At 39.6% G+C, this 143,548-nt stretch overlaps 11 protein-coding genes, 1 long non-coding RNA gene and 1 pseudogene across 17 annotated transcripts; 5 read left to right on the forward strand and 8 right to left on the reverse strand.

The window, feature by feature from the left end:
• Nucleotides 1–3,154: 3,154 nt before the first annotated feature.
• On the forward strand, nt 3,155–13,221 carry LOC112170226. Of its 2 annotated transcripts, XR_005802048.1 has the most exons (4): nt 3,155–3,461; nt 11,878–11,933; nt 12,640–12,774; nt 13,051–13,221. It is a non-coding gene; the product is annotated as an uncharacterized LOC112170226 (long non-coding RNA). The 2 variants fall into 2 exon arrangements; XR_002925042.2 differs by lacking the exon at nt 13,051–13,221 and having other exon boundaries at nt 3,156–3,461; nt 12,640–13,043.
• A 261-nt stretch (nt 13,222–13,482) lies between these two features.
• Nucleotides 13,483–80,369, reverse strand: LOC112174872 (TMV resistance protein N). Of its 4 annotated transcripts, XM_024312703.2 has the most exons (8): nt 78,436–80,369; nt 77,218–77,861; nt 75,886–76,975; nt 75,498–75,776; nt 75,238–75,412; nt 74,209–74,598; nt 36,951–36,953; nt 13,483–14,854 (listed from the first exon to the last, which is right to left on the reverse strand). In XM_024312703.2, exons 2-8 carry the CDS (start codon nt 77,709–77,711, stop codon nt 13,599–13,601), a joined length of 3,687 nt encoding a protein of 1,228 aa, XP_024168471.2. In that variant the 5' UTR covers nt 77,712–77,861; nt 78,436–80,369; the 3' UTR covers nt 13,483–13,598. The 4 variants fall into 4 exon arrangements, with proteins under 4 accessions (XP_024168471.2, XP_040365137.1, XP_040365136.1 ...); XM_040509203.1 differs by having other exon boundaries at nt 74,209–75,412; nt 77,218–77,858; XM_040509202.1 differs by having other exon boundaries at nt 74,209–75,412.
• On the reverse strand, nt 23,036–87,366 carry LOC112174873 (annotated as a pseudogene).
• LOC112169545 lies at nt 24,310–27,827 on the reverse strand. Its single transcript, XM_040509206.1, has 6 exons — nt 26,660–27,827; nt 25,909–26,347; nt 25,527–25,653; nt 25,291–25,394; nt 24,597–24,688; nt 24,310–24,524 (listed from the first exon to the last, which is right to left on the reverse strand). Exons 1-6 carry the CDS (start codon nt 27,528–27,530, stop codon nt 24,448–24,450), a joined length of 1,710 nt encoding a protein of 569 aa, XP_040365140.1. The 5' UTR covers nt 27,531–27,827; the 3' UTR covers nt 24,310–24,447.
• On the reverse strand, nt 28,275–30,218 carry LOC121050126. Its single transcript, XM_040509208.1, has 3 exons — nt 29,494–30,218; nt 28,967–29,313; nt 28,275–28,392 (listed from the first exon to the last, which is right to left on the reverse strand). The coding sequence occupies exons 1-2, from the start codon at nt 30,201–30,203 to the stop codon at nt 29,187–29,189; spliced, it is 837 nt and encodes a 278-aa protein (XP_040365142.1). The 5' UTR covers nt 30,204–30,218; the 3' UTR covers nt 28,275–28,392; nt 28,967–29,186.
• Nucleotides 36,775–38,661, reverse strand: LOC112174876. The gene is made up of 2 exons (XM_024312705.2): nt 38,322–38,661; nt 36,775–37,958 (listed from the first exon to the last, which is right to left on the reverse strand). The coding sequence occupies exons 1-2, from the start codon at nt 38,567–38,569 to the stop codon at nt 37,862–37,864; spliced, it is 345 nt and encodes a 114-aa protein (XP_024168473.1). The 5' UTR covers nt 38,570–38,661; the 3' UTR covers nt 36,775–37,861.
• A 2,359-nt stretch (nt 87,367–89,725) lies between the features above and the next one.
• On the forward strand, nt 89,726–90,990 carry LOC112174875 (expansin-A25). The gene is made up of 2 exons (XM_024312704.2): nt 89,726–89,963; nt 90,232–90,990. The coding sequence occupies exons 1-2, from the start codon at nt 89,798–89,800 to the stop codon at nt 90,843–90,845; spliced, it is 780 nt and encodes a 259-aa protein (XP_024168472.1). The 5' UTR covers nt 89,726–89,797; the 3' UTR covers nt 90,846–90,990.
• A 16,973-nt stretch (nt 90,991–107,963) lies between these two features.
• On the forward strand, nt 107,964–113,242 carry LOC112172028 (probable alkaline/neutral invertase B). 2 transcript variants are annotated; one of them, XM_040508702.1, is made up of 5 exons: nt 107,964–108,537; nt 109,208–109,710; nt 110,554–110,985; nt 111,372–111,930; nt 112,771–113,242. In XM_040508702.1, exons 2-5 carry the CDS (start codon nt 109,276–109,278, stop codon nt 113,064–113,066), a joined length of 1,722 nt encoding a protein of 573 aa, XP_040364636.1. In that variant the 5' UTR covers nt 107,964–108,537; nt 109,208–109,275; the 3' UTR covers nt 113,067–113,242. The 2 variants fall into 2 exon arrangements, with proteins under 2 accessions (XP_040364636.1, XP_024164952.1); XM_024309184.2 differs by lacking the exon at nt 107,964–108,537 and adding an exon at nt 108,545–108,690.
• A 1,062-nt stretch (nt 113,243–114,304) lies between these two features.
• On the forward strand, nt 114,305–117,128 carry LOC112174343 (ER lumen protein-retaining receptor erd-2.2). The gene is made up of 6 exons (XM_024312082.2): nt 114,305–114,668; nt 115,050–115,249; nt 115,809–115,949; nt 116,048–116,128; nt 116,548–116,672; nt 116,789–117,128. The coding sequence occupies exons 1-6, from the start codon at nt 114,446–114,448 to the stop codon at nt 116,835–116,837; spliced, it is 819 nt and encodes a 272-aa protein (XP_024167850.1). The 5' UTR covers nt 114,305–114,445; the 3' UTR covers nt 116,838–117,128.
• A 724-nt stretch (nt 117,129–117,852) lies between these two features.
• On the reverse strand, nt 117,853–119,189 carry LOC112173974 (type III polyketide synthase B). Its single transcript, XM_040509644.1, has 2 exons — nt 119,051–119,189; nt 117,853–118,847 (listed from the first exon to the last, which is right to left on the reverse strand). The coding sequence occupies exons 1-2, from the start codon at nt 119,130–119,132 to the stop codon at nt 117,853–117,855; spliced, it is 1,077 nt and encodes a 358-aa protein (XP_040365578.1). The 5' UTR covers nt 119,133–119,189.
• Nucleotides 119,190–122,169: 2,980 nt separating this feature from the next.
• On the reverse strand, nt 122,170–122,863 carry LOC112169566 (transcriptional activator FHA1). The gene is made up of 2 exons (XM_024306620.1): nt 122,608–122,863; nt 122,170–122,549 (listed from the first exon to the last, which is right to left on the reverse strand). Exons 1-2 carry the CDS (start codon nt 122,861–122,863, stop codon nt 122,170–122,172), a joined length of 636 nt encoding a protein of 211 aa, XP_024162388.1.
• A 703-nt stretch (nt 122,864–123,566) lies between these two features.
• LOC112169567 (pathogenesis-related protein 1) lies at nt 123,567–124,097 on the forward strand. The gene has a single exon (XM_024306621.1). The coding sequence runs from the start codon at nt 123,567–123,569 to the stop codon at nt 124,095–124,097; it is 531 nt and encodes a 176-aa protein (XP_024162389.1).
• Nucleotides 124,098–133,218: 9,121 nt separating this feature from the next.
• LOC112174805 (5'-methylthioadenosine/S-adenosylhomocysteine nucleosidase) lies at nt 133,219–136,963 on the reverse strand. The gene is made up of 8 exons (XM_024312615.2): nt 136,668–136,963; nt 136,524–136,587; nt 136,185–136,276; nt 135,443–135,549; nt 135,018–135,092; nt 134,332–134,406; nt 134,007–134,099; nt 133,219–133,601 (listed from the first exon to the last, which is right to left on the reverse strand). The coding sequence occupies exons 1-8, from the start codon at nt 136,759–136,761 to the stop codon at nt 133,404–133,406; spliced, it is 798 nt and encodes a 265-aa protein (XP_024168383.1). The 5' UTR covers nt 136,762–136,963; the 3' UTR covers nt 133,219–133,403.
• Nucleotides 136,964–143,548: the final 6,585 nt, after the last annotated feature.

The following is a 143,548-nucleotide window of genomic DNA, read 5'->3' on the forward strand; positions in this document are numbered from 1 at the left end:
TCCAAACAACTACCTAAATCCTTACTAGAGTATCCCTAATTGCCTAAGACCTCATTTGGTGTACAATCAGAGAAACTAAACTTAAATAACAATAGACTAGAATCAAATGCTAGGTACCAAGATAATAGATCGAGAAACACTAAAAAGTGTAATCGAACCAAACATCATGCATAAAATCTCCAGGGTCCCAAATCCAAGCCCCTAGAGAAATTTGGCCCAACAGAGTAGTGAAGTGGACCCCACACCAGCCCAACCTCTTGAAGACCAAATCTGATTTGGGCACCCACCGCCGGGCACCTAGATATGCATGGTCGTCGTCCTTCAGTCGCCCCCAGCTTCGTCTCCACCCAACGTAGCCACCAAAGAGCACGGCCGCAGCCTCCCTGGATTAAGGAACCGATCAGCCAAGCCATCGACTTCGGTGTCAATACCAACGCTGGCCATATCACCGGCGCCGCCAGCAATCCCATCCACCAAAACGAGACCCGACCAGCGCTTTGCACCGCCTCATCAAGCTGCCCAGTACCACCATTGAAGATCTTCCAATCACTATAAGAAGGTAGGCGCTGCCCGATCTCGAACCCAGATCTACCATGCCGTGGTCGCAGCCTTAACTTGAGACATAGCACTGCCAACCAATGAATCTGCGATGCCTCAAACCGATAATCGGAGAGATCTGATGGAGGTGAAGGGGGCCTCTCTGCAAGTAGCCCAAAGGAGGCTGCGCTAGGTTTTCGAGAGAGAAAGCTCTCAACTCTCATTCTTACCATCGACCTTCCTTTTCTAGTAAAGCAAGATGAGTGACTTTTTCATTTATCATAATTACCAATTCCGTGTCAATTTTCTTTTAAGAATATATAGCAATAAAATAAAAGAGACATTCAAAATTTTAAGCTAACTAAATTTTACTATTTCATCGAGCCACCAGTAGGCATAAACCATGAATTTATAGTCAGGTTTTCCCTACGTTAAAAAAAATACATTAACCATGTTTCTGGTCATGAATATAAGGGGTTGTATTGGGTCCTGCGCTGTCAAGGGGGAGTTGCTCATTTCTTTTTGGAAGAGCCTGACTTGCACTGCTAGATGCTTCATCATCATCACTGTGTTGAAGGCATTGCTTGGTATCAATGCCAATATTGCTCTGCTTAAATAATTCTCTCTTCTAAAGCTGCAACTCCTTATGAACAGTAACTCCCCTTATGAATAGTTCCCACCTGTATGATTTATATGGCGCCGAGTTGTTAGGGCGTGTGTCTTCTTCACTTTGCTCCACCTAACCACCGCTAGGGTGAGAGAGGTTAAGATGACAGAGGGAGCGAGAGTGTTCTTCTTTGCTTCGCCCCTGACCCAAGTGAATTGGCGTCTGATCATCTGGGCACAAGGTGATTGAGCTGCCTCGAAGAAAGACAATGCACATGCTTTCTGAACGTGGCGATCTTCTTGATTTTAAGAGGTATTTACTTTATTTTTGCTCTTCTCAATTGGGTTCTTTCTCTTTTCCACAATTGGTTTTGTATTTTAAGACGATTAGGGACACCAATTGTTACTTATTGTGTTGTTCTGAATTGGGTTTGTGTGTGATATGAATGAGTTTGATGAAATTCGTTTCCGTTGTCGATACATTAACTTGGTTTTGAAATATTTTACTAACCGGGTGTGATTGGATTCACCAATGTGGACTTTCCAGTCTATGAAATATGAACACTCAAACACACATGGTATATAATTATATAGACCTAATAATTTTAAGTTCTTGCTTTGTTGACGAAGTGGTGTTAGCTCAATGGTTAGAGCACCCACTACCTAATGACGAAGTCATGGGTTTGAGTCACCATGGGGGTAGGAGTGAAATCCTTTGATCCTCTTTAAAAATATATGAAGAAAATAAAATTAAATTAAAAATTAAAAATTAAAAAAAAGTTCTTGCTTTGCATAATTCTTCAAGCAAGATGGATGATGCTTTCAGTAACTTTGAGGTTGTTTAAGGGAAGAGGATGCATAGTAGAAATATTTAGTGAGAAACCCAGTGAGGTGTTTCCTTTTGTAGATATTTGGGTCTGGGAGGTTAATTAATCATATGTAGTTGTTATGGCCTCATTAAGTAACTATGCTCTCGAATTGGGGGTTTTTGTTGCCCCTTTCTAAATATACTATATGCTGTCAGTTTAAGTTTTGATGGGTTTAGGGATGAGATGAGATGGATTATATGCCTCTGTTGAGATTGTGATACAAATTTTTAAACAATGTTAAATTTTTTGCATATTTCCTCTTTAAACAAACCGATCACAAAGCGACAATCAAAAAACTATTGGAGAGAAATTAATCGGGTGCGGTTGGATTCATATATGCAAAAGCTTAAAACTTCTTTAACATGCAATTGAGCATATTTTCCTGCTGCTTCTTTGTTAGTTATTCATATATGCCTTTGAGCATCGATTCTTCACACTATATTCATATATGCCTCTGTTCTTCTGCTGCTGCTTTGTTAGTTATTTTGCACTATCTGAATCTCTTATTTTTATTCAGGTATGTACTAGAGAAACTCAAAGAGGGTCTACATTGAAGGATTTATAAAAACTGGTTGCAGGTAAAACCCTCCTTTGATGTTCTTAGATATTATGGTGTTGGCTTATCCGGTTCCGAAATCTGTTATTGGATATTCATGTACAATTCTATTTTATTCTCAATGAACATATGCAGGCTCTTTATTGTTTTTGGACCTTGGTTCATATAGTATTTTCACAATGTATTGCTCATACGTGGTATTTTGTTAGTCTATGCAGTTCTCTTTATTCTTTGTAGCTTTTACACTGTTTTATTTTGTCTTTTTATTTATTTTTGGTAAACTACAGCTCCTACATTTTGATTCTTAGTCCCCCAACAATTTTTTCAAGTCAGATTTGATGCCATGTTCAAGGTCCTATCTCCCTTTATTTATTTACATTTCAACTGGGGTTGTGGGATTCATTTGATTGAGTAGAGGAAAAAGTGACCTTTGAGCATGTTCATGAATTTTTTGGATATGTGAATTGTTTTTTTTTGGTGTAAATTTATTTCGCTGACTTTTATTTTGATTTTGAATTGGTGGACTTTAGAGAGAAGTACAAGAAGGAACATCCCAACAACAAATCGGTCAGTACTATAAGTGAATCTCATTTCCCAGATCTACATGCTCAATTCTCTCGACTTCTCCTTGCTGTGATTTTTTTAGTCAAATTTTAAATGATTTTAACTGTTATATAACTTCTTTTACGGTATTGACCAGGTTGGTAAAACTGGTGATGGGTTTTTAGGCTTTTCTTTTTGTTAATAATTTGTTAATTGGTGGAATATTATCCAATAGTTTTTTGATTGTCGCTTTTTGGATAAAAATTATACAGGAAAGAGCGCCCTACCAGGCCAAGGCAGAGAAGAGAAAGGTTGAATGGAACAACATGGAAGTTTATAACAAGAAACAAGTAAGTGTTTCTGTTTTAATTGTTAATCTCTGGGAAATATTGGTATGATCACTGAACAGTGAACACTGTACAGTTGTCATAGCAAATTGGTTTTGTAGTTCTCACAGCAAATTGGTTTTAGGCACAGCGTTATGTTAGAATTTGAACTTAATGATTGGCCCCACTGAAAGGGTTAGACAAGCTAGAGGTTCATCCATGAGCTTAAAAATTGCACTTAAGGTGTACGATGAAATGCCTAGCTCGCACATTTCATTATGAATGAATGGAAATAATGACACTCACATTTCAGATTATCACAACTCCTTTGTAAATGACATTGTTGTCACATAGACTTGGGAGTAGCATTGAATTCACTTAAACTTATTTTCTTTTGATATTGTCGTGTGCCTAATGCTTTTATCGATATTTCGATTATGCAAATTTTACTTTCTGGCTTTGGGGTGTTATAGGTTGTGTGGGGCTTTATGTAAGACCTCGGAAATTTGTTATTAATTCCTAAATGTTTCCTGAGATTAGTAAAGTGTTCATTTGTACGATTTTGTGGTTCTTGGGTGGAGTGGAATTATTTTCGGACGAATAATTATTCGAAGTGCACGTTTTAGGGGATTACAAAGTTTGACTTTTTATACGTTTAGATTCTGTGTGAACTTCCTTCACGAAAGTTGTAGAGCGCGTCGATACGAGTTCGTGGATATGTGGAACGCAGAAATCAGAGTTCGTATGAAGAAGTTATAGCCATCAGAAAAAGTTTCCATTTTGGTTAAATAGGAAAAAAATTAGAAAAATCAGAAGTTTCCAAAACGGGAAACTTTTTCTCTCTCTTCAGCCCGAGCCCAGTTTCGCCTCTCCACTTAGCCGACCGATTTCTTCGTCCTCCGGCCACCATCGGTCCCGATTCCAAGTGGTCTTTCTTCTCCTCAACCTCCTCTACACGTCTGTGGAAGTGATTCTTCACGATTCGAGCTGTGGTGGACGCTGCAAGGCCGAGAAGAAGCCTCGTCGGGGACGAAATCGCCTTCGTCGGAACTGGATTCTGGCCACCTTTGCCTGTGATTATTAAGGGCTTTTGGAGCTCGGAGGACGTAGATGCTTTCCACAAGGTAGATGCTTCGATTCAACTCATGGAGGTCGAATTTTGGAATTGAAATTCTGGGGTTTCAATCGTCCCGATTTGTTCTAAGGTAAAATTCTATCAATTGGTTTATAATTGGACTTTGGTGTAGTTATGAAAGTTGTAATTGCAGTTGATATGAAGAATTTTGGTGTTGGAAGTTTTGCCAAATTTCCGACTTTGGGCCGGCAGACGTGCTGCCACTGTTGTGGTGTTTTCCGGCCATCTCAGGGATAGTTTATGTTCCTGATTTCGATCTACTCGTCGATACGAGCATTTCGATATATAGTTTGTAATTTTTGGAAATCGTATGAGCAAGTTATGAATTTTCCAAGTTTTAGGGTTTTCGGTTCGATCGGTTTTCTATCCGTGAGGATTCGGCCATCCGACTTGTAGTTTTGATATGTTGATCGTATAAATATTCCAGAGACCTCAGGGGGTCTCGGATGAAGTTTCGCCTCTATTGGCGTTACTTTTGGATTTTTGGATTGATTTGGGAGTTGAGAAATTAATTGTTTTTAGTGTTTCGGATACTAAATCGAGGTCGTATTTTATTTGGTGTTTGACGAAGTTGTTTAGACTGATTGTTATGCTTGTGTATCTCATATGGTGTGTGAAGACGCAGCAGGATATGGAGGTGAGTAAATCTCACGTGGTTCATATACGAACCGAGTTATTTAATTGTCGGAATTGATTGATAATTGTAAATTGTTTTCAAAAATAAAGATTTGTTTGAAATAATATGAACTCGATCGACTACGGTTCATAGGGCTACGGCTCACAGGTAAAAAAAATGAATTTAAGTATAAAATGAATTTCTTGGTTTTAATACGTGTGAACTATAGTTGGTATTAGTGGTCATTCCTGCGTGAATGACTACGTATATATATATATATATATATATATATATATATATATATATATATAAGAATTTTCTCAGGTGCAGACGTCCGTATCGAAAATTCGGTACGGATTTCCTGTTTTCGACCACTTTCCGGCCACATTTTTACATCTTAACGGTTCAGTTTTTAGGTCCTAGTGTATAGATCATCTCTGCAAAATTTCAGCCAATTTGGTGATTGTTAAGGCATCCAAAACTGCATTTTACACGAACGGACCGAATCTGTCGAACCGGAACCGTTCGTATTTGTAATGGTAAATTGCAGTTATGGATGCCTTAACGATCACCAAATTGGCTGAAATTTTGCAGAGGTGATCTATACACTGGGACCTAAAAATTGAACGGTTAAGATGTAAAAATGTGGCCGGAAAGTGGTCGAAAACAGGAAATCCGTACCGTCCGCTCGGTACAGATGTCTGCACCTGAGACGGACTGTATATATATATATATATATATATATATATATATATATATATATATATTGGATGGTGTGACATTAGTGAAGTAATGATTGAGAGTTGATTGAATTGTTATTTCGAGCATTTCTCTTACGAGCATACAATTATCATGTTCTGTTGATTATTGTGTAAAAGTGTGTTTTGCTTGAGGAAAGTATTTGAGTCAAGTGGGCTTTCAAATGTTCGGTTGGGTATCGTTTATCACATTGGTGATCGAGGCAAGTATTATCATAGGTTTGAACTTCGGACGAGGTGACAGGCTACGATTCAGTTAGAGCTCTAGTTTGTCTGCCAATGTACTTCTTGGGGAATAACTTTGAGTTATTGTGTGCCCTTGAGTACAATATACTTCTTGGGGGATAATTTTGAGTTATCGTGTGCCCGTGGGTATATTTGTTTTAAAAGAGAGTGTTGGTGTCATTTCTTTTGTCATTCATGTGGGACTTGATTTCGAATGAATTGTGGAGGTGATTTTAAATGTAATCTCCTGAACTAAGTTATATGCAGGAGTTGCCATGATTTGAATTGTGTGAATTTGGTGATCTCCTGAACTAAATTTCTATGCAGGGATTACTAATTTTTATCTAGTGTGATTGGATGTTTTTTTTTTTTTTTTTTTTTTTGAGGGGAATGAAAGACTAATTCATTGACGAAACATCATTACAATCAGAGATTAAAATTGCCTCCACAGACAGAGGAATAGTCGAAAAAAATTCCAACTGAAAATCGGCATTCTTAGCATCTTGCGCCAAGATATGAGCTGCTCCATTGGCTTGTCTTCCTACCTTAAGAACACGAGCATCCAAAGCTTCATGCAATAGCTCCCGTAGGTCTGCTAACAGAAAACCCAATTCCGAATGGTCTAAAGAAGAAGACGACAGAGCCGTCACCAACTCCAAGCAATCGGTTTCCACAATTAGAGGTGTGAGATGATTCTCAAGAGCTGTCTGCACCCCAAGAAGCAGGGCCAACAGCTCAGCATGTTTGGCTGAGTTTGCTGTCATGACCGAATGCCGAAACCCATGCAGAAACAACCCAGTATGATCACGAAACACTCCTCCTAACCCTGTACACCTAGAGGTCTGTTCAAATGCTGCATCAACATTCAACTTCACATAGCCAACTGGAGGCTTAGTCCACTTTGGCCCGACCCGGATTCCCGACACGGACTGAGTAGCAACATGAGCTGTCTTGTAATCCGTCCACCATCCCAAAGTCATGGGTACCACCTTAGAGGTTTGCTTGAAATCTCCATCCCAAACTTTGGCATTCCTATTTCTCCAAGTAGCCCACAAGATCATCAAGGAAGGGGCAAAGTTTTAAGGAGTCAAATTATGGACAGTAACCAACCAGTCAGCAACGGTTGTAGGGGCCGAAACCAAGGGTAAATTGGCACCTTCAATCAAGCTAGCAGCGTGATGACAATCACGAACCGTATGGATAGGCGTCTCAATGTCTTTGTCACAAAGTGGGCATTGGGTATCAAGATCAATACCACGTTCACTTAGCCGACTCCGAGTAGGAAGAATATTAGTCGCTGCTTTCCATGCACAAATTTTCACAGTATTGGGCACATATGCTTTCCACAATTGATTCCACAGATCCGCACTTGGATTGAGTGCGGAAGAATGATCAGCAAGAACTCTGTGTCGAGCCACATGGTAGGCTGACTTCTCTGTAAACCGGCCTTTTTTATCGCCACCCCAAATCCATCTATCCTCATGATTCCGGGGACTAAGCGGAAGATCAAGGATCTTTTGAACAATATGAGCAGGAAAAAGTTTTAAAAGCAAAGCAGAATTCCACATACCTGGGGACAGAAAAAGGTCAGCTACATTTGTAACACGATCTGAAAGATAAACACCCAACTCCTCCCCACATAACCACGGGTCTGACCAAATGTTAGTAGACAAACCATTCCCAATATGACGCTGAATACCAGCTCGAAGTATGTCTCTCCCATGCAAAATACTTCTCCAAGCATATGAAGGTTGTGTCCCCAATGTAGCTTCCCAAAAATTGCTAGTTGGAAAATAAAGAGCTTTGAACAATTGACCAATCAAAGAATCACGGCTTTGGATTAATCTCCAGCCCTGCTTGGCTAGCATAGCCAAGTTGAAAGCAAATAAGTGTCGAAATCCCATGCCTCCCACACTTTTAGGTTTACACAAATCATCCCATGCCCTCCAATGCATCCCCTTTTTCTCATCCGTACTCCCCCACCAGAATTGGGCACATAACTGATGAAGTTCCTGAATAAGGGTCTGGGGGAGTAGGTAACAATTCATTGTGTACAACGGCATAGCCTGCGCCACCACCTTAATTAAAATCTCCCTTCCTGCTGCACTAAGTAATTTAGACCTCCAACCAGTTAGTTTTTTGGACAAATTATCTTTAATGTAAGCAAAAGTATCAGACTTGGATCTGCCAACAAGAGTTGGAATGCCCAGATATTTCTCATGCTTATCCACCACTTGCACTCCCAGAATCTGTGCCATATAAACCCTCATGTGGGGAAGGACACTCCCACTGAAAACCACATTACTTTTCTGCAAATTCACCTGTTGCCCAGAAGCTCGTTCATAAACATTTAATAAATTCCGAATCAAGGTACAATCCTGAGAGGTAGCGCTAGAGTAGAGCATACTATCGTCAGCAAAGAGGAGATGACTAACAGAAGGCGCCCCATCACAAATACGCAGCCCCTGCCAGTGACCAGATGAGACCGAATGTGTAATCAATGCAGATAAACCTTCAGCACATAGCAAGAAAAGATAAGGTGACAATGGATCACCTTGCCGCAACCCACGTTGTGGAGTAACAAACCCTCGGGGAGTACCATTAATAATAAAAGAATAACGTACTGTAGATAAGCAAGACATTATCAGTTGCACCCATTGCTCAGCAAAACCCATCTTCAACATGATTCTCTGTAAAAAGCCCCACTCAAGTCGATCATAGGCTTTGCTAATGTCCAGCTTAAGGGCTAAAAAGCCCTCCTGTCCCCGCCTCAACTTGTGCATATAATGAGCTAACTCCGAAGCTACCAAAGTATTATCAGAGATTAGACGATCAGGAACAAAAGCACTTTGTTGAGGAGAGATAATCGCTGGCAAGAAACTCTTGAGTCTATTAGCAAGAACTTTAGAGGCAATTTTTTAAATGACATTGCATAACGCAATAGGTCGCATATGCGACATATTCACCACCTCCCTAACCTTAGGAATAAGAGCAACATAAGTATAAGTCAAGTCTGGGGGCAATTCCGAATGAGTTAACATCGAAATGACCGCATTACTAACCTCAGGGCCAACGAGGTCCCAATATTTCTGGAAAAAGAAAGGTGAAAGACCATCTGGACCTGGCGCCTTTGAAGGATGCATCTGAAAAAGAGCTATACGGACTTCCTCCAAACAATATGGTGCTAGTAACGTCTCATTCATCTGAGGAGAAACTCGGGGTTCAATGGTCTGGAGAACCAAATTTTGAGCCTCCACATCAGGGGTGTGGGAACTAAAAATAGTCTGAAAATACTCCAAAACCACACTTTCGATACCTACCTTGGACTCTTGCCATACCCCATTAACATCGAATAGACCCTTAATTCTATTCTTCTGTCTCTAGTTCGATGCTTTCTTATGGAAGAATCGTGAATTCTGGTCTCCATCCTTGAGCGAGATCGCTCTAGAACGCTGTCTCCAATACGTCTCATCAATAGACATTAATTCATTCAAACGTTGTGAGAGTTGAAGCTTAGAGGCCTGATCATTCGGATCGAAAGGTTTCTGGAGAAGCGCATCTAACTGCGCTCTTACAGCGGCCACTTCTTCCCTTCGACTCCGAAAGACAGTACGATACCAATCCAAGAATTGGTTTCCCAACCCTTTAAACTTTCGGCAAAGCTGCAACATCGGCGCCCCCCCATATGGGGTGCCCCAGGCCTCCTCCACCTTGGCTGAGAAACCTTCATGAGCGCACCACATTTCTTCAAACCGGAATTGTCGCCGGTAGAAGTCCTGAAGCATTTGTTCCTTCCGCACTTCCAGCAGAAGAGGAGTATGATCAGACCGGCTCGGGTGGAGATTGATGATACAAGTACCCCTGTCAAGCCTCTCCTTTGTGTGAGAATCACACCATGTATAGAGACCACCCGCTGCCCCCATATCATTCAAATTACAATCCGACAGCGCTTGCTTGAAGGCCTGCATCTGACTAACATTGCGTAGTCGACCCCCGGATTTCTCACCCAGTACCAAAATCTCATTGAAGTCACCGGCAACCACCCATCACTCTCCCGGGTTTCGAACCAGCGACCGTAGCAAATCCCAAGATGTATGACGCTGACCAGTTTCAAGATGGCCATAAAAGCCAGTAAACCTCCATTCTGCCTCGTTCGGGGCATTGATGAAAGCATCAATAAAATATCGATCCACATCGCGGACCGTAACGGAGATAGTATCATCCCAAAGTAAAGCCAAACCCCCAGAACGATCAACGCGATCAAAGTGAGCAATATGAGAGAGACTAGCAGAGCGAAGAAGTGACTGATGTTGTTCCTTGGTGCAGTGCGTCTCATTGAGAAAAACCAGATTCGCTCGATGATTCTGGATTAATAACTTGAGGGCATGACGAGTTCGTCTATTGACGATTCCTTGACAATTCCAAATCAGCACGTTCATGTTGAGAAACCAAGGTGATCGGAGCACCCACTATAGCCGTCCGACGGCACTACAGAAAACCAAGGACGCTAGGGCAAGAAAACCTAGCTCTGAAGTATTCGCTTTCAAGGATTTGGCAATTCTATGAGGTTCACGACTAGTGTGATTGGATGTTTGGTTGCGTTTGTGGAGTAAAATGTTGTTGCTTTAATTATCTCACGAGCTGAGAAATTATAAGCATGAGTGTGACGTGAGTCATTTTATTTGAGTTTACTCATACGAGCTTAAAAAGCTTACCGGGTTTGTTGTTTGCAATCCCGGTGCACCATTCCATGGTGTAGGGTTTATTGTGCAGGTAAGAGTAATAGTCGTCGAAGTTGAGGTGTTGTTGCTGGCGTAGCTTGGACATAGTAGGGTGCTTTGGTTTTAGTCTTCCGCTGCATGTGTAGTGAGTGTGGTGGGTGCGTTTACTTATTGAATTGTTATTTAGTTGAATTTGTAAATTCTCGGAATGTAATATGTGACTCTAAAGAACGAGTCGGTATTGACATTGTGAGCTCAGTTTGTTTAGTTACTTAATTTAAATGAAAAATTTTCTATGTATTTTTCTAGTATTTGTTAAGTTATCGCGTTTCGGATTTGAATTTATTTATTCAAAATTCGGGGCGTGACACTTTACTTTGAACAGATACAGTGTAGTGTGATTTAAGCCCCTGGGTATGGACTGGCGGGACTTATAGTTAGATGCATCGATCTTAGTTTAACTTTGTGTTGCATGGCATGGATCAAGTCATAGGCAAGAGCCTGTTTTTTGGGGTTAATATGCATGTCATGTGTGCTTGTGTGGTGCACTTTATGATTTCTTTTGTTTTTGTTTGCTTTTCAAGAAACGATTTGGTGGAAGTTGTATATGTTTTTGTATTTGTAAGTTCAAGTGAATAAAAGTGGTCCTTATATATAGGTTTTCCAATTAAATTATCAGTTGATCAATATGCGAGAGTTATAATTGCTGTCCACTATTTTGACTATTAGTCTGGAATTGCATATTTTTTTGTTTTTCAAATTTTTTTTCTGAACCCTGAAGGTAGACGTTGAACTTTGAATAAATCGAAGAATTGTTCCCAACATTGTTGCTTCACAAATACCACCCGTTGGAGTGCAACTTTAACTACCTCTTGCATAAAAATAAAAAAATAAAAAAATAAAAAAAACAGAGGAATATATCATCCCCCATTTACATACCTGGCTCACACTTAAGTTCACTATTTCCTTCCATTTTTGTTTGCAGGTAATTGTGTGATAGAGTAAAAGCTTGGTCCTTTAATGTATCTGATAGCTGCAAAGGTAAATGATCTACATCCTTATTTCCTCCATATGTATATATATCTCAAGTATCTTGATCAATTACATTGTATTGTCTCTCTCTGTATAAAGTATCTCAGCCAATGTTTAGGGTATTTTAAAATTAAGAGTTAGGTGAGAGCCAATGAACCCAGTTTCTCCAGTAACCAAAATTTTCATGTTTGCCTTAAAGAATTTGCATCCTCTATTAATGGTCATTTGAAGAACTCCTCAACTTCAAGAAAAATCCCCAAATTTCCTAAGCTGTTTTCAGATGAGTGCAATTGCAGTATGAGATAAAGGAGAGAGTTTTATATACATAATGCAATGAGGTCACACCCCTTCTTTTCTCTTAGTCTGGATTAAGTACTCATTGTCCTTAACGTATAAGGACTTAAGTTAATTAGTGCAGTGTTTGGATTGTTTTATTTTTGTTTCCAAATTTAATTAAGATTTCTCTTCTTCTGTTTTTGTTATATGATTGCATATTATAATTAAACAAATGAGAAAGCGATAATAATATAAATTCACCAGAGAGAGAGGAATCCATGGTATTTGAGGGGGCAGAGATAATGAATTCTATTTTTGTACTTCCTGTTGTAAATTTTTGAAACTACTTACAAATCTTTGATATATTACAATGTTCACAGTGTGTGAACAATGATGAAAAGCCCCTCATTGATGTGGGAGGATACATTTCTTTTTGTAGGTTTTTGCGTTTGTAGTAGTCATCTTCGCTTTTTCATGGAAAGTGATAGTTCGTGCTCTTGAAGAAAATGCTAGAGCTTCCTACAATTTGGACACTCCTTGAACTATAGAGCCTTCTGAGAAAGAACCGATTCAGGTAAAGTTGAAGTTGAAGCCTTTCCCATCATATCTGCTTTCCGTATTCTACAGTCTATATCATTCCAGGGTTATACACAGAATTACAGATTGAACTAAAATAAGTTCATGAACACACCAAGTTGAACAAGTTAGAGATAATTAATCTGTGCCATTCTGTACATACTAGAACTGCCTATTTTTGCTTAAGATACTGAGACTAAGAGAAGGAAATAAGGGAATGAGCATAGTTTGATTCTGCACCTTTTTTTTTTTTTTTTTTTAAATTTTGTTGCAGATTTCACTGAGCTGTAAATGAAGTTCATGAATTGCTCTGTTAATTTTCTTTTTTACTCTGTAATTCCCTTTCCACTTATTTTTAGCATTTTATCTACTTTGTCCGTTCAATTTAGACATCCCTTAATTAATGGCCCAATCTTTTATATATAACCTTTTTGTGCTCTGTATATTTCAGTGACAACTTTGAACCATCAGATCAGACCAGAACAAATACATCGGTTCAATCTGACACAGAAGACCTTACCTAGCCACTTCTGCTCTGCAATCTTATGCTTTTTGTTATGCTGTGTAACTCTTTGTGATAAAGACCAATATGTATGGTTTTTTTTGGTAATGCTAACGGTGCTTAAAAAACAATGTCATGCTATGTACATATAAGCATTGGTTGTCAGGACCATTCTCTGTTTTCTGTAATGCCTGAAAACCAATCAACCAAAATAGCAGACATTTTGTACATCTAACAATCAATGTACATACAAGCTTTTTGGCTATTCTTCTGTGTTTTCTCATTCCCTTTTTTTTGCAACATTACACCAATTATTACTGCTACAAAAAGACCCGCAGCATTGCGCGGGCCTTTCTATCTAGTGTTTCCGAAAGCTCCTCTGCATCTTCCTCATATACCATACGGACCCCACACTTCTTCACTTGCACTATTTCCCCATTCTTTATTCGGTCATCATCCCAGGAATTAGGTTGAAATAAGAATACAAGCTGATAGTAGATATCCTGCCACTCATATTGAGAGAACATATCACGCGCCCCACAGAAGAACCAAATGTGATCCAACACAGGTTGACCCCACTCTCCCCCAAACCAAATGTGATCTAATGAAGGCAAGAATTTTCCATTGGCACTCAGTTCGCATTTAATTAACCACCGAACAGAAGGCGGGAGCGGTTTGAGGAGTCTAAAAACAACACAGCAAGCGAATCCCATCCACTTTTTACTAAACCAACCTGGATGCAGCTCTACGGTTATTGAAGACCCCACAGTTCGGTGATTGTACCACTCTGGAATTTCATTTCCAGGAACAACAAACTCAAATATTTTATGGTCAGACAATGCTTGACCCATAAGGTAGCGTGTTAGCAATGAAAGTGCTATACTCTCACAGCTTTGATTCTCCACCAGTTTGAAACAGTTAACAAAATATCCTTCTAGCAACGAATTGCTTTGTCCTATTTGATTGGCCAACGTATCTAATGAAATGCAGTTGTCAGCGTCTACCCACACATGAGATGGAAGCTCTGGTAATCTCCGAATCTTGTGGCACCATTCCAAGCGAAGACGGTCAAGTCTAGAGAGTTGACCGATGCTCTCGGGTAGTCTACTGAATTGATTTCTGCTGAGATTTAATGATCTTAATGAAGACAAGCATCCAAAATCACTGGGCATTGCTTCTTCAGAAAGATTGCAGTCACTTAGATTCAATTGAGTTAATGAATGCAAACCCGACAGACAAGGCAACGACAATCCTGCCGGAATGTGACTTCTTTTTCGCAATAACTGAAAGGGGATCATATTCCATGATTTAGGTGACTCTGCTTTACATCCAGCAAGACAGAATTCTTTGAGGTTTTTCAAAAGACCAATAGAGGATGGCAATTCTCTTATGCTACTTCCACTCACATCAAGCTTCTCCAAACAGGCAACATGACCCAACTCATCCGGCAATTTGTCAAGCTTTGAGCAACCAGAAAGATTGAGATCTTTGAGAGATTTTAAGCCACCTACACTGCTTGGAAGTCGCACAAGATTCTTGCAATCTTTCAAGTTCAGCACAGTAAGTCTTTCAAGCACTTCAATTGTCGGGTCAACCTCATACAATCTTATACAACCTTCAAGAAACAGAAACTCAAGATACGGCATACCTTTAAAGTTTGGGGTGTTGACAAGATTAAGAGAATGACTCAGATTAATGGTTTTCAACTTCCATAAAGGCTGCATGTTAAGTAAAAACCATAGAAAAAATTAGCTTCCATGATATATTCAACAATTATTAAAAGTAATAAAAGAATGATATAGCAATGATAGTATACCTCTGTTCCTATCCGAACATGTTTGATACAACTATGAGACAAGCTAAGTTCGAACAGCTTCTGAGGGTTGAAATGCGATGGCAGGGATTTTGATGGATACCTCGTCCAATCAAGAATCCGTAAACTATTGGGAAGATAATCAAGTCCCTTAGGTAGGTTCCCATTCTCAATCTTCAGGTATCTCAATTTGTTCATCATTGAAAATGATTTCGGAGTCACGTCCACCTCTACTCCCAACTCTCCCAAGTTCAAAAATATGCCTTCTATTGCTTCAGTTCCCTATCAACCAAATTTTATCATACCATAAAAAGCAGATTTAGTAGACTGACTTGTCATATAACATACTATCAAATAACAGTTAAAATTATTCTTGTACTAAATTTCTTACAGTATTTTTGGCCAAGACATGTTTGACGTCTTCAAGAAGCCACAACCTACTGCACCTGCCCGGCTCGTTAGGAGATTCCCGGCGGATAATTTCCCGACCCATTTCTTGAAGCAAATCGTGCATCCTTAGTTTTCCATGCGAAACAGTCAACAGAGATCTTTTGATAAGAACTTTTATTCCAAAAATTGCAGAAAAATCGCAACTGGTGAGTACTTCTGTTACTCGATCTTTGTCCTGCCAATTAAAGAAACATGCAATGTCTAGGAATATTTTCTTCTCTTCAGAATCTAGACCGTTGTAACTTATTTTAAGTATGTCAAAGATTTCCGAGTTACAAACTCTTCCCAGTTTTCTCAATGCACTGTCCCATTCACTTGGATCACTTTTATACAAAAGAGAACCCAATACTTTAAGAGCTAAAGGAAGACCTTTGGCATAACTTATAACAGATTTAGACAATTCAAGAAAATCTTCTTCAGGATAACCTCTTTTGAAAGCTTTCCAGCTAAAAAGCTGAAGAGAATCATCATCATTTAATTCTTCAACTTTCAATCTATTCTCCACTTCACGTTCAATCAACAAATGCTCATCTCTAGTTGTGATAAGAACTCTACTCCCTGAACCAAACCACTCTGGGTTTCCTGCCAAATATTCTAAATGACTTGAATGGTTCACATCATCAAGAATGAGAAGAACTTTTTTGTGACGTAATAACCTCTTTAATCTGGTGGCTCCTACATGAAGGTCTGATATGTCAGCCTCTTTTGCCCCAATCCCAGAGAGAAGTTGCTTTTGCAGATTAAGTAAACCACTTTTTTCAACGGAGTTTCTGACATCAGTAATAAGGAAACTGAATTGAAATTCACAAGAGATTCTCTCATAGACCGCTCTTACCATAGTAGTCTTACCAATCCCGCCCATTCCCCATATACCAATGAAGCGGACGTCTTCCACCCCTACACTTAAAAGCAACTTAACTGGATGCAATCTTGAGTGAATTCCAACTAGATTTTCTGCATAACTGTATGATGTAGGTTGCAATCTTTTACATATAACTTCAACAATATCTGTAATGAGCTTTGATTCATACCTACAACACAGAATAGACTAAACTTATAAGGTTATTGATATGAAGATTAATTTAGTTTATGAAAATGTCTCTGCATTGACTTAACCTCTTTTATATTCTTGTAATGGCATTTAAAAAGCCTCATAGGTTCAATTGGTTATCTGCCTATATAATTTGTGAATAACATAATGAAGAACAGAAAAATTAATTATTTGTAAATTAAAGAAATGGAAAGAGACAAAAAGAAAAGAGTATGTATAGTTGTATACCAATCCTTTGAATTCCACCCAGAGAAACGTGCCACTTCAATTAAAGCATCTCTCCACCTTTGCACTTTCTCTTCTTCACCCCTAAATCTTTCTTCATGATTAGCGAAGGCTTGTCTAAAACTCCCTGTTTGCTTTCGTACATCAGAGGGATCAACATCATAGAAAATTGGCAGCACAGCTTCTGTTTCTTTCATACATTCAAGAATTCTCACAAGCTCATCCAAGCACGATGTCGACGATGCATAATTTTGTGAGAGAACAATGAGAGCAAATCTCGATTCTTCAATTGCAGCAAAAAGTTCTGGAGAAATAGCTTCCCCTTTTTTATGTTGAGGATCATTCCTGAAAGTTATGATTCCTTGATGTTCCAATGCAGTGTATAAGTGGTCTGTAAAAGCCTTGCGAGTGTCATCACCTCTAAAGCTCAGAAAGACATCATATTTCCACTGAGGAGTTGAAGGGGGGGAAGATGCAGAGGTTTGAGTGCTCATTTCCGATGAAACCTACTTTTGTACTTGTGGAAGAGTCCGTGTCCAAGGACTATATATACGACTATACGAGTAACCGGAGAAGCTTTCAACACAATTTCAAGGCTCGGAAGTAACCATCATGGAAAACAAGCAGTCGTTTTTCAGGTTTCTCTTCCCTACTGCATAAAACGTAGCAAAGATGAATAATTTCCTAGTCAATACACTATAATAAATATTAATTCTAAAAAGAGTTGTATAATTAACGAGGGAAGCAGCAAACATTAGCTGTTTTGGTTTCAGTGGTTGTTTATTCCTCTGCTTTATCTTTTTCAGGTATCTAAATAGAGACACAAAACTCTTGCAGAAGCTGCAAATGCATATAATATATCCTAACACATAACCAAAAGTTATGATTAAAATTAATGAGTGCCCGAGTTATGCATGAATGTTTCAGAATTTCATAAGAATTGTGAATATTAATCCATGATCAATTATGAAATACTAAGCAGAGCTGTATAAATAGAAACCAGAGAAAAAAAGACAACAAAAGAGATAAAAGTTGATGTCGAAACAGATAAGAGACATAGCAACACATACAAATAAAAGACCAGTTGGAGCTTAACCTGGGTTTAAAGAAAACAGAAACATAGCAACGCATACAACAGATAACAGAAACATAGCAACACATACAAATAAAAGATCAGTTGGAGCTTAACCTGGGTTTACAGATAACAGAAACATAGCAACACATACAAAGTTACAAACATAGCAAATTAAAATTGTAAAAACAAACAGAAAAACGGAGCTTAACCTGGGATAACTGAGATTTGAAGTTGGGATCAGATCGACTTCAAATAAAAGATTAAGAATGAGTAGGAGCAAAGTGGTGAGAGACTTGACTCTTGAGAGAGAAATAGATCTAGATCGTAGTACTGAGGACTCTTTTTTGTTTTTTTTTAATAAATGGGGACCAAACGGCCCAGCAACAAAGAAGAGAAAAATTACACTCTAGGAACTACTGTCCTATATCTAGGATATTCACACAAGTCATCCAACAAGAAGGAAGTAACTTGTGGAGGAGGTTGCTCCATAACATGCACTCCAATCTCAACATCCACTCCAGATTTAGAAAGCACATCAGCAACCTGATTAATATCACGATATATGTGGCTAACTTCACAGTGAGGAAACTGTCTAATCAAAAATTGGCAGCAGTCAATAAGAGTTTTAGCAGGATGTAAATCTTTCACACCCTGCTTGATCATGTTAACTAGAACTTCAGAATCACTTTCAACCATCAGATATAGGCATGAAAGATTATGAGCCAATCTTAATCCAAGAAGAAGACCCCAAATTTCAGCATTAAGAATAGATCCACACCCCAAATTAGCACTGAATCCAGAAATCCAATTACCATAGTGATCCCTCAAAACTCCACCAGCTCCGATCCGATTTCGGGCACCATCAACATTAGTTTGTAAAAGTTGACTGGAGGTTTACTCCACACCATGCTGATATTGATTCTAGCTACCATCAGAATTGGCCTTGGTCACATTAGCAGAGGTCCATTCTCTGATAGCATCAATGATCAATTTGCTAGGATTATATGGATGCTCCCAACTGTTGGCGAGTCCATGTCTCAAGTTGGCAAGAAGATTAAGCATACTGGACATCTTTTCCTGAAATGGCATTCTGGTGTTTTCCAGCAGAGACAAACTGAGATGAGATTGATTCAGGGTAAGTTGGAAGATCTCATGAAAAAGACTTTTGAGCCGAGTCACTTTGATGAACAAAAAGCTCTCCAAGTTCGACTAAATGAGCTACTTACTGCTAATGAAACGTATTGGAGGCAACGTTCCAGGATTCAATGGTTGACGGAGGCAGATCGTAACACTGCCTTCTTTCATCAAAGGGTTTCGAACCGCAGGTCTAGGAATCGTATTAAGGGTCTCACCAATGCCTCCGGGCAATGGACTTCCTCACCGGGAGAGATCTCGGATATTTTATTTCATTATTATGAGACTATCTTCAGAGCTGACTCTTCTGATCCGGAAGCACTTCATGTTATTTTGGACTGCTTGCAGCCTAAGGTGTCTGATGAGATGAACTCGAGTCTTTCAGCTCCGTACTCTGATGAGGAGATTAAGAAGGCTTTGTTTCAAAGTCACCCCTCTAAATCTGCAGGCCCTGATGGGATGTCTCCGTGTTTCTCCCAAAAGTTTTGGAATGTGGTTGGACATGATGTCTGTTGTGCAGTTAAGGAAGTGTTGACCACGGGTAATATCTCTCAGGAATCCAATTTTACTCATCTTACTCTTATTCCGAAGGTTAAAGAACCGAAGCTTCCTTCTGATTTGAGACCAATTGCATTGTGTAACGTGGTATATAAGATTGCTTTGAAGATTCTGGCTAATAGACTCAAAGTCATTTTGCCTCACATTATTTCCCCGTTACAGAGTGCCTTCGTCCCTGGAAGATTAATTTCGGACAATACTTTGGTTGCTACGGAGATTGCTCACTTCATGAAAAAGCTTCGTAGGCAGGCAGATGGATTTTTTTCTCTAAGACTGGATATCTCTAGGGCATATGATCGTTTGGAGTGGCAATACCTTGAGGCTATTCTTCTCAGGCTAGGTTTTTGTCAGAGCTGGGTGTCTATTGTGCAATGTTTTCAAAGGCGATTTTGAGGCGAGCCCGGGGCGCGCTCTGGTGTGAGGCGACCGGAAAACGCCTCGCCGGTCTAAACTGAGGCTTGCTGCTGGAAAAGCGTCCGCCCAGGCGTCGGGGCAGCCATTTTTGCCGAAGGCGAGGTCTGATGCGGCGGGAGGCGGAAGGAAGAAGATGGAATAACGTGTATTTTTGTTTCTCCTTTCCTTCAGCCAAAACGACGTCGTTTTATACAGGTGCCTTTTCTGAAAATTTCTTTGGGCCAATCCAATATAGGTAGGTAACATAATGGCCCATTTACATATTCAAAGCCAAAAGCCCAAAGAATTCAATAATTTGATAATATATTTATTTGTTTATATTTTTATGTATTTGAATATAATTTATAAATGTAATATATTAGAATAATATTTGCGGGAAAAGCGGTCGCCTCATCGCCTTGAGGCACTCGCCTCGCGAGGCACTAATAAGACGCCTTCGCCTTCGCTTTCGCATTTGAAAACATTGCTATTGTGCTAGCCACGGTAAAGTCTGTTAGCTATTCTATTTTGATAAATGGTTCTCCTACAGGTTTTATCATGCCTACCCGAGGTATTTGGCAAGGAGACCCCTTGTCTCCATTCTTGTTTATCTTGTGTGCCGAAGGACTCTCAGCCTTGATTTCTTCCTCCGTTCAGAACGAAACTATTCGAGGTTTAACCATGGCTCCTACTGCTCCTACTATGCATCATCTACTCTTTGCAGACGATTGTTTTCTCTTTGGGGAAGCATCAGTGCGAGAATGTCAAGCTTTCAAGCGAATATTAGCAGTGTATGCACGAGCCTCTGACAACCAACTTGCAGAAATCTAGTGTAGTGTTCAGTGGTAACGTCAGTTTGCATAACAGGAATAGTCTTGCTGCTATCCTTGGTGTGCAGTGTGTTAAAGAACATGGGTTATACCTTGGTCTGCCTATTCATGTTGGACACAACAAGAAAGCCATCTTTGCTTACTTGAAAGAGCGATTGTCAAAGAAGCTCATCAGCTGGAGATCCAAAATCTTAAGCTCTGGAGGTAAGGAAATGTTGATTAAGGCGGTGGCTCAAACTTTGCCTAATTATGTTATGAATTGTTATGCTCTTCCTAAATCTATGTGCGATGAGTTACAGCAACTGTGTTGCCAATTTTTTTGGGGTAGTACTGACGAGAAAAAACGAATTCACTGGAGGTCATGGGAAATAATGTGTTTACCAAAAGACCAAGGGGGATTAGGTTTTAAACATTTACATGCTCATAATATGACAATGCTTGATTTCCAAGCCTGACTCACTTGTGGCTCAAGTTTTTAAAGCCGTATATTATCCTTTTGGTTCCTTTCCTACATCAGATATGGGTGAGCGTCCTTCCTACTCGTGGCGGAGTTTATTGGAGGCTAGGCCCGTGTTACAGGCATGACTTGTATGGAGAATTGGAGATGGGCAGTCAGTAGACATTTGGAATGTCGAGTGGATTCCAAATATCTCCCATCATTCCATACTTCGACCGGAGGACACTATCTTTGACCGAGTTTCTGATCTATTTCACGGGGATTCCTTGACTTGGGATCATGCAGCTGTTCATGCCTGCTTCAAGCCTGATGTAGCTGCCCAAGTGCTTTCTATCCCTCTAAGTTATCGTTTTGGTAATGATAGGCTGTCTTGGAAGTTTGAGAAAAGAGGTTTCTTCTCTGTCAAGACTGCTTATAGAATAGCTTGTGACTTCTCTGTTGGCAATATTTTTGCTTCGTCTTCTTCTGGAGATCCATACTGTCCTATTTGGAAAGCTCTATGGAGAGCTAAAGTTCCTAGTAAAGTGGCAATCTTCTGGTGGAGAACGGTGCATAACCTTCTCCTAAGTCATACCACCTAACCTCTAAAGGGTACTCCGGTCCAATGCAGTGTGTGGTATGCTCTAGAGATGTGGAAACCCTAGAACATTTATTCTGTGTCCGTTTGCCAGGAGATTGTGGGAGTTCCTCCTTTTTCCATTCCTAGGTCTACACTCTGTTGGAAAGAGTGGTTGCTGGCTCGAGCTACCTCTTTGGCCCCTGAGTCTTTTGACCAATTGCTCGTTCTTCTTTGGAGCATGTGGAAGCATAGGAATGATATTCTATGGAGAGAGCGAACTCGAACTAGTGCTCAGTTGGTAGCCACGGCTATGGCATGGTATGAAGAATATTTGCAAGCCAATCACTCTAGTGCCAGTTCCCAGCAGGACCAGTCGAGACCCCAAAAGAAGTGGTTTCCTTCAGAAGATGGGATGATGAAGTTGAATGTAGATGGCGCTTTCTTGGTTAGGAATGACTTGTGGAGAGTGATTGTTTACTTGCGGTTCAGGTTTTAAACTCAGTTGTTGCTGACCTCTCTCCTTTGAGCGCTTTGATCGCAGACCTCAAGAACTTCCTTGCTACAAATAGGGAGATTACTATCTGTTTTGCTCTTCGACAGGCCAATATTATTGCTCATAGACTAGCCAGCTTTAGTTATGAGTCCAATGTTCATTGTAGTTGGTTTGTTAATACTCCAGACTTTATTCCGGATGCCCTTATGTACGATGTTAATCGTATCTAGTTTAATAAAGCTTCTCTTTTTTCTTAAAAAAAAAGGTGAGCCTAAGCGGATATCTTGGTTATTGTGGGTAGTGATGTACAATTTTTGCAAGTCACCTGTTAGTGGGTTCATAACGCCACTCTTAAAATGACGTGGGGGAAGTCCTCCCACTTGTTACGGATTAGTTGAGCTGACCAATTCTTTCTTACCAAGTTTGATTTCGAGTGGATTCATCCACGAGAGAATTTCTTGAATAATTCGGGCTGCTTCTCATCTGGTCCATTTATTGCTTAGGAATCCATTCCAATACCCTTTTTTTCTCTCTCAAGAACTCAGAATGCGGGAATGAAAAATTTATTGTACCTGTTATCGACATTCGCCAACATTATTCTTGTTTCTCCCAGGTACTCTGAGATTTTACATCACTGGTCTACGGGCACCCTTCCCACACACCAACTAGGGCTCTTTCGATGGCTTGAACTGCAGATTGGAGATGCGACTCTGTTGATTTCTTTATAAACCCTGCGGTATACACAGACCAGGTAAGTTGGTATTTCTTTGGCTTCTGCTATGGAACCCTTGTAGTGAGGAAGAGTAGGAAAGGAATTAGGATTTGAGATAGAGCTGGGTTATCCCTTCTAATATAACAAAATGAAGAACTCAACAGTTACAATCATTTTGTCATGTTACAACAATCAGAGTACCCAAATTTGGTGTACTTGTACGAACACCAATTCAACCCGGTACATATAGCATAAACAAACCGATAAACACATAAAACCCTCTTTATTATCTTAACTGAGTACTAGACAAACCAGCTCTTATGAATTTTGATAAATACAGCAGCACATGATCGTTTCAGAAGTAGCCACACTTACAAGCATGCCTGCACTTCCAACAAGGTGGTGTCATATAGGGCTTCTTCATTTCCATTGATGACAACCAATGAACAATGGCAAGCAACAGCAATGGTGCGGCTATGAGACCCTAATTGATCTCAAATTTGGGGGCTTCGACCTCAAAAGACGAGATCAAAGTTGACAAGAGAAGAAGTAAAAACGGTCACAGCCAAGAAGACCAGAACTGGGTATGAAGAAGGGGCTTCTGTTCTATAACAATGATGACCCATCAAGATTCAATGACCGTTCTTTCTCAATGAGTTTTTATTTCAGAAGAAAAATAGGTAGAACTTGAAACCAACATATATAAAAAGACTTCTACATCCAAGTCTAGTCTAGACCGCACAAGTATTTATGTTTGGTTCATTTGGAGTTCTAGAATTTGGTGGTTGCTCTCAAATCTCAATCAATCGTTATCATACCAGCCTAATGATACCATAAGGATTATTATCACTAAATGGTTCAAATGACATAGAGCCGGCTGAAGAGGGTATTGGGTGGACAAGGCATTTTACATAAAAATCCATAGTCGGGTAGAGGTCATTTTCAGTAACTCACAATTGGAGGGTTAGGATCTTAACACATTAGGTAGGAGAGACTCTTGTTGGCATACCATTCTTGCAATCTAGCTGAGTCAATTCCTTCCACTCAATGGTTCAGACTCACAATGTGATTACAGCTACAGCATACCACAATAAGACACTGAAAATAAAATATCTCATCATACAATGATACCAAAGGTGGAAAAATTGCACTAAGAAATGTTGATTCCTTCTCACAAAAAAAAGGGTCACCTTTTAGGTAGTTTACCTACAACATGACTTCGGGTTATCCAATTTAGTGATAACAAGCAGCTCTGTTACTTTCACGTCCAAATCGTTAGCCTAATGTATAAGGAAGATATCACTACAAAAATATTATCACATATGTAAGATGTTACCCTATTTCTAACATGGTAAAAGAGTCACATAGGCAGATTCAAATGATGATGTGGGTATATCCTACCACAGAAATAAGCTTCGCTTAGACTTTTCCCTGGTACTGGAAATTGAGTTCATAATCGTGCTTCAAGGTCGCCAAGGTGTTTCTGCAAGGACCCTCTACACAAACAAGAAGAATATGAGAAATCAATTCCTTTCAATCATATCTTTTATCAAGTCAAAATTGTTTACCTCCAAATGAGGTATGAAGACGTTGAAGATCATCAGGTGAGCAAACATCTATCAGCGCATATACACCTGGTCTTAGAGCTTCATCTATTTCCCTGCAAGTCCATAGGATAGTTCAGACTACATACATATAAGGGACACTTCAAAAAAAAAAAAAAACAAGAATATTGATTTTTGGAGATTGTAATTGGTAAATTTGCGCATACTTATTTCAAGTGATATCGTCCTCCGACTGATGCAGAATAAGATCAAATGATTAAAATACTTTATTTTGGGTTAATCTTAGGAACATTAAAAATTAGCGTGATATCTCGGTCGTTGGTTATCTCCCATTGATAATATCCTTGTTGTCCCTGGTCTATCTCTTCTCATTGCTTCTCCTCTCTTAAACCTAATCTTCCCTTCTGTTCTGAACCTATCTCTAAATTCTCAAATCTGCCATTCGGTTCCACATCATTCATTTCATAGAAATTGGAATGGTGGCATCATTTCATACTCAAGTTTCTGGAGATTGGGAAAAAGAATATATGATATGAACATAGGTCTACACCAACCTCGCCCCTTCTCCACCAATCAAAGGGCAGCATTAATCTTAATTTAGAATAAGGCACCATTATCAGTTTCAACTAATTAATCTGCTATGCTTTTTTATGTTCACTGGGAAACAACAAATATATTGCAAAGTAGCAAAAATTACCTTTTGATGCCTGTTTTGCGGGGGCCATATCCTGAATAAACCCGTATGTAATAAGCTAAAAAGTGGTACCAGTGTTGACCAAAGACCACTTTTTGATGTCTTAGCTGCAAAACAGATATGATAAAACCAGGTGATGAAGTTATTTTCTCCTTTTGGTATTCAGTCACATTAAAGTAAAAACTTATTGGAACAGAACTATAATCTAAATGAGAATGATACTATCAGTGAGCACCTACCTCTTCATAAATCCTTCTGAGAGAACATGCACATTTGACTCCTTCTACTTCCCATGAAAAAAAGCCTTCCCTGGCTACCACAACAGCATCCAATGTCTCCAAACAATAAAGAAGAACATACCATTCACTAGAAATTACAAAAGAAATACTGTAATTCTTAGCACAGTACTTGATGAGTAATGTACAAGTAATATAGACCATTTCAAACATCTTTGACAATCAATTTGCAGAAGATGAATATCAAAAGTTTAAAGTTCTTATGCATACTATACCTCTTCCTACCTGATCTTTATGTTTTCAGTTTTGGCCTAAGCTTAATAGTCTATTGCACGCTTCGCAAGTCTTTACTATGAAATTTTTAATACCAAATGAATATATATACCTTTTGTGATGCTTCACAACATTATGCAATAATCGGCAGCAAGCAGAGTATAGGCCGATTGAGTATTGCCTATCTATACCAGAGACACGTACACTAGCTACTGGGTTGCATGGTTGGTTATTCGGACTTGTTGAAGAATCATTTGGAACACGACATTTAGAATGTTTTAACAGATGGAAATCTTGAAAAAGTGCTGAAGGTATACGTAACGAGTGTGCTACATGCCAGAGATCCATTTTGTATATTGCATGCTTGCCAGAAATTCTTGCCAGTACGTCAACACACATAAGAATGACTATTCCTGGATCTGGATCACTATCATCTTTACTCTGAGTGAATCTCTCATAGAAGATTAGCGGACTCTGCAGATGCAGAATAACATTGAACATGCAGGCAATTAACCTCTGAATGTATTTTTTAACCACAATCAAATTGCGTCCTGAAACACAAATAAAAGGTCAGAGCATGTCCAACGAACTCTTGAATCCATAAAATAGCTGAAGGGAATTATTATACATGTACACTTTTCTTCCAATGTGGTAATATATGTCCTTGCATTTAATTCACACTTCTGTATGGCTAGAACATAAGTCATAGGATAAGTAGCTAAAAGAGGTCCTTATGTGAAGCAATTGCTATAGACATACAGTTCCATTCATCAATGCAGTAGCTTAACTTATGCATAGCTAAATGGGGAATTAATGTAGTAGAACCATTTCATACGCTCTATAAATGTGTGATATAATATTACCTGAAACAAATTCCAGAACCAAATCCAAGCAATCAATGCCAGATGCAACAATTGAAGAAACCTTTCCTCCATCTTCACATCCAGCACAGATGTCATACCTCACTGTGCACCCTTCTCGCACACCAACTAGGGCTCTTTCGATAACTTGAACTGCAGATTGGAGATGCAACTCTGTTGATTTCTTTATGAACACTGCGAATGATGACCTCAACCTAGCTTTGAATTCATCCAATAAATATTCCCAGCCAGAAAAAGATGATGCTTCAGAAAATCTCCTTTCTCCTAAGCATGTGTTGGTGTTTGTTTCATGAGATGCAAGAGCTGCTCTCTTCCCTTGTAAAGTTATGCATTTCCCTAAAGCCCGTAACTGTAGCTGAACCATCTTGTCAAACAAATCTCCGGATAAGGTAGGATTAGTCAAAGGAAAATGATTCCCTAATTCTTCCAGATACTTCAGAACACCATCTAAACACACAAAATAATAGAAGTGCGGCACCTGACTTGCGTCCGCTGATTCCAATAACAAGACTTGCATAATGCCAGCAAACTTATTCACCAAGCTTGACAACATGGGAGCGCTCTTAATATGCAAATTTAGCCTCAAAATAGCAGCAGAGGCGATTAACAACTGCCTGAGTAAAAATGCTGTGTTGGGGAAATCACCTTTTAGAATGCTTCTCAACAAAGGCTTATTTAAAGATTGCAGTTCAAATGAATCAACAGCAGTAAGAACACTAACAACACTATTTGCATCTTTAGAGCGCGGTCTTCTTCTATGAACACTACCAATTACAGAGTCATCACAGATGTCAGATGATGCTGGGCACGTCACTGCAACTGCAGATTCATCCTGCAGTCCACCACATGCCATATCAGTGTCAGCATCATTGCCCTCCAGCAAAATCTTCTCTGCACCGAACAAATCTAAATTGTAGCCTGACTTCGGAAGATTATAAGCATGACATATAGTTGTGGACTACTGATTATCGTCAAGAATAAACATGTGTAGTAGAAGACTAGAAATTTCTTCAAAAACCTTTATACAGAGGTTGAGTTCGGAGATTGGTTCAAGTTTCCACCTTGACAACTTAGCCTTCTCATCACTATTTCTCCCATCTGTGTCAATCACAACACATGCTAGGCCCCATAAAAACCCACTAAAACACGAAATTATTTTGTTCAAATTTAAAGCATCAACAGAAACTTCCTCTTTTCCATTACAAATGCCATTCTTCACATTTACAAGTAAGATCTGCATCTGTTCCTTTAAAATGTTAGCAACAATGTTTGCACTTTTCCAGGCTCCAATATAAATGGACGAATTCAACAAACTTCTCTGTTCTTGGGCACATCCAAAATTCAGCTCAGCAACCTCAAAGAAACGAACAGCATGATTGGATTGATATTTATGTAATGTCAGAAACACAAAAAATGTGTGACCCATTAACGCCAAGATCATATCATGAACTTTATGATAAATATCTTTTGAGAATGATTCTTGAAGCCCAGCAACCATATGCACTGACTTGTAAAGCCATGAAACTGGAAATAAATCCTCAAAGAGTACTGTCTACTGTCTACTGTCTACTGAGGTTCGACTGGCTATTGTCTCCTCACAAGCAGTAATTATACATCTTAAGGCCTTCCGACAGGACACAAACAATCTGAAGAGCTCATAATAATAAGTTGAGCATGAAGCATTCTGATAATCTAATAAGCCGCCAACAACAATCCTGAAAAACACAGAACTGGTTATATTAACAAATGCCTTGATTGAATGGATACAAATATTAACTTCAATTCAAATTGAAAGGAAAACACACAATATTACTTTTCATGAGATATGAATTCTTGAGACAGCTGGGGGAAAAGGTTCACATATGCATAATGAGGTACTATTGTCTTCACCCATGAAGTATTAGAAAAAATATCAGAATTAGAAAGTGTATCAAGAATAAGCAGTTGTGCATGCACTTTTGCACCCAAATTCCTCTCTTTTGCACCCAAATTCCTCTCTTTTGCATGCATTTTATGGAACTATGTTCAAAAAATGAAACAACAAAAACAGAAACAGAAAGAAAACATAACTGAACTGGGCAACCATTTTAATCTTAGAACCCAACCCAACTAATTGAATATTTCATTTTATTGACTATTCCGAATGGGGAATGATAATTACTCAGTATAGAAGATTTCTTATCTTTTACTTCATTTAAGCAATAAGAACTGTACAAATACATTGACTAACTTTGAACAATCTACTGTATTGATTGTTGGACCATACATCAAACCCATGAAAGCTCATACCTCTCGAGGTTGAGAATAGAAGTCACATAACGTGAAAATGATCTTCTGTCCAAATGACCTTTTGGCATACAACTCAAAAGATTAAGCAAACTCTGACAAGCTGTAAATTTCATGATGGTAGATGGTTGGGAGTTTTGTCCCTTGCAACTTGAGGCTGAGGAACAATCAGATACATTGAGTTTCTTGCAGGAAATAGCCAATGATGAGTTCTCTAAATCACTTAAGACATTTGGCCAATTAGGTGATGATTTGAATTTAACATTGCCGGATGGAAAGTCGCTGCTGAATGGTAATGTAGATTTCTCCAATGCACTGCAGAACCTCTTTGCAAAATACCTGCGGACAAACTAATACAAGAGATTAAATAAATACCCTGATTGAGATTAACAGTAAATGAAAAGTGTGAAACAAAAAGAATCCCCACAAAGATACAAATAAAAATATTTCGCAAGATACAACTTTGTGTGTGTGCATGTACATCACGTGAGGGTAAGGGGAAGCACCATTGGATCTTTGAAAGTGCTTACTCTTTGCTCATACAGACTGGAATCAATAAAGCACTGTATGAGATTTGATCCAATGCCACATTCTTCGGCCTGTCAGCTTCATGGTTCTTGTGTTCTATAACCACCCCAAAGCTGTTTCTTACATAGGGAATTGAAGTTTGGATTAAAAGAGAAAGGAATCTCTTCAAATCCTTTTTAGAGGCACGAGGGCACCATGCATGAATATTTTGGCAAACAACCCACCAAAGTGCAGTTGGCAATGACTTCTTGTTCACAGAACAAATACTGAAATCCCATTCATCACTTTCATAGTTAACCATCTTATTATTAGTCGTATCAGCAGAAACGAATATTCGCTGTTGATCTTCAGACACTAATGAGAGGTGCTCCATCATAAATCCCGTGAGTCCTGCTGCCTCCTGCCTCAAAGAAGAGATCTCCGCAACTTGCACCAGATTGTCACCATTTTCAATCAAATATTCAAAAGACTTTATACGACTATTCAAATCCACAAGCCTTTCACAAGCCATAGCATGCATTACATAAGTTAAAGGACAAGAATCAGCTGCACAGTCCTTACAAAAGATGTTTGAAACAGACTGAATAACAGAAAGAAGAGAAGCTGAAGGTTGTACAATCCAAGAGAAAAATCCCCCATTGATCCAATCAGACATTTCCATCCAATCCCTGCCAGAGAATGAAGAGAACGAATCTGCAATTTCTGCAGACATCTTTCTTGATAAATCTGGAGGTAAGGATTGCTGCTTGCCTATATAAGCATCGGCAAGAGCTATACAATCGAAAGAAAAACAAAACTACCCAACAAGTGGAGACTCCAAATATCAGATATTTGTTTTTGTTTCTAGCGATCACATTGTCAGAATCTTTTACCGCGACAGACTATAGGAATTTGTTTACAGCATCCACCTGCTGTGGTCCAACCAGATTGCTCATGCAAGGGAAAATCACTCTAATTAATTCCTTTATAGAAGCGCCGAGAAGGTTACAGTTTCCAGTTGTGACAATCAATGACTCTAGGAATAGTGCATATATTTCTGACAACCCTCTCCCGTAAAGTTCAGCTTCCAGATTAAAACTGTGCAAGCTACTTAGATGGCATTCAGAAAATTCTTTTTCATCAGCCTCCAAACAACTAACTTTCATCCACTCCCGAGATTCTGATGTATCCAATGTTAACTGCCGAACACACTGACTTGCTTGTCCTTCTGGTATGGACTTCATTGCTTTATGGATTGCAATTTTGAATTCATGCGCAGATAATAGCATTTCCACGGCTTTTGCATATGCTTCACCATGAAAAGGAATGACACATCTAGTATAGTTCAGTTCGCCATCTCTATTATGTAAATTAATAACCCGTATTGCTTTACACAATGCAAAGATAGTATTATTCACCTGCAATGGTGCAATAGGTGAACCAATAGGATTACAATCACAATCACAAGTACAAGAAAACTTTGAAAGAACAAAACAAATTATCAGAAGAAACTAAACCAAAGATCTCCATATACAAAACATAATAAAAAATACAGTTAAAAGATGGAAAATGCTTGATCAAAGAGCATTTTACTAACTGTTGTGTTTTTGGCTCATTGATACAATCTGAAAATTAGGATGCAGAATTCAAATCCAAGTCTGGAAAGGAAAGAGGTTTGCGCGCAGCTTTTCTATAAGTTCTAGGAAAGTTAGTCTTTCAAGTTCTATTAGGATTTGTATTAAAAGCTTAGTCTATTAGGATTAGGAATCCTAATCCCATATTGTATCAGTAGCCTCTATGCCCTATAAATAGGGACTGCAGTCAGTTTTCTGAAATTAAGACAGAAAGTGCAGAAAACTGAGAGTCAAGGTGATAGAGAGATAAGAACTAGTCTGAGGGGTTTGAGGGATCTGCAATAAGTACTTGTAAACACCTAAATTCTTCATAGTGCTAGTGAATCTCTCAAGAGAGATCACGAAGTGGACGTAGGCTAAAGTTTTGGCTGAACCACTCTAAAATCTGCTGTGTTGTTTCTGTTTTCAGTTCATCTATTTTCTGATTTTGCTTAAGTAAAACACAAAGATCCTAAAGGGGGCTTACACAATAAGTGGTATCAGAGCCAGGTTCAAGGTGTTTTGCGATGGTGAACGGCAAAGTCATTGTCGAAGCAGGAGATGTGAAACCGTCCATTAAGCCCTTTAATGGCAAGGACAACTTCACGCTTTGGCAAAGGAAGATGAAGAACGTTCTGGTTCAGCAAGAGGTTGATGAGGCAATTGGAAATAAACCTGCAACAATGACTGAAGCAGATTATACGAAGAAGAATAAGAAAGCAAAGAGCTCCATCGAGCTGCATCTTGCCGATAATGTCTTGCTTCATATTGGTGAGAATATGACTGCAAAGGAAGCATGGGAGAAGCTTGAAAGCGTCTACAGGGGTAAAACTATCAGCAGCAAGTTACTCTTGAAGGAACAGCTCTTTGGCCTCAAGATGGAGGAAGGGGATGATCTTAATGATCACATATGCAAGTTTCAGAATTGCATATCAAACTTGGAGAAGGTTGGAGCAAAGATGGATGACGAAGACACGGCTGTCATGTTACTTCATTCGCTTCCTCCTTCATTCAAGCACTTCAAAACCACCATGATATTCAAAGATACTATCACACTTTCTAAAGTGTGTGAGAACTTGGAATCATATGTCAAAATGGACAAAGATGAAGAAAGTTCTCAAGCACGGGGACTTCATGTCAGAGGCAAGGAGAGAGGAAGGTCCAGGAATAGAGGTGGTGGATTTGAAGAAAGAGGCAGGTCAAAATCCAAGGGAAAAGGCAAAGAAAAGAAGAATGGTTGCTTCGAATGTGGTTCACTCGACCACTGGAAGAGGAATTGCAAACAATGGAAGGAGAAAAAGGCGCAGATGTTAGGAGAAAGCTCCAAGTCAGCCAATGTCGTTGCTGGAAATTATAGTGACGATGGAGAACTTCTCGCAGTAACAACCAGCTCCAGCGCGCTTAAATATTGGACCTTGGATACAGCCTGCACATTTCATATGTGTGCACACAGAGATTGGTACGATACATATGAAGAGAGGAACACCGGGGAAGTGTTGATGGGAGATGATTCACCTTGTAGGATTATGGGAATCGGAACAGTAAAGATCAAGATGCATGATGGAATTGTCCGAACGCTGGGAAACGTTCGACATGTCCCAAAATTGAGCAGAAATCTGATTTCATTGAGCACTTTGGATAGGGATGGATTTTGGTATAAATCTGAAAAAGGACAGCTCAAGGTAGGAAATGGACAAATGGTCTACATGAGGAGTGTGATGTAACCAGATAACATGTATAAACTTATGGGTTCTACGGTGGTTGGTGGAGCTGCAGTTTGTACAGAGGAAGACAAGACTGAGCTTTGGCATAAACGGCTAGGGCACATGAGTCAGAGAGGGTTGCAGGAATTACACAAAAGGGATCAGCTAGAAGGTGTAATGAGCTGCAAACTTGAATTTTGCAAGTATTGCACACTCGGAAAGCAGACCAAGGTGACGTTCAATGTGGGCAGCAGTGAGAACAAATCCAAAGGAGTATTGGACTATATTCACACAGATGTTTGGGGGCCTACACCAACAAAATCAAAGGGTGGAGCCAGATACTTTGTCTCTTTCATAGATGATTTTTCAAGGAAGGTTTGGGTATACTTTATGAAAACTAAAGACCAGGTTTTCACTAAGTTCAAGGAGTGGAAAGCTGAGGTTGAAAACCAAACAGGCAGAAAAATCAAGTGTTTGAGAAGCGACAATGGAGGTGAATATAGAGATAATCAGTTCTTACAGTTGTGCAAGGATGCAGTCATCACAAGACACTTTACTGTTAAGAAGACTCCTCAACAAAACGGTGTTGCAGAAAGGATGAACAGAACTCTTATGGAGAGAGAAAGAAGCATGAGACTTCATGCGGGGTTGCCTGAAATTTTTTGGGCAGAAGCGGTTAATCATGCATGTTATTTGATTAATCGATCACCTTCTAGGGCTATTAACTTCAAGTGTGCAGAGGAGGTATGGTCTGGAAAGCCAGTTGATTATTCCAACTTGAGAGTGTTTGGTTGCAGTGCTTATGCACATATTCCCAGCGATGAAAGAACCAAACTGAAACCTAAGTCCCATGAGTGCTTGTTCATCGGCTTTGAGAAAGGGGTGAAAGGTTATAAGTTGTGGGATATAGTCAACGACAAAAGGGTGATCAGCAGGGATGTAATCTTTGATGAGAAGACTATGCCATTGAATGAGGAGGTTAATAGCAAGAGGAGAAGATCGCTGTTGTTGAAGAAGAAGCAATCAAGATTTCATTAGCTAAACCATCAGATGAAGATTCCCAAGTTCAGGTGGAGCAAATTGAGCAAGTAGGGAATGATCAAGGAGCTATTGAAGAAACAGAGCAGCAACAACAGTCACCAGTTAGGGCTCAGGTGGAGCAATCCCCACAGAGGGATTGAAATTCCCCTATCCCACAAGCACCTGAGTCATTTAAAAGAAGCATAGCACTTGACAAACCTAAGAGGAATCCAAGAAAGATACAAAGGTTTGGGTTCGAACTAGAAGAAGATGTGAGTCATGCTCTGAGTATAAGTCAAGGAGATCCAACTACTTATCAAGATGCCATAGAAAGCGAAGAACGGGCAGGTTGGATTGGTGCTATGATAGAAGAGATGGAATCTTTGCATAAGAATTCCGTGTGGGAGTTGGTTCCTAAACCCAAAGAAAGAAAACTTGTTGGCTGCAAGTGGGTGTTTAGGAAGAAAGAAGGAATACATGATGCTGATGCCATAAAGTATAAAGCACGTTTGGTGGCAAAAGGGTATTCGCAGAAAGAGGGAGTGGATTATGACGAGATTTTCTCTCCGGTCGTCAAACACACTTCAATTCGGTTATTGTTGTCTATAGCAGCTCAGTATGATATGGAGATTGAGCAGATGGATGTGAAAACTGCGTTTCTTCATGGGGACCTCGAAGAAGACATTTATATGTCGCAGCCGGAGGGTTTTGTCGAAACAGGAAAAGAGGATCTGGTTTGTCGGTTAAAGAAGTCTCTATATGGACTTAAGCAATCACCGAGACAGTGGTATAAGCGTTTCGACACATACATGCTGAAAATAGGCTACACAAGGTGTCTATATGACTGCTGCGTTTACTACCATGTATTCGAAGATGGGGAGATTATTCTACTACTTTTGTATGTAGATGACATGCTAATTGCATGCAAGGATATGTTGAAAATTCAAGAGCTTAAGAAGAAATTGGGAGCTGAATTCGACATGAAGGATCTAGGAGCTGCACAAAAGATCCTTGGAATTGAAATAAGGCGGGATAGAAAAGCTGGTAAAATTTGGCTGTCACAAGAAAAGTACATTCTGAGGGTACTTGAACGCTTCAACATGGATGGAGCTAAGGTTGTTTCTATCCCATTAGCTGCACATTATCAGTTAAATGCAAAGCAAAGGCCATCAAGTCAAAAAGAGATTGATGCGATGAAGGATGTTCCATATGCAAGTGCAGTAGGGTGTCTCATGTATGCGATGATTTGCACAAGACCAGATTTAGCTCAAGCATTGAGTGTTGTCTCTAAGTACATGTCAAATCCGGGTAAGCCCCACTGGGAAGCAGTGAAGTGGATTTTGAGGTATTTAAAAGGGACTAGGCAGCTTGGAATCATGTTTGAGAGGAAACAAGAAGTAGCATGCGTGGCTGGTTTTGTGGATGCAGATTATGCAGGAGACTTAGATAAAAGGAGGTCCACAACAGGTTATGTTTTTACTTGTGGAGGAGGACCTGTGAGCTGGAAATCAACTCTTCAAGCAGTCACAGCTCTATCTACTACTGAGGCAAAATATATGGCATTAACAGAAGCTTCAAAGGAAGCTATTTGGTTGAATGGGCTAGCAAGTGAATTTGGAATTCACCAAGAAGGCGTGGTAGTGAAGTGTGACAGTCAAAGTGCCATTCACTTGGCAAAGAATCAAGTGTTTCATGCAAGGACGAAACACATTGATGTTCGCTATCACAGGATCAGAGATTGGGTAGAATCTGGAAATATCTTTGTGGAGAAGGTTCACACAAATGACAATGCTGCAGATTGTCTTACCAAGCCCGTTGCTGTAGAGAAGTTCAAGCATTGCTTGAACTTGCTCAGTGTCACAACATGCTGAGTTGTGGTGGAGCACCTCCTCACTTGAGGTGCGTTGAGGCAAGAAGAGTCTTGCCAAGGTGAAGGTTCTTGAAGGTTTGTTCGGGATTACTTCAAGAAGTTCAAGACATCCTGAAGGTTGCAGCAATCGTTTTGGTATCAACTCACCAAGGTGGAGATTGTTGTGTTTTTGGCTCATTGATACAATCTGAAAATTAGGATGCAGAATTCAAATCCAAGTCTGGAAAGGAAAGAGGTTTGCGCGCAGCTTTTCTATAAGTTCTAGGAAAGTTAGTCTTTCAAGTTCTATTAGGATTTGTATTAAAAGCTTAGTCTATTAGGATTAGGAATCCTAATCCCATATTGTATCAGCAGCCTCTATGCCCTATAAATAGGGGCTGCAGTCAGTTTTCTGAAATTAAGACAGAAAGTGCAGAAAACTGAGAGTCAAGGTGATAGAGAGATAAGAACTAGTCTGAGGGGTTTGAGGGATCTGCAATAAGTACTTGTAAACACCTAAATTCTTCATAGTGCTAGTGAATCTCTCAAGAGAGATCACGAAGTGGACGTAGGCTAAAGTTTTGGCTGAACCACTCTAAAATCTGCTGTGTTGTTTCTGTTTTCAGTTCATCTATTTTCTGATTTTGCTTAAGTAAAACACAAAGATCCAAAAGGGGGCTTACACAATACTAACCTGGCGAAGTTGACTATAGAGCATAATTAATTGGCATCCAGTATCTGTTATCTTGGAGAATAATGAGCATCTATCCGGAGAATCCACCAAGGAAAGCCCAATGGCCCAGTAGGAGAGGACCGTCAACCACAAGCTTACTATATCATTCTCTAGAACATCATATTCAATTTCCAAAAGATAGTCAACAGCAAAAAGTACCTCATTTGCTATTAGAGTAAAACTATCTGAGTGTGTAACTGACAACTGAATTAAATCTGAGGACAATGAGATGATAATATTATAAACCTTCTCCAAGAAATTAAGACAAGCTCCCTCAGAGGCATCCTCTGTTCTCACATAAATCTTTTCATGCATAAAGACCGAAAGTACATTATTTATAGCTTTAAGTGTACAATGAACATCCAACGATTCGGGGCCCACTTTCAGTTTAGTTTCAAGAAAGCCATTGATCTCAAGCAAAAGAGGGTCCATAATCAGTACAAAAAAATCGTGAAGTGACTTTTGTGTTCCTGGATTGAAACTAGTTGAGCAATAATTCTTTTCAACAATACGACTCCCAGAAGACATCATAGACGTTTGACCCAATGAACTATCTTCTAACTGCCTTGAACCTTCACTCTTCCCCATCATTTTGGTACTTCCAGTCAGCGCTGAATCCCTCTTTAGCTTTTTAACTTGATCAATAAGCAAGTGAAACAATACTCCTATGCTTTCTACTGCAAATGCATTCTTTGCGGCTAAAATTCCTTCCACTTTATCAAATAAATGTCTATGATAACTCTGGTTGATTGTTTTGGAATCTTTTGACTTCCGATCATTGGATGTGGCGTCTTTTTCAGTACTGCATAAGCTCCCGTCAATGTGGAGCGGGTGATATAGCCCATGAGATAATACATCTTCAACAAGTTTCAGAAAGTTTCTTGTCCAACCAGGATTACTTCCACCAATCTGGAGATGCAAGAGACCGAAGAGATGCAACAGAGGCTCAAGGAGCTTATTACTAAAATCACGAAATCCATCTTTCCGAGCGTGAGCCCTTAAAAACCTGGCAAATGGCTCAAGCGCCAAGCACAAGAATTGGAAAACAAATACACGCTCATTGCCACTAACACGACCTTCACTGTAACATTTGTGTCCAAGGTCATGAACTGAACTTACAGTTGTAATCCACATGTCTAAATTTTCATTTGCGAAGCCTTCTTGGGATGAAAATACCAAAGAAATTCAATCAAGCACAGTAGTGTACAATTGTAACCCTTCACCAATAAATGTTTTGTTCAATAAGGACAGTGCACTTCTTGCAATCCAACATATAGAGCGTAAAAGGTTCCGTGAGAAAGTTAAAGAAACATTTAATTTGAGAGACTCCTCCAAACAGAATTAGAAAATCTCCCAGCATCTTAAATCCAAATACGTATAAACAACTTCAGCTTGATGCTTCTCTCCACCACTCTCAACTTTCTTTCCTTCGAAAATCAACAATGACTGGATCCAATCACTGACAAAAATTACTTAACATGACATGTTCACTGCTTGATTATCCTCATCACTGCTGCCTCCTTCTTCCTTCACCCTCGACATCACAAAACCATGAGCTAGTTCCACCTTCCTGCATTTATATCCCTCATTCATCACAACTCAACATTAACCCTCCTTTTGATTACTTATAAGTCGCAGACAACATGAAGCTTAAAAGTCTTCGTTTTCACACACACACCCACACCGATACATAATATCTCAAGTACAAAATAAACCCAAGAGATTGAGTCTAATCGAACTCACACTTTGCTTAAATTGGGCTATAAGTTCTATTGTTCATCAAGATTAAAACTTTCTTAGTCAAGAACCAAACTTTCTACATACCCAATTTGAATTAAACTCAAAACTAAATCCCCATGTATCCAAACAGACTTAAACTAATGAAAGCAACAACAAAAAACTACAAAATGGGGATGAAGAAGAGTATACTAACTTGTGAAGAACAAGCTCTCTGTTCTGGATTGACAGAATTAACTCCAGGTTCCTCCATGGACCACCTTGATTGGGTTTTTCAGCTTCTCCAACTTCAAAGTTTTGGTCTTGTGGTTCATTCTCGTTCTCTGGTGAATTGGTGCGGTTAGTTTTGGGCGGCCTTTCAGATTCTTCGGGTCCGCTCTGCTTTCTCTTCTTCTTGTTCTTCTTGGGTTGTCTCTGTTTAGGGTTAGCTCCAGAATCGGCCATGGTTGGATACTTGAGCTCAAGAGTTACTGTGGGTTTTTGTTTGGAGGTTTTGAAAAAAGGGTTTAGGGACTTTGGGGTTTTAGTTGCAGCTTGGTAATTGTAGGGTGGGCAGAGATGATGTGCCGAACGGCGTAGTATTATTAAAGCTCTCCCAAACTAAATATAAAATAGGAAAAATCGTCCGTACAGTGCCTGATATTTTCCCCATTCTAAACTTCAGTACCTCACATTCAGAAAATATCAGAACGGTACCTGAGGTTTCGACCCCGACCGAAGATCGGTACCTAGTGTCATTACCTCCGTTACAAAAATTAACAGCTGAAGGATATTTTCTTCTTTTCATATTTTAATCTATTATTTTTTTATCTAATTCATTTTTTTTCTATTTTCTTTCCCCACCCCCCCCCTCTCTCGGCTCCATTCAAACCCAGCACCCTTCCCTGCAATCTACAACATGTCTCCTCTTCTTCCTCCCTAAATCTCTCCTTGATGAGAGCCCTCTCCAGCTGCTCCACCCTCTGCGACAATGATCCTAGCAGCCGAGTTTGCCGATGAACCAGCTCTGTCACCAGACCCACCATCTTCTCTAGTAGCTCTTCTTTTTTCTTGCTCTGCATTGAATTAGAGTTGAACCCAACTTTAAACCCGGCCAAGGAGTAAACCCAATGACTTGCTCAAGGACTTGGCTTTGTCTGGGTTTCGGGAAATCGAAGTGATTGACATGGAAATCTTCTTAGGTTGTTTTCCTTTGACCACTGTTTATACCTACACTAGCAATCTAGTTCTCTACATCACCAAGCATAATTAACACCCTCTTTGGGACATCCACAAGCCATGGTGAGGCCCAACCGAGACTTGCATCTTGTAGCCCTATGTTCAAGCTACGCTACGGTATCCGGAAGTCACAAATCCGCCACCGGGAAGCCACCTTTCCGCCCTTGCCAAGATGCCCCCATAACATAGCTTTCTACATGTTGAATAGACTATAATAGTAACTTTGCTTGTCCCACATCGAAGAACAAGTAAATGAGAAGCATTCCTTCATCTATAAAAGGAATGCCTCCTCCCACAACTCAACACATTCATTACATCTCTTGTAATCTTGTTAGGCCGCAAGGCTCGACACACTAGTATAGCTTTCAAGTGGACGTAGTCTCCCGCTCATGCGGAGGCGAACCACTATACATCTTGTGTCACTCTCTCTCTCTTTATTTATCGTTAATTAGATCCCAACGGATCCAAGCATTAACATTGGCGCCGTCTGTGGGAAGCCAACACAAAGGCTTCGTCACCTACCACGAGCTTTGACCCATAAGCGTCGAGGTCAACGCTCATTCAACATCAAATTAGGGTCCGGTCAACGCCCAGCGGAGTCGGTCAACGCCCAACATGGCTGGTCAACGCCCGGCGAGGTCGGTCAACGCCCAGCGGAGCCGGTCAACCCCCGGCGGAGCAGGTCAACGCACATCAAGGCTTGGTCAACGCTGACCATATTGGTCAACGCTGAACCTTCAAAAAAAAAAAAAAAATTTGAAAAATATTCTTGCTAGGATACTCTGGACACCCAGAGATCTCCTATGGGCACCCATTCCATTTGCATTCATCACCTCAGCTCCGGTACGCTGCTGCACTTGCTCCTCCGCTGAGCAAAATCTCCCCCGCTGGCCCAAACCTCCGCCAAGCACACCATGAGGCACCACCAGCCTTTGGCCTTGCTTCTGGTGGCACCGCCGACAGGAACCACCATGGCCATAGCTCCGCTCCGCTCCACGGATCAGCGGAGGTATCCTCCGCTCAGTATCATCAGCGGTCACCGTAGCACAACTGCCAACTGCAGCAACCTCCGCTGCACTACCCCACGCTGGGGACTTCCGCTCACCAGCCCCGAGCTCTGCAGCTCCGGTGCTCCGCTGGGAACAGCTCCGCCCGACTTTCCTTCTCAACACCGCCTCTGCTCGGCCAACTACTCAGCCGGATCACTTTTCTGCTCCGCCCAGCTCCACCCACCAGTGGCACCATCTCCGCCAGGCCCACCCATCTCCGCCAAACCACTGCCAGAGCCTCCGCCGCGCAACAATTCCGCTGGCTCAAACCATGCAAGTTTGTTTGAGGAGCAGTCACCGCTGGGCAGACTACACCGGTGATGGCACACTGGCTCCGACAACCGCTGGGCATGATTCCGCTGAGTTCCAGGACCACCGATAGCCACCTCCGCAGGCAAGCCTCCGCCAAGCGAGTCTCCGCCGAGCTCTAGTTCCCCACTGAGCTCCGTGGTCTCCGCCAGGCTCCTGGTGAACGCAAAGGCCAGACAATCACCGCCGAACTCGGAGCCTCCGCTGAGCTCCAGGTCCGCTGCAGCTCCGCCGAACCGGTGCTCCGCCAAGCGGGTGATCCGCCGACTGTAGCTCCGCCAGACTTCAGCTCCGCTGAACTTCAGCTTCGGCCGGACACCAGCGCTCTCCTCCGCCGAACTGGTCCTCCACTTAACTCCTCCGTTCCGCCACTGCTACACTGCTGATTGGGCTGCACCAATGGACACCCTCCGCCCAACTCCTCCGCTGAACTTGGAGCTCCGCTCCGCCGAGCTTCGTCAGCGGCAACCTTCGAATCTCCGCCGACCTCCACCGCTGAGGAATCACCGCCTAACTCCTCCGCTCACTGCAGCTCCGGAGCTCCTCCGCCCACTGGAGGTCTCCGCCCAACTTCGAAGTTCCGCCCACTGCAGGTCTCCGCCCAACTTCGAAGTTCCGTCCACTGCAGTTCTCCGCCCAGCTTCGAAGTTCCGCCCAACTTCCTCCGCCGGACTTAGTTTCCTCCGCCGGACTTCTCAACTTGGACAAGCTTCCTCCGCCAACAATGGCAGCGGTCTTCTTTCTCCATCGATCCCATGCCGCTTGCAGCAGAGAGGCCAACAAAGATAAGTCTTTTAAGGTCTTCTGTTATTTAGTACGCACGACACATGTCTACCACTTGCTCATGATCAGAGTAGAAGTCAACAGAGACAGGGCTAAACTGCAATGTCATGTGTATTCTTGTCTGCTATGCACACATGTGGCACCAGTATGATCATTCACTACACTGAGAGCACACCCTTTATACATTGTTAATTGGTTGTGATGCATGGTATTACATATTATATCCATATCTATTTGTCTGTAGTGCAGCTTCATATATAGCACGTGACTAGTCCAAATCTCATGACTGTGCTTGTCTTGTATAGCACCATAATTGCAAGTGATAGTATGAGCTATGCATACATATGGCTATATATATATACTTGCGATCCAAATTGGTTAGCAGAACATGCCCACATATGAATTAACCGTGGGGGTTAATTATATGAACTACCATGCACGCATACCATGCTCACCCTTAATCTACTCAACATTATAATTGCACATCAACAATAGCAACGATAAGGGCTCCGGCGCTTATAACTTTGCCAAATTGAAATTCATATTAGCGGCACACTACTTTGTTTATACGCTTTGCTTCAAATCTTATCAAAGTACATATGCAAAACACACATGCAAATTATTGGTGTCGATTTTACAAATCCACATATTAATCATTTATTTTGTTTCAAGGAAATTCAACTATTTCTATGGAGCATTCAACCGCAACTACGAGTTGACGGACATTATCGGAATACTTTCTCCGCCACAATGCAATGGAGCGTCACGCTCGACCAACTCCGCTAGCCTCCAAACCGGCACAAGATAAGTCACTATTTCTTATCTTTTCCGCTCTTGCGATTAGAGCTATTGCCATGTCTATACATGTCTCTATAACCCTTAAGCATGCCTACACATTGTTATTAGCAACTTTCCTACAAGTACATGCTACACACATACATGCTTAAATTCACTTTCATGTGACATTCATTGTGAACCTTGTGACACTTATAGCTCAATTAAACATGCTCGGATAAACGCTTGCGAAACGGTTACGACTCGCTTGGGTATCAAAGCATGGCCGTGACTCGCTTAGGCTACGCCCCGCACAGCGCCTACACCCAACTCGCTCGAACACCTAACTCGCTCCACTTATCCAACATGCTTTAGTTACGCTCTCGGTTCACAATGCTTCATACATGTGGTCTAGCCTCCGGGCACCACACTTTTTCATGTTCTCTTACATATGATATAGCCTCCGGGCTCCACGAGTCTATGGTCTGCGACCTACCGCCATGCGGCAGGGCGACGCCCCATTATCTCATGCACTTCATACATTAGTGCACCTCCGATGTAACTACATATACGAATTTTTGTCTTTTATGATACAGGATAGCGAGTCCCTTCTTACTCGGGGACTTCGGGGACTTGTAGGGGCCGTGCGCCTCTCGGATATTACTTATGCTTGATGACTTCATGATTTGAACTCCCCAACCAAGAAGCTACTCTTACTCGGGGACTTCGGGGACTTGTTTATACCTACACTAGCAATCTAGTTCTCTACATCACCAAGCATAATTAACACCCTCTTTGGGACATCCACAAGCCATGGTGAGGCCCAACCGAGACTTGCATCTTGTAGCCCTATGTTCAAGCTACGCTACGGTATCCGGAAGTCACAAATCCGCCACCGGGAAGCCACCTTTCCGCCCTTGCCAAGATGCCCCCATAACATAGCTTTCTACATGTTGAATAGACTATAATAGTAACTTTGCTTGTCCCACATCGAAGAACAAGTAAATGAGAAGCATTCCTTCATCTATAAAAGGAATGCCTCCTCCCACAACTCAACACATTCATTACATCTCTTGTAATCTTGTTAGGCCGCAAGGCTCGACACACTAGTATAGCTTTCAAGTGGACGTAGTCTCCCGCTCATGCGGAGGCGAACCACTATACATCTTGTGTCACTCTCTCTCTCTTTATTTATCGTTAATTAGATCCCAACAGATCCAAGCATTAACAACCACTTTGGTGGTGTTATGTGTTGAAATTTGCTACGGGTGTTGTTTGAATCACAAAGTTTGGGGATGGGGTCGTGTGGTTGTGGTTGTGGTGGTGGTGATGGTGGCTGATGAATGATGGCTTTCCAATTCCTCCGCCGCCTCCTATCGAAGCCAGCCACTTCCACCTCTCGAGCAACTCTGCTGGAGTGTTGTTGCTGTGATGGTGATGGTGGCTCACCGACTCTGCTGGAGTGTTGCTGTGCTGCTGCGCCACCTTGAAATTGTTGGTGCCCGACCACCACTTGAACCTTCCCGCCGCCGCTGCCTGAGCCCTTCCCACCTACAACCCTCCTGACCCTTTCACTTGGCATTCATGTATAAAAAATAAAAAATAAAATAAAATAAAAAGCTTTTTTTTATTATTATATGAGAAGAAAAAAAAAGGTTATTAAAAAAAGGGTAAATTGGTCATTTAATGATCAAAATATGCCAGCCGTCAGTTTTTGTAACGGAGGTAACGGCACCAGGTACCGATCTTTGGTTGGGGTCAGAACCTCAGGTACCGTTCTGATATTTTCTGAACGTGAGGTACTGAAGTTTAGAATGGGGAAAATGTCAGATACTATACGGACGATTTTCCCAATAAAATAAAAAGGTTTTCTTAATGAAACAAAAAAAGTGCGAAAAATTATATATCACGAGTCTGTTTTAGAGAAACGGTAATTGAGAGGAATTTGCTGTGTATTCTCATTGATAATAGGGGCCTCTTTATATAGAGGATTACAATGCATAGAATTCAAATCATACAAGGAAAGTAATCATACATTGAATAGGAATCTAGATCCTTTTAATGTAACCCTATTACCACTAGGTCAAGTAACCTAGAGTTTAGGTTAGACACACAAATACGGATTTATTTGAACACTCCCCCTTGTGTCGCCCAAACGTAGTGCTTCTCTCATTGCCTCATTAAAAACATTGCCGAGTAACAAAAACCCAGTGGGACAAAAATAACCTCGGTCGAAGGGGAAAAAAATCACAACACACCTTTCACGTTTCGAGACCATACATGTAGACATCTTCCCCTGATGTCTGCATCTCCCCCTGATGACTACGGTCATGGGAGTTCGGATAACTTCCGCAAACGATGCTACCAACATATTTCTCGAAAGTGGAATTTAGGCAATGACTTAGTGAGCAAGCCTGCCACACTGTCCTCAGATTGAACCTAGTTCACTTTGATCTTGAGGAGAGTTTGTTGTTGCTGATTATGCTTGGTGTTGTCGCTTTTGATGTAGCCTTGCTTCATTTGTTCAAAACAAGTAGCATTACCCTAAATGCTTGTAGGCTCATCTTTGGTAGACTTCAAACCACAATTGTTCGAACATGCATAATTATGGATCTAATCCATAAACATTCACGAACCACTTCGTGAAGAGCAATGATCTCTGCATTGTTCAAAGATATAGCGACTAAGGTCTGTTCTGTAGACCTCCAAGATATCACGGTCTTTTCACATGGTGAACACTTAACCAGTTTGGGAATGACTTTTGTGTGGGTCAGAGAGATACCCAACATCAGCAAAATCTTTCAAAACACTTATCGTTTTGGGATAGGGATAGTGGACGCAAGCCAATGTTGGCGGCGTTCCTGGTGTGCGATGGGTCTGAATCCATCGTCTCTCTATAGGGATAAAGCATTCCCATATCATTCATACATCTCTAGTATCGAAATATATCTTTTACACTAATCCAATGGCGACGCGTTGGCGCAAAGCTACATTTAGCTAACAAGTTCACAACATATGAGATGTCCGATCTTGTAATGCGCCTATTGTACTTAAGTAAGGCACCTATGCCTCTAGCACATCTTCGTCATCATCCTTTGGACGAAGAAGATCCTTTTCAGGATCAAGACTACGGACGATCATGGGGTGCTTGAAGGCTTGACCTTTGTCAAAATGCCCAAGAATCTATCAACACGATGCTCAAGTTCCAAACTGAGACATAATCGTGTTCTCCCAAAATCTTTCATCTCAAAACTGGATTTCAAGTGTTCAACGGTTTCCCTTAACTCTTTAAGGGCTTCCAATGAAGATCATGTCCAACATGAACCACGATAGAATCCAGAACTTGTTATGGAAACGCGCGGGCTTATCCCTTCCCAATCAAGTAGTCATCTTGGTGAGCTTTTCAACCTCTTTGTAAACGCGGTCCGTGGTCTAGAGCCACTTGACTTTAGGGCTGGACATTTTAGCCCAAAAGCCCGGGAGACCGGCCCGACCGGTCACAACCCGGCCCGTACTGTCCGGGCCCTAAATTTTTTTCACGCGAAACGGTTTGGCCTGAAGCAGATAAAGACGGTCCAGGCCGGGGCCTTGTGTTTCAGAAAAAAAAAAAAAAAAAAAAAAAAAAAAAAAAAAAAGCCCGTCAGGCCTGTATATACCATTATTAGGTATTTATTCATTATTTTATTCTCTCCACGTCTCCACTCTTCTCTCCACGCGTCCAATCTCTCTCCTTCTCCTTCAGTTTTTTCTTCTTCTTCTTCGTCCTCTTTACTTCTTCGTCCTCAGCACCAGTCTTCGTCTGCCTCCCCCCTAATCCCTCATTCACCATGTTGTAGCTCTTCCTCGCCTTCCTAACCCTAACTCTCCCATTCCTCGCCCACTCCTTCTCGCCGGACCACCCCACCGATCGCCGAGTCCTCGTCTTGCTCAACGACCTTGCCATCAAATCCTCGCACTCGCTCTTCTTCAAGACTCTCCAATCTCGAGGCTTCGACCTCGATTTCAAGCTCACCAACGATCCCAAGATCGGGTTACAGAGATACGGCCAGTACACCTATGACGCCTTGATCCTCTTTTCTCCCACCGTTGACCGTAAATCTCTCTATTCCTTATGATTTGGTTTCTGAGAAATTTGCAGAAGATGAAAATGTTGATCAATTGACCTAGGGTTCTTGGTTTTCATCTTGAGATTGCATACCCAACTCCTTCCTCCACCATTGACCTCGCCTGCGCTGCACCGTCGCTCTCTATCTCCACCACTGACCTCTGATGGCTTTGATTTGTCTCTGTGTCTCTCTCCATCGTTTCCCGATCTACATACCCATGATGAAGCTCACAGATTCTGGATCTGAACCATTGTCGAATCCTATGCTTTAAAATTTCTGATGATTTCTAGTAACTGCAAATGTGCTTGTGGTTTTCTGGTGACTACAATAGCATGGCTTGTGAAATGTACTTGTGCTTATGCTGGAAATGTTATTGGAAATGTGCATGTACTTGTGAAATCCGATTGAAGAAAGTTGTGTTCTTGCTGTTCTTGTGACACATGTATTTGGGCCCGGAAGCCCGGCCTGAAATGAAACAGGTCGGTCCTGGGCTGTCCCTGTTTGTGTCAAAATGAGCTTTGGGCTCGAACCGTAAAAAACAGGCATGTCCCGGGCCTAGTAAAAATTTAGTTGGGCCCGGCCCGTGCCCAGCCCTACTTGACTTGGGTAAATGAAGTTCATCATGAACCTTCATATACATTCTGTATCTACATCCCTATAGAGATACGTAGTGACCACATTTGTAAGCTGCATGTTCAGTTATTTTGAAACTACCAAACTGACAAGGTAGTGGAGTGCAATGACATCTATTACGAGAGAATATGTCTCATCGTAGTCGATTCCAGGGCGTTTTGTGAGAAGCCTTGCGCCATAAGGCGAGATTACCATATCTTTTTCTCATCACGTATTCTAACGAAGACCCATTAGTCAATAGGTTTTATGTTAGGAGGTGTTGACATCACTGGCTTAAAAACCTTCCTCTTCGTTAGAGAATCCAACTTAACCTGGATCGCATCTTTCCATTTAGGCCAAATTTCTCTACGTTGGCATTCATTCATCAACGGAGCGTAGTTCGATTTATCGGACTCAACAACTCATGCGCAATGGAATGCGTCACTACATCATCAATTATGATGGAGCTTCTATCCCACGTCTCATGTACACTAGTGTAATTTTCATAGAGCTCTATATTCTCAGGAATAGGTTCTGACGTTGAGGCGTCCCCCTACGGTAACCTTAATCCGGAAGATTCTCATGAGACGGATTTTGAGTCTTGATGATCAAAGGATTAGGTTATGCCAAAGTATCCTTTGAACCCACAGGCTTCCTATGCATCTTAGCTGGGGCCATGGCCTATAACGCCAGAGTGCCACTCTCTTTGGCGTTGGCGTCATGCCTACCTCCATGTAGGGTGGCGCTACATCCTCTCGTAGGGACGTCCTTCCTTGCAGGCATGTTTGCAGCGTATTTGTGTGATCTCGTCACTTTAACAGGGATCGAGATGAGACATAGTGGGGACAGACCACGACAATTCCTGCCGTTCCTGTTGAACATTCGTGTTCTTATCTCCCCCTAACGATGGGAAGATTGTCTCATCAAAGTGACAATCCGCAAATCTAGCGGTAAGGAGATCGCCTTGCAAGGGCATTTAAGTGGCGGACGATTGTTGGAGTTTCAAATCCAACTGAGTTGCCCATTCGTCTATAAGGACCCATCATAGAGCGCTGTGGCGGCGCAATTGGCACATAAATGGCACACTCAAATATACTTAAGTACGATATTTGTACCCAGTCACTAGCTGTAACGCAGAGGTATTGCATGGCATTGGGTCGTAGACGAATTAGCATAGCTGCATGCGATATTGCATCACCCCAAGCGGATATAAAGAGATTGGTGCGCATTACCAATGTCCAGACTACCATCGTAGTCGTTTCTCCGATACCATTTGGGTGTGTTCATAGGAATATAATGTCCAACATCAGTCCCAATGCAATAACCATCGAAAGTCTTCGATGTAAACTCCCTAGCATCGTCAAGTCCAATTGACGGAATAGGATGATCCGGGGAGTGAGCCCGTTGTTGTATGATATGTGCTAGGAGTACAGCATCAGCAGCATTTACAAGTGGACAATGACACAACACGTGACCAGCGTGTTTTGCGTGTTAACCAACATCATGAGATATTTAAACGTCCGCAAGTTGGTTGAACTAGTCCACAGAATCCCCACGGATTCTATGTAAGAAGAGAATGAGTATTGTCATATCATTTGCATAGGACGGTCTCAGTCCTAACTTCCCTTAAGGAATAGGCTTTGCAAAATGAGCGAGGTGCCTTAGAAGTAACCAATGAGGAGTTTGGTTGGGCATGAGCGTCTATAGCGCTATTAGAAGCAAAATGTGTGACTACATCACCCATCATGGCGTTGGAACCATGGAAAGTGGCATCCATGGCAGCATGGCCATGGGGAAGAACATCCATGGCGGCATGGCCATGGTTGGCGCCATTTATGGCGTTGTCACAAAGGACATTCGCGGCCCTACGGCGGCTTAGGACAGCGGCAGCGCCAAATGCGGCGGTAGCGGCGGTCACACTAAGTCCGGGAATCAATTTTCAATTCTTGCTTCGTTTCGCTTAAAAGAATGGATGTCCGTGTGAAGTCTTTAGTAGACGGATCATCATATCATGACTAGGATGATCTATCCTGTCGTGACAAAGCCAATATGTGTCTAAATCCAAGAGATCTTCTCTCATAACTTTATTAGATTTAATAGCTTGAATAGTGACATAGAGTCCACTAGAGAGACACATAAACTTCTCTAAGATGCGCCTTTGTTCGCAATCGTTAGAGGCATTGCAAAGGAACTCATTTCCGTTCTCTACATGCGTTTCGCATGGAATCCGTTGGCTATTCATATGTGTGATTTTCCTTAGGAGCGTAGAGAGTTACTGTGACACTAATCAATGCAAGGTGTCATTTGGCAAGGGGAACTTGGGCTATTCCATGTCCTTGAATTAATACTGATGGCCCAGCCATAGTAATCACAAAGTCAATGCTCAGAATCAAAATAGAGTCATAATGAAAAGAACTCGAAATTTTATTCATAAGCCAACGGAGTTACATCATTGTCTCTTTGACTAGAGAAAATATAATCCAAAATGCTAGCTAATGTAAAACAATGGTAGCCGTCTAACTTCTTTCTGTAAGTCCAAAATAAATGTGACCAGGTGAGTAGAGAGATGTCGGTAGAGCAAAGCTCGTTTAAGTACCACTAATCTCATAACCTTCCTAGAAATCACACTTACTTTGGGTGAACCTACTTTGAAGAAAGACTAAACCATTGGCATCTACTACAAAAATATATATATGGCAATTGCCTATTACATCTCTTGGAAAATAAAGACTTAAACAGAATTGACGATCTATTGATCCCAGCCAGATTTGTAGTCTTCAACCCTTCACTCTAGATCATCACCTTAATCTTCTTGTTACACATAGTGAGCTTCTCTTGCTTCACAATATGCTTTGTAGGCGGTGACAATTTCTTCACGAGCTCTACAAATGTGTGCCCAATGACCGGATACTCCACATCGAGAACATTTATCTCTTTGCTTAGACTCCATTGATTGAGGCGCTTTGAAAGCATCATTTAGATAGCTCTTAGTATTGGTGGCGCCACCAATATGGCCAGAGGCGTTGCCTCCCTCTCTCTTTCCACATTGACTTCTTCGGGTCCGTGTTTTCCTATTATGGCGGTTACCTTCCCGAGTAGAGCGATTATATGGACCAGAACGTCCAGAAGTATCCCTGAGATTAGGGTTTCGCTCTTGGCACCTTCTCTTGGGGGTGCGACTATAATTGGTCTCCGAAATATGCTTTGTTTCCACGGATCTCGAATTATAGTTCACAAGGATGTTGTCATGCTTTTCAGCGACATTCATAGCTCCAATAAGCTCATGAAACCTTGTGATCCGTCCTGCAGTAACATCGATTCGATAGTTCTTAGCAACCATCAATGCAGAGATGGGGAAGGTAGAGAGAGTCTTCTCAATCAACATCGCATCTGTGATCTCTTGACCACAGAATTCCATTAAGGATTTAATGTGAAGTGATTTCGAGTTGTAGTCAAGAACTGACTTGAAATCACAGAAGCGGAGGCTATGCCATCTCACTTCTAGGTCAAGAAGCAGGGAGTCACAGACGTTGCCAAGTCTTTCTTCGAGTGAGACCCACAGCCTTCTAGGGTCTTCTTCATTCATACACTCGTACTGGAGCGAATCATCCATATGACGAGTCATTAGGATGATGGCTTTCGCCTTATTTGCCTCTAAGGCTGCTCTATTTGCTTCCAAAGTTTGAGCTTGCTCAATAGTTAGCACGTCCTGGCTAGGCTCGAGAATCATATCCAAGATTCCATCGGCCTTGAGATGCTGGTGGACATCACGAACCCACCTGTGATATCCAGAGCCAGTTGTTCCCAATGGAGCGAAGTCCAGTTTGTTCAGGTTATTCATCCTGAAAAAGAACAAGAAATTAGGGTTAGTTTCGGAGCGAAAAAGGCTACCACGAAAACAATAGAAATTTCTGAGCGTAGTCTCTTCCAAGAAATTTAGGGATTTCTGAGCGTAGTCGCTTCCAATAAATCCGATTCCAAGAGGAATTGGATTGGATCGAAACAATGATGTGTTTGTGGTTGATCATAACATCTCAACGAACTCTAAGTTTGGAGGACTCTACAAGCTCAAGCTTGGAGTGAACATGAACCCCCACAGTTCGGCTATTGGTCTCCCCTATGAAGGAAAAAAAGGGGGGGGGGGGGGGGGGGGGTAAGAAGAAGTAAGGTTGCAAGTCCCCGAGAAAAAGAAGAGAAAAAGAGGAAAAACTCAAAATCGGGAACTAATAGTAAAACATACCTCTTAGGATTGCGGAACGTATTTGGTCCTTGTCGTAGGATTGGAGACGAGCTTCAGTCCGAGTGCAAGCAGGCAGACTTGTAGGATTGCAACGTGGTCGCGGAGTCGAAGGGGTCGCGAGCGAGTTACGGTGACACTGGGGTCGCAGGGTCGAGGTGTCGCTGGGTGAGTCGCGGTCCCGAGGGCAGGCGAGCATACAGGAGAGCAGAAGGCAAGCAAGGCTTGCGGGCACTGCAGGGGTAGCGAGGCTAACCTAGTAAGGTTAGCGTTGAGTTGCGACGCAGGGGTTGCGGGGGCAGTAGTAGTGCAGGCAAGACTAATCCAGTGGAGCTTGATCAATTTCTGGGGTTTTGGTTTCTAAAGCTAGGGTTAGGGCTCGTGCTGATAATTTGTTTTAGAGAAACGATAATTGAGAGGAATTTGCTATGTATTCTCATTGATAATAGGGGCCTCTTTATATAGAGGATTACAATGCATAGAATCCAAATCATACAAGGAAAGTAATCATACATTGAATAGGAATCTAGATCCTTCTAATGTAACCCTATTACCACTAGGTCAAGTAACCTAGAGTTTAGGCCAGACACACAAATAGGGATTTACTTGAACAGAGTCTTCTTTATTTTACATGTGGAAATACCAAAATTATCTCAAGCTCTTTGCCTCGCCTTGCCCTCTACATGACATGGTATCTGATCTCAACCCTTGGTATGTTTCGTGTCATGATTATCGACTTGAAATTGACTTGTTCTAAAATATGTTAATTTGAACACAATTTGCTTAACAAGAGGCTTCTTTTGACATCTGAAAATTTTATTTGTTTTTGTTAAAAGTAAAGTTCCTATTTAATGGTACGTCGTGTCATCCACATAGATGAATTGCTGAATAAACAGGTTACATAAGCTATTTACTGTCACTTATACTTAACAAATTGTTTTTGTGTTGTTTGATGAGATTAGATAATCATTTTGACATGAGTTTCCCATCTATTATATATAGTAAATTGAGACCACAAATACCATGAAAGGGCTGTGACCACTTACCCAATTTGAGCCTAAAAATTGCCCACTTACTCCACTAAGAGTTTTTTACTCCCATTTACCAAATCTAACATCTATTGACAGTATTGCCCTCAATTTAATTAATAACTACTCCCCTCAGACTCTCTCTCTCTCTCTCTCTCTCTCTCTCTCCACCGTCGCTGGACTTACGCCGGAAATCCGACTCCAAATCAGAACTCAACGCCTCCAGCTCACCGGACTACAACCCAGCCGGCTGGAAACTCTGTTTCTGCTCCACTTCGGCACAATCCGACAGATGCTCGATGCCGACGCAAACCACGATCAGTCCTACTATCAATCTCCACCTTCAACCCCTGCTCGACATCGTTCTCGAGTCCGGCAAGGCGAGGAATCAGAATTCTCTCTTCGATCTATACTGTTTCTGCACTCTCTCTCTCTCTTCGACGTCGTTCTCAAGTCCGGACTGCCAGATGCCGAGCGACAAGACCGTCAGTAGCGGCGACGACGCCTTCAACACCTTCTTCTCCTAAACCGGCACCGGCAAGCACATCCCACACGCCATCTTCGTCGACCTCGAGCCCACCGTCAAAGCTTCTGAACAAACGATCAAAGTTTCTGAGATTTGTTCAATTGTTCCTCCTCAAACCACGACCTCCACCGACCACCGGTCCCGGTCGCGCCAATCACCGATGTCTTCTATCTGGTGCCCAAAGTAAATTCTGGGTGGCCAATTTTTTAATTTTTTATTTTTGGTATACTGTGAGCATGGGGAAGGAAAAAAAAAAGCGAACATGTAGAATTGATCAATTGTGTCTGTAGTGTATTCATTTTGATTTTGGGAGTTTATGCAATTCACTGGAGGGTAATAATATGATTATTGGGGAAATAATATGATTATTAGGAGGCAATAATATAATTATTGGAAGACAATAATATGATTATTGGGAGGCAATAATATGTTTATTGGGGGGCAATAATATGTTTATTGGAAGACAATAATATGATTATTGGGAGGCAATAAAAAGAGTATTGGGGGGCAATACTATGTTTATTGGGGGGCAATAATATGATTATTGGGTATTACTAGGGCAATAAAATCGGACGCCGGAATCCGGCCACAGGCCCAATGGCCGGATTCCGGTCACCAGTTGCTGGATTTCCGTCACCGGAGTCCGCGACCGGCCGCCGGTCACCGGAGTCCGGCAAGTCTCTGATGACTTCTCTCTCTAAGTGACAAAGAAGGAGTGGGCAAAACTGCCCCTAAAGATAAATAAAAAGTAATTAAAAAAATACTTAATTGGGTATTAGGGCAAAATATATATAAAATATTGTGTAAGTGGGGTTAATTACCCCAAAATTGTGTAAATGGTCATTTTCCCTACCATGAACACAAATTAATTATCACCCTTAATTTTAACCATCGCAACTCTATTTTGTTACATTCAGTGGCATGACTTCAATATTGATATTATTGATCGAAGAACCCTAAAATGTAAAAGCTCTTCATCTCGCCGAAATACGACATTGTACATTGTAGTGTGCAGTGAAGTGTGTAAATAATAGAAACCACATATACGTCATTTAAGGATTATATTTACGTACTAAAACCTCATATCTATTACCTTGGTTTTTATAGCCCATTGCGTTTCTGTTTGCACAAAACCCTTTGCTATAATAGGAAAATCTCTGCAACTTCGGCAAGAATCGATAAGGTACACATAATCTTCTTCCCAAATCGACCTAAAGCAACGTACTGATAATCTGCACCGGCCACTTTCCAAATCTCAAATAATGAAGAGAGTCATCTGGTACATATCACTCTCAAAAATCTCAACAATTTCAAATTCATTCGAAAACTCCTATATATACTAGATATATCAAATATGTTAGCTTGAGACTGTGTTTAATTCCTTTTATGAATCCCACTTGTGCTATAAATTAGATTCAAGGTCATGAGGTTGTTGTGTAGACTGGCAGTAGCATTGCTTCAGTTAATTGCTTTCCCACTACCATAATGCTAGCCATAAGTAGGTTCCAGAACTTGTTCGGAGTGGCGACAGTGTTCATCATCATTATTTCTGTCCAAACCATGAGCAATCCAATGGGCGAGAGTCCTGACCATGACTGGCACGATGCGTACGCAACCTTCTACGGTGACATGAGTGGAAGCGAAACCATGCGTAAGTTTTTAATTTTTGTATATTTATACTCCGGTTATACGTAGATATACCTCATGTTGAATATTGGCTTTAATTTGATTGGTGGACAAAATCTAATGTGAAGGGCCATGTGAACATCACGTGGGCAAGGCTCTCTTGGTTAATTAGGAATATATGTATGCCTAGGATAACTAGGATATATATATATATATATATATATATATATATATATAAGTTTGCTCAGGTGTAGATATCCGCACCGAAGAAAAAGGTGCGGATTTCCAGTTTTGACCCACTTTCCGATCACATTTTTACATCTTAGCCGTTCAGTTTTTAGATCCTAATGTATAGATCATCTCTACAAAATTTCAGCCAATTTGATGATCGTTAAGGATCCAAAATTGCAATTTACACGAACGGACAGGATCTGTCGAACCGGAACCGTTCGTATTTATAATGGTAAATTGCAGTTTTGGATGCCTTAACGATCACCAAATTGGCTGAAATTTTGTAGAGGTGATCTATACATTATGACCTAAAAACTGAACGGCTAAGATGTAAAAATGTGATCGGAAAGTGGGTCAAAACTGGAAATCCGCACCGAAGAAGTCAAAACTGGAAATCCGCACCTTTTTCTTCGGTGCGGATATCCGCACCTAAGCAAACTTATATATATATATATTTATATAGGCATGGCTTACTGCCGTCAGTTTGGTAGGTATGAGAGATTGATGCAATTAACCTAATTGTATTGGGATTTTTGGTAGAGAGTTTTTGTTGCTAAACTCAAATTGTATTCTCTCTAATTGATAATAGTGGAATTTCTCACCGGCTCCGAAAGTGGACGTAGCTAAATCACATTGATTGAGTGAACCACTATAAATTCTTGTGTTCTTGTGTTTGCTTTCTATTTCGTTATTTGGCTGCTCATCTAGTTCCATATCAATATTGTGTTTATTATGCTTTCGCACAACAAACTGGTATCAGAGCTCTGGTTCTGAATTGGGAGTTGATTCATTGATTGGAAACCATGGTTGACGAGAAAAAGAAAGGGGTTGAGTCTTCAGGTTCTTCGCGTTGGTCGACTTCCAGACCATCAATTGGAATGCCAAATTTGAAGTTGAAAAGTTTAATGGCACCAACAATTTGAGATGATGGAAGTCTTGTGTCAACAAGAATTGGATATAGCTCTGGAAGATAAACCTACAGATATAGATGATGTGGAGTGGGCGAGAATTAACAAGTGGGCTTGTGGTTCTATTAGAATGTGCCTTGCTAAAGATCAGAAATTCTTTGTCATGAAAGAAACTTTTGCAAAAGAGTTGTGGAAGAAATTAGAAGACCAATATATGATCAAGAGTGCTGAAAATCGGTTTCACCTGAAGAGGCGGCTTTTTCGATTTAATTATCGACAAGGTGTTTCTGTGTCTGAACACATCAGTGATTTCAATAAGATACTTGCAGATTTGGCTAATTTGGATGTGCAAATTAGTGATGAGGATAAAACTTTGTGTTTGCTAAATTCTCTTCCTGACGAGTATGAGCATTTGATTACAACTTTGTTGCATGGAAAGAATGATGTGAAATTTGATGATGTGTGTAATTCATTGATAAATAATGAGTGCCGAAAGAAAGAGAAGCAACTTCAGAATGTGTCAGGTGAAGCACTTGTAGTAAGGGGCAGATCTGATGAGAAAAAACCTATTGGAAAAAGAGGTAAATCTCGTTCCAAGTCAAGAAGTAAATTTCCTGCAAAAGATGAGTGTGCTTTTTGTCGCAACAAAGGTCATTGGAAGAAAGATTGTTCTAAGTTGAAGAGCATAGACAAGAAGGGTTCTGAAGTGAATGTTGTAAGAGATGATGAAGATGACGACTTTGATTTTGCTTTGAGTTGTTCATCAGCTTTTGAAGATTTTGAAGATGAGATTGAGTTTGCTTTGGCTAGTTTATCTGCAGTTGGTTATTCTGACAAGTGGATTATGGATTCAGGTTGTTCACATCATATGTGTCCTAATAGGGAATGGTTCTCTACTTTCAAGGAGTTGAACGGTGGAGTAGTTTTGATGGGAGATAGCAGTCCTTGCAGAACAAGAGGAATTGGTACAATTCGTCTCAAGATGCATGATGGAGTAGTCAGAGAATTAACTAATGTCCGGTATGTTCCAAATTTGAAGAAAAATCTTATCTCTTTGGGAACTTTAGAATCAAAAGGGCACACAATTTCATTGAAAAGTGGAGTTGCTAAAGTTGTCTCTGGTTCACTTGTGATGATGAGAGGTGAAACATTCAGAAATTTGTATTTTCTACAAGGGAGCATAGTGACAGGTGAAACAGCAATATCTGAGACTACAGATGATGATGATGCAGACAATACAAAATTATGGCATATGCGTCTTGGACATGCTGGTGAGAAAGCAATGCAGGGATTAGTGAAGCAAGGTCTATTGAAAGGTGCAAAGACAGGAAAATTAGAATTTTGTGAACATTGTGTCTTGAGAAAACAGACTAGAGTTAAATTCGGCACCGCAGTTCATCAGACTAAAGGTACTCTAGATTATGTTCACACTGATGTATGGGGACCTACCAAAACTGCATCTTTGGGAGGTAAGCATTATTATGTCTCTTTTGTTGATGACTTCTCTAGAAGAGTATGGGTGTACACCATGAAGCATAAAGATGAAGTCTTAGATATATTTGTGAAGTGGAAGAAGATGATTGAGACTCAGACCGGTCGAAAAATTAAGAGGCTCAGGTCAGATAATGGTGGTGAATACAAATCTGATCCGTTCTTGAAACTATGTCAAGATGAGGGCATTGTGGGACACTTCACAGTTACAGAGACACCACAACAGAATGGGGTGGTAGAGCGCATGAATCAGACTTTATTGGAGAAAATTCGGTGTATGTTGTCTAATGCTGGATTAGGCAAAGAATTTTGGGCTGAGGCAGTTGTATATGCAAGCCATCTCATTAATAGGTTACCTACTGCTGCACTTGAGGGAAAAACTCCCATGGAGGTATGGTCTGGTAAACCTGCTACTGATTATCACTATTTACATATTTTTGGTTGTCCTGCTTATTTTCATGTCAAGGAAAGCAAGCTTGATCCAAGGGCCAAGAAAGCTATATTCTTGGGATTTAATGAGGGTGTTAAGGGATTCAGGCTTTGGTGTCGAGATGTGAAGAAAGTTGTTGTAAGCATAGATGTAACTTTTGATGAGGCTATAATGGTTGATTAGAACAAGCATAAAAATTCTGAAGAGCAGAGAATGACCGTAGAGAGTTTGCAGCAGGTGGAGTTAAAGAAAAAAATTGTTGAAACTCCAATTGATCCAGTGAGTCCTACTGTTGATTCAGATGATTCAAATATTGAGGACATGAGTGTTGAAGTAGAGGCTCCAACCCAAGAGCCTACACAGCAAGATGGACCAATTGCAACTACAAAGAGAAAAAGGAATGCTCAAAAGCCAGCTTGGCTTAATGATATGGTGACTTATGCACTTCCAGTTACTGAAGAAGAAATTCCTACTACCTATGAAGAAGCTGTCATACATGCAGATTGTGTAGAGTGGGAAAAAGCTATGGGTGAGGAGATGAAGTCTCTTCACAAGAGTAAAACATGGGAGGTTCAGTTACCGCATGGGAAGAGAGCAATTGGTTGCAAGTGGGTGTTTGCTAAAAAGGAAGGATCACGGTATAGGGCTAGATTGGTAGCTAAAGTCTACGCACAAAAAGAAGGAATTGACTACAATGAGGTATTTTCTCCTGTTGTTAAGCATTCTTCTATTTGTATTTTATTGGCCTTGGTTGCACAGTTTGATCTTGAGTTAGCACAGCTTGATGTAAAAACTGCTTTCTTACATGGTGAATTAAAAGAAGAGATATATATGACTCAGCCAGAAAGATTTAAAATTGCTGGTAAAGAAAATTGGGTCTGCAACCTGCATAAATCATTGTATGATTTGAAACAATCTCCAAGGCAGTGGTACAAGCGGTTTGATAAATTTATGTCGGTCAGAAGTACACTCGGAGTCTTTATGATCCATGTGTTTATTTTCGCAAGCTACAGGATGGGACCTTCATTTATTTGCTCTTATATGTTGATGATATGTTAATTGCATCTAGGAGCAAGGTGGAGATAAATAAATTGAAATCACAATTGAGTGGTGAATTTGAGATGAAGGACTTGGGAGAAGCTAAAAAGATTTTAGGCATGGAAATTGAAAGAGATAAATCAAGAGGCAAAGTTTGTTTGTCACAGAAGCAATATTTGAAGAAGGTACTACATCGGTTTGGCATGAATGATAAATCTAAACCTGTAAGTACACCTCTTGCTTCTTCTCACTTTAAGCTTAAATCTTCTATGTCTCCTAGCACAGATGATGATATAAAATATATGGCCAATGTTCCTTATGCTAGTGTTGTTGGTAGCTTGATGTATTGTAAGGTGTGTATTAGACCTGATATTTCGCAGGCCTTAAGTGTGGTGAGCAGATATATGCATAACCCAGGTAAAGGTCATTGGCAAGCAGTGAAGTGGATTCTACGGTATATTCTTGGTACTGTGGATGTTGGATTGGTTTTTCAGCAGGATAAGACGAGTCAGTGTGTTGTTGGATATGTGGACTCTGATTTCGCAGGTGGTTTGGATAAGTGCCGATCTACTACAGCTTATGTGTTTACTCTTGCTAGTGGACCGGTGAGTTGGAAGTCGAATTTGCAATCTACAATTGCTTTGTCGACTACAGAAGCTGAATACATGGCGGTAACAGAGGGTGCAAAAGAAGCAATTTGGCTTCGTGGTTTTCTTGAGGACTTGGGAATTATTCAAGAATATGTGGATATTTTTTGTGACAGTTAAAGTGTTATTCAGTTAGCAGAGAACCAAGTTACTCATGCTCGTACTAAACATATCAATGTCAAATTTCACAAGATTCGTTAGATGGTGGAGGATGGTGATGTTCAACTAGGCCTGGGCTCAGGTCGGGTCGGGCCCGAAATTTGGTAAAACTGAGACCGAGCCCGAAACAATCTGTTTGGGCCGGTTCGGGCTTTTTCGAAATGGAAACCGACAGAAACTGATTCCAAACGGGCCGGTTCGGTCTTCGAGCTTTTCGGGCCCAATATGCAAAATATACAGAAATTCAATAAGAGGCGAGGTTCGGACCCCCAACCTCTTGCACCAAATCCTTGCTCCCAACCACTGGAGCATGAGACACTTTGGGAACATTATGTTCGACGTTTATATTTATTTGTCCTAAGCGGTAGAAATAAAACAAAACAAAAGGCTTTACCCTCTTTTACTTTCTAGTTTATGCTCTCTCTTTCTTATCTGGTTCGACACTTTCTTCTTCTTCTTCTGCAGTTCTATACTTCTATTCATATATTCTTCTTCTTCTTCTCCTTCTTTTTTTTTTCTTCCTCCCTCTTTCTTTTCTAGTCTTCTTCGCCACTTCTTATTCTTCTTCTTCTGCAGTTCTATTCATATATATAATATATTTTTTTTTCTTCCTCCTCAATCCCCATTATGCAGTTCGTCGGTGGCTCGTTGGATGGAGGGGAGAGTGAAGAGGGGTTCGGTTAGGAGGAGTGAGGATTGGGCTGGGTTGACCCGAGGACTTGGGTGAAGAAGTGCCCAGATCTCTAGATCTAACTATTCTGCTGCCGATTGGGTACCACCGCCGCTGGAGCCCAACGTTGGAGTTGCTAACAGGTCTGGAGTTTCAGTCTTTCAACCAAAATTGCTAACAGGTCTGGGGTTGAATCGTTGATAATAGGGCTGGGTTTCCAGAAATTGGGGAAGAACAAGGGCTGACTGGCTGAGATGGTTTCAAAACTGCGGTGATGGATGCTTCTTTGGCTAAGGAGCTGAGTTCGATAACTGATGAGGAAGAAGCTAGAGAGGATTAGATTGGATAAGAGAGAACAGAGAAGATGCTTAAAGAAAGGGATGCAATGCTGGATTTGCAGGTGAAGCCATGAACGGGGGCTAAGATGTTGTCGAGAGAGACAGAGGCTGAGATCGTCAACAGGGAGGAAAATCGGGCCGGATCGGGCTTTCGGTCTCCAAATATGTGAAGCCCGAGACCGAACCGAAAAAATATATTCGGGTCGGGCCCTAAACCGAACATAGAATTTCTAAATCAAAACAGAAGCGAATCAGGCTTTTTTGCTCGGTTCGGGTCAGGTCTTCGGTTTTTCTGGTCCGGACGCCCATCCCTATGTTCAACTCCTCAAAATTGGAACTGCAGATAATCCTGCTGATATGCTGACAAAGTTAGTTCCATTGAGCAAGTTCAAGCAAAACTTGATTGGTGTTTTTCGAATTTGAAATTCCCTACGAGGATGTCGGAGCGGCGATTGGTTTTGAAGTTCTACTTTGGAGAATTTACATAAAGTAAAGCCAAGGTGGAGATTGTTGAATATTGGCTTTAATTTGATTGGTGGACAAAATCCAATGTGAAGGGCCCATGGTGAACATCACGTGGGCAAGGCTCTCTTGGTTAATTAGGAATATATGTATGCCTAGGTTAACTAGGGTGATATATATATATATATATAGGCATGGCTTACTGCCGTCATTTTGTGGATTAATGCTTTGTGCAATGAATCTACAAATATAAGCATTAATCCACAAATATTACAGTCTTGCACATAAACATCTTTCAATGAAACAAAGATAACAGTCCATCAATGACCTGATGCAGTATAATCACTACATTGCACAAAGCATTAATCCACAAATGTTGCAGTCTTTCACATAAACATCTTTCAATGAAAAAAGAACCAAACTGAAATCAATAAACCAATTTACTCCACATTCCAACTTCCAAATTGCATCCTTCTGTGATCCATAGAGATAGCTGCTTTAAAACTGAATTCCTGCGTTAATAGTATAATTGGACATGAGACCAAAACATGGAACCAAAATAGAAGCATAACAGTCCCAACACATGGACTAAAGCAGACGCAAAACAATCCCAAAACTTGGAACCAAAACAAAAGCAAAACAGTTGTAAAACCTGGAACCAAAATAGAAGCAAACCAAAAGAGAATCAAACTAAAAGAGAATCAAAAACCACATTGAATGAAAGTGGCAAACATCATCAATAATCAACTGAGTACACAAATGAGTCAAAAGCTTCATAATGCTATAATCAAACCAGAAAATGCATCAAAATAGCCAAAACTGAACAACAAAATGAACAAAGCATAAACTCATAAAGCCATAAACTAAAATGAAGTTGCTCACCTTAGGCAGTCACTTTGATGGTTCTTGAAGCTTTGTTGGTTGACTTAGCTGCATCAGAAGTTGTGGATGTCCTGCTGGCCTTACTAGCCTTTGAAGGTATCGATGATGCAGTTGCCTCCTTCTCCTTCCTTTCCCTTTCTTCTTTATCTTGTTCTGCATAACAAATATTGGAAACAATTGGATTAGATCAGCAAGTTAGAAACTGCATTGAAAGTGACAGAAAAATAAAAAACACAAGCAACTCAAGTTATCACACCTTGTTCCACTTCTTCAAACCATTCCATTTCCTCCGGAGTAGGAACATAAGCCAAACTGGTAATGGAATCTGATTTCAGCCAGTTTTGAAGGCAAATTAATGCCTCAACTGATCTAGGAGTCAAAGAACTCCTATGAGGATCTATAATCCTCTTTCCGATACTAAAAGTAGATTCACTTGCCACTGTCGACACTTGGATGGCAAGAACATCTTTGGCAACAGTTTAGAGGTTAGGATATTTAGGACCATTCAGCTTCCACCATGTCAAAATATTGAACTCAGCGCCTTTGGGAGGCTTCTCTATAGGGTCTAGAAGGTACCTGTCTACCTCATTGTTCACCACCACTGCATCACCATCTTCAAGCTCTCTATCCCATTCCTCAAGCATATCTGCCATCTTCCCGGTAACTCTACTTGAAGTGTATCTGCTACTGCCAGCAGTTTGAGTCACCTCAGATGATCTAGTTCTTTGTGAACTCTGTGAGGGCAGCACAGCTGCATACAGATCAGTCAAGGAGACCACCAATTCTTTCAATTCAGCACTCTTTTTCTTAATCACTAAATCCTCCATGTTCAACATCTTGCACACATTTTCAAAAAATAGAATCTTATACCTCGGATCCAAAACCAAGGCAACTAGCAATAGTTGGTTGATGTCGCCAAGCTTTCCAAAATATTTTTGGTACTTGACCCTCATCTTCTGCGCCATCTGAAATAGGATCTTTTGTGTAACATCATGGTTGTCCACTGGTTGACAAAACAAATCTTCAATCTCAACATGGATTGAAACAATATCATGGAAAGCTTTTGGTGAGGTAGGGTGATTTGTGGCACTAACACTCAATGTTACATTGTAAAATACCTTCAAAAATTTGACAAACACAAATGCCTTTTCCCAATCTGCTGCATTAGGCGGTCCAACCCTCTTCCTAGATGCCCTGCTGCTCCTAATTGCAGATAAATCAACACTATAATCATCCGACTCTTCACCATCTTCCTCAACAGCCTCTTCATCTTCATCAAAATAAGACGTGCACTTGCTATCCTCATCATCTTTCAACCTATCAAATGCCTTTCTAAGCTCTAAAGTTGTTTCCAACATAATGTAGGTGGAATTCCACCTTGTTGGAACATCCAACACACAAATACTCTTGCAATCATCCACCTCTTTTTCAATACAAGACCTAAATGCATCTAACCTTGATGAGCTTGATCTAACATATTGAACTGCATTCCTTATACTAGACACAGATTTATCCAGTAAATGTAGGGCAGACCTCACAATGAGATTGACTATATGTGCTAAACAGCGGACATGCAGATATTTCCCACCAAAAATAGCACTCTTTTCCCAATCGTTCATTTTGTTCCTAATGTAATCTATGGCATGCTTATTTGCAGAAGCATTATCCACAGAAATAGTTAAGACTCTATCAATAGACCAAGCCCTCAAACATGACTCCAAAATTCTTCCGATTGTAACTCCTTGATGATTTGATATTACACAAAAATTTAGAACTCTCTTGTGCAATTTCCACCCATTATCTATGAAATGCGCAGTCAAGACCATATAGTTGATGTTTTGAAGGGATGTCCAAGTATCGATTGTCAAGCACACACAATGACAACTTAATTCCTTCCTAAGCTCTTCCTTCTTCGATTGATACATTTTCAAAAAAAAATTCACTATAACCTTCCTACAAGGAATTTTCCATTTCGGAATAGCCACCTTACAGAAATACTTAAACCCTGGTCTTTCTATGGAACTAAAGGGAATTTCATACATCACTATCATAACCGTAGCAGCTTGAATGCAAGCTTCTTGAGTCCAGTGCCTAGTTACCATATTTTCATCCAAGTCATCATCACCAAGCTGAGTTTGACTCGCTGCTAATTCTTTTCTACCCGGATATTCCTTGCATATTACCTCTATGTGTTTAATCAGAGAACTAGTTCCATTACTAGTCGAATTACATGCGAGGTGAGTAGTACAATACTTAGATTGTGCTCTTGTGGTGTGGCCAACTTCCTGCTCAATTCCGTCCACAGTCTCCATAAGCGGGTGCTCCACCTTTATGAAATGTGCCCATATCCAACTTCTCTCCTTAGATTTCTTCACTTTCTGAGCTTTCTTTGCCCTCTTTCTCTTTGCAGCAGCACCTTTCTTCGTGGTGCTAGGATGATGCGACTGAGCTCCTTCAGTCTCTTCTCCTTGTTGTGTTACAGGTATAATCTCATTTCCAGGACTCCGAGTACTTGAATTAGAAGAAAGTGAATTCAAACTCATTTGTAGTCGTAGTATTGAACGATTTGGGAGGAATTGGGAATTAGGGATTAGCTACGATTTGCTGGTTTGGGATACAAACTGGGATTTAAGAATTGAAATTTTGGGTTTTGAAGCACATATAGGGTTATGAAGATAGACGGATTTTGGGTTTGGAACTTTGAATCAAGGAACTGAGGGAAGTGCAGGTCTGAGGTCGAGTGTTTGAGCCTTTGAGGCTTTGAGAGTTGAGAGATTTTTAGGTTAAGCCGTTTAGGTCGAGGTTGTCAACTTGTCGAGTGTTTAAGTCGTGATGTCGTGTTGACTTGCAAAGAAACGGGCCTGAGGTCTGCATATACATAGGCTTCAATGAATGAATATATGGGCTACTCAGCTACTAGACATGGATACCGGTTCCAACGGTTCCGGAGAGTATGGAAAAAGCATAACCGGAACCGAACCGGATTTTCTAAAACAGTTTGGTGCTTCCATTTTGACATGTTTTCAGAAGTTCAAACCAAACCGAACCGCTGGATCCGGTCCGACTCGGTCCTGTTCTATTGGTTCTCAGGTTCAAAATCCCAGGCCTAGCTCTGACGTTGGACTATTCCTTTAGATGCTCTTGGGCCTGCTATTTTGGGCTAGGGTTGTTGCCCTAGACCTTTACTATGTTTTAGCTTGTTTTTTACAATAAACTCCTTGTTTTAGGAACCTAAGCACAAATGTGCACCTAATGTCTCTTTAGCGTCTCTGGAGTAGTACCAAAGGAGGATATCCGCTATTTCTACATATTTGATTGTACAATGAGTAGGACTATATGTACGTACCACTTGTGGGTACTACCACTGACTTCTTGTCTGTCTTTAAATGACAGCGGAAGAGTATGTAACAGCCTATTCTGGCTTGTGATGAATATATTATCCCACCCCGGCGGCATTACTCAAAAAAGAATAATTTATTCAAGTAAAACATAATTTGTGTTTAGCCCAAACTCTAGGTTACTTGACCTAGTGGTAATAGGATTTAATTAGAAGGATCTAGAATCCTATTCAATGTAGAATTACTTTCCTTGTATGATTGAGATTCTATGCATTGTAATCCTCTATATAAAGAGGCCCCTATTATCAATGAGAATACACAGCGATTATCTCTCAATTCTCGTTTCCCTAAAACACGTTATCAGCACGAGCCCTAACCCTAGCCTAACCCGAAAACTCTTCTCACCAAAACTGCCGCAAGCTCCTAGCCCTTGTTAGCTATGCCCTATGCTGCCCCTGCAGCCCTTGCGCACCCGTGTGCCGCCTACTGCCCCTGCAGCATTGCCGCACGCCTGCTGCCCCCTGCAACACAGCAGCACGCTCGTTTCTGTGCAGATCAGTCTTCTTTCACGCGCCGAAACGTCTTGTTCGGAACCTCTGATGAAAATACTTTCTTCATAAAAGTTGTTCATATATGTCTCTTCTACCTGACCTCCAAATTTCAGCCCTATTAGAGTCGTTTTGAGACATGTACACCATTCGAGGTGGGAGCTGTTCAGTATGCTCGTTCCTGTGCATATCAGTCAGTTTGCAAGCCCCGAAACGCCTAGTTCAGAACTTCAGATCAAAATTCTTCCTTCATCAAAGTTGTTCAAGTCTGTCTCTTCTATCTAACCTCCAAATTTAAGCCCTATTGGAGTTGTTTTGAGACCTGTACACCAATCAGAGTGGGAGCTGTTCAGAAGCGAATTTTCTCCGAATTTCAACAAGTTTGATTCGCCTAGGACTGAAGCTCGTCTGCAATCCTACAATAAGGATCGAATACGCTCTGCAATCCTAAGAGGTATGGTTTACTAAAAGTTCCCGTTTTTGAAGTTTTTTTTATTCTTTTTCGCTTCTTTTTCTCGGGGACTTGCAACCTCCCTTCTTCTACCCCCCTTTCTTCATTATAGGGGAGACCAAATTAAGCCGAACTGTGGGGGTTCGTGCTCACTCCAAGCTTAGAGCTTGTTGAGATCTCCAAACTTAGAGTTTGTAGAGAATTTATGATCGACCACTTACATCATGTTTAGATCATTGTTTCGATCTAATCCAATATCTCTTGGAATCGAATTTCTTGGAAGCGACTACGCTCGGAAATTCCTAATTTCTTGGAAGCGATTACGCTCAGAAATTTCATATGTTTTCGTGGTAGCCTATTTCGCTCCGAAACTAACCCTAATTTCTTGTTCTCTTTCAAGATGAGTAACCTAAACAAATTGGACTTTGCTCCATTGGGAACAATTGGCTCTGGATATCACAGGTTGGTTCGTGATATCCGCCAGCATCTCAAGGCTGATGGAATCCTGGATATGATTCTCGAGCCTAGCCAGGACGTGATAACTGTTGAGCAAGCTCAAGCTTTGGAAGCAAATAGAGCAGCCTTAAAGGCAAATAAGGCGAAAGCCATCATCCTAATGACTCGTCATATGGATGATTCGCTCCAGTATGAGTGTATGAATGAAGAAGACCCCAGAAGGCTGTGGGTCTCACTCGAAGAAAGATTTGGCAACGTCCGTGACTCCTTGCTTCCTGACCTAGAAGTGAGATGGCATAGCCTCCACTTCTGTGATTTCAAGTCAGTTCTTGACTATAACTCGGAAGCACTTCGCATTAAATCCTTAATGGAATTCTGTGGTAAAGATATCACAGATGCGATGTTGATTGAGAAGACTCTCTCTACCTTCCCCGTCTCTGTATTGATGGTTGCTAAGAACTATCGAATCGATGTTAATGCAAGACGGATCACAAGGTTTCATGAGCTCATTGGAGCTATGAATGTCGCTAAAAAGCATGACAATATCCTTGTGAAGAACTATAATTCGAGATCCGTGGAAACAGAGCATATTCCGGAATCCAATTATAGTCGCACCTCTAAGAGAGGGAGCCAAGAGCGAAACCCTAATATTAGGTATACTTCTGGACATTCTGATCCATATAATCGCTCTACTTGGGAAGGTAACCGCCAAAATAGGCGAACACGGAACCGAAAAGGTAAACGTGGAAAGAGAGAGGGAGGCAACGCCTCTGGCCGTGTTGGTGGCGCCACCAACACTAAGAGCCATCTAAATGACGCTTTCAAAGTGCCTCAATCAATGGAGTTTGAGCAAAGAGATGTATGTTCTCGATGTGGAGTGTCTGATCATTGGGCACACATTTGTAGAGCTCGTGAAGAACTTGTCACCGCCTACAAAGCATATTGTGAAGCAAGAGAAGCTCACTATGTGGAACAAGAAGATCAAGAAGATGATCTAAAGTGAAGGGTTGGAGACTACAAATCTGGCTGGGATCAATAGATCGCCAATTCTGTTTAAGTCTTTATTTTTCCAAGAGATGTAATAGGCAATTGCGATATACTTTGTAGTAAATGCCAATGGTTTAGTCTTTCTTCAAAGTAGGCTCACCCACAGTAAGTGTGATGTCTAGGAAGGTTTTGAGATTAGTGGTACTTAAGTGAGCCTTGCTCCACCGACATCTCTCTACTCTCCTGGTCACATTTATTTTGGAATTACCGAAAGAAGTTAGACGACTACCATTGTTTTGCATTAGCTAGCATTTGGATAAAATTCTCCTAATGGTTAAGAGACAATGATGTACTCTGTTGGCTTATGAATAAAATTTCGAGTTCTTTTCATTATGACTCCATTTTGATTCTGAGCATATGACTTTGTGACTACGATGGCTGGGCTATCAGTATTAATTCAAGGACATGGAATAGCCCAAGTTCCACTTGCCAAATGGCACCTTGATTACAGCTGTCACAGAAACTCTCTACGCTCTTAGGGCAAATCGTACCCTATGAATAGCCAACAAATTCCATGCGAAAATGCATGTAGAGAACGGAAATGAGTTCCTTTGCAATACCTTTAATGATTGCGAACAAAGACGCATCTTAGAGAAGTTTATGTGTCTCTCTAGTGGACTCTATGTCACTATTCGAGCTATTAATCCAATAAAAGTTATGGGAGAAGATCTCTTGGATTTAGACACATATTGGCTTTGTCACGATAGGATAGGTCATCCTGGTCATGATATGATGATCCGTCTACTAAAGACTTCACATGGACATCTTTTCTCTCGAGCGAAATGAAGCATAAATCAAAAGTTGATTCCTGGACTAAGTGTGACGCTGCAGCCTAGGGCATCGACTCCTTCCACCACCAGCCTAGGGCTGGCGTAGTCCCTATCCATGATGCCATGGATGGCGTTCCATGGCGTCCATCATGGTGATGGCGCCGCAGGTGATGCTGCAATCACCAACTTGCTTCAAATAGCGTTTTAGACGCTCAGGCCCAACCAAAATCCTCATTGGTTGCTTCTAAAGCCTCTCGCTCGTTTTTACAAAGCCCGTTCCTTAGGGAACTTAGGACTGAGACTGTCCTCTACAAAGGTTATGAAAATACTCATTATGTTCTTACATAGTATCCTTAGGGATTCTGTGGACTAGTTCAACCAACTTGCGGACGTTTAAATATCTCATGATGTTGGTTGACACGCAAACACGCTGGTCAAGTGTTGTGCCATTGTCCACTTGAAATGCTGCTTATGCTACACTCCTAGCACATATCATATGACAACGGGCTCACTCCCCAGATCATCCTATTTAGTCAATTGGATTTGACTATGCTAGAGAGTTTACATCGAAAGACTTTCGATGGATATTGCAATGGGCTTGATGTTAGACATCACATTCCCATGTACACACCCAATTGGTCTCGCAGAAACGACTACGATGGTAGTCCGAACATTGGTAATGCGCACCAATCTTCTTACATCCGCTTGGGGTGATGCGATATCGCATGCAGCTATGCTAATTCGTCTACGACCTACGGCCACTCAATGTACCTCTGCGTTACAGCTAGTGACTGGGTACACGTCTTTTGTACTTACGCACATTTGAGTGAGCCATTTTTGTGCCAATTGCGCCGCCACAGCGCTCTATGATGGGTCCTTACAGACGAATGGGCAACTACGTTGGATTTGAGACTCCAACAATCGTCCGCCACTTACTGCCCTTGCAAGGCGATCTCTTTACCGCTAGATTTGCGGGTTGTCACTTTGATGAGACAATCTTCCCATCATTCGGGGGAGATAAGAACACAGATGTTCAACAGGAACGATAGGAATTTCCGTGGTCTGTCCCCACTATGTCTCATCTTGATCCCTATTAAAGTGACTAGATCACACAAATATGCTGCAAACATGCCTGCAAGGAAGGACGTCCCTATGAGAGGACGTAGCGCCACCCTACATGGAGGTAGGCATGGCGCCAATGCCAAAGAGAGTGGCACTCTGGCGTTACAGGCCATGGCCCCAGCTAGGATGCGTGGGAGGCCCGTGGGTTTGAAGGATACATTGGCACAAACCAATCCTTGAATCATCGACACTCAAAATCCACCTCATTAGAATCTTCCAGGTTATGGTTATCGTTGGGGGACGCCTCAACGTCAGAACCTATTCCTGAGAATATAGAGATCTATGAAACTTAGACTAGTGTACATGAGACGTGGGATAGAAACTCCATCATAATTGATGATGTAGTTGCGTATTTCGTTGCGCATGAGTTCGTTGAGCCAGATGATATCGAACCACGCTCCGTTGATGAATGAATGCCAACGTAGAGAGTTTTGGCCTAAATGGAAAGATGCGATCCAGGTTAAGATGGATTCTCTAACGAAGAGGAAGGTTTTCGAGCTAGAGATGCCAACACCTCCTAACATAGAACCTGTTGACTAATGGGTCTTCGTTAGAAAGCGTAGTGAGAAAAAGAGATGGTCTCCATGGTCTGGAATCAACTACGATGAGACATATTCTCTCGTAATGAATGTCATTGCACTCCACTACCTTGTCAGTTTGGTAGTTTCCAAATAACTGAACATGCAGCTTACAAATGTGGTCACTACGTATCTCTATAGGGATCTAGATACGGAATATACATGAAGGTTCATGGCGAACTTCATTTACCCAAGTCAAGAGGTTCTAGACCACGGAGCGCGTTTACAATAAGGTTGAAACGCTCACTAAAGTGACTACTTGATTGGGAAGGGATATGCCCACGCGTTTCTATGAAAAGTTTCGGATTCTATCGCGGTTCATGTTGGACATGATCTCCATTAGAAGCCTTTAAAGAGTTAAGGGAAACCGCTGAACACTTGAAATCTGTAGTTTGAGATGAAGGATTTTGGGAGAACACGATTATGACACCGTTTAGAACTTAAGCATCGTGTCGGTAAATGCTTAGGCATTTTGACAAGGTCAAGCCTTCAAGCACCCCCATGATCGTCCGTAGTCTTGATCCTGAAAAGGATCCTCTTCGTCGAAAGGATGATGACGAAGATGTGCTAGAGGCAGAAGTGTCTTACTTAGTACAATATGTGCATTATTGTACTTATCCCAATGCACAAAACCGGACATCTCATATGTTGTGAACTTGTTAACTAGATATAGCTCTGCACCAACGCGACGCCATTGGATTGGTGTATAAGATATCTTTCGATACTTGAGATGTATGAGTGATATGGGCTTGTTCTATCCCTACAAAGAGACGATGGATTCGGACCCATCACACACCAGGTACGCCGCCAACACTGGCCTGTGTCCACTATCCCCATCCCAAAACGACATGTGTTTTGGAAGGTTTTGCTGATATTGGGTATCTCTCCGACCCACACAAAGGTCACTCCCAAACTGGTTATGTGTTCACCATGGGAAAAGACCATAATATCTTGGAGGTCTACAGAATAGACCGTCGCTATATCTTCGAACAATGTAGAGATCATTGCTCTTCATGAAATGGTTCGTGAATGGATATGGATTGGATTCATAATCACGCATGTTCGAACAATTGTGGTTTGAAGTCTACCATAGATGAGCCTACGAGCGTTTAGGATAATGCTACTTGTTTTGAACAAATGAGGCAAGGCTACATCAAAAGCGATAACACCAAGCATAATCAGCAACAACAGAAGTTCCTCAAGATCAAAGTGAACCAGGTTCGATCTGAGGACAATGCGGCAGACTTGTCTACTAAGTCATTGCCCAAATCCACGTTCGAGAAACATGTGGCAAGAATTGGCTTGCGGAAATTATCTGAACTCCCATGATCGTAGTCATCAGGGGGAGGCGCTGACATCAGGGGGAGATGTCTACATGTTCGTCTCGAATTGTGAAGGGTGTGTTGTGCTCTTTTTCCCCTTCGACCGAGGTTATTTTTGTCCCACTGGGTTTTTGTTACTCGGCAAGGTTTTTAACGAGACAACGAGTGAAGCACCATGTTTGGGCAACACAAGGGGGATTATTCAAGGAAAACCTAATTTGTGTTTAGCCCAAACTCTATGTTACTTGACCTAGTGGTAATAGGATTTAATTAGAAGGATCTAGAATCCTATTCAATGTAGAATTACTTTCCTTGTATGATTGAGATTCTATGCATTGTAATCCTCTATATAAAGAGGCCCCTATTATCAATGAGAATACACAGCGATTATCTCTCAATTCTCGTTTCCCTAAAACATAATTTTTATTGTTCTTCAAAAATTAGTCCATAATTGTAATTAATTTTTAGAAAGTAAATTTAAGGAAAAAAAAAAGTGATTATACAATAAAATATTCTGAAAAAATGAAGCATAATAACCCTAATAGCCAAGCTTGCATGTTAACTGACAATAAAATAATAAAATAATGAAAATTACAGTAACTCAAAAAAGTGATTATACAACAAAGTATCTATTAATCTTTATTATAATACTGATTTTATATATAAGAATTTGGTATGTCTATTTGTGTATAATCACTTTTTTTGGTTCCTTAATTTTATTTTATAAAAATTAATTGCAATAATTTTTGAAGAACTATAAAAATTATTCAAGAAAACATGATGCTGGAATAATTGCCGTTGTTATTTCTTGGGAAACAATAATTGGAGGTAAAATATGATGGAAAGTTTCACATGAATAGTGTTGGGGTTATGACAGTCATTTTAGTGGTCAATTTGAGTCAAATATCTGATTTGCCCCTATACTTAACGGAAGGATAACCGAATATAGACGGAAGCACCTTATTGATGTGGTTTTGGAAGTTCAGGTACCTATTTGATCACTTTGAAAGTCCAGGTACCATTGTGTCCAGTCCGAAAAAATTCAGACCCCACCTATGATAAAAACCCTAATACAATTGATCAATACACCATGATGTTATGGACACCATTAATATTATAGAAGTTGATTGTTATTCAATAATCAACAACCAATTGGCCATAATTTACAAACTTACATAAGAATATAGGCAAGAAAATCCGGCAAAACTTATCCAAGCTAAAGCAAACTAATTAGAATCATTGAGAAGCATACATTTACACTTGCTTATGAGTTATGACAACTTCTATATTTTTGAATTTGAATGGGATTAACAGTACTAGGAATTCTGGTTCATGAAACTGTAATAATTGGGCTGTCGGAATAATTATTAACTTTATTGGAACACATAAGAGACGACATTTTAAATGTTCTACTAAAAATTTAACATGTACAGCACAAAAATAGGCCAAATTCAAGGTTGGGTAGATAATTTGACTCCCAAGATAGGAAGACATCGATAAATGTACAATGTACTCAAAAATTTAATTGGCCTTCATTTTCTAGTAAAGCAAGATGAGTGACTTTTTCATTTATCAAAATTACCAATTCCATGTCAATTTGCTTTTCAGGATATATAGCAGTAAAATAAAAGAGACGTTCAAAATTTTAAACTAACTAAATTTTACTATTTCATCAAGCCACCAGTAGGCTTAAACCATGAATTTATAGTCAGGTTTTCCCTACGTTTAAAAGAAAAAAAAATGCATTAATCATGTTTCTGGTCATGAATATAAGGGATTCTAATGGGTCCTACACCGTCAAGGTGGAGTTTGTTTAATTCTTTTTGGATGGGCCTGACTTGCACTACTAGATGCTTCATCATCGTCATTGTGTTGAAGGCATTGCTTGGTATTCATGCCAATATTGCTCTGCTTAAATAATGTTTCCGACAGCTCCTCTGCATCTTCCTCATATACTATACGGACCCCACACTTCTTCACTTGCACAAATTCCTTCTTGATTCCACATGCTTTAAATGAGAATACAAGCTGACGGTAGATATCACAAAAGATATTCCGCAACCCATATCTAGTGAACGTACCACGCGCCCCATAGAAGAAGCAAATGTGATCCAACACAGGTTGACCCCGCTCCCGATCTCCCCCAAACAACATATTACCGTGACGCGAGGATATTCCATTGGCACTCAGTTCGCAAGTAATGAACCACTCAAACCCAGCCGGGAGCGGTTTGAGGAGTCTAAAAACGACACACCAGGCGAATCCCATAAACTTGTTACTAAACCAACTTGGATGCAGCTCTACGGTTATCGAAGACCCCACACTTCGATGATTGTACCACTCTGGAATTTCATTTCCAGGAACAACAAACTCAAATTTTTCATGGCCAGAAAATGCTTGACTCTTAAAGTAGCGTGTTAGCAATGAAAGTGCTATACTCTCACAGCTTTGACTCTCCACCAGTTTGAAACAGTTAAGAAAATATCCTCGTAGCAACGAATTGCTTTGTCCTTTTTCATTGGCCAACGTATCTAATGAAATGCAGTTGATAGCGTCTACCCATACATGAGATAGAAGCTCTGGTAATCTCCGAAGCTTGTGGCAACATTCCAAGCGAAGACAGTGAAGTCTAGAGAGTTGGCCGATGCTCTCGGGTAGTCTACTGAATTGATTTCTGCTGAGATCTAAATCTATTAATGAAGACAAGCATCCAAAATCACAGGGCATTGCTTCTTCAGAAAGATTGCAGTCACTTAGATCCAAATTAGTTAATGAATGCAAACCCGACAAACAAGGCAACGACAATCCTGCCGGAATGCGACTTCTTTTTCGCAATAACTGAAAGGGGTTGAGTATCATATTCCATGATTTAGGTGACCGTGATTTACATTCAGCAAGAGAGAATTTTTTGAGGTTTTTCAAAAGACCAATAGAGGAGGGCAGTTCTCTTATGCCACTTCCACTCACATCAAGCTTCTCCAAACAGGCAACAAAACCCAACTCATCCGGCAATTTGTCAAGCTTTGAGCAACCAGAAAGATTGAGATCTTTGAGAGATTTTAAGCCACCTACACTGCTTGGAAGACACTCAAGATGTTTGCAATCTCTCAACGACATAGAAACAAGTCCTTCTAGCATGCCAATAGAGGAGGGCAGTTCTCCTATGCCACTTCCACTCACATCAAGCTTCTCCAAACAGGCAACATGACCCAACTCATCCGGCAATTTGTCAAGCTTTGAGCAACCAGAAAGATTGAGATCTTTGAGAGATTTTAAGCCACCTACACTGCTTGGAAGTCGCACAAGATTCTTGCAATCTGTCAACGACATAGAAACAAGTCCTTCAAGCATGCCAATAGAGGAGGGCAGTTCTCTTATGCCACTACTACTCACATCAAGATTCTCCAAACAAGCAACATGACTCAACTCATCCGGCAATTTGTCAAGCTTTGAGCAACCAGAAAGCTTGAGATATTTGAGAGATTTTAAGCCACCTACACTGCTTGGAAGACACTCAAGATGTTTGCAATCTCTCAAGGACATAGAAACAAGTCCCTCAAGCAATCCAATAGAGCAAGGTAGTTCTTTTATAGAAGTTCCACTCACATCAACCTCTACCAAGCACTTTCTATCGCCCAACTCCTCTGGCAATTTTTCAACCTTTGAGCAACCAGAAATAATAAAGACCTTGAGAGATTTTAAGCCACCAAGACTAATTGGAAGACACACGAGATCCTTGCAATCTTCTATTTTCAGCAGAGGAAGTCTTTCAAGCATTCCAATTGAGGAAGGCAGTTCTCTTATGCCGGTGCCATTCACGTGAAGCTTCTCCAGACTCTCTAAATGACCCATGTCATTCGGTAGTTTTTTAAGCTTTGAGCAACCAGAAAGATTCAGAACTTTGAGATTTTTTAAGCCACGTACACTGCTTGCAAAATGCATGAGACTCTTGCAATCTTTCAAGTTCAGCACAGTAAGTCTTTCAAGCACTTCGATTGTCGGGTCAACCTCATACAATTTTATACAACCTTCAAGATACAGAAACTTGAGATATGGTATACCTTTAAAGTTTGGGGTGCTGACAAGATTCAGAGAGTAACTCAGATTGATGGTTTTCAAATTGCATAAAGGCTGCATAAGAAGTAAAAACAAAAATTAGCTTCCTAGATATATTCAACAATTATTATAACAGAATGATAAAGTGATTATAGTATACCTCCGTTCCTATCCGAACATGTTTAATACAACTATGACACAAGCTAAGTTCGAGCAGCTCCTGAGGGTTGAAATGTGATGGCAAAGAATTTGACGGATACCTCGTCCAATCAAGAATCCGTAAACTATTGGGAAGATATTCAAGTCCCCTGGGCAGGTTCCCATTCTCAATCTTCAGGTATCTCAATTTGCTCATCATTGAAAATGATTTCGGAGTCACGTCCATGTCTACTCCTGACTCTGTTGAATCCACAAATATGCCTTCTACTGCTTCAGTTCCCTATCAACCAAATTTTATCATACCATAAAAAGCAGATTTAGTAGACTGCCTTGTCATATAATTTACAAGCAAATAACAGTTAAAATTATTCATGTACTAAATTTCTTACAGTATTTTTGGTCAAGACATGTTTGACGTCTTCAAAAAGCCACAACCTGCTGCACCTCCCCAGCTCGTTATGAGACTCTTGGCGGACAATTTCCCATCCCATTTCTTGGAGCAAATCGTGCATTATTAGTCTTCCATGCGAAACAGTCAAGAGAGATCTTTCGGTAAGAACTTTTATTCCAAAAGGTGCAGAAAAATAGCAACTGGTTAGTACTTCAGTTACTCGAACTTTGTCCTGCCAATTAAAGAAACATGCAATGTCTAGGAATATTTTCTTCTCTTCAGAATCTAGACCGTCGTAACTTATTTTAAGTATGTCAAAGATTTCCAAGTTACAAACTCTTCCCAGTTTTCTCAATGCACTGTTCCATTCACTTGGATCTCTTCCACACAAAAGAGAACCAAGTACTTTAAGAGCTAAAGGAAGACCTTTGGCATAATTTATAACAGATTTAGACAAATCAAGAAAATCTTCTTCAGGATAACCTCTTTTGAATGCTTTCCAGCTAAAAAGCTGAAGAGAATCATGATCATTTAATTCTTCGACCTTCAATCTACTCTCTACTTCACGTTCAATCAACAAATGCTCATCTCTAGTTGTGATAAGAACTCTACTCCCTGAACCAAACCACTCTGGGTTTCCTGCCAAAAATTCCAAATGACTTGAATGGCTCACATCATCAAGAATGAGAAGAACTTTTTTGTGACGTAATAACCTCTTTAATATGGTGGCTCCTACATGAAGGTCTGATATGTCAGCCACTTTTGCCCCAATCCCAGAGAGAAGTTGCTTTTGCAGATTAAGTAAACCACTTTTTTCAACGGAGTTTCTGACATCAGTAATAAGGAAACTGAATTGAAATTCACAAGAGATTCTCTCATACACCGCTCTTACCATAGTAGTCTTACCAATCCCGCCCATTCCCCATATACCAATGAAGCGGACGTCATCCACCCCTACACTTAAAAGCAAATTAACTGGATGCAATCTTGAGTAAATTCCAACTAGATTTTCTGCATAACCGTATGATGTAGGTTGCAATCTTTTACATATAACTTCAACAATATCTGTAATGAGCTTTGATTCATACCTACAACACAGAATAGACTAAACTTATCAGGTTATTGATATGGAGATTAATTTAGTTTATGAAAATGTCTCTGCATTGGCTTAATCTCTTTTATATTCTTGTAATGACATTTAAAAAGCCTCATAAGTTCAATTGGTTATCTGCCTATATTATTTGTGAATAACATAATGAAGAACAGAAAAATTAATTATTTGTAAATTAAAGAAATGGAAAGAGACAAAAAGAAAAGAGTATATGTATACCAATCCTTTGAATTCCACCCAGAGAAACTTGCCACTTCAATTAAAGCATCTCTCCAATTTTGCACTTTCTCTTCTTCACCCCTAAATCTTTCTTCATGATTAGCGAAGGCTTGTCTAAAACTCCCTGTTTGCTTTCGTACATCAGAGGGATCAACATCATAGAAAATTGGCAGCACAGCTTCTCTTGCTTTCATACATTCAAGAATTCTCACAAGTTCATTCAAGCACCATGTCGACGATGCATAATTTTGAGAGAGAACAATGAGAGCAAATCTCGAGTCTTCAATTGCAGCAAAAAGTGCTGGAGAAATAGCTTCCCCTTTTTGAAGTTCAGGGTCATCCCTGAAAGTTATGATTCCTTGATGTTCCAATGCAGTGTATAAGTGGTCTGTAAAAGCCTTGCGAGTGTCATCACCTCTAAAGCTCAGAAAGACATCATATTTCCACTGAGGAGTTGAAGGGGGGGAAGATGCAGAGGTACTTTGTGTGCTCATTTCCGATGAAACCTACTTTCCTACTTGTCGAAGAGTACGTGTCCAAGGACTATGTATATGAATAACCCGATAAGCTTTTAACACAATTTCAAGGCTCGGAAGTAACTATCATGGAAAACAAGCAGTCGGTTTTCAGGTTTCTCTTCCCTACTGCATAAAACGTAGCAAAGATGGATAATTTCCTAGTCAATACACTATAATAAATATTAGTTCTAAAAAGAGTTGTATAATTAACGAGGGAAGCAGCAAATATTAGCTGTTTTGGTTTCAGTGGTTGTTTATTCCTCTGCTTTATCTTTTTCAGGTATCTAAATACATAGAGACACAAAACTCTAGCAGAAGCTGCAAATGCATATAATATACCCTAACACATCACTACATAACCAAAAGTTATGATTATAATTAATGAGTGCCCGAGTTATGCATGAATGTTTCAGAATTTCATCAGAAATTGTGAATATTAATCCATGATCAATTACGAAATACTAAGCAGAGCTGTATAAATAGAAACCAGAGAAAAAAGGCAACAAAAGAGATAAAAGTTGATGTCGAAACAGATAAGAGACACAGCAACACAGACCAGTTGGAGCTTAACCTGGGTTTACAGATAACAGAAACATAGCAAAGCATACAGATAACAGATAACAGAAACATAGCAACACATACAAAGTTACAAACATAGCAAATTAAAATTGTAAAAACCAACAGAAAAACGGAGCTTAACCTGGCTGGGTTTACTGGGATCAGATCGACTTCAAAATAAAAGATTAAGAATGAGTAGGAGCAAAGTGGTGAGAGACTTGACTCTTGAGAGAGAAACAGGTCTAGATCGTGAGGACTTTAGTAGGAGGAGACTCCGGTCTTCAGACTCTACCAGTCAGTCAATGCGATCCAAGTCAGACGGCGCCGACGCATCTGTTTTGTTGTTGCAAGGAGGCTCGAACACATGTCAACCGCTCACATTAGGTTTCTAATGTATAGGTCATTGAGTGTTTTAAGTTGTAACGAGTGAAGTAGAAATCGCTTCTCTTAATTGTTCACCATACCAACTATTTAATGGTAAGCCTAAGCGGATATCTTGTTTATTTTGGGTACTGATATACAATTTTTGCAAGTCACCTGTTAGTGGGCTCATAACGCCACTCTTAAAATGACATGGGGCAAATCCTCCCACTTGTTACGGATTTTGGTTCTTTCTTACTAAGATTGACTTCGAGTGGATTCATCCACGAGAGAATTTCTTGAGTAATTCGGGCTGCTTCTCATCTGGTCCATTTATTGCTTAGGAATCCATTCCAATACCCTTTTTTTCTTTTTCTCAAGAACTCAGAATGCGGGAATGAAAAATTTATTGTGTAAGATTTTACATCACTTGTCTTGGGGCACCCTTCCCGCACACCAACTAGGGCTCTTTCGATAGCTCGAACTGCAGATTGGAGATGCAACTCTGTTGCTTTCTTTATGAACACTGCGGGATACACAGACCAGGTATTTCTTTGGCTTCTGCTATGGAACCCTTGTAGTGAGGAAGAGTAGAAAAGGAATAAGGATAACAAAATGAAGAACACAACATTTACAATCAGAGTACCCAAATTTGGTGTGCTTGTACGAACACCAATTCAACCCAGTACATATAGCATAAACAAAACGATAAACACATAAACCATCTTTATTATCTTAACCGAGTACTAGACAAACCAGCTCTTATGAATTTTGATAAATACAGCATCACATGATCGTTTCAGAAGTAGCCACATTTACAAGCATGCCTGCACTTCCAACATTGTGGCGTCATATAGGGCTTCTTCGTTTACATTGATGACAACGAATGAACGACGGCAAGCAACAGCAATGGTGCGGCTATGAGACCAAAATTGATCTCAAATTTGGGGGCTTCGACCTCAAAAGACGAGATCAAAGTTGACAAGAGAAGAAGTACAACAGTCACTGCCAAGAAGACCAGAACTGGGTATGAAGAAGGGGCTTCTGTTCTATAACAATGATGACCCATCAAAATTCAACGACCGTTCTTTCTCAATAGGTAGAAGAAAAATAGGTAGAACTTGAAACCAACATATATAAAGAGACTTCTACATCCAAGTCTAATCTAGACCGCACAAGTATTTATGTTTGGTTCATTTGGAGTTCTAGAATTTGGTGGTTGCTCTCAAATCTCAATCAATCGTTATCATACCAGCCTAATGATACCCTAAGGAATATTATCACTAAATGATCCAAATGACATAGAGCCGGCTGAAGAGGGTATTGGGTGGACAAGGCATTTTACATAAAAATCCATAGTCGGGTACAGGTCATTTTCAGTAACTCACAATTGTAGGGGTAGGATCTTACACATTAGGTGGGAGAGACTCTTGTTGGCATACCATTATTGCAATCTAGCTGAGTCAATTCCATCCTATCAATGGTTCAGACTCACAATGTGATTACAGCTACAGCGTACCACAATAGGACACTGAAAATGAAATATCTCATCATACAATGATACCAAAGGTAGAAAAATTGCACTTCATAAGAAATGTTGATTCCTTCTTACACTCAAAAGGTCACTTTTTAGGTAGTTTACCTACAGCATGACTTCGGATTATCCAATTTAGTGATAACAAGCAGCTTTGTTACTTTCACGTCCAAATCGTTAGCCTAATGTATAAGAAAGATATCACTACAAAAATATTATAACATAGGTAAGATGTTACCCTATTTCTAACATGGTAAAAGAGTCACATAGGCAGATTCAAATGATGATGCGGGTATATCCTACCACAGAAATAAGCTTCGCTTAGACTTTTCCCTGGTACTGGAAATTGAGTTCGTAATCGTGCTTCAAGGTTGCCAAAGTGTTTGTACAAGGACCCTCTACACAAACAAGAAGAATATGAGAAATCAATTCCTTTCAATCATATCTTTTATCAAGTCAAAATTGTTTACCTCCAAATGTGGCATGAAGACGTAGAAGATCATCAGGTGAGCAAACATCTATCAGCGCATATACACCTGGTCTCAGAGCTTCATCTATTTCCCTGCAAGTCCATAGGATAGTTCAGACTACATATAAGGGCCACTCCAAAAAAAAAATTATTGATTTTTGGAGATTGTAATTGGTGCATTTGCGCATACTTATTTCAAGTGATATCGTCCTCCGACTGATGCAGAATAAGATCAAATGATTAAAATACTTTATTTTGGGTTAATCTTAGGAACATTAAAAATTAGTTATCTCCCATTGATAATATCCTTGTTGTCCCTGGTCTATCTCTTCTCATTGTTTCTCCTCTCTTAAACCTAATCTTCCCTTCTGTTCTGAACCTATCTCTAAATTCTCAAATCTGCCATTCGGAACGGATGGCATCATTTCATACTCAAGTTGCTAGAGATTGGGAAAAAGAATATATGATATGAACATAGGTCTACACCAACCTCGGCCCTTCTCCACCAATCAAAGGCCAGCATTAATCTTAATTTAGAATAAGGCACCATCATCAGTTTTAACTAATTAATCTGTTATGCCTTTTATGTTCACTGGGAAACAACAAATATATTTCAAGGTAGCAAAAATTACCTTTTGATGCCTGTTTTGCGGGGGCCATATCCTGAATAAACCCGTATGTAATAAGCTAAAAAGTGGTAACAGTGTGGACCAAAGACCTCTTTTTGATGTCTTAGCTGCAAAACAGATATGATAAAATCAGGTGATGAAGTTATTTTCTCCTTTTGGTATTCAGTCACATTAAAGTCAAAACTTAATGGAACAAAACTATAATCTAAATTAGAATGATACCATCAGTGAGCACCTACCTCTTCATAAATCCTTCTGAGAGAACATGCACATTTGACTCCTTCTTCTACTTCCCATGAAAAGAAGCCTTCCCTGGCTACCACAACAGCATCCAATGTCTCCAAACAATAAAGAAGAACACGAACAGAAGCTTGAAGTAGAGCAACATACCCCTCGCATTCACTAGAAATTACAAAAGAATCACTGTAATTCTTAGCACAGTCTACTAGATGAGTAATGCACAAGTAATATAGACCATTTCAAACATCTTTGACAATCAATTTGAAAAAGATGAATATCAAAAGTTTAAGGTTCTTATGCATACTATACCTCTTCCCACCTGATCTTTATGTTTTCAGTTTTGGCCTAAGCTTACTAGTCTATTGCACGCTTCGCAAGTCTTTACTGTGAAATTTTTAATACCAAATGAATATATATACCTTTTGTGATGCTTCACAACATTATGCAATAATCGGCAGCAAGCAGAATATAGGCCGATTGAGTATTGCCTATCTATACCAGAGACATGTACACTTGCTACTGGGTCGGATGGTTGGTTATTTGGACTTGTTGAAGAATCCTTTGGAACAGGATGTTTAGAATGTTTTAACAGATGGAAATCTTGAAAAAAGTGCTGAAGGTATACGTAACGAGTGTGCTACATGCCAGAGATCCATTTTGTATATTGCATGCTTGCCAGAAATTCTTTCCAGTACGTCAACACACATAAGAATGACAGTTCCTGGATCTGGATCACTATCATCTTTACTCAGAGTGAATCTCTCATAGAAGATTAGTGGACTCTGCAGATGCAGAATAACATTGAGCATGCAGGCAATTAACCTCTGAATGTATTTTTTAACCACAATCAAATTGCGTCCTGAAACACAAATGAAAGGTCAGAGCATGTCCAAAGAACTTCAATGATATACACTTGAATCCATACAATAGCTGAAGGGAATTATTATACATGTACACTTTTCTTCCAATGTGGTAATATGTCCTTGAATTTAATTCACACTTCTGTATGGCCAGAACACAAGTCATAGGATAAGTAGCTAAAAGAGGTCCTTATGTGAGGCAATTGCTATAGACATACAGTTCCATTCATCAATGCAGTAGCTTTATTTATGCATAGCTAAATAGGGAATTAATGTAGTAGACCCATTTCATACGCTCTATAAATGTGTGAGATAATATTACCTGAAACAAATTCCAGAACTAAATCCAAGCAATCAATGCCAGATGCAACAATTGAAGAAACCCTTCCTCCATCTTCACTTCCAGCACATATGTCATACCTCACTGTGCACCCTTCCCGCACACCAACTAGGGCTCTTTCGATAGCTTGAACTGCAGATTGGAGATGCAACTCTGTTGATTTCTTTATGAACACTGCGAATGATGACCTCAACCTAGTTTTGAATTCATCCAATTAATGTTCCCAGCCAGAAAAAGATGATGCTTCGGAAAATCTCCTTTCTCCTATGGGTGTGTTGGTGCTTGTTTCATGAGATGCAAGAGTTGCTCTGTTTCCTTGTAAAGTTATGCATTTCCCTAGAGCCCGTAACTGTAGCTAAACCATCTTGTCAAACAAATCTCTGGATAAGGTAGGATTAGTCAATGGAAAATGATTCCCTAATTCTTCCAGATACTTCAGAACACCATCTAAACACACAAAATAATAGAAGTATGGCACCTGAATTGCGTCCGCTGATTCCAATAACAAGACTTGCATAATGCCAGCAAACTTATGCACCAAGCTTGACAACATGTGAGCGCTCTTAATATGCAAATTTAGCCTCAAAATAGCAGAAGAGGCGATCAACAACTGCCTGAGTAAAAATGTTGCGTTGGGGAAATCACCTTTTAGCATGTTTCTCAACAAAGGCTTATTTAAAGATTGCAGTTCAAATGAATCAACAGCAGTGAGAACACTAACAACACTATTTGCATCTTTCAAGCCGGTCTTCTTCAATGAACACTACCAATTACAGAGTCATCACAGATGTCAGATGATGCTGAGCACGTCACTGCAACTGCAGATTCATCCTGCAGTCCACCACATGTCATATCAGTGTCAGCATCATTGCCTTCCGGCAAAATCTTCTCTGCACCCAACAAATCTAAATTAATTGTAGCCTGACTTCTGAAAATTATAGGCATGACATATAGTTATGGACTGCTGATTATCGTCAAGAATAAACATTTGGAGAAGAAGACTAGAAATTTCTTCAAAAACCTTTATACAGAGGTTGAGTTGGGAGATTGGTTCAAGTTTCCACCTTGACAACTTAGCTTTCTCATCACTATTTCTCCCATCTGTGTTGATCACAACGCATGCTAGGCCCCATAAAAACCAACTAAAACACGAAATTATGGAAGCAAACTTGTTCAAATTTAAAGCATCAATAGAAACTTCCTCTTCTGCATTACAAATGCCATTCTTCACATTTACAAGTAAGATCTGCATCTGTTCCTTCAAAATCTTAGCAACAACGTTTACACTTTTCCAGGCTTCAATATAATTGGACAAATTCAATAAACTTCTCTGTTCTTGGGCACATCCAAAATTCAGCTCAGCAACCTCAAGGAAACGAACAGCATGATTGGATTGATATTTATTTAATGTCAGAAACACATAAAATGTGTGATCCATTAACTCCAAGATCATATCATGAACTTGATGATAAATATCTTTGAAGAATGATTCTTGAAGCCCAGAAACCATATGCACTGACTTGTAAAGCCATGAAACTGGAAATAAATCCTCAAAGAGTACAGTGTCTGAGGTTCGACTGGCTACTGTCTCCTCACAAGCAGTAATTATACATCTTAAGGCCTTCTGACAGGACACAAACAATCTGAAGATGAGTATGAAGCATTCTGATAATCTAATAAGCCGCCAACAACAATCCTGAAAAACACAGAACTGGTTATATTTACAAATGCCTTGATTGAATGGATACAAATATTAACTTCAATTCAAGTTGAAAGGAAAACGCACAATATTACTTTTCATGAGATATGAATTCTTGAGACTGCTGGGGAAAAAGGTTCACATATACATAATCGGGTACTATTATCTTCACCCATGAAGTATTATAAAAAATATCAGAATTAGAAAGTGCAACAAGAATAAGCAGTTGTGCATGCACCTTTCCATACAAAATGAAACAAACAAGAGTCTAACCAAATTCCTCTCTTTTGCATACATTTTATTGAACTATGTTCAAAAAATGAAACAACAAAAACAGAAACAGAAAGAAAACATAACTGAACTGGGCAGCCATTTTAATCTTAGAACCCAACTCAACTGATTGAATATTTCATTTTATTGACTATTCCGAATTGGGAATGATAATTAACCCTTATTGCTTTACACAATGCAAAGATAGTATTATTCACCTGCAATGGTGCAATAGGAGAACCAATGGGATTACAATCACAATCACAATCACAAGTACAAGAAAACTTTGAAAGAACAAAACAAATTATCAGAAGAAACTAAACTGAAGACTTCCATATATAAAACATAATTAAAAATATACAGTTAAAAGCTGGAAAATGCTTGATCAAAGAGCATTTTACTAACCTGGCGAAGTTGACTATAGAGCATAATTAATTCGCATCCAATATCTGTTATCTTGGGGAATAATGAGCATCTATCCGGAGAATCCACCAAAGAAAGCCCAATGGCCCAGTAGGAGAGGATCATCAACCACAAGCTTACAAGATCATTCTCTAGAACATCATAATTAATTTCCAAAAGATAGCCAATTGCAGAAAGTACCTCATTTGCTATTAGAGTAAAACTATCTGAGTGTGTAACTGACAACTGAATTAAATCTGAGGACAATGAGATGATAATATTATAAACCTTCTTCAAGAATTTAAGAGAAGCTCCCTCAGAGGCATCCTCTGTTCTCACATAAATCTTTTCATGCATAAAGACCAAAAGTACATTATTTATAGCTTTAAGTGTGCAATGAATATCCAACAATTCAGGACCCACTTTCAGTTTAGTTTCAAGAAAGCCATTGATCTCAAGCAAAAGAGGCTCCATAATCAGTACAAAAAAATCGTGAAGTGACTTTCGTGTTCCTGGATTGAAACTAGTTGAGCAATAATTCTTTTCAACAATACGACTCTCAGAAGACATCATAGACGTTTGACCCAATGAACCATCTTCAAACTGCCTTGAACCTTCACTCTTCCTCATCATTTTGGTACTTGCAGTCAGCGCTGAATCCCTCTTTAGCTTTTTAACTTGATCAGTAAGCAAGTGAAACAGTACTACTATGCTTTCTACTGCAAATTCATTCTTTGCAGCTAAAATTCCTTCCACTTTATCAAACAGATGTCTATGATAACTCTGGTTGATTGTTTTGGAATCTTTTGACTTCCCATCATTGGATGTGGCATCTTTTTCAGTACTGCACAAGCTCAAAAACCCATCAATGTGGAGTGGGTGATATAGCCCATGAGATAATACATCTTCAACAAGCTTCAGTAACTTTCTTGTCCAACCAGGATTACTTCCACCAATCTGGAGATGCAAGAGACCCAAGAGATGCAACAGAGGCTCAAGGAGCTTATTACTAAAATCACGAAATCCATCGTTCCGAGCATGAGCCCTAAAAACCTGGCAAATGACTCAAGCACCAAGCACAAGAATTGGAAAACAAATACACCCTCATTGCCACTAACAAGAGCTTCACTGTAAAATTTGTGTCCAAGGTCAAGAACTGAACTTACAGTTGTAATCCACATGTCTAAATTTTCATTTGAGAAGCCTTCTTGGGATGAAAATACCAAAGAAATACAATCAAGCACAGTAGCATACAATTGTAACCCTTCACCAATAGATGTTTTGTTCAATAAGGACAGTGCACTCCTTGCAATCCAACATATAGAGCGTAAAAGGTTCCGTGAGAAACTTAACGAAACATTTAATTTCAGAGACTCCTCCAAACAGAATTTGAAAATCTCCCAGCATCTTAAATCCAAATACGCATATATAACTTCAGCTTGATGCTTCTCTCCACCACTCTCAACTTTCTTTCCTTCAGAAATCAACAATGATTGGACCCAATCATTGACAAATATTATTATACGTGACATGTTCACTGCTTGATTATCCTCATCACTGCTGCCTCCTTCTTCCTTCACCCTCGACATCACAAAACCATGAGCTAGTTCTACCTTCCTGCATTTACATCCCTCATTCATCACAACTCAATATTAACCCTCCTTTTGATCACTTACAAGTCAATGCAGACAACATGAAGCTTAAAATTCTTCGTTTTCACACACACACGCACACCGATACATAACAACTCAAGTACAAAATAAACCCAAGAGATTGAGTCTAATTCAACTCACACTTTGCTTAAAGTGGGCTACAAGTTCTATTGTTCATCAAGATTCTAACTTTCTTAGTCAAGAACCAAACTTTCTTCATACCCAAGTTGAATTAAACTCAAAACTAAAGCCCCAAGTTTGTATCCAAACAGACTTAAACCAATGAAAGCAACAACACAAACTACAAAATGGGGATGAAGAAGAGCATACTAACTTGTGAAGATCAAGCTCTCTGTTCTGGATTGACAGAATTAACTCCAGGTTCCTCCATGGACCACCTTGATTGGGTTCTTCAGCTTTTCCAACTTCAAAGTTTTGGCCTTGTGGTTCATTCTCGTTCTCTGATGAACTGGTGCGGTTAGTTTTGGGTGGCCTTTCAGATTCTTCGGGTCCGCTCTGCTTTCTCTTCTTCTTGTTCTTCTTGGGTTGTCTCTGTTTAAGGTTAGCTCCAGAATGGGCCATGGTTGGATACTGGCATTGTCATTGGCAATGTTTAAGGGTTTAGGGACTTCAGGGGTTTTAGTTGCCGCTTGGCATTGGCAATTGTAGGGTGGGCAGAACGATGTCGTATTGGTAAAGCTCCCCCCAAAAGAGTTTAGAAATCTCAAAAAAATTAAAAATGAGGGATGACAATTTCTGACCTCACCATCAATCGGACCAGCCGACCGTAAGAATACATCAAGTAATGTGCGTATAAAATATACAAACTCCAAACACACCTAATTATGTGGGGAGTTATTCCACAAAATTATCGACTCAAAATTGATTTGCTCTAAAATATGTCAATTTGAACACAATTTGCTTAATAACGGGTTTCTATTGACCATAAGAATACATTAAGTAATGTGCGCATAAAATATACAGACTCCAAACACACTCTATGGGTGTGGATAATTACGTGGGGAGTTATTCTACAAAATGTTGAAAAAATTGCTGCACATATTTTGTTTTTGATTTTTTTTGTTAATTTTCTTTTATTTGTGTATTGACCATTTTGTCTTTCTCAAATATTTCAATTCAAATGTTTTTTAATATTTGAGGGATATTTTGGTAAAATTTTTCTGCTTTGGCTAACAAACTCTCTTTTCTTAATAATAGTATAGATATTACGAATTTTTTTTATAATATCAAAATTATCGACTCAAAATTGATTTGCTCTAAAATATGTCAATTTGAACACAATTTGCTTAACAACGGGTTTCTATTGACATCTCAAACTTTTATTTGTTTTTGTTGAAAGTAATTTTTCTATTCAATGATTCGTCGTATCATCCAGTGACATGAATTGTTGAGCAGAGAGATTACATAAGCTGTTTGTTGTTACTCATATATATATATATATATATATATATATATATATATATATATATATATATATATATATTGGTGGATAGAAGAGGAAAAAGGCTCCTTATCGCACCATTTTATTAATCAAAGAAAAAGAATGAAGGAGGGGGACCAAAACTAAGAAAAATTCTACAATGTGTTAACGTATGACATGCATACAATTGCCTTAAAAGTGGTAAAATGAGTCCTCAGAATAGTAATATTAGTCCTCAAAGTAGTAATATGAGTCATTAAAGTGGTAAATTTTCTTAGTTACCACATGAGTTCTCAAAATAGTAATATTAGTACTCCAAGTGGTAACATGAGTCCTTAAAGTGGTAAATTTTCTTAGTTTACCGTATGAGTCCTGAAAATAGTAATATTAGTCCTTAAAGTAATAACATGAGTCCTTAGAGGGGTAAAAATAGTTGATGTATGAGAAATGTTAACATACCATAGCTTTATCCCAAAACTAAAACCTCCTAGAAAAAAAAAAATAAACAACAGACTAACTAACACGAAATTAAGGTAAACCTCTAATGTCACTATTACAATATGATACTATAAAAGATGGAGGATCATCCCACCACACCAAATTAGAACAAGGCGTACCATGATTTTTCAAACCATCAGATATTTTATTTCCTTCCCGAAAAATATGAGAAGCTCTAAAGCTCATCTAGGAGATTTGGTATAAGCTGTTTGTCGTTAATACTAATACTTAAAAAATTGTTTTTGTGTTGTTTGATAGGATCAGATAAACTTATATATTAACCTGAATCACCTAAATGGTTGTTAATCAAAAAAAATAAAAAAACTGAATCACCCTGTCTTTTATATATAATATAGACTGAGACCAAGAATACCATGACCACAAATTATCACCCTTAATCTTAATTAGGCCATTTTGTTACGTACATTCACATCATCTGCAGACATGACGTGTATGTGGATTCTATTATTTATACACTTCACTGCACTACAATGTACTATGTCGATCGTATTTCAGCGAGATGATGAGTTTTTACATTTTAGGTATCTTCAATCAATAATATTGGAAGTCATGCCTCAGACAAAAGTACTATTTATAGTCCAGATCGATAGAAAACAGTCCCATAGACCAACACGATATGCCAAACTATAGTATATGCATGCTTCTATATATGATTCTACATTTAAGGATTATATTACGTACTAAAACCTCACATCTCCTTGGTTTTTCATGGACTATTGCGTTTCTGTTTGCACAAAACCCTCTGCTATAATAGGAAATTCTTTACAACTTCGGCAAGAATCGATAAGCTACACATAATCTTCATCCCAAATCTGAAGCTACGTGCTGATAATCTGCACCGGCCACTTTTCAAATCTCAAAATATGAAGAGAGTCGTCTGGTACATGTCACTCTCAAAAATCTCAACAATTTCGAATTCATTCGAAAATTCCTTTATATACTAGATCTATCAAATATGTTTGCTTGAGACTACGTCTAATTCCTTTTATACTCCCACTTGTGCTATAAATTAGCTTCAAAGTCGTGAGGTTCTTGTGTAGACTTGCAGTAGCATTGCTTCAATAAATTGCTTTCGTTCCCACTAACATAATGCTAGCCATGAGTAAGTTCCAGAACTTGTTCGGAGCGGTGACAGTGTTCATCATCATTCTTTCGGTCCAAACCATGAGCAATCCAATCGGCGAGAGTCCTGACCATGACTGGCACGATGGACATGCAACCTTCTACGGCGACATGAATGGAAGCGAAACCATGCGTAATTTTTTAATTTTTGTATATTTATACTCCGGTTATACGTAGATATTATTACCTGGTAACGGTATGTTGAAACTCACATTACATATTGTGATGTATATATACACTCCCTCACATAACCAGCAGTCCAGCACATTACATATTAAGAGAGATATGTACTTATTTACATGTTGATAGTACTGTCTTAATTATTTAGTTTGTCATCCCTTTTATTTTTCAGTATATAAAATGATCGAGTAAGTCAAGTTTGTGATTTTAATTTTTGATAGAGGGGGCTTGCGGATATGGTGATCTCTTCCAACAAGGTTATGGTCTAGATACAGCAGCTCTAAGCACAACATTGTTCAACAATGGACTAACTTGCGGTGCTTGTTTCGAGATCATGTGCGTCCATGATCCACAATGGTGCATCCCTAATGCAGGCACGATCAAAATTACTGCAACAAATTTTTGTCCACCAAACTGGGCTCAAGGAGGCTGGTGCAACCCGCCATACGATCACTTCGACTTGTCCATGCCTATGTTCACAAAAATCGCGCAATACAAAGCTGGAATAGTTCCGGTCAAGTTTCGCCGAGTCCCGTGTGCTAAAACAGGAGGGGTTAAGTTTGAGCTTAAAGGAAACCCCTTCTGGATTACTGCTTTGGTTTACAATGTGGGTGGTGCCGGTGATGTTAACGCTGTCAGAATCAAAGGATCTAATTCCGGTTGGCTTCAAATGTCGCGCAATTGGGGCCAAGTTTGGCAGACCAGCGCAGACTTAGTAGGGCAAAGCTTATCATTCCAAGTCACTACCAGTGAAGACAAAACTATTGACTTTGATAATGTTGCACCAGGGAATTGGCAATTTGGTCAAACATATGAGGGGAATGGTAACTTTTAGACATATAAATATAGTTTCTTGTGCAGAAAATTGGAAACTTCATCGTTCTTGTTAGGAGTGATTTCTAATTCTCCATGTACGTATGTAACTCGGGTCATGCATTCTGAAATCTGAAGTTTATATATAATGGAATAAAAAGTATTTTAACCCTACTTTTGGTCACTGTTTACAGTAACTAATCATATCATGAATTCATGATCATGGGCAATTGAACTATCAAACCCGAGTCTTGAATGGGATTTTAGAGGCCTGATTTGCAATTGATCCTCCATCGATCTTTAAACGTAAAAAGTAACAATTAAGAAGAGAAAAAAATGAATCTTGATGTTGGATATGAACACAAAAAGAAAGAAGAAGAAAAGGTAGTTGCAATGAAGGCTGAGTGCTACATACATATATATATATATATATATATATATATATATATAATAATTTAGTCAATGAAAATCTATATCTGGGAATTAGATACAACCCAATTTTCAAACTCTGCCTCTCCATGACTTAATAAGCAATTATATATAGGCAATTACAAAAAGATCGATCTGCCAAGTCCTAAAAATATAATTAAACAAGAGTTGATGTGTAGTAATTTTTCTATTAATTCTTGCTAATAGTTTTTTTACTTTTTTTCAAGTGCTTTAACTACCACTGTAGTGTTCTACGGAGTAGTTAAAGAGGGTAAACTCATACGGTATTTCATCTTTGATTTAGATATATACTTGTAGATCTTCTTTAAATATGAAGTTGTCAGCCTTTGCAATACTTGTACTGAAGTTTTCTCCTATTGTTACCACTATATTGTCGACAGTCCTCGTTCTTCACTATCAAGTTTATATCATGTTTTGGATTGCAAAAATTATAATAGAAGAAGCAATGACATTTTCCCACTTCTTCCCTACAGTTACTTGTACATATGTCTTAGGAAATGTATTTAGGCCGCGTGTATTTTGTTAGGTAGCACTTTTGTTTCCTGCATTTAAAATTTAGGGTAATGGATAGACCTTATTGGTTATCCGATGTACTTATATCTGATGTGCCTATCCCAATTGCTTAATAATATGCAATTTCTTCTTCTCCCAAAACAAAAAGAAACTTTAGTGATTCATGGAATTTGAACCGTTAAAACTTATTTTTGTTGGGGTTACAGGCCTTCTATTTGTTTGTCTATATGAGTATGATAACTGGGGTTTTTCTTTGAATGATTTGCCCAAAAAAAAAATTGAAAAGAACAATAAATTAATACACAACAGAGAGGGGATTCAAATCTAAGCTAGGGATAATGTAAGAAAAAGAAATGCAGCAGGTCAACTGAACTAACCATATTCCTCAGTGAAAGACTTACAATTTATATCATATATTTGTTAAATACCCTTAAAAAAAAAATTAAGCCCGACGAGACAATGAGCCTGAGACGGTCACCTCACGAGCCTCATGTAAGATTCAGGTCTGCAAAAAGAGGAAAAGAAAAGATGTGTGCAAATAATTAATGAACATCCAAAAATTACTTTATCAGTTCATTACTACAAAAAAACCTACTTTATTATTTCACCCAAACAAACCAATATCTGAATGCAAATAAGTTTCACAAGATATATATGTCCATAATTTGGTATTGGATAGATTCAAAAAAGATAAATGCATGCCTACAAATCATAGGTTTTACACGACCTTTTGAATCCAAAAGCATCTCATGTTTCTTATTAGTCACATTCATACATGATAATGGCCACAAGTCATAAGGTTTTTGCTTGACTGTCAGATTGAAAATCACCTTAAATTTCTTATTTTTGTGACTCGTGACCATCAACTTTATTATTTTAAATATATAAAGTATAGTTATATCCCAAATCTGGTAGGATGGAATTTCCAAACTTAATGAATCAAATAGTATATTGGAGGAGACTAAATAAACCTTGCTGTTGGAAAGTCAAATTTGGATGCTAGCATGAGGTTAGCTTTGGTCAGTTCCTCAAATGGAGCTGAAAAATAGGGGACGTCCAAGAGGTAGTGAAAACAAAGCTTATGCCGCAAGAAACAGTTCAAGCTCGGAGAAGATCTAGTCATCACCAAAAAGCGCCGAGCCTTGAGCAAACTTGTAATTGAGTAAAACAGCAAGGGAAAAAGGCCTTGAGCAAGCTTTAGATATATGTATAATTAGCAAAAGTTTGCTCATTCCCTTCGCTTCCTGGGCCCAAAACAGTGCTGTCTTTCCTAGCCAAATCAAGGATTTGGGGCTTCTTGCTACGCTACTTAATTATATTATATAAAAAAAAATCTTTTTTTTGTTTTAATAATATAGTAATATATATATATATATATATATATGAATAGAAAGATAGATCCATCCATCTATCCTATTTTTATAGAAATATCTAAACAATAATCAATTTCATTCAACGTTTGATTCAAAGAACAACGCCTAGCCCCCTCGCTCATGAAAGGGCTCTGCTGCAATGGATGGCAGAGGGTCTATGGTACCCACATCGCTGGAGTGATCCAGTAGCCGGGAAGGGGCCTAGAAGTGCCTACTACTACACTTTGCTCTACACATTTACAGAGCTAACCCCTGTCCACGGAGCTAAGGGGACTTCTATCCTTATTCCTTATACCCCCGGGCCTTACTTATTCAAAGGAGAGAGTAGAGCCTCGAGAAGCAATGTTGAGAGGAAGGGAAGTTACACTGCTCCTCTTCATTCTCTACAGGGTTCCAACCCTTTCTTTAACATAGGTGACAACGAGCGGGGCAAAGATAGAAGAGATCGAACATAGGAATAAGAAGCAAGCTTGCCCTCCGTTTTTTTTATAGAGGGGGATGGAGAAAGTGGACAAAACAGACTCGCATTCCTCATAGAACAAATAGGGGAAAGGAATCATATTGAAAACTTTCTTAACCTCGTAGAGCCGTGTATTGTAAGTGATCTGAACCCGCCCGGAGCGAGCCTCCCATAGAGGCAAGTGAAGTTGGTGAACCGTATGATGGCAACTATCTCCTGTGGTTCGTTGAGGACTCAACTGTTAGTTAGAACCCCCTTGGTTTCGGGGTGGACCCTTTCACTTATTTTATTATATACGCTTAGCGAAAAGAATGTTTTTGGATACACCTAGGACATGGATTCTATATGAATGAATGGATAGTGACAAGTGAAAACCCAAATCCAGATGAATGGAAGATGCATCTGGAACTTACTTGTTTTTCTAGATCAGTCGAGGTATTCATTGAAAAGTCTCAATGCTATCTTCGACGGTCTTGAGAGCGAGGGCCGCAATAGCGACCACTTTAAACTCTGAAGAGACACCCCATTTTTGATTCCAGTCGAGAAGACTAGTAAAAGGAAGGGTTAAATACTAGTTACTACCCTTTGGTTTAGGTCCAAAATCAATTCAGTCCTTGGACTTCCAATTTCATCAAAAACACCTCTGTACTTTCAATTTTAATCTAATAGGTCCAATTCGTTAATTTTTTGATCTAGGTTCCAGTTATAGTTGAGTTTTTTGTTTAAAAACTTTTTATTTGATAGATTTCTAATAGTGGGACCCACTCCTAAACTAACTCTGCATAGCACCTCAACACCACATCATAAAACATAAGCCCCATATGAGCCACGTCAGCAAGTTAACGGACTCAATTAATGGAAAACAGACCTATTAGATCAAAAATGAAAGTGCAGGGGTGTTTTTGATGAAATTAAAAATTCAAGGACTGAATTGATTTTGCACTCAAACAATAGGGTAGTAATCAGTATTTAGCCCTAAAAGGAAAGGATCAAGAATGTCATATATTTCAGGAGCTAGATCAGTTGTAGATGAACAAGTAAGAATTGCCTCAACAAAAATTGATGGAATTAGACCTAAAAAAGCCATTCAGGTTCGTTATCGATTAGGTATTAATGGGATCATAAAGATAAAAGAGTTAACTAAGTATCAGATCGAACAAATTGAACAAATGATAGGTCAAGATCATGTTGCTCATTGGGAATTGAAGAGGGGATTCTCATGAGCAGACATAGAACGATTAATTTATATTTCTTGTTATCGTGGAATTCGTCATCAAGATGGATTGCCCTTACGCGGGCAATGAACTCATACTAATGCAAGGACTTTTCGCAAGCTAATTCAGAAATGAAAGAAGTCTACCAAAAGCCCTTGGTACTTGTCTGATCAATCACACTGTTCAATAGTTCACTGAAATTTCTTTATTTTCTTTTTTATTTCACCGGTTACTAATCCAGTATACGTATAGTAGGCCTCCTTCGCCACTCCACTAGTGGCTCGGCTTGGTCTCACTTCCTTCGCCTGACTATCGTATCAGCTCGGCTTCATCCTATAAGCTACTGCTTCCGCCTCTCTAGGCTTCAGTATCGCTTATGACTGGTATATGGATCTCTCTGTGTAGTGGTCGGCCTTTTACAAGCTTCGCCAGAAGTGACTAGTAGCTTCCCGAATGCCTCTTTACTTTAGTATGGTCTAGTCTTTCCAATGCCTCCTTCCTTTACTTTAGAAGCATTACGATCTGCAGCTCAAATGGTTCCTTATGAAGTTGATTACACGTATTTTTACGCGCGTAATTATGTTCTAAAAACTAGAATTAAGCTAATCTCCAAAGTAATTATTATATAATTAATCTATTTTTATTTTTATTATAGAAAATAAGCGGAATTACAGAAATCGAGAAAAAAATTGTGCGAAATTATGCAAATCAGAGTTTTCGATAAATGGACAAGATGGACGATGAAGTCAAACAAGGTCAATCTCGAGGAGAACGCGGAACCGACTATACAAAATGTCGTGCGCATAATTAGATCTTAGTTTAATTAAGTTTTGCACTTAATTAAGATTTGGTTTCAATTAAGAAACGTTGCTGCCATCACGTGGAATGCAAACAATAGCTAATGGGGTTATCACCTTTTGACACATGGCAGAGAGTTGAGTTGATTATTATGAAGACCAGCCAGAACTTGATCTTTCTCTCTCTGGGCGAATCGGAGCCACGCATTCTATCTCTCTCTCTCTCACGGTAGCCATATATATTTAATCACACCCCATTACTCTAACGTCAACCACAATTCCGCTGCACACCAAAAATCCTATCAGACCCTCTCTCTTACCAACCCCATTTCAGCCTTCCTTCTTCTCTCTAACACCGAAACCACCCCACCTCCAATTCTTCTCATCTTTTTCTTCCCTCACCAATTTCTTCTCCTCACCAAGATTCACACTTCCTCACTAAGATCCACTTTACCTCACTAAAATTTCATCTTCTCATCAATTCCACAAAGTTCAAAGGAGAAACCCAAGCATCAAGAACTTCATCACCATTAAATTTGGGTAAAAGTGGGGAGCTATAAATCAAGGCTAGCCATAATTGCTTTATAGCAATTTGTGGCTTGTTCTTGTTACTCTTAGTTCTCTTCACTTTGTTTCTCTTTAAATTATGTATATTGATGTTTGTTTAATGATGGGTAGTGAGTAGATTTGTTGTTGGGGGCTAGAGTTGTGTGCCCTAGTCCAAATCTTGTGTAAAAGATGTTTATTTTAATGTAATGATGTCATTTTCATATAATGGATACTTATATCTATTTTTGTTGGGTTAAAATGTATGTCTAGAAGCCTAGTCAACTCTAAGGTGTGTATTTTGAGCATGTCTAGGATGGAGTTAGAGACTTGACCCCCCTAATTCCTAAGCTAGAAACCTTCAATTTCGTATTCGAGGGGTTATAAGCATGGTGATTTACACCCGTTGGGTGAATGTGCGGGCGGGTCGCTTAGTAGTCTAATTCCTCAATCTTTAGGCCTCTTGATGTGAATTAGAGACCCTTGAACCGACTCTAATTCATGCCAAGTGAGTTCTTACGACTCTTGAACCGGAGTAGGAATACCATGAAAGGGAATTTCGGTCCTTGAGCCTTGAACCGCCTTGGATATGACTACCGCCAAAGTAGGAAATTTGCATCTACATTAGATTAGCTTCCGACACATGAGATTTGGGTGAAGGAACCTCCCTAGCACCCGACATTCTCATTATATTGTTCACACTTTTCTAGTTTAATTTCCTTGCATTTTTATTAATCGTTTTGCATTTTCTTACTTTTTATTAAATTCAAATCAACTCTCAAACATTAAATCCATCGAATCATTTGTGTATACCCACCTTGAGGCTACAAGTTAGTGGCTTTGAATAGGCTTGGTGTGAGCTAAGCCGAGCATCGCCAAGGCTTGGTGCCTGATTGTTTGTAGTTTTTATTTTTATTTTATATTTTTTGTATGCCTTCAAGTTGTCCTAGAGCCAATTATCTCGGTTAGGTCCAACACCTAATCCCCGAGGTACGATAAACTAAGGTCTAAATACTTCCCTTACTTGACAAGATTCGTACGCTTGCGAGAGTTTATGCATCAAGTCAGAAGTCTCTATCTGTCTTATTCTTATTGTGCGCCTTGTGAGCGTGAAGGAAATCGCTCGGATGTTCCCCTAACCCAACCTAGGAACTGACCGGAGGGAACTGCAGCATAGGGAATGTCTAGGTCTCGTCGCAAGGCTCATTTTGAGTTGTGATTCATAGGGCGGACAACTTTATCTGATCAAGGGCTGGGGCACAAGGGTCCTAGTACTATCCAGGTGTGAAGAACCCCGGAGGTTACTGCAATGAGCATAAATATCACTCACCGACCTAAACGACGAGCAAACACTCGAATGTGAAAGCAAGGGATAACCCAACAAATGGACGAGCCCAAGGAGGGGGGAGAGAGAGAGAGGCAAGAACCATACTTTCAGAGAAGTGGTGGTCCGAATCTTATCTGAACTACGCAAATAACTGACTAATGGCTAACGTACCACAATTGCGTGCTCGACTTGAATGACTAGAAGAATATATTTCTTCCTTTGAATGCGAGGTGCTTTTGTTTTGCAATAAATTTTGGAGCCTTATGTTTTAAAGAGTAGTAGTGTACCCGTGTAGTCTTTGTTTTGCTTATTTTGATGTATGTTCAATTCTGACATTGGTTGATTTCATTAATACAATGATTGTTTCACCCATAAAAAAAATAAAAAAATAAAAAAAAACTAGTAAAACAACCCGCTTAAATAAAACCCATTAAATGCATTAAAGAACAGAAAATGTGAGATTTAACGTATAGGTAAAATAAATTATATTTCTCTTGTATAGTTGAAACAAACACTTGCACTTACGGTTTGTACAATGTAGATTAAGCAAATACAATTTTTATCCACAGCATTTGTGCGGTGAATCTTGTTCACCCCAGACATGGATAGGGATAGCAATAGGATGGGTTAGGGATGGGGATCCCCATCCATCCTTGGGGTCATTCTCCACCCTCATCACCACCCCAATCTCCAATAAAATATATTAGGAATTCCCCATCCCCAATAAAAACGTAGCAGGGATTCCCTATCCTCATCCCTGTTGGGGATTATGCCACCAAACCCACCCCGAATCCCCAATAAGAATTTAACAGATAAAAAAATTACTATTTTTCATACTTTCCTTTCCAAAATAAATATTAGGAATTCCCCATCCCCAACAGGGGCAGATCCAGGAATGAAAACCTGGTGGGGTTAGAACTTCTTAACAAAAAATAAATAAATAAAATATTGGCGATAGAAATTGATTAATTGATTAACACCATGTCTACAAAGAACTCTTGCAAGTCACAACAGATCACAGACTTCATGTATAAGAGCACAAGCATGAATAAGAAAAAAAACAAAACAGAAGCATGAGTTAGAAGGAAAACACGTCCTTTATTGATTACCATACAAACAAAAAGACTCAATTTTGTTCCTTTGGTCTAAAGCTACTACAAAAGATTCAGTTTTTATTGATCACTATACAAACAAAAACACACATTTATAATCAAACACAAGATGTAGAAGCAAAGCTGCTTTGTACCTCCACTAGCGTGATAAAACACTTGTCATTACTAGCTCTTTAATTGACAAACATGCTAAAACTAGTTCTATAACATCACCTGGCAAGTTGCTAATTCTATCCAACTCCATTCTCAGTTGAGAATTGGACTTGTATCTTTTTCTTTGCTCCATACCAAATTGCCAATCACTTCCTTTTATTCAGAAATAGGATGATATATATTATTAGGTAAGGGCCGCTACAAATGCAGCAGAATATAATTTTATGTCAGAGTTGATATAATTGACTGGTGTTATACTTTTAACAAATTAAGCTTCCTTTGTCAAAACAAAATTACTTTTAACAAAGCTTCAAGCTTGGTTTTGATATCAGCATAGAGCAAATTTCCTGCATACCATTAACTTCCAGAAATTGAAGAAATACAGAAAAACAAAATTGGGTCATAAACATGAATGCAACAACCCAGAGCTTTAATCAAGAATTAAATCAAAGCTTGAGTGAAATAGAGAAGAATAAGCTTTAAGGACCGATCAGAGGAGAGTGGGCTCTTGGATAGTATGACGGAGTGTCGGAGAAGAGTGAAGTCGTGGAGAGACCGAATCTGCTGCATTCCTGCACCTACTAATATATGAGAGTGGAGTCATGGAGAGTATGACGAAGTAGCCAAAGGGAGTAAAGACCAATCTCCAGTTATGGGTGGGGCTTCAACAACAAAATGAAGTAGTTTCATTTATATTATATGTAGGTAAATTTTTTTTCCCAAAATTCTCGGTAGGGCTTGAGCCCTACCCATCCTTGCTTTGGATTTGCCCCTGATCCCCAATAAAAAGTAGCAGGGATTCCCTATCCCTATCCCCATTAGGGATTAAGCCTCCAAACCCACCCCAAATCTCCAATAAGAATTTAACAGATAAAAAAAAAACTATTTTCCATATTTTCTTTTCCAAAATCAAAATCCACAGCAAACAAAACTAATGCATGAATAAATTTTTATTCAAAGAGTGCAATGCAACCAATATTGTAAGTAGTAAATGTTGTTTATATTTTTTGAAAGAAAAGAAAAGGGAACTTCCCTTTTTGGAATTTCATTAATATACATGCCAAGATGGTCATTATATGCATATTTTTTACTACCTTCTATAGACAGATCAAGAAGTTGTGGTAGAGACCACTGTGGTACATATGGATAGATTAACTATATTCGAATTAAGCTCTCATTTATTTCTAGACAGCATTATAACCTATAAAACATAAAAATAGTACATAGACTCACCACAGACGTAAAGAACATAAGTGTGATAGGCTTGGCCAATCCTCTCAGATCTCAACTGAAAAATTCTAAAAAACCAAAGCTCATCAATTTGGTCCATAAGAGAGCGCAAGTCTAAAAGGCCCCTATATTTGTTATGGAACCCTAAGGCATAAATGATTTCTTCACCCAGGTTGAATTGGGCCCCAATTGATGGGCCTTGAAAGTGATCTGGAATGTAATACCCTGGAAATTTGTTATTAATTTCTTGAAATTTCCTGGAATTAATAAAGTGTTCGTTACTAAGATTTCGTGGTTTGAAGGTGGAGCGAAAGGGTTTTGGACAAATAATTAGTCGAAACATTTTATTTTCGAGGAGTCAAAGGGTTGATTTTTTATTCATTGAGTTTCAACCGAAAACTTTCTTCACAAAAGTGGTAGAGCGCTCGATATGAGTTCGTGGATATATGGAACATGAAAATCAGAGTTCGTATGAAAAAGTTATGGCCATGGGTAAAAGTTTTCATTTTAGTTAAATAGAAAAATTTGGAAAAAAATCAGAAAACCCTAACTTTCCTTTTTCGGAAAGCCGGATCCGACTCTCTCTCTCTCTCTACCACCCTTAGACCTGTTTTCTTCTTTCGGCCATATCTTCGTCGTTCGGCCACCAATCTGGCCTCCACAGGTCCCATTCGAACCACCTCTTCATCCTCTTCAAGTTTGTGGTGGTGGTACATGGCGAATCGCCGCCTAGACAATGCAGCAAAGGCGGCGGCACATTTTTTGTCCACTGTGATATCTTCGGCCACCTCTGGCCGTGCCACAGGTCATTTCTTGAAGCCTAGGAGACGCTGATCATCCTCTCCAAGTGGCTTGAACCAATTCGCAGCGAGAGGGAAGAATCGATCAAAAATCCAATTTCGGGTTTTTCCCGATTTCTTGATTTTTCGAGGTAATTTCAGGCAAATCCCTTCATTTCTGGGCTTCAGCGTAGTTGTGAAAGTTGTTGTGAAAATTTTGGCATAGGTATCATGACCCAATTCGGGGGTTGCTGGCGGCGCATAGCGACGCGTCTGGCCAGTTTTTGGGTGTCTGTTTCCATGGTTGTCATCTACTCATCAATACGAGTATGTTGATATATTATGCGGTCATGTTGTGATCATTTGAAGCATGCTAGATTTTCTGTAATTTCGATTATCTCGGTTTTCGATCTATGAGGATTCGATCGTTGGATCAACTTGCCGTTTTGACATATTGATCCTAGAGGTGTTCCGAAGACCTTGGGAGGTCTCAGAGAGAGTTTTGTCTCGATTAACGAAATCTTTGGTTTTTGGTTCAAGTGATCGGTTTGAACCGTAACCGTTTTGTTTTAATCATGTTGAGACCTTATTTTACTAAGGTGCTTGACTGAGAGGGTTCTGTACTTCATCTCTGCTGTGAGAGAAGATGCAGCTGGATTTTAGAGGTGAGTAATCTCACATGGTTCATTTATGGATGGAATTCACTTTTTATTTTGGATTATTCACTAAATTGTGAAATTGTTTTTGGGAAATAAATATTTGTTTTAAATTATATGAACTTAATCGTCTATGGTTCATAGGTAAGTTAAAATGAGATTTTAATTATATAAAATGATTTTCTTGAGTTTTGCAGTTGTATGCTATAGTTGGTATTAATGGCATTCCTGAGTGAATGACTACATATATATATATATATATATATATTTACGTGAAATATATATGTCTTGGTGGATTTGTTGTGATGCAAGCAATATTTGTGAGTGAGTTCATATTATTGTTTTGTGGGATGACTTTTCGGGAAACAATATGTTGTGGGAAATGGTATTTTCTATTGTTTTGAAATGTGTTTGAAGATTGGGAGTCACAGGTTATGATTTCTTCTTTTTGAAGATTTGAGTAACATTTTGGGTCCAGTGCGACTCTTTTAAATGTTTTGATCTAAAGGTCAGGTTGGCCTAAGAATCCGGGGTTGCAGGTTGTAACCTTGGTACAAGAATATCGGGATATCAAGCCTTTGGCCAGGTGATTGGTTACGATTCAATTAGAGCTCTAGTCTGTCTACAACGTACTGTCATGGGGCATAACTTTGTGTTATGGCACTTGTGAGTATATGCTTTTAAAAGAGAGTTTCAGGTGTATACTTTCTTTATCGTCCAGGTTGGATTGGAGTTTCATATTGAATTGTTAGCTAGGTTAACGATTTATATAATTTTGTCACTGAGTTGACTTTTATTGTCTAGGTTGGACATGAGTTTCATATTGATTTGTTAGGTTAACATTTTATATGTTTGTCTCGGTATGACTTGCATGTATTGTTTCTTTTGGGAAGAGAATATTGGGTTTTTAAGGAATCTTGGTGTGAGTTATTTTCTTCAAGTTGAAAGGTTTTCCTCTTTATTCGTGTGAGTTGTGTGGTTTTGTATTTGAGTTTACTCATACAAGCTTTCAAAAGCTTACCAAGTTTGTTGTGTGGCAACCCGGTGTACTATTTAATGGTATTGGGGTTAATCATAAAGGTCAGGGTAATTGCGGGTGAAGCTGAGTTCTAGTAGCAGTGGTACGGGTAGGAAGCTATTTTTGTGGCTTTACTATTGTTAAGACTTTCGCTGTATAGTGAGCTTTGAGGAGCATTTACTTATTATTTTGTTATGCAACTTAATTAGTAAACTTGTGTAATGTAATATATGACTCTAGTGATTGAGTCTGTATTGGCATGTGTGGACTCAGTTTATTTTGTTACTTGGTTTAAATGGAAAAAAAATATCTAAGCATTTGGTGAATTGTTGAGTTATTGCGAGTCGGATTTGAATTTCTTTTATTTGAAATTCAGGGGCGTGACATCTGGACACCCTGCTCTTAAGCATCAGTACCACCCTCTATCCTCATTTCATTCATCAGTCGTGCCTCGACCTCTTGGTCTGCTCATCTGTTGCCATCGTAAGCTCCAGATTGCACGCCGCGCATATTGTTGCATCCATCCTCCCACTGCTAACCTCTAAGTCCAAGCAGAATCAGAAATCAGAGCCATCAGAGCAGCCTTGACATCACTTTCGATCGTTGCCTTCATACTTCGCCTAAGCTGACCAATGGTAGATTCAATTGCCGGAAAAACTTACGCCGACTTGGATTCCATAGATCCTGAAGCTCCCCAGCACGCCTAGGATGACCTTCATGCCATCAGAAACAACCAAAAATCTCCTCTAATAACTAGCATGAAAGGCCGGTAATGGTGAAACCCTTATTCACTTCAGGTTCATGTGAGACAATTGAGGGGAAATCCGAGAATAAGGGCGACTCCAGTTAAAAATGTGTGGAACAAAAATGACATTGGCTTGCTATGAGAGGGCAGCGAAAGGTAGAGATGGATGATCTACTCAGCAATAGAGGCGGACGCCATTGATAGATCTCCAAACCAAGGTGGCTAGGGTTTACAAGGGGTTGGAGCTCTCGCAGCGAGATCGAGAAAATTTTCATTTATATCTTGGTTGCTTTCTTCTATCTCTAAATGTATGTTTACACACACACACACACACACACACTTGAATCAAGGAAATAACTTTATAGATAGAAACTCAAATAGAGTTGAATACAAGCATATTGTAACACCTCCATATAACATTTGTGGAGTGTTATCAAATTACTAGAAATCTGTGTTAGCCTAAGGCCAGAGTAGTCATTACATACCCTTTTGCTGCCATCTACAGACAGAACAAGAAAATGTGGTAGTACCCATAGTGGTACATAGACATAGGTCTACTCATTAGACATGTCATGCTCCGCCATTATAGAATAGCTTGAATCCTCCTTCAGTACTACTCCAGAAGATTCGCAAGTACGACCAATTTCAAACATAGCCGTAGTTTGATGGATTAAGCCACCATGATCCCAAATACGAAACCCTAGAGAACTAGAGCCCACAATTTTGGTCCACAAATGGGCCCAAATCCAAGCAACATTCTTAAAAACTTTAAACACCTTATAGGGCCTTAGAATTGGTTTGAGCCTTCGAATTGTTTTGGGCACCCAATTAGGTCTCATAATTGGTTTGGGCCTCCCAACTGATCTGGTCACCACCAATACAGCCGGCATCGACTGCTTTCCGGCAGCTTCCACGCCCACTTCCGCCAACGTTTCTGCCACCATCTGCTCGTCATCAATCCTAATCAGACTCATTGCCACTGTGTGGTGGAGAACACTACAGCTCCGCTCCAAAGCTTGCTCTACACTCCCGCATCCTTCATGTTGGTAGATCCATCCCTGATCCACTTCACGCCCTACCCCAGACCACTAGACCTGATCAAACCCAGAAACGATCCCAAGCAGTTCCATATCACAGTTCTGTAACACGCCTCTGCTGCCATCTTTGCCCACACAACTCTGGCCAAACCCCATGCTAGGACCATGGAGATTTCGAAAAAAATTCGTGAGTAATAGGAGGTTTAAGTCTTCCCCTCTGTGGTCGAATCCAGAAGCCAAGAAACCAAAAATTTTCCGATCTCTGATCCCAACCAGATCTATCCCGCGGTCCTCATCGTCGCTCCCTTGAGGAATTAGAGTGCAATGCTTTTGATGAGTGATCGCCGGAAAAGGACAATGCTGGAGGGTGGGTGTAAAACCGCATAGATTGGAGAATAAGTCTCCACTTAGGGTGGAGATCGGAGTCGATCACCAGATTAGAACACCATTGCCCTGGTGTCTAGGTTTTGGAGAGAGCATCTTTTTTTAGTTTTTTCTTCTTTATGAGATGGTTAATTTAGATTCTGAATATTAAATGTTTGTTTATATACTTATAGTAGTAAATGTATATGTTTGTGGTTTATAATCAAAGATATATATATATATATATATATATATATATATATATATATATAAGCCTTCTCTGCTAAGGATATCCTTACCTTAGCTTAAGGAATGGATTTCTATATTTTGGCCATTTTTTGATCACATATTCACATCTCAACCATTTAGTTTTTAGGTCCTAATGTATAGATTACTTATGCAAATTTTCAGTCAAATTGATGATTGTTAAGGCATTCAAAACTGCAATTTACAGTTATGAACACGAACGGCTCCGATTGGACAGATTCGGTTCGTTCATTGATTTAATCGAGTTCGATACCTTAATGATCATCAATTTAGTTGAAAATTTGTATAAGTGATCTATATATTAAGACCTAAAAACTGAAAGAATAGGATGTAAATATGTGATCAAAAAGTGGCCAAAATATAGAAATCCGTTCTTTAGCTAAGGTAAGGATATCCTTACCTGAGAAGGACTATATATATCCTATCCAGAACGGAGCTCCACTTTGAAATTAAGGTGTGAAATTCGAGTTTTGGGTCACTTTTCGATCGCACATCCACATCTCGACCGTTCAGTTTTTAGGTACTAGTGTATTGATCATATCTGCAAATTTTCAGCCAAAATGATGATCGTTAAGGAATTGATAACTACCTTAAAGCTAGTACGGTTCAGGTTGACAGATTGAGTCCGTCCATTGGTTTAAGCGAGTTAGATACCTTAACGATCATCAATTTGGCTGAAAATTTGCAGAGATGATCTATACACTAGTACCTAAAAACTGAACGGTCGAGATGTAGATATGCGACCAAAAGTGATCAAAAACTCAAACTTCACACGTTCATTTTAAAGCGGAGCTCCGCTCTGGATAATATATATATATATATATATATATATATATATATCGGGGCGGATTTGGGATGAGATCCCTTCCCACCCCATCCCTAAAGCGGGGATTGAGGATCTTTTTCTTTTAGGTTAAAGAAAACATCTTTCTTTATTACGAACTATAAATGAGTGAGATGAAAGAATTGAGAGTTTATCTTAAAAGAAGCAACAAATGATAACCATGATATACAATAGTGAAGTACATTATCAAAGAAATTTGGCCTTTGAGGACTATAATGACCATATTGTCTGTAAAAAGGGGGGTTTTAGCTCATATTTGTTCGAATCACGAAGTTTACTGATCAATCAAATTTACGATTCTTTAATCATAGAAGTTCTATTTGAGAGGAAGAACCCCAAAATCTCCCATGGTCGTAAGGTCATGACAATTGTCAATGTCTTTTTCATACTCATGGTTACCTCCTGTGCAACCGTGTATCACTCCTTCCATAATCTTCTTTTGGCCATCATCAATTCATCACTATCTAGGCCTCATCATTTAGCCCTTCGACCCTAAGCCCGCCCGGCCCGACCCGACCCTTACATTAGGGCGGGCCGGCCCTACCCTTTCTCAAATAGGGTAGGGTAAGAGTCATGCAAATGAAGCCCGGCCCTACCCTACGGCCTAGCCCTAAAAGCCCTAACCGGCCCAACCCTAAAATTTATATATTATTTTTATTATTTTCTATTACATAGGCTTTGTTTTCTTTAACTATTATTTTCCTTGTTACACAACAATTAATATTGATAGATTTAGAGAGATAGTTAATTGAATATAACCACCTTAACTAAATTAATAAATATTATAAGTTAATTTCTATATATATATGTGTGTGTGTGTTAAATATGATCAGCAAAAAATAATTAGTCTTGTATTACCTTTATAATCATTGAGCCACATTTTGAGGAAGAAAAAAATAATGTTATTTTTTTTTTGGTTATACAAAATAAGGCCCTTTTCAGCCCTATTCGAAAGGCCAGCCCTTTCGGCCCTAGCAAATCGGGCGTATAAATGTTAGTATATTTAAGCCCCGGCCCGACCCTACCCGGCCCTAAATTTTGTTGACTTTGACTAGGCCCGGCCTGGTCCGACCCTAAGCCCTAAAATTTAGGGTAGGGCCGACCCTAGCCCGACCCATGATGAACCCTATCACCATCTTTGTTGTAGTTAATTTGCTGTCTTACTCGACAAGAAGAAAGATAAGTATCTCAAAGTGATAACATATAGGTTTAAATATCTGAGGATGAATGGTTTTGAAATATACCAAATTACCTCCAAGAATAACAGCATTCTTAAGGCACAACATTTAGAGGACCAAATTATATTTTTGGCACATGGTGAGTCTTCCTTCTCCCTCTGCGCTAGTAAATTCAAAGAGATGAAAGGGAATGACATTTATTTTGCCTCAAACGAAACCAAGGATGCAGAAAGTTTAAACAATTCTAAATCACACACACACACACACACACACACACACACACACACACATATATATATATATATATATCGATTGTGACATTAGTGTCTTCTACTTAGATAGTGAAAAAATAGTGTGATTAGACTTTATTTGCCCTCTGCGAAGATTGATGAACACTAGACTCGCAATATAAGCTTGAATCTTCAACTCTAAACTAAAACTTAAATATTAAATTAAAGTGAGTAATAAAGTCTTTGGGTTAGCTCAAGTGGTGATAGCGAGTGTGAAATTGGCTTAACATTGTGTAGACTCATGCACGTGACCTAGTTTGCATTGGGTTAGACTTGCACATGATGACCTGGTGTGCAACCCAACTAGCCTTTATAATGGGGCATGTGTGTTTGGTGGGGTGGTAAGATAATGATTTCTTATTTGAGAGGTCATGTGTTACAGCTTGAACGAATTTTTTAGTAATCGTTTATATTATTAAGAAAAAGAAAAATCAGTTACACATCTTATCGTCCTAAAATTTCAAGTTAGGCTGAATTATTATTTTCTTTGGCCTGATAAATTAGGCTGAAAATGCAATCTTCTTTCCAGTTGGTCCGCAAATTAGGCTGAATTTCAATTTAGGCTTATTAAATTTTGGATCCATCCTATGCAATTTTCTTCTGATAACCATTTTGATCCATCACATGTGAGGGTGCTTTTAGCCTTTCGTTGTCCATAAAGCCCCCACTTTTGGCTGAATGCTAAAAAGAGCAACAGAATCGTAAAACGCATCACCGTTTATGGATCTGCATAAACGGAATCATCCACTGTCTCCTCCATATCTGACCACAAAATATTTCAGAGCATAACAAAAGCATCTGCATTATTGTCAATTTAATTTGCCGCAGTGAAGGGTAGAGAGCCTCAGACCCAGTTGGCCTATTATTCTGTAATATTTACAGGGTCCAAGTCCCAAAGCCACCCAGACCCTACACCTCATTTTTACCTTCATGCCATGCAATCATGTGAAAAAACCTACCGGCTGGCTATAGTCACAGGGTCCTTGCCTGGTTGCCCATCACAGTCAATCAGACTCACCCACGTTGCACCAAAGTGTCAAACCCCTTACATCTTCCGTACAACTCAGAGGGTTGTCTCTTTCTCTCATATTAGATCAAACAAAGAGTCGGTCTTTCAGTGATGATGGGTAGGCTGGCAATGCCATTTTGAATTGTTAGGCACCTTCATCGACCTGAACCCATCTGCTGGTCCATTTACCGGCTTGGCCGGTCAATTAGTGGCCCCCACCACCGCCTCATGGTACCCAACAAAGATTCTATAACAACAATACACTTTGCATCAGCACTGAGCTCTGTTCCTCTGTTCTTGTTTCAGATTATTATATAACTCAAAAGGCTTCAACTTTGGAGACTCTTTGAGAGGTTAGTCCTGTTCTGTTCTTGAATTGTGGGTGGAATTCAATTCCATTTGGTAATGCATGCATTGTTTTTGTGGTGGATTTGGGTTAGCAGAGAATTCAGACATGATTGGATCTCAGATCACTTTTCTTCAGTAGTTGTTGGATTTGTCATCTGGTACTATATTTAGAGACCCAATTGCTGGAATTGAATGAATTGAGCGTTATATCTGTTTGGCTTTTCAGAAATCAGAAACCCAACTTTCATTTTGTCTTGTCAAAACTTTAGAGATTTAACATAGTTTTTATTGGTTTGCGGCATAGCTTTTATGTTGGAATCAAATGTATTGGTTATGATGTATAAATCATTGTAATTGGGAGATAAAAAGGTGGACTTTTCCTGTTTTATACAACAAACTCAGTTTGAATAGACAAGGAGAGAAACTATTTCTTATCCTCTTGATTGTGAATTACCATTCAATAGATTAACCCGTGTGAATACTTCTATCAGTTTACTTTAACGTTTACATTTCTTTACTTGTGCCGTTGGATCTCCTTGTATGTTTCATAAGAATCGAGTAGTTCAACTAAAAGCAGCCGATATGTTGTTAATGATCACCTAGGAGAGGTGGAAATAGATGATTACTGTTTTTTTGCTACAGATGTATGGTTCATTTATGGTGGTTGATTTGCAGGTGTTCAACACTGAACTAGCCATTTGGGTGAGTTACCAACTTACCATCCACTTCTAAAATCTACTGAAATGTCATCGCTGAATGGGGATGTGTCTCAGAATGGAAATACAAGAAATATGGATTCCCTATTTACTGTGGCAGAAATTGAGGAGGTTGATTTCTCAAAGCTATTAGACAGACCTAAACCTCTGAATATTGAGAGACAACGATCGTTTGATGAGAGGTCACTCAGTGAATTATCTGTGGGGTTTTCTCCACGTCTCTCAGCTCGACATCCGGAGAACTCTCTTAGGAACTATGACCCACATGAATATTTATTTTCCCCCTGTAGTAGAAGGTCAGTCATTAGTTGTACTCCTAGATCACAGGCTGGCTTTGAGCCACATCCGATGGTTGCTGAAGCTTGGGAGAATTTGAGGCGTTCATTGGTTTTTTTCCGCGGTCAGCCAGTTGGGACAATTGCTGCAACGGATACATCTGATGAAAAACTCAACTATGACCAGGTAGAGTCTTTGTTGGTCCGATCAGTGGTATCTTTCTAATCAGTAGCTCCCTTCATTCATTTTATTCTTAAGGCTTGAAACACTGATTCCTAATGTTTCAAAGAGTCTTTGTTGGTCCTATCAGTGGTATCTTTCTAATCAGTAGCTCCCTTCATTCATTTTATTCTTTAAGGCTTGGAACACTGAGTCTTAATGTTTCAAAGTCTTGTGTCGTAATCTTAATGCTTAAAACTTGACTGTTGCATATTTTTCATTTTCTGTTGTTCAATCTTGTGGTTATACTATTATGAAAGGGGTATGTTCAGATGGTTGCAAAAGATAGTTACCTTTGCAACCCCCACGAGGATGAAACCATAATGTTTCATGATGCATGCAAGTTAGAGTGGCAATACATCATAGAAATAAATTGGAAAGGCTTGATTTTACCCTGCTTATCAGTCTTCCAGTTGTCTTGTGGGAAAACACTTTAGTTTGTGATGACCACCATGTTATATCCATACATTTTAGGAGCATGCATGTGGAAACTTGGGGAAGATTGTTTTTAGTGCAAATAAGCCTTTGGCACCCGTTGAGGAATGACTGGTAAAATTGAGTGACAGTATTCTGCCCCATGTTCCTAGATTTATAATTAACCTGCTGATTCGACGTTCTAACACTATTTTTCAAAATTCTGCCCTTGATATTTTGTTGTTGTTGAAGAAAAGTAAGTGTGTGTGTGTGTAACTTATCCACTTACCTTTGTGCTTTCTTAACTAAGATTTACCAACTCTAGACAGATTCAGTTCCATGAAGTTGGCAAGCACTGATTTTCTACTTGTTTTTTCTTCTTATGAACCTCTGAAGGTGTTTGTGAGAGACTTTGTCCCCAGTGCATTGGCTTTTCTGATGAATGGTGAACCTGAAATTGTTAAAAACTTTATCTTGAAGACTCTCCGTCTGCAGTCATGGGAGAAAAAGATTGATAGATTCCAGCTAGGAGAAGGAGTAATGCCAGCTAGTTTCAAAGTACTCCATGATCCATTCAGGAACACTGAGACTTTAATGGCAGATTTTGGTGAGAGTGCTATAGGAAGAGTTGCTCCGGTTGATTCTGGATTTTGGTGGATCATATTGCTTCGCGCATACACAAAATCTACTGGAGACACATCATTGGCTGAACGGCCTGAATGCCAGAAGGGTATGCGGCTTATTCTAAGTTTATGTCTTTCGGAAGGGTTTGACACATTTCCAACCCTTCTTTGTGCCGACGGATGCTGCATGATTGATCGTAGAATGGTAAGTTCCGTAATAATGTTGTCCTATACTTTAGCATCTAATAAATGGTATTAAGCATGCTGTGGATGGATGATGTCATGATTGGTGACAGTCTTTCGAATATGAGAATGTGCAGGATTTGTTAGTTTTGAGCTTGTAACCTTTACCATTCTAACCCCCGGATTTTCCTGCCTGAATGATTGTAAATGACCGTTTGAATTAAGAAAGTACATTTGGAGTACAATTTCTTGTAATATGAGGCATAGTGGGGTTGCTCTTGTTGGAGATCTTCTTGATCGTGATCGGTCAATACTACAAGTTCTGAATATATGTAATTATTCATTTGGTCATGTGCTGCCTATCTTTCAATTCTTATACTGACTTCTGCATTGATTATTTGTTTCTAGGGTGTTTATGGATATCCCATTGAAATTCAGGCTCTTTTCTTCATGGCTTTAAGATGTGCTTTGCTTTTACTTAACAAAGATGATGAGGGGAAGGAGTTCATTGAGCGAATAGTAAAACGCCTTCATGCCTTGAGCTATCACATGAGAAGTTACTTTTGGCTTGACTTTAAGCAGTTAAATGATATATATCGATATAAAACTGAAGAATACTCACATACAGCCGTCAACAAGTTCAATGTGATACCAGATTCTCTTCCGGACTGGGTCTTTGATTTTATGCCAACACACGGTGGTTACTTTATTGGGAATGTGAGTCCTGCAAGAATGGATTTCCGCTGGTTTTGCTTGGGTAATTGTATAGCGATTCTTTCATCCTTGGCAACCCCTGAACAATCCATGGCAATCATGGATCTCATAGAGTCACGATGGGAGGAGTTGGCAGGAGAAATGCCATTAAAGGTTTGTTATCCAGCCATAGATAGTCATGAATGGAGGATTGAAACAGGAAGTGACCCAAAAAATACGAGATGGAGCTACCACAATGGAGGTTCTTGGCCAGGTATGTTGTCACTCTATAGTTCCCTCTGCACAAAATTATACCGTAACATCTGATGGTTTTTATGGAACCTGGAAATTAGGTCCATCAGCCAAGAGGGGAGGATGGGAGATGTTATTATTATATTTTAATTTTAAATTGAATGAGTGAAGGTAAACTCGGGTTTATAAATTACCAGTAACTAGGGGACCTAGAGAGAAATGTTTAGGTTCCAATAGAGCCATCACAATATTTTTTTTTTAATCTCATAGTTTAATGATTTTAATAGATTTGATTCTCAGAAAAAAAAAAAAAAAGAAAGAAAGAAAGATTTGATTCAACTTCTTGGTCAACTGTCCCTATTGTTTGGTAATATGGTAGTGTAGTTTCTTTTTACCAATGATTTACTGTTTGAAACATTATGAAGACAACGCCAATGTTATCTTAGTCCCTATTGTTTGGTAATATGATAGTGTAGTTTCTTTTTACCAATGATTTACTGTTTGAAACATTATGAAGACGACGTCAATGTTATCTTAGCCAGTGATCTGAAGTCTGAAATAATTTGAAATGGAATAGCAAGAATATAGGAGTTTTCTAGGACAGAGTAACAGATGCAAATGAGTTGAAGATTCCATAACTATTGCACTCCCTATTTTCAAGTGGAAAAGTTAACATCTTTCTCAACATAATCAATAGGGTTAATGAATTAAAGTGGAATCTTTTGTCTTGGCCTAAAACTTGATTACTCCATATTACATACCTGCTTAGATTTCTCATCAGGATACTTGGATAATGCGGCATGGTGAGATACCTACTACCCTTTACTTTCTGCTGAGTACATGTTGTCATTGTGGTGTACAGTTCTGCTATGGCTTCTCACTGCTGCATGCATCAAGACTGGACGGCCCCAGATTGCAAGACGAGCTATTGAACTTGCCGAGAGCAGGTTGCAGAAAGACAACTGGCCCGAATACTATGATGGAAAATGTGGTCGTTATGTTGGGAAGCAGGCTCGCAAATTCCAGACTTGGTCCATTGCAGGTTACTTGGTGGCCAAGATGATGTTGGAAGACCCATCCCATTTGGGAATGATAGCGCTCGAGGAAGACAAACAGATGAAGCCTGCAATGAGGAGATCAAATTCATGGACTTGCTAATTTCTATTAATTTCTATTGATCAACCTACGACCACTCTGCACTAAAGGGTTGGTTTCAGGATTGTGGGGAACCAATGACTATGAACTACTAGCTTCTTGCAATTAAATAAAACAACTGTTTGCTTGTAATATCATATTTTCATAGTACTGAACTTTTTACCCTTCTTCTTTCTCTATCTGTGTTGTTTGTGATGGATAAGCGTATGATGTCATATTAGCCAAATTGGTAGCTTTTTAGGCTAAAAGGTAGTGTCGTTAATTCGGAGGGAGAGAAAACATAGCTTGCTTAACCTTTTGGGGTGTCATATTGCGGCATGGCTAAAAGCTGTGACAAAGTAACACTCTGGAAATTAACCTTTGCAGAGAGTGCTAATACCGGTAGGTACCTGTTTCTTCGCACTCTAAAAAGTTAGAAGAGCTTGAGGAAGGGCAAGAGTCAAAACTCTCATCACTCTACATATCCAAATTATCAACAATAAAGAAGGTAGCTCTGTTTTAAGTAATACCTATCAACAACAAAGACTAAGAAGGTAGCTCTGTTTCAAGTAATACCTATCAAGAGTCAAGACCAAAGACTAAGAAGGTAGCTCTGTTTTAAGTAATTAAGAAGGTAGCTTTGTTTTAAGTCATACCATCCTATATAAATACTGAGAGTCATTTATGTAGATGTTGATGTGTTATTCACAAGAATTGAATAATTGATAATTGAAGGGTTTAGATATATATTTTTTGAACCACAATGCTACTGAGATTTTAACTCATATTATCTAGAGGGGTGGTTATTCCACATAATTAACAAGTTGAAACTCGCTAGCAGACAAGAAGATAGTCTCATATAACCATATCTAGAATGACACATACATTAATCTCTTAAATAAAAAAAGATTATATCATGCATTAGACTACAATTGACGCTCATAGTATTACAAGCGAGCCTACAAACTAGAAAAATGCTCCGCACCTCTAAGAAAAAATCAGCTAATACTTCACTTGGTCTATCATGCAAATGATTCAATTGTGGTACAAACAAAATGTCAGTGCTAGAAACTGTGTAGGAAAGAGTTTCTTATTTTGGTCAAGGGTTCAGATTAAAGATTACTAAATTATTTTGGTTGGATATGTGAAGACGTACGCAACCCACCTCTACTTTAGCAACTGGGACTAAAATTGTTAATCACCTTAATTAGAAAGAAAACGACATGCAGCGTGCCCCGAACGACATCCAAAAGGCCGAGTTTCATACGTCGTTCGGGTCTCCGAGTTCGATTTATATTCAACAAAGCTTTTCATAACCAGAACTGGTTCCCTTCTTCATAATTTTTTCCCACACTTTTCCGGCGAAACCCGATCACCGGAAAATTCCGACGAATTTCGACCCCATGAGGGCTCCGAAGACGCCGATCAACACCGTGTCGACATGGGTCCGGCGCCAACCGCCGAAAGTGAAGGGCTTTCTGGCCGTGGTGACCGGCATGGCGACTCTGGTTCTGCTCCGATTCGTCGTTCACGATCACGATAACCTCTTCGTCGCAGCTGAGGCTGTGCACTCCGCCGGAATCTCCGTCCTCATCTATAAGCTCATGAAGGAGAAGACTTGCGCCGGTAAAAGTTTTCAGCTTTTTAGGGTTTCGTTTGATTGGGATTGATTGAGAAATCGGGTTCGGAAAGATTGGGGATTTCTGGAATTGGTGATCTAAATTGCATTGTAATGTATAGAACTCAATGTTTTGATAGGGAATTAGGATTCTTGTAATATTGGGAAGACTGGAATTTGATAGGTAGGAATTGTTTGGATTATGAGAAGTTGATTAAAGTTGGAGGGAAAAATCTGGGCTTTATTGGATTCATGTGATTTTTGCTATGGAAAAGTTTGTTTTTTTGCTTTGTTTTAGATCATGTTTCCTTTTTCGGTCCCCACCCAATGAGGTTTAGGCTATGAAACTCATGAAAGTTTGATTGGGAAATGTTGGGAATTGTATGCAGGGCTATCACTCAAATCGCAGGAACTTACAGCTATGTTTTTAGCTGTGAGATTGTACTGCAGTGTGGTTATGGAATATGACATACACACCCTGCTTGATTTAGCTACACTGGTGACCACCCTCTGGGTTATTTATATGATCCGCTTTAACTTGAAGTCTAGTTACATGGAGGACAAAGACAACTTTGCAATATACTATGTGGTGAGTTTCTCTTTGTCACTTTTTTCTTTTCTTTTTTCCCTTGAGAGTTTTTTTTATCAAATAAATGTGTGTATGTCTATATAGATCCGTGTGTGTAGAGGCAAAATCAATTTCTCTGTGAGTTGAGAATGGAGTGTTAATTATCTTTGTTTTGGTTTTCTCAATATTTATCGTCAAATAAGTGTTACAACTCTCAGCTTTATGAAGGACATGTGAGGTATAGAAATGAAAATATTGGTGTTCATGAGTGAATTAGATCACCCCTGTTTAGAGGTTATGACATTAAGCACATGCATTCTTTTCTTTAGTTCTTTGTACTTACATCTTGTATTAAAGATTAATCTTGGATAATAATTATCGGTTTTTAGCCTGGAGGTATGTGATCTTGTAAGTGTGTATTCTTATCTGTACCAAAGAAACTTTGTAAATATTGGGTACATATTAATTAAGGCAAATTGAATGACTTTCTCTTTCACTGATGATGCATTCTCAATTATCTTTTTCACCTCTGTTGCTTTCGTTCTAATACTAACATGTTCACCCTTTGATTTGGATACAGGTTGCACCATGTGCTCTACTAGCTTTATTTATACATCCGTCAACTTCTCATCATTTGTTGAACAGGATTTCCTGGGCCTTTTGTGTGTATCTAGAAGCTGTTTCAGTACTGCCCCAGTTGAGGGTCATGCAGAATACAAAGGTCTAACATCATATAGTGGAAAATCTGTGTATTTATGAGTTTACCAGAAAAGGGCATGCAACTAATTCCTCTATGATTCCACGGTTTTCTACTTTCAGATTGTTGAGCCATTCACAGCTCATTACGTGTTTGCACTTGGTGTTGCAAGGTTCCTGAGCTGTGCCCATTGGGTTCTCCAGGTCTGATCTTATGTGATTGATTACATATGTTTTCTTTGAATTAGGTTTGTTTTGACATTTTGGAAAATTGTTGGTGTTGCATGAGGATAAAATTGCTAAGTTGATTCCTAGACTTGTTTGTAGATGCGCCTAAAATTAATTTTCAGTGTAGGCACTTGTTGGGATGGCTTTATTATCATATTCGAAGGTGGCATCTGATTGATTATTTGGACTGAAAGCATCTTAATGATAAAGGAACAATTTATACTAATTTATTCTTATCTTTTGTTATAATGATGAAATGAGAATCCTTGTGCCTGAAGTTGCTTTAAAAGGATGTGGTCGATCAAATTTTGGAAAAATTATGTTGCTGTTATTAGTTAAAGGGTATTATCTGATCTCATTCTGACGCTAATAAAATCTATTCAATTGCTCAACAGGTATTAGATACTCGCGGACATTTGCTGGTGGCCTTGGGGTATGGGTTGTGGCCTTCTATGGTTCTTATTTCGGAAATCGTCCAAACTTTCATATTAGCAGACTTCTGTTACTACTATGTCAAAAGGTTGGCCTTTGAATCCCTGATGTTTTTTTGCCAACTTCGTTTGCATTCCAATTATCTCCTCTCAATTGTATAATGTCATCCAAATTTACTTATTGGGATTGTTTTCTGTTTTCCAGTGTTTTCGGAGGGCAGCTTGTTCTTCGTCTCCCTTCTGGAGTTGTATGATTTCAATCTGCTTCTGCTGTGGTCTACGAGCACAATGCGGTCAACACTTAACTTAGCTAGCATGTCGTTGTTCATCCTTTTTTAAGTTCCCCGTTTTGCTCTCCACAAGTTTCTAGTTCTCTCTTTCTATGAAAAAAAAATTCATGACTGGAGATGAAGTGGATTGCTTGTAAAGTTGGGGATGGATGGAGTGAACTAAATTTCGTATTTATAATTTAGACATGATTTGGTTCCTCTTTTTCAATGGGTATTAACATTTTGTTAAAGCTTTACCATAAACTCAAATCTACAGCTGATGATGTGCTGACGCATATAATTTACAGTTGATGCTGAATCAGGTCTGTAGATATACACATAATATGGAGATGACATTGCTCGGTCATATAATTCAAAAGTCCACAACACAGATTGTCTGCCATGTGCCCACAATCTCAGTGGATTCCCATGGCTTTTTGGAGTTACTGATAACCTGACCATTTCATAACCTGACCATTTCATCTTTTGGTAGAGATGACCGAAGCCACTTTTTGTTGGTGTGGATACCTTAAGCCACTTGAAGACTTCTAGCAAATACAGATCCACCAACGACCTTTTTTTGATTTGTTGCCAAGTGCCGACACCACCACTCTTGGATGATAAACAGTAGGGATCTGATCTAGCACCTTTCTCTGGAAAGTTTGAAATATCTGGTTTTCTAACTTTTAGTAGATTTACTTGAACACGAGCCGCAGGTTGCGAGTTCAAACCTAGTTGGGACCAGTTTGCTGAAATCATTTTTCTTAACCAGCCTTAAAACTTGAGAAATATACAGTAAATAAACTTGCCCTGACTCTTCTTAAGAACTTTGGTTTTAGATTATTCAGTTGAGTTGGTGGAAAGACAATCACAGAAACACACCCGAAAGAGAAGTATATAAACACCTCATTTGTGCCAACATGTATCCGATAGGTCGTGTTCTTAATGATAGCAGAAATAAAAGTTTCAGTGCTATGTAAGAATTGTACGTCTTCATACTTTAGATAGTTAGGTTCCTTGCAAGGATGCCCTCAAAAGTTATACCAGGTCCAAAAGCCAGAATTAAACCCCATTCACCATCTGCGTGCTCTTTCTTCTTGATCTTTTTGCTCTCTTCTATCATGTACTCAAGCACATACACAATGGTGTTGCTGCTAGCATTCCCATAATCCATCAGAGCTCTTCTGCTAGCATTCAGCTTTTGCGGAAACAAATCCAGACGCTTTTCCATCCGATTCAAGATTGCAGGACCCCCTGGATGAACAGCCCAGAACATCTTATTATACTCCTTGTTATCGAACCCAACTACATCCATTAATCTTCCACAGAACCCCTCCACATTATCTTCGATTATCTGAGGAAGCTCTCTAGCTAGCTTGAAACTAATCCCTTCTTCTGTGAGCCTTCCATCTATGGTTTTCTCCGTGCCGGGCAAGAATTCCTGAAGGGCTGTGTGAAGCTCAAATAGAGGCTTTTCGGAGACTAGCTTTGGGTCTGAGCCAATGATCATAGCTCCAGCCCCATCACCAAAGAGTGCTACACCAACAAGATCATATGGTCTATGTGCACTTGGTGGTTTGTAGCCGATAATAGTAGTTTCAGAAGTAGCAAGCAGAACTCTGCTCCCTGGATTGTTCTCGGCAATGTCTTTAGCTACACGAAGACCTGCCACGCCACCAGAGCAACCCGAGAAGTAAAGCATGACTCTTTTAGTCTGAGGGGAGAGTTCAAGTCCTCTTGCTAGGTAAAGGTCTCCACCAGGTAGTCTAGCTTCACTGGATGAGACATAGACTAAGTGCGTTATGTCCGAAGCAGGCCTTCCCCAGTTCTTGATGCAAGCATGTGAAGCTTCAATGGCCATCTGTGTTACAGCATCATTGCAAATGTCTAGTCTTTGCTTCACGGTGGGAATTCCTTCAATTGCAAGCTCTGGATATCTCTTTAGAATCTCGTCTGACATGACCACATACCGAGTTTTGACTGTTGTTGTCTTGCCTAAGAATTGACATAGATGAATGACTGAATTAGCGGCAATTATTTCTGGTTTATGTTGGTAAAGAAGCCACTTAAAGCTATATAATGCTACATTTCCTTTGAAGATTGTTATTTTATCCCAAGATAATTAACATAGGACATCTGACATGTTATGTTGTCGGTTTCATGCATATATAGCTGGTGAGAGAAGGTCATGGACTTACAGAGTCGAGCCAGCTTCTCCTTGAGGTCTGGATCATCACAGTTGGTATCTTTGAAATATCCATCAACCAGAAAATCCTGCATGACAAGCTGGTGAGGAAAGGCCTTCCCAAGAGCCAGAATCGTAGCTTTTCCGGGGTTGGCCTTCATTGTAGAATCTCCTTGTGCAATACCTTCACTCCCCATGTATAGATACATACAGAGAAGATGCTGATTTGTTCAACTAGGACTTATAAGAGGCCTTATGACTTCTGAACCTTTGCTGGTCTTATATACAGATCAACTGCATACTTATGACATTAGATTGTGCTGAGAGGTAGCTAAGGTATGAACATTTTCATATTGGGTGAAACATATTGTGTGAAACTCTCTTGTACATAGAATAGTGTTTTAGTTGAGAAACAAGGTGATCATGTAGGCTATGTTTAAAGATGCAGGTAGTGGTTTGGTAGTGGGGTTTGGATCAGTATTTGCTGCACTGATGATGGCGTTTAAATATAATATCATAAATCTAGATTTGAACCACGGGCTTGGCAGTGCCCTGTAATTGGGCCGTGTGACTAATTAAAGTTCAAAATAACACTTATGATTAATTTTATAAACTAAATTTAGGTTTAATCTAAGAAAAAGTTTTTTTTAGTTCAAAATCTTTTTGATTTATTATTATTTATTACTAGTGATCAATCTTTTTGATTTATTACTAGTGATACTAATAATAAATAATAATAAATCAAAAAATGTTGAACTAAAATAATTTTTTTTTTTTTTTTTTCGGATTAAACCTAAATTTAGTTTAGAAAATCATGATTTATTTGCATTGTTTTTTTTTTTTTTTAATAAAGCGCTGATGCGGCCACCCTCAAGTTTTGATTAATGAAATCGTCGAATACAAGGAGGGGGGGGGGGACATTGAGCCTAAACCCCTGATTACAATAGGCACCTAGAGTACATCCTGAAATAATAACATGAGTCTCTACTAAACAATTGTATTCAAATACGCACCAATTAGCATAGAACGCGCTCCAGACGGTTCTATTTGCTTCCCAGCGGTGACACAATGGAAAGATAACTCAATCTGCAACTCGAATACAACATAGCATAATTCATATTCTCACAGTTTTCCCATCATGTTGCCACTGGAAAATACATCCAGTGACACTTAGTTTCACACTGCCACTAGGAGGAAGCGACCATTTGACCAGGCAAGGAACTCGCCTCATACCTAGAGCAGACACGTTACTGCCACTAGAAGGTTGCAACCATTTGTTAATGCAAGGAACTCGCAGCCTACCTAGAGTAGGTGCAAAAACCTGCACAAAGCCCATCTAGTCCTACCAACTTATGGCAGTGACTTATTATAAACAATAAACAAGCAACAATACAACACCAAACAACAAAATAACAACTAATAATCAAACAACTCAACCGAACAGCCCACCAGCAAGGACCCAAAGCCCTAAGCCCGGCCCAACCTCCAACCTCCCCAAGGAATTCCAGAGCTGCAGTCCTCCAATCCCAGCACCAATTCCGCCGCTAACGAGTTGTAGGCGTCCAATCCCGCCTCCAATTCCACCACCAATGAACCGGTGTCATCAATCTGGTATTCCCACGCCTCCCACCAACGATCTCCACTGCCATTGGAGGTCAGACCTCAAGCCACGACAGATCTCGCTCTTTTGGGATCGCCTCTGCCAGGAGATCGAAGCCCCGATCCACCCAACCCAATCAACTTAAGCAGAAACCCGATCAATAAAGGAGACTGTGACCCTAGATCTCGCTGCTAGCCAATAACCCATCCTCGCCGCTCTATCCTTGTGCTCACTCATGACCAGAGAAGGTCAGATCGGAGTAGATCTGCGCAACCCAAAATACACCTTGCATCCACCTTTCCCGAGCCGCGACTAAGCCTCAGAACCCCACCAGTGCACACCGTAACCTCACAAGCCCGTCCGACGATAGCGCCATAGGGACACGCCGCCGGACGGAAAGACACCAGCGCGTGGGGCGCGTTCAACACCACTAGATGTGGGTAGTTATATCGGTAGATTTGCATTGTTCTTCTTTAGTTCTTAGGGTTTGCTAAGCAAACGCTTTTGTTTCCTACATTTCAAGTTTGGGTAGAAAATGAGCCATAATGGCTCTCCGATGTACTCACTGATATATGCATTTAAGTTGCTTAATACGTGCAATTTCTTTCTCAAAAAAAGTTCCTAGGATTTGCTGTAAGTGAGGGCCTGCACTTGTATAGCCATAAACAACCTTGTCTAGGATCATTTGTTAATTAGAAATAAAATTGTAATGCTAAGGTTGAAGGATGGAAATCTACCACGTGACATTGTCATGTGGTGATTGGGGCAAATAATATCACTCAAATTTGGTGTGGTCATTTCAGGAGGTGAAAAAAAAAAAGGTTAAATACTTGTTACTCCTCAAACTTTTCTTTGAAAAACAGTTTAGTCCCTTACCTTTTAAATTAAACTGGATAGTCCTTATTCTCTCTAATTCTCACACAACAGGTCCACACAAGGTCCAAAATGACTATAATACCCCTCACTTCCTCTTTTTTATTATTTCTCTCTTTTCTTTTTCTCTTTTTTATCTTTTTATTTTTAATCATTTTTTAATTTTTTTTTTTTTGCTTCTCTCTCTGCTCTCTCTCTCTCTCTCTCTCTCTCTCTCTCCCTCTCTCTCTCTCTCTCTCTCTCTCTCTCTCTCTCTCTCTCTCTCTCTCTCTCTCTCTCTCTCTCTCTCTCTCTCTCTCTCTCTCTCTCTCTCTCCCCAACTCTAGCTTCGATCCCATTTCCAACTAGGACCAAGCTCCACTCCCAGTCCACCACTTAAACCCTCAATCTCTCAACCTCATCTACCTCTTCTGCTCCACCGAAACCCAACCACAAATCCCAACCCCCAAACAGAACCCTAGATTTCCAGATTTCAAATTCAATCGAATCAATCCCTTAGTCGAACACTCATACCCAGCCTTCAATCCCATACAAATGATTCAATCCCCTTCTAGATTTCAAATTCGATCCCTTAGTCGAACACTCATACCCAGCCTTCAATCCCATACAAATGATTCAATCCCCTTCTAGATTTCAAATTCGATCCCTTAGTCGAACACTCATACCCAGCCTTCAATCCCATACAAATGATTCAATCCCCCTCTAGATTTCAAATTCAATCCCTTAGTCGAACATTCGAACCCAGCCTTCAAGTCTCTTCGTCCTCCTCCGCCGCCGCTGCAAGTCTCTTCCAAGCAATCCAAATCTCCGAGTAAGATAGCCGCAGCAAGTTCAAGTCTCCGAGCCGCGAGCCTCAAGTTCAAGAAAGCCCATTCGGAGACTCCCACAACAGAGAGAAGACCACTAGATCTTTTTAGTCCACCCTCGTCCTCAGCCCCATCGGCTCCCTTCCCCATTCCCACTCCTCCATCGACGGCCACTCTCGCAACTCCTCCTCCATCATATGATTCAAAAAACAAACTTATCCCAATTCCAATTGCTACACCAACATCAATCCATCATATAATCATCTCTACAGAAAGCTAGATAGGAACTACCACCACCTCCCCCGACCGCCATCGCATAATGCCTAGGCTCAATAGATCCACCTAGAGTAATCCTTATCCGTAACACAAAGTAAAACTCTTTATCCCCAATCTGAAGCGGATCCTGTGAATCGAACTTGACCAGAAGGTTTCTGGGGAGGTGGACAATCCCCTCCACGAGGTAGCCATTCTTCTTGATGACCTCCAGCGCGAAGCAGCGGCGGGTGAGGTCGTAGAAGATGTGCGCATGGTGGTGGGAGATGTTCATGCCGTCGCCGAGGCTGGAGAGGTCGATGTCCACCGTTGATTTCTTGGAGTTGCGGCTCAGAGTAGTACTCGAAGCCCTTGCCTTGGAGCTTTAGGGAGAGGGGGGAGAGAGAGAGAGTTTTTGGGGTTTTGTTTTTAGGAGGAGATAGAGAGAGCTGAGAGAGAGAAGCAGAAAAAAAAAATAAAAAAAAAAGAGAAATTAAAAATAGAGAGAGAAAAAAAAAAAAGGAAATGAGGGGTATAATTGTCATTTTGGACCTATTGTGTGAGAATTAAAGAGAATAAGGACTAAATTGTTTAATTTCAAAGGTGAGGAACTGAACTGTTTTGTTTTCGGGAACTAAGTACAGGGAGTAACAAGTATTTAATCAAAAAAAAAATTACATTAAAAGACCAATAAGAAATAAGTATGAGTCATATAGACCAATAAAATCAACTCAGAACACCACGTGTACTATGGTCTGAGATATGTTTCCAGCAGATAAATATAATGGTGCAAATTAAAAGTAAACAAATTCTCTATTTAAGGTATTTGATTCGTTTTGTTTTCCTTTTTGTTTTGACCAAATCTAAAGATCACATGATTTAATTTCCTGATTTCGTCCTTAATGCCTTTGTTTTAACCTTTACAAAACAAATGCCATATCCCTCTATAAATATGCTCAATCTCGTTTTCCCATTACATACTGCATAGAGGAAAAAATATGGGGTTTAGCAAGCTTTTCTTTGGTGTATGCTGCTTAGCAGTAACCATTATATTTCATGTCTCTCAAGCTACAGTAATTAACAATCCCAACCAAGGCTTCATTGATGAAGACAACAACAATCCCAACCAAGGCTTCATTGATGAACACAACAAAGCTCGAGCAGAGGTCGGTGTTGGTCCAATGACATGGGACAACACAGTAGCACTGTACGCACAAAAGTATGCCGATTCAAAAATTGAGACCTGCGAATTGAAGCTTTCTGGAGGACCGTATGGCGAGGCCTTGGCTGAAGGTTTTGGTGAAATGACGGCTGCGCAAGCTGTGAAGTTTTGGGTGACGTCAGAGAAGCCTAACTATGACTATGCCTCTAACCAATGTGTTAATGGTGAATGTTTGATTTATACACAAGTGGTTTGGCGCGATTCTGTTCATCTTGGTTGTGCTAGGGTCAAGTGTAAAAATGGGCGGGTGTTTGTAATTTGTAACTATGATCCTCCTGGTAATATAGAAGGAGAGCGTCCCTATTAGAAAATGTTATATATTTATTGCTGAACATCTAATTAATTATAATAAAATATGATTTTTTTTTAATTATATCAACAACTAGTATTTTGTGAGTCGAACTCATGACCTCCCACTTATAAAAGGGAGATGTATGCTACTAGATCAAATGATACTGGGCTATAAGATACGATTTTATATAATGTTTTACTTTTTTCTTTGATATAGTGTTTGGAGTTATGATTCCTTATGATCAATAGTGTTAAATACAATAGCAAATTAAATGAGAAAATGAAGCTAAAACGCGACTTTATATAATGTTTTACTTTTTTCTTTGATATAGTGTTTGGAGTTATGATTCTTTATGATCAATAGTGTTAAATAAAATAGCAAATTAAATGAGAAAATGAAGCTAAAACGCGACGAGCAGATTCCAAAGTAGTTTTCTTCCTTTTTCTTGTGAGTGATCACTTGCGTCTTTGAGGAACAAATATTTTTCTTCATGTACAAATTTCTCAAAGAGGTGTTTGGCTAATTGGCTTTCTATCTTAGCTGCTTTCTTGTAAGAAAATAAGAAAAAGGTTTATCTAAAGAGTGGTTCTAGTTGGACCTCCAAATTTAATATTTGGACCTCCAATTTTTTTTCAGTTATTAATTGACTTTGTCAACTTATATGAAAAGACAAATAAGGACAAAGAGAGAAAAATGAAAAATTAAGTAGGTAAATAAATAAATACTCTTCTTACCTTCTCCAACCAAATATAACATTCAATTTAATTTTTTTTCCCGATATTTCCTTATATTGTCTATATAGTTTTAAAATTTACTTAAAACTGACAGGACCCGACTCAGGAATCACCCCAAATACCTGGATACGAGCCTGCGGGGCCCACGTTAAGCGAAATCCTACCAAAAATTCGGCATAACCTCCCCTAAATATGGGCTACCCAAAAGTTTCACAAACCTGGTCATGATTACAACTTTAACTTCTACTCAACATACAATAACATATTTACAATCCAAGCACATATATTACATTCGGAAATTTCAAATCCCAACATAACCTCCGTAAGCAACAACAATCTGAACAACAACATCCATCAAATTTAAAAGAACAGGGTCATCAGAGCAACACTAAAACTAAGCCGATATCATACAAGGTAGGTTAAGTAATAACCTACGGACAAAAACGGAAGCGCTGATTTCCAAAGTCCTTGAACCTGGACGCGATCTCTGCTTATCTGAAATCTGGGCATTTGAAAACGAAGGGCTCAGGGCAAAACATATAAAATCCATTAGAGTGAGTGGACAAAACCGAAACGAGAATCAGAACAGTTTATGGTATGCTTCCCCATTTCTCTTTTCAACAAAACAAACATGCAGCGAGACTCCATGAAATTCCAACTCAATCCTTTTTCCAAGAAAATCATTTGATGACTAGGAAGGACTGCTTCCTAGGCATCTCATGCCATCTGGGAGGGACTGCCACCAGATGACGCATCGGAAGGGACTGCCAACCGAAATAGGAGGCGGTGGTTAGTCGGGACTGCCAACTAGCCACATGTAGTAGACGGGACTGCCGACTAACTACCTCATGTCATCTGGAAGGGACTGCCAACCAGACTATTACCTAGAAGGGACTGCCAACTAGGTAAGATACGCATGCGCCAAAACTGGCCTCCTTGTCAACTGCTTCCTTTTTAAATCCTTTTCTTTCCATAAAATCACATTTACTCAAATATCAATCCATTTCAAAACTTAATACCATGCTGCATGCATTATTTAAATAAAAATAAAGGTCCACTCACAAGTGAGTCCCGCAGCTAATCCTGCTGCCTGCCTGTGACCTCCTCGCTCGAGGGCTCAGTGCGTCCTGTCACAATTGAATAGGATATAATTAACCATAAAAAGGAAATACTCTCAAAATCAACTCATTCCCCTCGGAAAAGCATCCGTTATTCATAAATTGTTATAAAACTCCCACACTTCAATTTGGGATTAAATTCTATAATTCCTTACCATCTTAATGCCCTCCAATTCATAACAACTCAACCGATTTTTAATTCGATTCCTCAACCCTTCAATGACCTCGCTTAATCTAAACCTTCACAAGGACCGTTCGATAACTTAATCAATTTTAATTCCATTTCCTTCATCACAACTGACCACCAATTTATAATATAAATCCTTTTCCAAAATTTCCACATTCTCTCTTAATTTTTCCCTTTTTTTTTTATAATTCACAATTCCAACTCCAACAATCTCAAATTCTCTCTACTTCCTAACAAATAATTCAACAATAACCCTTTACCAAGAGATTTCACCCAAACACTATAAACATAACAATTCAAACAACCATGCTCAACAACAAAATCCAAAGAAGACTCAATATCCAACAATCTCAAGTTTAACACAAAACTCAAAGATTAATTCCAATTCCAATCAACCTATCTATTCCAAAATCAACTTCATAACCCACACAACCATTTCTATACCTGCAACAGCCACCAAAACAAGCAGAAATAGCCGAATTTAAACCCAAAAATATCAAGAACTCGACAGCACTGTTCACGCAGTTCATGTCTCCAAACACCCTCAATTCTTCCTCCACCGGCCAACACAAGCTGCAAAAGTTAGATATGATCATCAACATCACCCCAGCAACTCAAAACTCCAAAGAAATCCGGTGGAAATCGCCAGAAAAATCGAATCGGAGCCAAACCCCGATTTTTCCCCTTTTTGCAATTCTCCTCAAATCTCCAAAACCAAAGCTACCCAAGGTGAAAGACTTACATGGCTAGAAGGAGAAGGAAGAGAGGATCACGCCGTGCCAAACGGTTCGTCCTGGGGTGGCCGGACGGCGACGAAATCGCCAGAGAGAGTGCAGCGGTGAAAAAAAAATGAAAGGGGGGAGAGGGTGGCTCGGGTTCGTCCCGTTCTCTCTCTTCTTTCTGTTTTGTTTCTTCTTTCCAAAAAAATAAAAACTTACCCTTTTAATATAACCAAGCTATGAATAGTAAATTTCTATTTTTTGATCATAACTTTTCCGTAGAAACTCCGATTAAAACAAACTACGTGTCCACGAACTCAATTTTTCGTATTCTACGACAATCTCAAAGAAATTTCCTAATTTACCGGACTAAAGAAAAGTCACTTTTCGGTCAACCATGGTAAAAAGTAACTAGTAAAAACTTTAAGGTACGGGGCATTACAAAAACAATTAAGTAAAAATAATAATTTCTATACATGGCCTATCATTTATTACAAAGGTAAATTCAAAACAATCTAATTTGAAATTTTCTTAAACTAAATTAATTGAATATTATGATATAGTTATTACTCGATCTTCCAACCCAATACCCTTGAAATCATTCTTTTAGCAAATTCAAAGGGGTTCCAACAACATATCAAGATCGAGAACCAACCATCTGATTAATTTTGGTGGAGGAGAGACCTACTCACAAGAGAGCAATGTCTTGTGATTTTGATTCATTTTTCTTCTCGTGGTTGAAGATAGAGATAAAAAGTAGAATAACAGATTGTTGTATCTCATGTTCAAGGGCATTTTGGTAAAAATAAGGAGGTCTACTTAGCTTTTCAAGTATTCTAAAAAGTAAATTAGAGGTGTACTAAGTATGGGAGGTCCAAATAGCAAATTTGGAGGTCCAACTAGAACCACTCTTATCTAAATTTAAGGGATTTATTGCTTTTTAATATCATAAAGTTTGTTGTATTTCTTGTTAAAAAACGACAAACGTGGCTCGTGGCCCACCATTGTACAAATATTGTCCCAACTTAACCACCTGTTAGGTGTTGGGTTTTAATCACAAAAGACCTCGATACAATTGAGTAAGAGCCACCCACTTATAAGTTATATTTTCTTTTGTCACTTTTCCAATGTGGGATCTTCGCCTCGATACAATTGGGTAAAAGCCACCCACTTATAAGTTATATTTTCTTTTGTCACTTTTCCAGTGTGGGATCTTTCCTCCACCATTGTACCTATACTGTCCCAACTTAACCACCTGTTAGGTGTTGGGTTTTAATCACAAAAGGCCTCAGTACAATTGGGTAAGTGCCACCCACTTATAAGTTATATTTTCTTTTGTCACTTTTCCAATGTGGGATCTTTTCTCTCCAACATTTCTGATTGCCTCGGCGTGTTTCAGAGATGAGGAGAAGGGCAATTTCATTGTGGCTGTAAGCAATGCCATATGGGAGAACGGAACAGTGTGCGTTGACTTTTATGTAGATAGATGTGTTTGGACAACAAATCGTGTATCCTTTCCTTGTATTGATCAAAATGATACTCTACTTGTTTGAATTGTTGATCGTTGCGAAACAGAAGATTTGCGCAACAATCAATCTTTCCAAAGATGCTTTCAAGTTTATTGCTCATCTAAAAGCTGGGAGAATCCAAATTCAATACTATAAATATGATAAATCAGTGAATTAGTTAGATATTTCTCTTTAGTGTCATATATTTGAAGTTATAGGTAAGATGATCATCCTCCATCATGCACCATTTCTTTGTAAGAATCTGGAGGATAATTTGTAATATGGGATTTTCCTAATTGTCCGTACATTTTTCTTAGTTCCCTAGACTAGTCGGGGATGCTTTAGGTTTTGCCCGTCATTGTACTTGGTTGCTTTTTCTTTTTCTTCTCCTGTTGGTATATAAATGAATAGGTTTCTACTCCCTTTAGCTCAGACAAACCACTCAGAAAATGTGCAACTCAGAAGGTAACATAAAAGTTTGAATGAATGCTTCAACCATCGGAGGCACTTAATTTCCATTAATAAAATCAATGACTTTGGTAACAGCCTGTTCAACTGCAGCAGTTACTGCGACCAAATTTTGCATGAATTCTTATGCAGTTGGTGTTAGTATAAGAATATTGTGTATTAGCATTCCCTATACAAAACAATGAGTCTTAGGCCTAGACAAAACAATGATTCTTAGGCCTAGGTTAGAACTGTGTGAGTATTTGAAGTAAAGACTAAAGCGATTGAATTACAAGATGAAGATCAAGGCCCCAACTAATCCTAGATGATTCTCTGAAAAGGTAATTCATTCATTGCATCTCATATAGCATGGTTGTTTCTTGTGTGATTGCATGCAGGGATTGAAGACTGTGTTTCAATTCCGAAGTAGCTAGTCTGAAAGGTATTTATGCGTGATTAATGTTAGTTTGTCATTATGGACGAGTTTCAATTGAAATCAATCATATATATGATTTATAGGATTGCATTTTATTTGATTGATTTGGTTAGTTATGCATAGCATTTTATTTAGGGATGAAAATCAGTTTTTATTACCTAGATATATTAGGAATATTTCTTTCTTAATAGAAATCAATTAGGTCTAGAGTTTTAAATTCCCTTGGAGTGTGTTTGGATGAGGGAAAAAATTGATGGAATTTAATTGAAAGTGAGAATTTCATAATTCCTAAAAACCAATTCCCTCATTTGGCATTATTATTTTTTTTTTAGAATAATAGTCAACCATTTTATTAATAATAAACATAAGAAAAATTACAACTTAAAGATGTAGAAACTACATCAAAATATAAAATAATAAGGGAAATACTAGATGCAATAAAGCATCGGAAATAAAACTTAACAAAGGTACAAAGGGATGCAATTAAGCATTTGATGACGCCCAGAACAGAGTTCGGGCTGTGTAAAACGGTTCCAATAGTATGGCCGACCATGCTTCCACGCATATAAATACGTCGAATAGAGGGTAACCTTCTATCAAGATAACCGCCGGTAGTGTGACCGACCTTGCCCACCCCACGCAAAATAGTACGTCGAGTAAAGAGCAATCTTCTACCTAAGTTGCCGCAATTCCAATTCCAAAGTATAGCAGTGTCCCGAAAAAGTCTCCTGGGTCCCAAATGCGGATCCAAACAGAATATAAGGCCAAACAAAGGCCCATCTTGAATGGCCCAAACAAAAAGAAGCCCAGAACCCGTTGGGCACCTAAACCTGCCCTAACCTCCCCTGTTCCGCCATCCCTTGCCGGAGAAACCTAGATCCAGTTCCGGCAGCTCGATTCAATGCGCCGCCGCCTACCCCACCAGCCTTGGGGCGGTTCGCATGAAGAACCATAGGAAGGTTGTTTCTCAGCCCGACCCAACGCCCTCTGATCAAAGCTGCAAGGCAGCAAACACCAAAGCCAAACCCATATTCCTGCCGCCGCATGGATCTCGGCCCCGACAGTTGCACCATTGCCCGACGTCGGAGAACTCGATCCCTCTAGCACGACTCCACCCACCTCCACTTGATGTAGCGCGGGGCCAGCTGAAAGCCCAGGCACTGCTCCACTCCGATCACCACTCCAATGCACAACTGGATCGACAACCGGCCCATCACAAGCCCTTCACTCGCCCCTAGTCCAGATCCGAACACTGTCGACTTGAGCCGTGCCCGAGATGGCCGAAGACGTCCGACTCTCGGATCTGTCCTACCCGAGATTTTCCAGTCACCAACAATCCCCAATCCAAATGGACGATGAACCGAAAGCGACCTCAAGGCCCAGATCGAACTAATCTGAGGAGGAATGAACGAAGTCACTTCAACAAGGGTCGAGCACCTCGACGTCTTGGAGAATAACAGATAAAAGGGGGAGATGGCCTGGACCGTACTCGATGGCTGCGACACCAGGGGAAATGCCGAAAATTTGCTCCATCAGAGATGGAGGAAGTTGCAGAAACACATACCCAAGGGCGGCGTTCTCTCAAACCCTAGCGGGTGTTCCTAATTACGATTTTTGCAGACAAAGTAATTTTATGATTTTTGTATCTCATTGGCCAAATTAGAAACTAGAGAAAAACACAAGCTATGGTACTGTGATTCATTTGGCATTATTAAATTGGAAGTTTTAAATTTCTCTGTAGACAAAAACGAAGGAATTCATTATTTAAATTCCCCACTTCAATTTTCACCAAAATAGGTGTCATCTAGAACTCCTTTGTAGTATTCAATATTTATTTCCAAAACAAGGTTTTTTTTCTATTTTATTTTTTTATTTGTTTTAAACTTTCTTAATTTATTACACATTTCAAATCCTAAATAGATACAACCAAACAATAAAAATTGCAATTAATGAAATTTTAGATATATGGAGTTATAGATTCCATCATTTATAAATTCCTACAAATTTCACAATTGTCTCATCCAAACGCATTGTTGATGTCTTGGGATGTTGGCTGTGCATACAAATAGGAGAAAAATATTTTCTTTCTTCTACGCTTCTGAAGATTATATTGTGCGTCCATTGTTAGTTGAGAGAGTTTTTTTCATTCATAGAAAAACTCATGAGCTTCATTGAGAATTATTAATTCACTTGTTCCATGTTGAAGTGAATTAATAAGTCAATCAAACACCTTCATATCATTCATATCATCTGCATGTCCGAGAACCCCACGAGATTAGTTGGGAGGAAGTGTCGTGCATAGTTCATGTATCAAAGTTAGAGAGATGAGTGGAAGCAGTTCTGAAGGTGGAGAAAAACAAGATGGTGTTCGTGCAACCGTCTAGAGGAGTCTAGTCAGAAATAACCAAGGTTAGAGCTATTCACGTTGGTTGTAAGTTCATATTTGTTTGTTCATATTCACCTAATGAGTGGCTTTACACTTGGCCTTCAAGAGTTAAGTTCCCTAGTTGTTTACTTCGATTTGAGGGTTTTACTGCGTCAACAAATCTCTTGTGTTTGAGTTATTTATTTTTGTTGTGCCTTTTTGATTGTTTGTTGCTCTCTTTAGGATTAATTTTGAAAACACAAAATCTGGGTCGCAAGGATTGATAGGCATCTGCAATCCCCTTACCCCTTACTGCAGTTTGGTAATTTTATTCAAGTTAAAGTTGAGCATAATTTTCCCCCCATTGTACTCTTTCCCTATTAATAATATGAACGAGGCACCTAGCTAGTTTGGTGCCTCTGCTATTTTCAAAAAAAAAAAGTTGAGCATAATTTTCATCTAAGCCTATTCACCCTCCTCGAGGAATAAACGATATCCATCCTAGTACTTTCAGTTGGGTTTCACCATCGATGATATCACGTAAGCTTCACAATTATATCTCCGAACCAACATGTAAGTACAGTTGTTTTCTGAAAATCAAAATTAGTGTTAAATATAACTAAATTAGAAAGTGAAGCTAAAACACGACGAGCACGTAGATTCCAAAGTAGTTTTCCTCCTTTTTCTTGTGAGTGATCACTTGCGTCATACCAAGTTTTGAGGAAAAAATATTTCTCTTCTTCATGTACAAATTTCTCAAATTTAAGTTTTTTAACCAAGCTGTATATGCAAGATGATCTTCGATCTTACCTTCCATCTATGTAAAAAGCTTTTTCTCAAATTTAATCACGCTGCAGTGCCGCTTGATCCTCAATCTTAGCTTCCATGTATTATTAAAAAGATGTATCTCAAATTTCTCTTCCTTTTTCTTGCTGTCTTTCTGATAGCCTCAGCTTGTTTCGGAAATGAAGCCAAGGGTAATCTGGTTGCAGCTGTAAGCAATGCCCTATGGTGGGAGAATGCATGGAAGCGTGTGATGTCTTTTACGTAGTTAGACGTGTTGGACTGTAGCCTGTTGGGACAACAAATAGTGCATCATTTCCATGTATTGATTGGAATGGTACTCTTCTGGTTATAATCGTCGATCGTTACGAAACAGAAGGGTCGATCCTTGCGAAACAGAAGGTTGCGGAACCGTCAATCTATTCGAAGACGCTTTCCCAATATATTGCTCATCTAAATGCTGGGAGAATCCAAATTCAATATTACAAGTATACCAGTGGACTGGTTAGAGCCTTCTCGTTAGTGTCATGTATTTGAAGTTTTAGGCAAGGTGATCATCGTCCATTGTTTTTTAAGAATCTGAAAGATAATATGCAATACGGGATTTCCCAATCACCTTTTTTTCTTAGTTCCCTAGTCTAGACAGGGATGATTTTTGGGCTTGCCCATCATCGTACGTGATTGCTTACCCTTCCTTGTTCTTCTCCCTATTGGTATAAATACGTTTCTTCTCCCTTTAGCTCAGACAAACCACTCGGAAAATCAGCAACTAATACAACGATTAACTTGTAAATTGCTTCCGAGCACCTAGGAGAAGGTTTACTTTAAAAAGTCGAACGTGAAAGCAAACTAGTAATCAAGTTGCCATAAATACTGTCAAATATAGTTTACACAAACTATGAACCTTTGCTGCTGCAAATTTGGAACTTAACAATAAACCCTTTAAAATAAGCAGATCTAACTAATAAACTTGACGTGAAAGGGACATTTTTCATTACACAACATATAAGTTTGAATGAATGCCTCAAAGTTCGGGGAGGCACTTTCCGTTAATAAAATCAATAACTTTGGTGACCGCCTGTTCAAGTGCAGCAGTTACTGCAACCAAATTTTGCATGAATTCTTCTGTAGTTGGTTTTTCACCATCGACTATATCAGTCACAGCTTTAACAAATATTGCTGGGACTTTCAACAGATCTGCCACATAGGCAACGGCTGCACCCTGAAAGACAGAACATGTAAGGAAAAAAAAATTGCTTTAATTCAAAGTAAAACTAAATGCAGGAAAAGGAGCACTGAATGGTAAATGGATATCTACACCGCCACGAAGGAAATCTCATGTGTACAAGACTGATGAAAACCTTTAAATATCTGATTGCATGGCTATTTTCAACTAGAATGCCAATTAACATGATACTTCTCTTAGATAATAGGTTTTCTATTTCCCTGATTGACAGACGTCAGACCTAATGCATCTCCCCACCACCCCTAGCCTCGATACTACTAGATATTTCACTGCATCTATCTAATATTAGATTTTACAGAGAAATATGTTTGGTACTATTTGCATGAAAAAAGAAGGGGCACCCTTATCGAATTCTAAGGTAAGGTTTATTCAAAAGGTTACCTCCATGTCTTTAACGGTAGCATCATTTGCAACTATTGATGCTTCATCCTGTGGAGACATATCCAAAGAGTTGCCAGTAGACAGCTTGCCAACCTAAAGCATGCGGACAGTGAGTGACATTTTTATTCTTTGTGATGCTACTAAACAGAAAAAGGAAATCCAAGTATCCACGTAGCTATGCCTAAGCTCATTCACAGATCATGATATGTCCAATCTAAGAACTGACTCACAATATATCAAATTATTCGAAACTAAACCAATCTAAGAAGGGTTTATCATTTCAGTAACTTTTGACACCAATTTCTGCATAGTGGTTACTAGTTACCTTTAGCTCAAGTTCCTTTTGAAGACTGGGTGTTGTGTAGGTGAGTCGCAAGCCAACTCCGTATAAATCAAAAACCTGTAGCAGATAGACAAGGGAGACCAACTTGAGTAAAAAGTTATTTATGCTAATAGCCACATAAATGTTTTCCCAAAGAGCATGAAGCAGGAAACTTATTGCTAGTAGCTAGGAGAATATATTGCATCTTCTTGTGATTCTAAAGTGTTCACAGAGACTACTGCAGCCTAGAAACAATGTTTGTCAGGCTTCTAGGGAGGTCAACAACAAATGACAATAGGGGTATGACACTTTTACCCATTCAACACCAATTTGACATTTTTAACCATTCTAGGCTACAGAAGAATTTTCCCAACCAGGTCTAGCTTCATGATATTGACAGTAAATGGGACGAAATACAGAGGAGAAAGATGTAATTATTTGGGCCTGTACTGAATCATATTTGTTAAAGAGTTGATAATTATCACCAAAATATTGCAAACAGGATTTTCTATTATCCAATTGTGCACACAAATCTCAATTGACTATCCCAAAAACTCAAAGAAGTCTGCCATGCCTCTGTCTGTGTTCAACTTATGCAGGCATCTATAAATGGAGAAGCATATCCTTTATCATTTGCCTTCATAACCAAGCTTGAAAACTACTTAAATGGAAAACTAAGGAGTACTCACAGGAATAGGTATCCTTCTATCATGGTAAGCAACATCAGATGCGAGATAAATGTCACCAATGCATGCTCCTTTGTCCTGAAAGCATCCATTAGACGGTCATAAGTAATAATTTGTTATATGTCAAAATGGTTCAAAAAAATAGCTTCACATAACATCATTATTCATACATAAAAGTTCGTGTGCATTCACACACAAAAGCATAGTCTGTGATCCATACAAGCAGTCGTATAATTCATTCATATCATAGTCCTACAATATTATAGATCAATCCTGAAAAGTTAAGGTGGCCCTTTGTAAGAGACGATGGCCCTTATTTTTCTTCCGCAGACTCTCCAATTAATATCTCAACAGAAGAGAAAGCAAAATGAAAGCAGAAATCAGTTTCTATTAAGATGAAGAGCAAAGGTGATACAAAAATTAAATACCTTAAAGCCACCAGCAGTGCCTGCATTGATAATTAGGTCTGGCTGTAGTGCTTGAATGGAAGCATAGGTCACAAGAGATGCAGGAACTGTGCCTACACAATCAACCCCTGAAAGAAAATTCAAGGATTAGATAAGGCATAGAAACAAAAACACTACTCTTTTTTATGATTAATACAAGTCACCATGTAGGAAACATAGCATATGAAGATTTTGAGGTAGTTAAATTTCCGAGAAAAGAGCAACTGCTTGGCAGTTGATAGTTTAATCATATCTAGACGTGAGAAGCAACTGTCTTGAACTGTCATATATATATGTATGTATGATAATTTATAAACTCAAATTTGGTACTAGGGTAGCTAAGTTATTTCCAGTTTAGATGAATAGTGAGGTAAATGTTAATTTGTGAGGTATCATTATAGATTTCTCTGTTGAACTGATTTATGTTCAAGCATATTGCTCACCCTCCAAGTTCTCGTCTTCTCAGAGTCCGCTCAAGACAGTTAAGTCTCTTAACCATGTTGGCCTTTTCAACAATATCCTGATGATCTAATGCCATTTAAGCTCATAAGTAATGAAAAGTAAGGCCATGAACCAACCAAATCAACAATCAATAACAAATGATCGGCAATTTCGTGTGTGCTTTCAGCAGGTAGGTGACACGACCCTATGGTTCCTATCACTCAAATATATTTCACTTTACACACAAAAAAAAATCTCAATTCCAAAAGCTCCAAAAACTTACCCAAAGATTCATCTTTTCCAGGCCACACTAGATTAATCTCAAGATCCTTGTAAAAACCATGATACCGAACCCAAGGAACTCCTTTCGGAAACCTACATCATCCGTGCAATAACATATCAAAAACTAAACCATCCAAGAAGTTAAAAAACACACTTTAAACGCATCCAAAACACTCATAACTCTATAAAAAAAAACCACCACAGAAGCCAATAATGATCTTAAATTCTAAAAAAAAAATGAAAACATTTCATATTTCAAAAATCACAAACAACAACTACAAAGTGAAACGAACTGATTCAAGTAAAAGTGACCTAGTTACGATCAGAAAGAAGAACTCACCCGGAGTCAGGGACCTCAGTGAGGTTAAACTTATTCACCACCGGAAGCGCCTCAGTCTGCATAGCTGTGTTTTTACTTCGAAAAATTACTACCTCATGTAAAAAAACAACAGCTGAAGAAGTCAAATTTGTATTCAAAACTTACCGATGACGATGAGGACGGAGGAAATGGAGCGCTTCTCAGCTCCGGAAACCATGGCGTCCTCCGCAGCGTCCGATTTGTCGCCGTGAGGAGCCATAACCGAGTGTGTTGGCCTGAATCGGAGGGTTTACGACGGTGGTGGAGGCGCGGAGGAGTGTGACTTCCGTTTACGGCTGAGAGACTCGGAAAAGAAGAAGAAGAAGAAGAAGAAGAAGAAGAAGAAGTGAAGAGAAGAACGAATGGGAGGGATGAATGGAATGGATCACCTACCGTTGATTGGTTAACCATTCGAACCCTCTGGACCCACGTGTTTTAAAATTCGAGAGATTTTTAAGTAGGGCAGACGTATCCTACGGTTTTTATATTTCTTTGCTTAAGATAGTGATTTATATGATTTTCTGAAAATTTTGTGTTGATCAACATGTTGATTGGGACATGAAATTGAAAGAAAGATGGAGATGACAACTCAACAAGCCATGGTTCATGTTGGACCTTGATATTTTTTTTACCCCAAAAATGGGCACAAAGTCGAGAAACTGTTTTCAGCACTATTTTCATCATTATCTTCCCCATTATCTAAAAAACTCGAATTATGAGAAGCTGTCTTTAGCATTATCTGCATCATTATCTGAAAAACTCGACTTATGTTTTGTTGAAATTTTTATTTTCATACTCTATTTACATGGAAAAAAATCAATAATTGAGGTTGTAGACACCACTAGATGAGACCTCGTCGGACATGAGGTTCGGCTCGAGGCTGGTCTCTTTCTCTTTGCAACACTTCGAAGTAGCATTTTAGAGTGGTAGGACATTCAGATAAATAGGAATGGAAGCGAAACACCTAGACCTCTCTTGTATATAAAAGGCACACACTCTTTTCAATAATGGTAAACTATTAATACCAACCTATATTTATTCTGATAATGATTATATATCTCATGCTGAATTAGCCATCGAATGAGCTAAAACTAGCCTCTCGTGCTCTCCTCTAAGGCGTCTGTTATTATTGGCAAGGGCAGCAACCACAATACTGTAATTAGACCCAAATGCTTTTTGAATTCTGCTAAGTTTTTTTTTTTTGCTACATTATTATATGACATTGGGAAACATAGAATTTAAATTTGGAATCGCAAATATATATAAGATGCATACTATTTTAAAAAAAAAAAAAAAAAACTATTAAAGCTACAAACAGACAAACTTTTGCAATCGTAACAGAAAGCTAATAACTACATTCAAATATAACTTCATTGTTAAGGTAATTCGGTAATTGTTACTATGGATGAATATCATATAAACAAGAATGTGAGATTATTAATGTATTCATTTAACGGCAATATAGGATGTGAGATTTCAACACGAGGTAGAATCAAGGGATGCCATCATACCAAGATAGTATGAGGGGTCGTCTATAACTTTGTAAAGTATGTGTCGCACTTTCAGCGATGAGGCGGTTAAAGGTTTAAGCAATGGCGTACATCTTTAAAGCTTCGGCAGAACAGCAGCTACATTTTTGTGCTTAACTTTTATGTTTAGTATCATTACTAATTTTCTTTTAGAGCAATATATATTTATTTTACATAAATAATTTGCATATCGGGCTTACGCCTCGCCTCAAGAGAACAAAATGCCTCGCTAAGCACTTTCGCCTCTTAAAGCATAGCTTGTTTGATATAGAACTTTTGATGATTTATGCCTTGTGTGGACGCTAGTGGTAGAGTTCATCCCCTAGAAGGAAAAATGGATGGTATTTGATGGAAAAGAAAATGAATTCTTTGCTGCTTTGTACATTGAAGATTTAACATTGAACTTAAAAAGATAACTCATAATAGCCAATAAACCAATAATATAGAAAAACAAGTTTGCAGCGGTGGGTTTATGACCAGGCAAGAATCTGCCTTTCTTGACCGAAGCCAAGAAAAAAGGCAACGGGCTGACATTTTTCTTGACCCATCCAAACCATCTGCCAGCTCGGCATGATGACGCCACCCACGTTATCTACAGGAATGGAAGGAAGGCAATGGAGGACGAGACGCAGACTGCGTCTGCCCCAGTCCCCTAGTGGATGCTAGAAAACTAGAATTCCGGCCGGGTCATGTCGCACGGCTGTGGGAGGCCTTCGATCTCCTTCTGAGTTGCATGGTGAGGACGAGCGAGCCGAGGCGAGCTCGTATGGCCCGGGTCCGCTGCCGAAGGACGCACGATGGCTCCGGAAAACTCGGGTCAGGTCGGTCGGGACCTGGCGGGTTTGAGGAGAAGCGGAGGAGAGAGAAGAGAGAGTTTCAGGGGTGAAAGTGAAGAAAAGAGGAAAATCTGTCCTTAAGAAAAAGGACCAGAAATTTTTGCAATTTATAGAAACTTTTAAATTTGCAAAAATTCATAACTAATTCATACGAACTCCAATTTTTACGTTCCACATATGTACGAACTCGTATCGACGATCTCTATAACTTTTATGAAGGAAGTTTTCCCAAATTATGTATATATAAAAAGTCAATTTTTGAGACCCCCCTAAATAACGTTCGTTTCAATGACTAAAAATTGATGAACAGTGAAAATAAACAGTCTTGACAGTGTTTGAACCCAAAATGAGCATTTTGGCCTAACAAGGCGTGTCTTGGAGAAATTGAGCCAATATCAGTGGCCCAAGCTATATATTGTCGACAAGTTCGAGATATATTATTTAGAGGCTAAATAAATCCTACCTGCAACAATATGGAAGATTATGCGAGCTGCAAGAAAAGGAAATGATGGAAACATGGAAATGAAAAGTCAACTTTAGCACATTTTCCTACTTCGACTAGGAGAAACCGAGCTAAACAAGGAAGGAGGGGCGGCAGACTAATCAAATGAAATCCAAATGAGCTAAAACTTTTATGAAGAAATCGAAGGCCCATTCTGAAGTCTTGGTGGAGATATAATTGAAGGAATAAAGGGGCAGAAACTGACCTAAAACCAGCTCAACATTCATCATGTTCATGTTTCCTACCCACATGAAGAAAGCTAGATGCTTTTCTCTTTTTCCTTGGATATATTTTTCTAGTACAATCTCTTTAATAGATCATCATCACTTCCATGTTTCTGCACCTTCATGCTTTGCTTTCATTTCATCATTACTCTATCTTTTCCATATTTTACAAATCACTTCCATACACCACTTTCATTATTTTTCTTCCACTCATCATTTCACTCTTCTTTTTCTTCCCTATATAAACACCTTCTCCTCTCATTCTAAAACAACACATTCACAACATCAAAACATCTCTAAGATGATCTAAGTTCTCTCTAGAGCAACCTCTCTAAGAGCAACTCCTCTCCTTCTCTTTCTCTTACCGGTGATCACACTCCTAGTCCTAGTCTTATCAGAAGCCGACTTTCAGTGCCACCAAACCCTCTGTCAACGTACTTCGGTCCTAGTCTCCTCAGGAGCCGATTGTAGTACCACGACCAAAAAAAGACACATTCACAACATCAAAACATCTCTAAGATGATCTAAGTTCTCTCTAGAGCAACCTCTCTACGAGCAACTCCTCTCCTTCTCTTTCTCTTATCGGTGATCACACTCTAAGTCCTAGTCTCCTCAAGAGCCGACTATCAGTGCCACCAAACCCTCTGTCAACGTACTTCGGTCCTAGTCTCCTCGGGAGCCGATTGTAGTACCACGACCACAAAAAACCAACGACACATTCACAACATCAAAACATCTCTAAGATGATCTAAGTTCTCTCTAGAGCAACCTCTCTAAGAGCAACTCCTCTCCTTCTCTTTCTCTTACCGGTGATCACACTCCTAGTCCTAGTCTTATCAGAAGCCGACTTTCAGTGCCACCAAACCCTCTGCCAACGTACTTCGGTCCTAGTCTCCTCGGGAACCGACGGTAGTGCCGCGACCACAACGGTTACAGAACCAGCCAAGCAAGGGTAACGCCTTAGCAACCCAGCCAAGCTAAAGTCACGCTTTAGCAAGATCTCAATACTTCCCAGTGATTTCGCTCTGCTCAATCTGCAATATTGAGTATCGACTTGTGAACAAAAAGTAACTTCAACAAAGTCCTCACCACGAGGCACAAAGAATCCCGCGACGAGGTTGGTGCTCTCCTCGTCTACAATCGCTCGACAGAAGTCAGGTCAAGGGACACCCCTGACGACCGCACCCGAACGGTGCTGGCACGCTCGCGCAAGAAAAGAGACTGTTGACCAGCTGCAACAAAATTGGAGCCAAACAGACAGGTCAAGAAAAAAAATGGGTGGAAACCCATGTCCAGTAGTAGTGAACAGTTACTTGACTGGTCGATGCCTTGACATTTCTTGACTACGGGTGAACTTGCTCTAAGACGTCTGTTATTATTGGTAAGGGTAGCAACCAAAATACTGTAATTAGACCCAAATGCTTTTCGAATTCTGCTAAGTTTTTTTTTTTGGCTACATTATTATATGACATTGGGAAACATAGAATTTAAATTTGGAATCGCAAATATATATAAGATACATAATCTTTTAACTATTTAAAAAAAAAAAAAAAAAAAAAAACTATTAAAGCTACAAACTTTTGCAATCGTAACAGAAAGCTAATAACTACATTGAAATATAACTTCATTGTTAAGGTAATTCGGTAATTGGTACTATGGATGAATATCATATAAACAAGAATGTGAGATTATTAATATATTCATTTAACGGCAATATAGGATGTGAGATTTCAACATGCACGAGGTAGAACGAAGGGATGCCATCATACCAAGATGGTATGAGGGGTCGTTTATAACTTTATAAAGTATGTGTCGCACTTTCAGTGATGAGGCGGTTAAAGGTTTAAGCATTGGCGTACATCTTTAAAGCTTCGGCAGAACAGCAGCTGCATTTTGTGCTTAACTTTTATGGTTAGTATCATTATTAATTTTCTTTTCTCAAGAGAACAAAATGCCTCGCTAAGCGCTTTCGTGTAACGTCCCGGACCTAAATTTTACCGTTTACTAGTCATTTGGACGGGAAACGACAATTTCTTTCACTTTTTACTTATTTAGATACTTTTAGTGGCCCTAAAAGTTGACTTTTCGTTCGGGTCAAAATTTGAGGAAACTTCCTTCATGAAAGTTGTAGAGGACGTTAAACCGAGCGCGTGCATATGTGGTGCATAAAAATTGGAGTTCGTATGTGAAAGTTATAAGCGAAAGATTAAAGTTACTGTTTACGGTTACTGTTCATGGTAAGTTTCTATAAATAGCCGAGTTACTGTGGTAAGTTTCCATTTTTGGAAACCTACCCGGCTCTTTCTCTCTCTCCTCTCCCCTGATCCTTTCTTCCCTTCTGTCCGGTTTCTTCTTCCTCCGATATCTCCCTTCTCCGGCCGACCCACGACGGAATCTGGGCACCGGCAAGCTTGTCTCCTCCCCCTTGTCACGCCTGTGGTGGTGTTTTGCGGCGGCTCGACCGGAGGAGCTCGGAATTGAGCCACGAAGATTACGGTAGCCGAATGGAGGTTTCATCGATTTCTGGCGATTCCGGCCATATCCGGCCACCAAACTGGCGTCGAAGGATCGGTTTTTGCCAAGGATCATTTCGCCCCTATTCTCGAGTCAAGATTTTCAGTGTGGAGGTCGAATCGAAGATTTCAAATCCTAGGGTTCTTGGGATTTTCTGGAAAAATTTCACCGGCCGGTTTCGACTGTTTAAAGGTAAAATTGGGTTGTGTTGTAGTTGAGAAAATCGATCAGTGTGTTGAGTAGGTGCTACTGTCAAAATATGGTGGCCATCGGAGGTAGTGGCTGCCGGCGCGTGGGGCTCACGCGCTGCCACTGTTGGCGGCGCATGGAGGCGTGTGTGGGCAGTGTTTTAGTTTCAGTTTTTAGCCCTTTTAAATTGTATAAATGTTGTGGAGCTTGTATGTGAAATTTGGTGAATTTTGGAAGAGTTTGGATATGTTTGTGAATTCCCGAAGTTTGGAAGTTTTGGTTGTCGAATTGTGGGAATCCGACCTTCGGGTTTCCTTTGTTCCGATATAGAATACTTTAATCGACGGAGATAGATTAATGGTGAAGTTTGGATTGAATCTGGAAAGAATTGGAGATGTGGGATTTCGTAGGGTTTTGGGATTTAGTATAGACTCGTACTTGTTTATCGAATTATTGTTTACGGAATATAATTGTGTACAGGACGAGTTACCAACCCATCGCTTGACGAGGATCCTTACGCTTGGGTACCACGTTAGTAGCATACTGTGAGTGGACCTTTGTTTTTAAGTAAATGATGCATGCATTTATTTCTTGATTATGCTCTATTTATTTATCAATTTACTTTTTCGAGCATATGGTTACTTTCGAAAATGGATTTGGATTTATGATTATTTGAAGGTTTTATGGCGTGCGGGGTCACGTCATTGGAATGCTTATTTCCCTCCTATTTATTTTATTAATGAGATTTTTTAGAAAGATTTTCGAAATGGGATTTCGATGAAGTTAATGCTTATTTATTTATCGACTTCGGTTTTGGCATTGAGAATGCCTTGTTGATGATTTTGGAAATTGATTTTGTTCCGGTTTACGAGTAATATTATTTCTTCCTATTTATTTTGAACTTGAGATTATCTTGGCGTGTGGGACACGTCGTTGGAAATTCATTTACGAGAGTTGGGGAAGTTTTATGGATTTATGAGGTTTTCGGATTTTCTTTTGCCATACTTTGGGTGACTTATCATTGCTAGCTTTGATCTTCCGCCTTTGTGGCGAGGTGATGGGATCACCGAAGCCCTCCGCCTTTGTGGCGCTGGTTACTATCTCTGTGACAGTAATTCTGAAGCCCAATATCCTATCGCTACACATAGTGGCGTGAGGGTATATTACGGGAGTAATGGGAGTATTTTAGCCTGGGAGGCTATCACCCGAGCCT

Source organism: Rosa chinensis, chromosome 6, assembly GCF_002994745.2.
Source record: "Rosa chinensis cultivar Old Blush chromosome 6, RchiOBHm-V2, whole genome shotgun sequence".
NCBI lineage: Eukaryota > Viridiplantae > Streptophyta > Magnoliopsida > Rosales > Rosaceae > Rosa > Rosa chinensis.

Bases quoted from the DNA above. Each gene is read 5' to 3' on its own strand.
- LOC112169545 (XM_040509206.1), bottom strand. From the start codon at position 27,530: ATGGCATGTGGTGGACTGCAGGATGAATCTGCAGTTGCAGTGACGTGC. The intron at 26,348-26,659 runs GTAATATTATAT...TTTGTGTTTCAG, and splicing joins GGTTCTGGAATTTGTTTCAG to GACGCAATTTGATTGTGGTT. The intron at 25,395-25,526 runs GTAGGTGCTCAC...TCTGTTTTGCAG, and splicing joins TCAGAAGGATTTATGAAGAG to CTAAGACATCAAAAAGTGGT.
- LOC121050126 (XM_040509208.1), bottom strand. From the start codon at position 30,203: ATGTCTGCAGAAATTGCAGATTCGTTCTCTTCATTCTCTGGCAGGGAT. The intron at 29,314-29,493 runs GTAAGCACTTTC...CTCTTGTATTAG, and splicing joins CCAGTCTGTATGAGCAAAGA to TTTGTCCGCAGGTATTTTGC.
- LOC112174876 (XM_024312705.2), bottom strand. From the start codon at position 38,569: ATGGCCGATTCTGGAGCTAACCCTAAACAGAGACAACCCAAGAAGAAC. The intron at 37,959-38,321 runs GTTAGTATACTC...ATATAAATGCAG, and splicing joins AGAGAGCTTGTTCTTCACAA to GAAGGTGGAACTAGCTCATG.
- LOC112174872 (XM_040509203.1), bottom strand. From the start codon at position 77,711: ATGAGCACACAAAGTACCTCTGCATCTTCCCCCCCTTCAACTCCTCAG. The intron at 75,777-75,885 runs GTAAGAAATTTA...TTTGGTTGATAG, and splicing joins ATGTCTTGACCAAAAATACT to GGAACTGAAGCAGTAGAAGG. The intron at 75,413-75,497 runs GTATACTATAAT...CTTCTTATGCAG, and splicing joins ATGTTCGGATAGGAACGGAG to CCTTTATGCAATTTGAAAAC.
- LOC112174875 (XM_024312704.2), top strand. From the start codon at position 89,798: ATGCTAGCCATGAGTAAGTTCCAGAACTTGTTCGGAGCGGTGACAGTG. The intron at 89,964-90,231 runs GTAATTTTTTAA...AATTTTTGATAG, and splicing joins GAATGGAAGCGAAACCATGC to AGGGGGCTTGCGGATATGGT.
- LOC112172028 (XM_040508702.1), top strand. From the start codon at position 109,276: ATGTCATCGCTGAATGGGGATGTGTCTCAGAATGGAAATACAAGAAAT. The intron at 109,711-110,553 runs GTAGAGTCTTTG...GAACCTCTGAAG, and splicing joins AAAAACTCAACTATGACCAG to GTGTTTGTGAGAGACTTTGT. The intron at 110,986-111,371 runs GTAAGTTCCGTA...ATTTGTTTCTAG, and splicing joins GCATGATTGATCGTAGAATG to GGTGTTTATGGATATCCCAT.
- LOC112174343 (XM_024312082.2), top strand. From the start codon at position 114,446: ATGAGGGCTCCGAAGACGCCGATCAACACCGTGTCGACATGGGTCCGG. The intron at 114,669-115,049 runs GTAAAAGTTTTC...AATTGTATGCAG, and splicing joins GAAGGAGAAGACTTGCGCCG to GGCTATCACTCAAATCGCAG. The intron at 116,673-116,788 runs GTTGGCCTTTGA...TCTGTTTTCCAG, and splicing joins TGTTACTACTATGTCAAAAG to TGTTTTCGGAGGGCAGCTTG.
- LOC112173974 (XM_040509644.1), bottom strand. From the start codon at position 119,132: ATGCAGGATTTTCTGGTTGATGGATATTTCAAAGATACCAACTGTGAT. The intron at 118,848-119,050 runs GTAAGTCCATGA...GTCAATTCTTAG, and splicing joins GGAGAAGCTGGCTCGACTCT to GCAAGACAACAACAGTCAAA.
- LOC112169566 (XM_024306620.1), bottom strand. From the start codon at position 122,863: ATGAACATCTCCCACCACCATGCGCACATCTTCTACGACCTCACCCGC. The intron at 122,550-122,607 runs GTAGTTCCTATC...ATGTTGGTGTAG, and splicing joins GGCGGTCGGGGGAGGTGGTG to CAATTGGAATTGGGATAAGT.
- LOC112169567 (XM_024306621.1), top strand. From the start codon at position 123,567: ATGGGGTTTAGCAAGCTTTTCTTTGGTGTATGCTGCTTAGCAGTAACC.
- LOC112174805 (XM_024312615.2), bottom strand. From the start codon at position 136,761: ATGGCTCCTCACGGCGACAAATCGGACGCTGCGGAGGACGCCATGGTT. The intron at 136,277-136,523 runs GTGAGTTCTTCT...CGGATGATGTAG, and splicing joins ACTGAGGTCCCTGACTCCGG to GTTTCCGAAAGGAGTTCCTT. The intron at 133,602-134,006 runs GTAACCTTTTGA...TCTGTCTTTCAG, and splicing joins CTACCGTTAAAGACATGGAG to GGTGCAGCCGTTGCCTATGT.